Source organism: Podarcis bocagei (genome assembly GCF_964188305.1).
Source record: "Podarcis bocagei genome assembly, chromosome: 3".
Taxonomy (NCBI): Eukaryota; Metazoa; Chordata; class Lepidosauria; order Squamata; family Lacertidae; genus Podarcis; species Podarcis bocagei.
In genome coordinates, this window is record NC_138127.1 from 267573 (window position 1) to 375692 (window position 108120).

Below are 108120 nucleotides of genomic sequence, written 5' to 3' on the forward strand. Positions count from 1 at the left end.
CATTTAAGATTGATAAGGTTCAACATGGCTTCCTTAGATTTAGAACTTGGAGCAAGCTTGCATTTTTATTTTAGATGGCACATTTAAGATAAGCAGCTGCTGGATGTTGCCTAAGTACAATTTAAACACAGGAAAAACGTTTCTTAAACACAAATTGAAGGGGACAGTCAGAGTCCAGGCGGGAAGTAAGCACCAATTGGGCTTCTTTCACGCCAGGGGTCTGAGGACTATTTTTCTTTTGACTGAGGTGCACCCATTTTCAATTAAAAGGGGTTTGGACCTGGGCAAAACTCTGAAGGGTCCAGAAAAGCGGAAACCTGGACAAAACTCCGAGGGGGAAAAACTTGGGGACACCTGGACAAAACTCTGAGGGGAAAAACCTGGGGACACCTGGACAAAACTCCGAGGGGAAAAACCTGGGGATACCTGGACAAATCTCCGAGGGGAAAAACCTGGGGATACCTGGACAAAACTCCGAGGGGAAAAACCTGGGGATACCTGGACAAAACTCCGAGGGGAAAAACCTGGGGATACCTGGACAAAACTCCGAGGGGAAAAACCTGGGGATACCTGGACAAATCTCCGAAGGGGAACGTGGGGATACCTCACTTAATCTCTATTCTACAACCCACAGCAACCTCCCTGCCTTTTACAATCTAACTCAGAGTCCCTACTGAACGCTTGCACACTTGCAATGCCAGATTGAGACTCTGGAATATGAAAGATGGAAAGGAATTCAGCGCCCTTGCGTTCTCTGTTCACAGGTCATTTCTAACAAAGATCGCCATGGCAGAGGTGCGGCTGCGCTGGGAGTTAGTTTTCAGTGCAGAAGAAATTGCACAACCTTTCTGGGCAAAACTCCGAAGGAATAGGTTGGCATATAGAATTAAGTGGAAGAAATCACACACAACCTTGTGCCTGGGCATACTCCGAAGGGCTAGGGCTGGTGTTGAGATCAAGAGGACAGAAAGGAGGAGCAGGCAGTTTTTCAATAGTTAAAGTGAGGAAAGAAGTAAGGATTTGAGAAGTATAGGTTTGCTGTGGTTTGCAGAATCCCACCCCACTACCCATTTTTCCTACTCATACTCACTTCGCAAGCGCTGTCCTGGTGATCCCGGGATCTCTTGACTGGTTGTTTAAGGCCGGCCTGATCAGGCATTGCTTCCTCTGGTTAGCCCCGCTGAACCTCCAGTTATTTCCAGACCCTGGGATCGATGGAAGACTGGCTATTCCTCCTGGCAAACTGCCTGGTGCGCGCTGGATAACCAGTCCTTCCTCGCTTCCAGAATCCGGGTAACCAAAAGTCCCTTCGTGCGTGGTCGCCATCTGTTGTAAATAAAAATATGCCCTTTTCCCTTATGGGGTATCCAAGAGCCCATATAGAGTCCTTACATAGGTTCCCTATTGGTAGGAGAAAATAACAGAGGCCAACCAGAGAATATTGAGAAGCAAAGCAGCTAGTAAGCTTGATCTTTATTGATCTGTTGCAACAGGGTACTCCCCTCACACGCAGGAGAGGAAGAGGACCCAGAACAATGGCCTGCAAGGCCTTATAAAGACTTTTGAAATTCCCATTCTCTAGATCAAGACCACCCCCAGAAACATTATGCATACATCACAGAAGGGGTGTAACCTAAGACCACCCCTCAGATACATCCCACCTACATCACAGAAATTTAAATGTTGTTTTTCTCCTGTCACAGTTTATCTCCTGTCTGGCAAGTTACTTGATTGGATTTCTTGGGGAGCCTGGCCATTCTTTTGTAGTGGTAAAATACTTATTTCCTGGGCCAGGTCACAGGCTCACACCTTATTCAAACAGACATATCCTTGAGACAGGATTTGTGAGGAAAGAGAAAATGGTTCCAGGTTGGACTTCCTGTGTTGATCTATGTATGTGCAATTATGAACATCACCCTATATCTAAGACCATAAAATTCCTATCACAGTATCCCTGGCTCAAATAGAGTGGCGTTGGAACGCAGGGATAGTGGGGACTGGGAAAGGTTCCACATTCCATTGGTGTGAAGGGTGTATTTGGGGGAAGAGGTGAGATATCTGAAAGAAAAGTTAACATTAGATACATTTCTGTTGGGAAGGTTTTACTTTCTTCATAGAACATCGAAGGCCTGAAAATACTGTATTCATTTTTCCTCTGAGGTTTTGTTTTCAGATTTTTGGGTGCTGTGAGATCTTGGGAGAGTATGCACAGGCTTTTTTTTTTAAAAAAAAGATTTATTTATTTATTAAGAAAATTGTATACACTGGTACATCGGTTCTCAGACCAAATGTTCCAAAATGTTCAAAAACCGAGGTGCCGATTCCCATTGGTTGCAAGAGCTTCTTGCACTTAGTGGAAGCTGCGTCGCACGTTCGGGTTCCAAAAAAAGTTCGAAAGCGGAAACATTTACTTCCGGGTTTTCGGCATTCAAGAACCAAAACGTACGCCAATGGAAGCGTTTGGGAACCAAGGTACCACAGTACTTGGAAAATGCAGCTTTAAGGGGGGAATTACACAAAATGCACAACGTTTGAAAAACAAACGTGCATTTATTGCAGCATAAATTCATATTGCAGAATGATGCATGATTTTCCATGATCTCCCTCTTTTTTAAAAAAAGGAATAAAACTTGTAGCGGTGGAAATGTAGACATTTTAAATAATGTTTGAGACGTCATTTCTTTGATAAAGGTTGTAGCTAAGCCAAAGGCAACAGGTGTAGTGAAGAGAGCTGTAAGGTAACCTAAGTCACCTTTTGAGACAGGTAGGAAAACTGAGAAATCCCACACAGTCAGAGACTGGTGAACTAAAGTGGCAGCATGGAAACTTGTGCAAGGAGTGTAAACATTCAAGCCTGAGCTTGCTTCAGTTTCTCAACAAACCATCCTCAAGTCATCAAACCGCAGCCCACAAAACTAATAAAAAGTCTGCAGGTACATGGAATGGCAATGGGCTATTGGCATTTCCCAGCTTATCTAAAGCAAATAGCCTTTTACGATCCTTCCTGTGCCTGGCCAAAGAAAAGCGAAACACCGTTTTCTCTGCAGCAGTTTCTCTCCAGTCTAGGCACTGCGGTGCTCAGCGCAACAGTTATGACACACCTTCCTGGATATGTGGCCTAGAACAGGCTCTGCCTCTGTGATAAAAATCAGCGTCATTTCCCTGGGCTTTTGCGGCTGCTGCAATGAGCAGGAATGTCCACCAGTCCTGTATCATGAGTAATAAATAGCATGGGAGCAGAGGAAGCAGCCTTATACTGAATTCTGATGGGTCCATCTAGTTTAGTATTGTCGGCACTGACTGGCAGAAGCTCTCAAGAGTGCCGGGCGAGAGTTTCTCGCAACCCAACCTGGAGCTGTCAGGAACTGAACCTGGGATCTTCTGGCAGATGCTCCACCACTGATCTATGGGCCTTTCCTCCCAAAAATGAAAAAGCTAAATACCAGGAGAGCAATTAGGATGGTGCAAGCGATGTCCCAAAACTGGGTGCAAGGTCTTGGGGGTGGAGCACAAGACCGGATGCTGTCAATGGTGTGCAGCTTAAAATCATTATAACAGCATGAGCCTCACACTTTTGACAGATCGTTTGCGGGTTTGTTTAGTCATCACAAAATCAGAATTACCCACGTGTAATTACCGGTAATAAAACCATTATAAACAGTGAATGTTAGTTATATTAATCCCTTGCAGGTATCTTTGATTTAATAAAAGGAAAAGGTTCATTTAATATGAAAAGCATCTTCAAATGTCTGGATTTTGTCCATGGGTGTTATTCGACTAATATATATATTTTTTGCACTAGTGCAAGGATTATCACTAGTGCAAGGCGATTCCCTCCTCTTCCTGTGCCGTCCTCAAATCTTATCCAGAGGATTTAGGGGGTGCATAAGGAAGAACATTCACCTTAACACTGCATTGAATACAAGGCAATAATTTTTAGCTAATCTTTACTGTTGGTTAGTAAACTGCATCAGTGTGATATTGTGAAATTGGTATGTTTATCGGAGCTTCAATTTAATTGGACCAAACTAACTGGCAAAAAACAATAGCTGGATATTGCAACCAGTGCAGGCTCTTCCACTACGGCACATCCCTCTTAATGAGAATATCAAGCAATTTTTAAAACATCCCTTCTCCTTCTCCCACCCCAAAAATCTCAAAGCTACACACCAAGGGTGCCAACTTGAATAAAATATTGGGGGCAGGTAAGCCGTGCCCCCCATAACTGACCACATGACGCAGTGGCTCACACATCATTTGAATGGCAATGCCCATCGACTTTGGGGGGGACAGCCCCCTCAAATATTTTATGGGGCGGGCTGAAGGGACCTCAGCTCCTAGGAGTTGGCTCAGTGTAAATTTTATACTTCCATGAAGTTGCAGAGGCTTGTGAATGCATTTCTGTGCATCTTGAGAGTATTTCCAGTAAAGGTGTGTGGATCTGCTTCCAACAAGTGCCGTCCCCTAGCATAAATTCAGAATATCTTAGACAGAATAACGTAGACTGATGAGGGAAATGTTGCTGCTATTATTGCTTGCTTGCTTGCTTACTGGTTCGTGAGCTAGTCAGGAATATTTTAAACAAAAAAGTTGAGCTCTCTGCCACATTGCCACATTGACTGGCTCCACATCCTTTCCCAAATCTGGAAGATATTCTCCCCAGTCTCAGGTATAAGAAGCTGATTATGATTACTCTGGTGTGATGCACATGGGCAGGTATTATTATTATTGCACATTTTCAGCACTGAGTCATGCTGACATGGCCTGGATTAAATGAAATAGACTGGAGGCGGCCAAATGTTGTCCCCATCTTCAAAAAGGGGGGAAAGGAAAACCCGACCAGTGAGCTTGGCATCGATACCAGGGAAGGTACTAGAACAGATAATTCCACAGTCAATCTGTGAGCATTTAGAAAAGGTTGGGTTTCTCAAAAATAAGTCATGCCAGACCAATCTGATTTCTTTTTCTGATGGAATTGCAAACTTGGGGGATCAGGGAAATGCTGTGGACATAGTGTGTCTTGATTTCAGTAAGGTTTTTGACAAAGTCTCCCATGATATTCTTGTGAGGAAGCTGGTAAAATGTGGGGTGAACGGGGTAACTGTTGGGTGGATTTGTAGCTGGTTGACTGACCAACCCCAAAGGGTACTCATTAATGGTTCCTCATCATCCTGGGAAAAGGGGGCAAGTGGGGTGCCACAAGGTTCTGTCCTAGGCCTGTTGTTGTTCAACATCTTTATAAATGACTTGGATGAAGGAATTGAGGGGATGCTTATCAAATTTGCAGATGACAGCAAACTGGCAGGGGTAGCTAATGCCACAAAAGACAGAATCAAAGTTCAAAATGACATTAACGGATTGGAGAACTGGGCACAAGCTAACAAAATGAATTTCAGCAGGGACAAATGTATGGTTTTACACTTAGGCAGGAAGAACCAAATGCACAAATATAGGATGGGGGGGGGGCATCTAGCTTACTAGCCGTACATGTGAAAAGGATCTAGGGGTCTTGGTGGACCACAAGCTTAACATGAGCTAACAGTGTGATGCAGCAGCAAAATAAGCTAATGCTATTCCAGGCTGCATCAACAGAAGTATAGTGTCCAGATCAAGGGAAATGATAGTACCACTCTATTCTGCCTGAGTCAGACCACACTAGGAATACTGTGTCCAATTCTGGGCACCACAATTTAAGAAGGATGTTGACAAGCTGGAATGTGTGCAGAGGAGGGCAACCAAGATGATCACGGGTCTGAAAACGAAGCCTTATGAGCAGCGGTTTAAGGACTGGGTATGTTTAGCCTGGAAAAGAGGAGACAGGAAGGAGATATGATAGCCATCTTCAAATATCTTAAGGGCTGTCACATGGAGGAGGGAAGGTGCTTGTTTTCTCTTGCTCTGGAGGGTAGGACTCAAACCAATGGCTTCAAGTTGCAAGAAATAAGATTCCAACTAAACATTCAGAAAAACTTTCTGACAGTAAGAGCTGTTCAGCAGTGGAACGAACTCCCTCGAGAGATGATGGACTCTCCTTCCTTGGAGGTTTTTAAACAGAGGTTGGATGCTTTAGCTCAGGGACGAAGGGAGGCATCGTGACACCTGGGGCGAGCATAACGACATAGGATGCATGTGCTGTATGTAGCGACGCCACACATGCACTGTATAGCAGTTTGCCACTGGCACCACTCCAGCGCCATACAGACAGTGCTGGGATCCCTCCGGCGCTGCAACAGCAGCGAATGGAGGGTCCCAGCACTATCCGTACAGGCTGGAGCGGCGCCAGCAGCAAACCGCTATACAGCGCATGTGCGGCATTGCTATGTACAGTGCATGCATGCGAAGCTGCACATGCGCTGTACTTAGCGGTTTGCTGCCGGCGCCGGGATCATCTGCTCGCAGCTGCAGCTGTGAATGGAGGATCCTTCAAAGGCGGCTGCGGCGGTGCAATGGCTGCTCACGCCGCCGCATGCCCCTGCGGGGTGACTTCTTGTCACCCCCGCAGGCATGGAACCCGAGGCATACCGACCCCCGACCCCCATTGCGATGCCACTGCTTTAGCTGAAATTTCTGCATTGCCGGGGGTTGGACCAGATGACCCTTGCTGTCCCTTTCAAGATTCGATTACAGTGGTACCTCGGGTTACAGACGCTTCAGGTTACAGACTCTGCTAACCCAGAAATAGTACCTCGGGATAAGAACTTTGCTTCAGGATGAGAACAGAAATCGCGAGGTGGCAGCCGGAGTCCCCATTAGCTGAAGTGGTACCTCAGGTTAAGAACAGTTTTAGGTTAAGAACTGACCTCCAGAACAAATTAAGTTCTTAACCTGAGGTTTTCTATTTCTCCAATGAAAACAGTGACATCCTAAGGAAAAGTGGGTCATTCTGGGATCAAATCAGCAACTAGGATGGCTTCTATAAATCCAGGAGTGTCCCTGGAAACCAGAGACACTTGGAGGGTCTGAATATATGGTTCACACTGGACACAGTTATGGTTAGTTCAGCGCTGCTAAGTGGAGAGACTCGGGACCTAGAAAGGGTACAGAAGTGACAAGTCAGGAAGTCAAATGCTCTCCCTTCAACTTCTCCAAAGCAAACAGTGTTCGTGACCCCACACAGAACTCAGCAGAGATCTTACCTCTCATGTAAAACCTGCAGGTGCTTTCTCTTAATGAAACAAGCCTGGCAGGAATGTCAAGTATATGCTTTTGCTCCGCCACACCAGCAGTGTCTCAATACGCAAGGAATGGGATACGTCGACATACTTTTTCTGGCCCAGAAGGAAGGGGCTGGCTCTGAACAAACAAGTGTGACTCCCTGCAAGAGTGCGTATTATCAGGTTAGGTAAGCACGAAGGTGACAAACGAGAGTTTCTGCTAAAACTCATCGCAGTGCGTGTGTGATGCAATTCTGAGAAGATACACTTATGTATGCTGTGCTTCACCAGGCAGACCTGAAGTTTTCGTTTTGTTTTCCCAGATCCATTTCTGAAGGAATGTCACTGTGGATTCCAGCCTAGCTCATTCCAGTCTCAGATAAGGTTGCCAACTCCCCCCCCAAAAAAAACCTCTGGCAAAGTCCTTGTCCTTTTTAACAGTTGCCAACAGTTGAAGCTTTCCTGACTGGAAAATATCTGTGAATGGCACAGAAAGCCCGTTGGGAAAACAAAGCTGGTGGAACTGAGGTGCAAGCCAGCTTTTGCTTAGCAAGTCCTTGCCTACTTGGACCTAATGTACCTCAGCGTACTGTGAAAAAATAGAGGGAAAAGAATTATGAAATACCAAAGAGAGCTGTAAAGTGGATAGGTAGTAAGAACTGTTGAATAACAAGTAACAGTGCAAGCTTGGCGTTTGGGTACACACCGTGTTTTTAAACACACACCCTAAGAACTGTAGTTTATCCCTCACTGAACTTCTATTCCCAGCATCCTTAACAAACTACAGTTCCCAGAAGTCTTTGGGGCCAGGGGTGTCCAGATCCTAAGTATGTAACTAAGGGGTTTACTTCCTATATGTCCATCTCTCCCTTGCTTTTTTATTGGGCCAGGCGCTAGAAGAGTGAAATTGCATTCTAAATCCATACTGTTACTTTTAAAATGGTGGTAAGTGGTGGTGGGTTCTGTTTTTTTTAATGTTGTTTTAGACCCATCTCATACGGTCCACACTGACCGGCAGCCACTCTCCAGAATTTCAGGCAGAAGTCTCTCTCATCGCTACCTAGATGCGCTGCGACTGAGCCTGGGATGTTTTGCATGAGAAGCAGGTGCATGCAGCTACAGCCCTTCCTAAAAATGCTTCCTGGGAAATTCCAGGAGAGCTTTATAGTTTAAAATAAATAAATGGAGGAGGAGGAGGAACAGGTGCTCCCGAACTGTTTTCCGCTTGCCTCGTGGTGCTTTCTAGTTATGGGTGTGAGCAGCTTTTTGTTTGTCCCACCACTTTTTCCAGGAAAACCTGCTGAAAATAATAATTGATCCCCCCCCCCGGTGGGTTTTCTGGGGCAGGGGAAGCGGCAAGTCAAGCAAAAGTGTGGATGAGCCCTTTGCTAGGGCATGAAGGTACTTTGTGGCATCATCTAGCTAGCAGCTCCCAAGGCACGGGCTTTCCATTTTGCATTTCTAATAACCCAATGCCATTCAGTAAGAATACACCTAGACCAGGGTTTCCCAAACTTGAGTCTCCAGCTATTTTTTTTGGACTACAACTCCCATCACGCCTAGTTAGCAGGACCAGTGGTCAAGATGATGGGAGTTGTAGTCCAAAAAACAGCTGGAGACCCAAGTTCGGGAAACCCTGATTAGACATTTGCTGGCTTTTAACACTAAGCTTTTCTGTGCTTCCTGCTGTGTTTAGGACCTTTTAGTTGAGAAAAGATGAGTGAGAGGTGACACGATAGAAGTTATAAAAGTATGCATTGCATGGAGAAATTGGAGAAAGAAAAGTCCGCCGGCGCCCCCCACTACCTCCTCTTATAAACACTAGAATTTATGGACCTCCACTGAAGCTGAATGTTGGAAGATAAAAGAAAACACTTTGCCATTCAGTGCAAAGTTAAACTATGGACCTAACTCCCACAGGAGGCAGTGATGACCACCAACATGGTTGGCTTCAAGAGAGGATTGATGGAGAGAAATACCGCATTTTTCGCTCTATAAGACGCACTTTTTCCCTCCTAAAAAGTAAGGGGAAATGTGTGTGCGTCTTATGGGGCGAATGCAGGCTGCGCAGCTATCCTATAAGTCAGAACATCAATGGGGACCGCGAAAGCAGCGATTCCTCTTGCTGTTTTGACTTCTGGGATAGCTGCACGAAGCCTCTTCAGGGCAATGGGAGGAACGCTCCCCCTGCCCTGAAGAGCTTGGCATGGCTATCCCAGAAGCCAGGATAGCAAGAGGAACCGCTGCTTTTGCTGCACAACGATCCCTCTTGAGGTTCTGACTTCGCTTCACTGGAGAGGCGCTGCGCAGAGAGGGAGAAAATTTTTTTTCTTGTACTCCTCCTCTAAAACTGAGTGCGTCTTATGGTCATGTGCGTCTTATACAGCGAAAAATACAGTAGCTTTAAAAGAAGGCTGGTGATGGCAACTGGCCGTGACAGCTATGCTCTGCCTCTGCAATCAGAGGCAGTGACACTTCTGAATGTCACTTGCTGGAAACAAGTGGAGAGAGTGGTTGTGCTCGAATCCTGCTTGCAGGTTTCCTACAGGCCTCTGTGAGGGAACAGGATGCTGGACAAGATGGGCCATGGGCCTGATCCAGCTGACTTATATTCTGATCTGACTGTATTGTGGATTGCTGTAGTGGCTGTATTTAACACTGGTGCTTTGAGGTTTTGTGCATACCGCCCCCAGTATGTATATACAAAAGAGACAGCTTGCATCCACTGACACTGATCTTCCCAAGTGTTAAGGCACTCACAGTCGCCATGGGTGATGGGGAAACAGGGAGTTCAAACAGGCTGTGGGGGTTGAGGTGTGGGAGGCAGGTTTGAAAAGGGAAAGCAGAGATTCAAGCTGCTATATGAGCAGTGCTAACAGGGAGCCTTCTAGACAAATAATATTTGAAACATGCAAAACGTAGTTGACTACGTGGCATACTAGAAACTAATTGGGGGTAGGGTGGGGAGTGAGAAAGAACTGTAACAGGCCGCACCAACATTCTACCAAAACTAGGTGTCCACACTAGGACATGACCCAGAATCCTCTGCAACGCAAGTTTCTTTTAAAGATAACATGAACGCTCATTGTGGCCTTCTCTTTGGGTTCATTCCATAGCGCTTCAGTACTATTTAAAGGTCCACAGCCCCATGGGCAGGCCCAGTCGTGCATTTTTTCTTCATCAAATCTATACCCATAGAGCATCACGCAAACACTGGAGGCCATTGGTTTTACCCATGTAGTTGGAGGCCAATGAATACAGCTGATGTAATTAATGTTTAAATGCAGTGCATTGGTTTTTATTATGCATTCTGCATTGTTGTTGTTGTTTGCATTTTTATGTTATGAACCACCCTGGGATCTATGGATGAAGGGGTGGTATAGAAACGTAGCTGTCAACTTTCAGATTTGAAAATAAGGGATCAGCAGCCTCGAAAATAAGGGATCAGCAGCCTCACCTGTCCCGGGGACAGTCTACGGGATATCTAACAATCCGGGATAGCAGCGGGAAAAGGCGCTGGAATAAAGGAATTTCCTGCAAAAAAAGGGAAGGTTGACAGCTATGTATAGAAATCAAATAAATAAACAGTATTCTGTGTTAGCCATTTCAGGGCAGCACTGGTAATCTGTGGCAAGGATTGTTTTCAGCAGACATAGCTGATGCTGAAAGGGTTTTTCTCAGAGCAGAAAGTTTGAAAACCACTGCCGCTTTGCTGTTCACAGCCAGCACAAGGCTTGAAAGGCAGTCTGTTTCGGCCGTAAGAATACTTGAGGTAAAAGCAGACTGGGAAGGTAGGCCTCAGTGGGGAAGAAGAGAAGCAGGACTTCCACTTGCTGACTCTTGCCTTGCTTCCTCCTTCGGTCTTATGGCTGCTTTTGAGGTTACATTTCATGGATATGTGATTGATTCATATCCGTCACAGTGCCTTGCAGCATTATTCATTCAGATTTCTATATAAATTGCCCTACATCAGGCTAATAAATTTACATGCTTATCCTCCTCTACTGCAACAATACTGTTGGGTAAGTAAAGCTGAGAATTAACTTCCCAAAGATCACTGCGAGAACAGGATGCTAGACTAGATGGTCTTATCCAGCAGGTTTTTTTAAATTTCACCTAAGGGTACAGAGTGAGCTTATTGTTATACCAGGCTTATTAACTGGGGGAAAAGTGGTAGCATGAGGAAGCCTTCCCATTAATCCCAAGCAGAAGGTAAACATTTTCCACCGCTAGTTTCATCATTTAGGGTCAAAGACAGCTTCATTTTACTACCTGAAGCTCAAAACAGAAAGATCAGAACATGTGGAGCTTTGTCTCTCCCTGTCTCTGTTGGTATGATTAGAAAATATAATTATCACCCTATACCTGGACTGTAATAAGTTTCACATTACATTTTTAACATGTGCTATTCACACAAAATATGTGTTTCTTTCAACCCCTAAAAATGTGACATTTGCACTTGTGGCTCCAAAATTGTGTGCCAGGGCACATACAGGAGTGCTTGACATGAGTGTCCAGAAATTAAGCTGCCATGTTTGATGCATTCACCACTCTAAACCCATTACAGTAATGGAGGCCCAGGCAGCCTTGATTTTCCACGACTACCAATATAAGGGCAGTGACATCACTGCAAAAGGTTGAACTGAGATTCCTTAACACAGCCTGCAGTACAGCTAACAGGGATGAGAGGACCACAGAAAAACCACCACTGCCAAAAACCATAGTCTCGCCCCTGACCTCTGATTGACTATCCAAAAACAGGAGAGTGGGGTGCTGGGAGGCAAAGAACTTTTTGCAAGTAGGATGTCTGCCTGGTTTTTTAATTTTTTTAATTAGAAAGAGAGGGAGAGGGATGACTGAAACTATGGTATGTGTCTCTGTCTGCATGTTTTGAGGTGGGGTGGAGTGTGTGTCTAATTTGAAGCAAGAAAAGGTGTTTGGAGAAACCTGCATCGATGCACAACAAAGAGGCGTTTCTTATTAACATATTTATTTGATGTTTGTCCCACCTATGGATCCAGAAGGATTCCCAACACAGCTTCCATTAAAATAATACAATATAATAACGCTATCACATATAAACGTGCATACGAAAACGAATCTGACTTGGTTGCTAAATGCTTACATGATAAACATTCTTTCACTTCTGGGTATGAGATTGCCCTAACTCCCACTTTTATCTGACAGCAAAGTTCAGGAGAGGTTTAGGGTTCATCCACACTGACTTTTGCTCCGAGTGATTAGTTTCAGTGCCAAGTCTGTGATTCTACTGGTTAAGTTTTCTTCCCTGTTCCACTGGGTCACGGCAAAGCAAATCTGAACCTCGGTTGAAGGATCCATTGAATGTTAGTACATGGGACATAATTTGTCATAGACTTGACTGGATCTCCACATTAACAACAGCAACCATGTCTATCTTTTTTTATGTCTATCTACCCACTAGTAACGTCTGCGGAAGGGTCTGCAATCTTCCAGTTCAGAAGGAAATATTTCACTTGGCCAACCTTTTTGGTCCAGGAGCAAATTTGGGGGGTGTGTGCTTTGGGCACCACCTACTCTGGTTGCTTCTCTCCCCACCCAGCAAACTCTCCACACCCCTAAGACAGAAAGAGAGCCAGCACAGGCACACATTGCTTTTCCATTGGATCTGTGTGAATATCAGATCCAACAGAATTAAAATATATCCTTTTGAATCTGCATGATTTTACAAAAAAACACACAAACAAAAAACCACTGTCAAATTAAAACTTACATTGGTAAACTGCACAGTAAAAATCACAGATCTGGTGAATTCCAGGACCACAAAAATATTGACCCACGGCATAGGGCTTCATAGTTCTCCACCAACAAATCCATGTAAATACATAAGTAAACACAGAGGTAACCTACAATTACCAAAAGCAGCCATTGAGTGGTGGCTTTTGTCTGTTTCCTACAGCAGGCCAGTGTCAGATGTTGGTATTGGCCCGTTTTTTCCTGTTTATGGCTATAACTGGATCACTTTAGGTCTGTGGAAATACAATTTGTATACCAGCCTATGAGAACTATTAGGTTTGCAGGGATCCTGGAAAGGACTTTTACACTGGTGGCCTTCATCCAATTCCTTATTAAGTTTTGATGTGAAGATGCACTTGTTCTCTGCCACTTTTGTGGAATGATTTTAATTGGGCTGTGGAGGTGGTGAATCTGCTTTTATTCAGCAGTATTGTTCTATGACTGAACAGAGCAGAATGCTTTTATGGCTATTTTATGAGTATTAGAATCATAGAATTGTAGAGTTGGAAGGGGCCACAAAGGTCATCTAATCCAACCCCCTGCAATGCAGGAAACTTTTTGCCCAATGTGGGGCTTGAACCCACGTCCCTGGGAATAAGTGTCTCATGCTCTTCTTGAATGCTTTAAAGTTTTAAACTATGTCATTTTTATATTGTTGCTATGTGTTGTTTCATTCACACATTGTGCTTTGTGAGGATACTTTCTTGAAAAGGGGGATTAAAATCTATTCAATTGGATTAAATTAAAATTGCACAACTGCGTACGTTCTGGAGAAAAGACTTCCAGAAAATTTTCTAGGAATAAGATCATGGAATTCATAGGAATTTGGGCATAGTTAATTTGGGAAGTGAATATATGAAAGTATAAACTAATAAATACAATAGTGCGTAGGAAGAGTCCCTGTCATCAGCATCCCATTAGCCTGGATGCGATATAGCATGGTTAGGAAACTAGCAACAAAGCAACCCGCGCCAAAAAAAGGTAGTGATTAGGTAGGAGTGTTCCATGTGCTCACCAGAAGTTTCTAGGCACCTAATTTGTAATAGCAGATATTAAGCGTGACTGTGCTACAGGAAAAGACCATGAATATTCCCATTCCACAGAGCCTGATTGCTTTTGTCATCTGCATTGTTAAATACCTTCAGGAAAAAAGGTAATATACCTTGGAATCTTATGTCTTCACATCTGCCCAACCCTGACTTTCGAAATGCACTTACTTTTGACATTTCTTTCCTTATAATAGCAACAGAAAGACATGAGGCATTTCATTTCTAATGTAAATATTACCTTCCTAATGTACATAGGCACTGCATATGTGTGAACCTTAAGACACTACGTACCCAGTGAAGTAACACAGGCAAACGGCATGGTTGCATTCCTTCACTGTTGAGCATTTATCCTGGTTTACTTGCACAAGTTTACATAGAGGTTAGATTATGTCTAGTATTTATTGAGCATTTGTTCTGATTTATGTGGAGGTTGTGTTATTATGAGCATTCATCCCAATTTGCTTGAATAGTGTTTATATGTTACTCATTTGCTCATCAAAACCTTTTCAGTACATTTATGTCACTTTCCTTACCACAAAGTTTGGGGGTTTTTTAGTGTCTTTGTTGTGGTAGTATGTCAAAACACTTTAATATACTTTAATTGTGCAAACCTTAATTTCTGGTACACGCTTTAATTCCTCCTACATTTCTGGAGGCAACCTTCGTCAGCCAATGATGACAACGACAACGGCATTTTCAGGAGCCATTAGGAATTTCCAAAGGCATGTAACATCGCTCTGAATATGGCAACTCCAGGTGTAATTATTTTCTTAGTATTCATAGTTGATTTTTAAGATGATCTATGAGAAATAATAATAGAAATCAGAAAGAAGAGTAACAAAAATCAAGAGGAAAAACTTGAAACATTTTGAGTGGGGACCCAGATAAATCGTCCCTTTACGTAGTACAAAACAACTGGGAAGTACATGAGTTTCCAATAATTAAACTGTGTCTCTGTTGTTGAAAACCTTGGACTTCTGAGGAACCATTAAAAATCCAGACTTCTGTTATATTTATTCTCTATGTTAATTCATTTAGATGGATACAAGTTTAGTATGTGTCTGTCCCATGAATAATAATAATAATAATAATAATAATAATATTTATAGTCTGCCCATCTGGCTGCGTTTCCCCAGCCACTCTTGGCAGCTTATAGCATACATAAAACAGTAAAATATCAAACATTAAAAACCTCCCAATACAGGGCTGCCTTCAGATGTCTTCTGAAAGTTATGTAGTTCTTTATCTCCTTGACATCTGAAGGGAGGGCGTTCCACAGGGAGGGTGCCAGTACCAAGAAGGCATTCTCCTGAAAACACAGGATGCAACCCTGCACTTAACTTTGCATACTTAAGCTTAAGGGTAAATCCCACTAGATCAGCAGGAAGGATATGAGACACATGTATAGGATCGTGGCACACATCTCATTTGTTCCAATGAGTAAGAATGTCCGTATAACCGTTAAGTGCTGAATTAACATACTGAGGCTTGGGGCACCTGTTTTTTATCTCTGAAGTGGGGAATTTCATTCTGTGAAGGCTTTCCCTAAGGTGCCAGTGAGGTCGAAATTGCGCTTGCCAGAATCTCGACCCAGCAACACCCCATTGCCAGGCTGGTACCATTGAAGAAACATAGGGAAATGATGTCCCTGGGATATAGCTTGCTTAAAAGAAATGAATAAAAATGTTGCCTATTGACAGCTTAGGGGTGAGGGAAAGGCCTCACTCCTCGACAGCATTTGCTCACTGTTTATTTGTATTTATTTATTGCATTTAAACGCCACCTTTGTTTTCCAAGGAGCTCGAGGTGGTGCAAATGGTTCCCCTCCATACACACACACACACCATTTCATCTTCACAACAACCCTGTGAGGTAAGGTTAAGGTTAGGTGACGCAGTTAGGCACAACTTGCCAAACTTGGGCCTACGAGGGAAGCCTGAAATGCCGCCTGGAGAGTTCAAGCCTGGTAAAAAAAAGGGGGCTAACAGGCTCTTTGCAAGCAACTCGAACCCAGCTTCGCTCCCCGCCATCCGAATTAACATCGAAATCGAGCTAAGCCTATTGTTTAGCAGCTCTGCCATGACCCGAAACTGACCTACTATTCCTAGGCTTTAAAAGGGGGCGCGGTGCTCAGTGGAAGCTTTTGAGGTGTTTACTTCTTGCAAATAAACTTATCGAAGTAGGTTTCTCCTTTTCCCCCTCTCTCTCTTGGTGGGGGAACAGAAAAGCGAAGAAACCCAACTGTGCAGATCAGGGGCCAAGAGAGGTGGGGAGAACCAAGGATTTCGGGTGTCACCTTTGGATGTGACCTCCTTGGTGTCTCTTCCCAAAATAAAGGGCTGGTTTCCAAACGCGCCAACCTGACGCTGAAGCGGCATAATCCTGATCGCGCAGATAAAAAAAAAGAGAGAGAGAAACAATCGCTGTGCTCCCCTGCTTTTTAAAAAATAAATAAGTAAACTCGGATCTTGCACGCCCTCCTGGCGCGCGATCAAAAGGCGCGCACAGGTTGCGCTTTGCTCAACGCGGAGCAGGGCGTGTGCCTTTGGAGCGTTCCCGCCTTCTTCTCCACCCCCTTTTCTTCTCTTTCTTCTCAATCTCCTCCTTTTCTGAATCGTTGGTACGATCTTCGCGACTCCAACTGAGTCACGCAACTCAGGTGCCTTGGAGGACCCAGCATGGGATTTGCGTCTTGCTCCCTGATTTCGGGAACAGCAACTGCTCCGCTCCGCTCCGGCTCCGCGCTATCCGAGGTAACAAGCACCACCACCACCACCACCACCACCGCTCGTCTCTCGGTCGCTGCGACTTCGCTGAAGCGATAGCTATCTCCTCGAAAAGCCAGCCAGACCAGTTGGATGCCTTCTTGCGCTGCAGGTCCCTCTCGTCGGAAACTTTCGCCTGCTGCTCATCCCCGCTCCGGCTTGCTCGACTTCGAAAGCGCCCCGGACCCTCCGCACGGCTCGGCGGCCGGCTCTCCTGCCAAGCAAATGGCTAACCCGAACGCGCTCTCCAATGGACACCTGCACTGCCGCCAGAACGGGCACAGCTTATCCAAACGGGACGTTCGCAAGAAAAACGGGGTGGTTAAAGAGACCAAGGTGAGCTTTGCATTTCCGGTCCCACCTCTGGGACCCTTGGCTAACCAAACTAAGCCATATACTTTTAAGCGTTCTACTTGTCTGTAGTGGGGCGATTTAGCTGTCCCCCCCTAAAAATAATACACTGTACGTGGGAATGGGGTCAGCTCATCTTTTCTAACGCCCCAGCATCTTCAGGGCAGAAAGGCTTGATTTGCATCTGTTTTAGGCCCATCTCCCCTTCCCTGCCCTCCTCTTTCTGATTAGTTTTTGGCATGGCATATAGCTGCTATACACGTTTTAAATATATGGTTATTCTCCTAGAAGCTCATATGGGGGTAGCGCATGAGACTCTTAATCTCAGAGTTGTGGGTTCGGGCCCCCACATTGGGCGAAAGATTCCTGCAATGCAGATGACTCTGGAGGTCCCTTCCAACTCTACAAATCTACGATTATTAGTAGCTTGAAACACTGCTTTTGATTAAAAAAACAAAAAAACTGAAACATCTCTTCTCCTGTCCCCAGCATATGAATGCAGGATGGTCTTGTTGTTTTGATTGTTGCATACAAAAACGAGGGGCAACTTGTATGTGATACGTATTTGTCCCAGTGTTCGTTTCACAGCTGGACTCCAGGTCAAGGTTCTTGTTAAACTATACTGTCCTCATTTGATGTCTCGTTGAGTTGCCTCCTTTGCTTTATCTTCCTCTGATTCAGCTCTCACACCTCCAAAGTTTTCTAACAGGTTGCCGGGTGTCAGCTTGCAAAACAGGTCTTTGCTGAAGTTTGAGAAGCAGGTGTGGGTGGGTTGGAGGGAGGGAGGGCTCTTCCCCATATAAGAAAACAAAACAAAACACAATGCTTGTGTGGTTGTGGTCAAGATGAAAGTGGGACATGGGGAAGTTCCCCATGTCTGACCGCTGGTCCACCTAGCAGAGGCGGATTTAAAGCAGTGTGACCGGTTCCGCCGCACTGGGGGCCAAGCCTAGGGGGGCGTCACAACTATGACGTAGCAAATTGAACAGAATGGAAGGCTGGGGGCATGTGTGCCGAATTTTGGCATCGCACAGGGCCGAAGTTGCCCCTGCATCAAGCTTAGTGTGGTCTACATGATTGGTCTTCAACCAGTGTGTTTGGAGTCACTAATGCGTTGCAGCGACCTACTGCCATACAAATAAAGGGTGTGTGCATATTTGTGTGTGTGTGGTCTCCAAACGCATGTTTGGGTTAACAGTGGGCCCCAGATCTGAAAAGGCTGAAGACTACTGTTGCAATGATGGTTAGTACTTCTTCAGAGCTTCAGACACACGTCTTTCCCACCTGGAATTGGATGGAAACTTCATTCCCTTTGCATCCAAAACACTTGCTCTTAACACTGAACTACAGCCATTTTTTTCCCTCAAGGCAGGAGGTGAGGAACTTGTAGCCCTTGTGATGCTGTTGGGCTACAACTCCCAGCATCTCCAGCCAGACTGCTCTATGGTCAAGGATGATGGGAGTTGCAGTTCAAAATCTGGAGGATCTAAGGTGAAAACCGAATTTCTTTCTAATAAGTCAAAGCTTCAAGAGGTAAGAAATAGATTGTATATGAGACTTCAAGTGCTGTGGTTTTGTTCAGTGAAGGTAAAAAAAAAAAGGTGTTAGTTCATGCGCTAGTGTTGCTTGTTGAATAGTATCTTGTTTCTTACTTGTGAAGAAGCAAAATACCATGGTGGTAGAACAGCTGTTGATTGGATTGCTTTCCAAACTTGGAGGCTTTCCAAACACAAACTTCCTATCTAGAGTCTCTTCCTACTGTGAACTGCATACACGGCTATGCTTATTAAGTAGACGCACCCAATGCCTTGTCCAAGGAGTGTCTATGGGTGTCTCCTGCTTGCTTGGCATAAAACCTTAGTGTGAAGATGGGAGGGAAGAATACTTGTGCAACTTATGTGGAGGGATGTTCTGGGTGACTTCCATTCAGCCTGAGAGGTTCAGGATTTTGATACTGGGCGCAGCCAAGAGCAGAACAATGGGAGAGGACTCTATGGAAAGAAATCATTCAGCAAATCTATTGATCTGCCTTAAGGGAGATACAGGCAGCCAATCAAATTTAACATACACCCCTGACTATTTTCTTGGCTTAATGGAAGTTTGTTGGGGATGTATTGTGAGCATGTACTGGATATTTCCAGTATAATATAATCATCACTGCCTATACCTTTCTGCATTTCATTTCCTTCTGTCCTCATTGCTTGCTGCTTCTGCCCCAGTTGTGTATATTGCGGGTGAGTAATCTGTGGTCCTCCAGATATTGCCAAACTAGAACTCTCATGAACCCCAGCCAGAATGGCCAGTGACCAATGAGGATAGGAGTTGGTGTTGTTGGGTTCCCCATCTTTGGTGTGCGTGCGTGTTATCTGAAACTCAGGATAACACTTCATGTGTTTGACAACGTGGACTGTAGTTCATTCAAGCTTATGTCACAATGTGTTAGTCTTTAAGTTTCCGTCTGTTGTAGCAAAAACAACTTTGGATATTCCCTGTAACCTTTTACTAGTAATGTGTGGCACAACTCTTCATCTACCTCCTGATAAGCCTAGAACACCTTCTGAACTCTTCTTTGCCCCTTTGCTATTCTGTGAGCCTTTAGGATAACAAATTTTTGACTCAATTGTTTCTGGAGTCTGTGTACTCCCCATTTCCTGTTACGAAGCTTGGTTTCAGATGAGAGCAGGGTCACCTGCAGACCATACCTTTAAAGCACATGGCTTTCCCCAAAGAATCATGGGAACTGTAGTTTGTTAAGGGTTCTGGGAATTGTAGCTTGAAGAGGGGTAATCAGTTGTTCCCAGGATTGTTTTTGAAAAGCCATGAGCTTTAGATGTACAGTATGCAGTGATTACAAATCACAATGAAATTCTCCCTTCCCTTCAGAATTCCGTGCATATGCTGCAATACTGAGTGACTCTTTTTAGAGCGTCGCGTAAAGGAAAATGTGTTGTAAAAGCACAGGTGGTTTGATGAAGGTTGTAACGGTGCATTCCTTATAGCACTGAACTGACATTTTTATAGTATTGGGCTAGACTGAAAGTCTGTTCTCAACGGTTTTGCCCATTGTTTGCTCTGAGACACTGAACCAATACCATTTTAAGTGATGCAGCAGTCACATCAACTGGAATGCCAGCCTCAAACCAGTCAAGGATCTGCTGCTCTCTTTTGCCAAAAGAGGACATAGCTGTGTTGTAGGATGCCTCTTTGATGTCGTTCCACCTTGCTTCAACGCTGTCTCTGGGGCAGTTCAATAGTGCTTGTTTGACGGAATCAGAGAAGCATTCACAAAGTTCAGATATGACTGATGGGTAGTGTTGATTCGAGGCCTCGCTTTGGGCTATGGGTCTTCTGTGGCTGGAGAAGGATCTTACTCATCACTGGGCAATGATCCATGTCACAGTCTGCATCATGGTAGTTCCATGTGACAGTGCCAATGACCTGGTGACAAGTCCAGCCCACGGTGTGACCTGGGATGTCTCCAGGACAGTCACTGTTTTGCCTTGATAGAGGAGAGCATGCTTGTGATGCAAAGGCTGTGAAAGCAGCACAGTTCAAACAGCCTTTGTCTGTTCTTGTTCATGCTGTCAATACCAAAGTGGCCTACAGAGTTGTCTCATATGTGATGATCGCCCTCAACTCTGCCACTGAAATCTCCTAGCAGGAATAGGCGCAACCAGTCTGGTCTAGTTCCTCGTGTAATAGGTCTTTGGACTGTATGTCAGAGCACATACTGGGAGCATAAATGCTCAAGATGTTAACTGGACTGGAAGTGACTGAGAGATGAATGGAAAGCAAGCATTCTGAACCCTCAGTTGGCAGTTCTGTTGCAGACAGAAGGAAGTACATGTGAAAAGGATCTAGGAGTCTTGGTTGACCACAAACTTGACATGAGCCAACAGTGTGACGCGGCAGCTAAAAAAGCCAATGCAATTCTGGGCTGCATCAATAGGAGTATAGCATCTAGATCAAGGGAAGTAATAGTGCCACTGTATTCTGCTCTGGTCAGACCACACCTGGAGTACTGTGTCCAGTTCTGGGCACCACAATTCAAGAAGGACACTGACAAACTGGAACGTGTCCAGAGGAGGGCAACCAAAATGGTCAAAGGCCTGGAAACGATGCCTTATGAGGAACGGCTAAGGGAGCTGGGCATGTTTAGCCTGGAGAAGAGGAGGTTAAGGGGTGATATGATAGCCATGTTCAAATATATAAAAGGATGTCACATAGAGGAGGGAGAAAGGTTGTTTTCTGCTGCTCCAGAGAAGCGGACACGGAGCAATGGATCCAAACTACAAGAAAGAAGATTCCACCTAAACATTAGGAAGAACTTCCTGACAGTAAGAGCTGTTCGACAGTGGAATTTGCTGCCAAGGAGTGTGGTGGAGTCTCCTACTTTGGAGGTCTTTAAGCAGAGGCTTGACAACCATATGTCAGGAGTGCTCTGATGGTGTTTCCTGCTTGGCAGGGGGTTGGACTCGATGGCCCTTGTGGTCTCTTCCAACTCTATGATTCTATGATTCTATGATTCTATGATTCTAAGTTCCTTTCTGCTAATCGTACGCCATGAATATGTGGTACTTCAGGATGTTCTCCTTGCCAGAAAAAGGTATAGCTCTCCTCTCACAGGCTGCCATTCAAAGAAAGTCTGGTCTCCTGTAAAGTGTTGATGAAAGAGTTGAACATTTTCGGCTCACAGTCAATGATGGCCATCTGTATGTTGTTTCTTTTCTTTCTTTATTGCCTTGTGAGTTTTTCAGGTAGATAGTGGCGGGTCAACATTAAGGCTGCCTGGCTTAAGCCAGGCAGTAGCTGACACTGAGACATGATGAGCTCTCCCACTGCCAAAAGCAACCGATAGCACTTGTACTTTATGCCAATCAGATTAGAGCTTATAATTTGTGGCGGCTGCCTCCCACATTGCTTTTGCTGTGCTAGCAGCACCAAAGTGACCTTTCTGGGGTGCAAGCCTGAGCAGTGTATATGGAGGTCCTGGGCTGCTTAGACAACAAGACTCCTCTCTCAGCCTCACTGATGTGGTCCAGAGGGAAGTAGAGCAATGCGTTTGGCTGCAGGAGTTGCCAGAAGGAGGCGCACATGGCACCATCCAACCACCTTAGGGACTCCACTCTGGATCTGCGTAGAGTTTACTCCTTAACCTTTTCTTCTCCCGAAGGCAGCAGATATTATTATTCAGAATTTACTCCCAAAGCCTTTCTCACAAATGTGCACAGTGGTACCTCGGGTTACAGACACTTCAGGTTACAGACGCTTCAGGTTACAGACTCCACTAACCCAGAAATAGTACCTCGGGTTAAGAACTGTGCTTCAGGATGAGAACAGAAATTGTGCGGCGGCGGCATGGCAGCAGCGGGAGGCCCCATTAGCTAAAGTGGTGCTTCAGGTTAAGAACAGTTTCAGGTTAACAATGGACTTCCAGAATGAATTAAATTCTTAACCCGAGGTACCACTATATAGCCGCAAGGCAGCAGAGGTTTGGGATCAGAGTTTTCTTTCTCCAAGATGGGTTATCCTCCCAGGTGGACGAGCCCCATCTGCCACCCACTTCCCTCTACAGCACTGCAGAAACTACCTTCTTGACAATTGGACCTACAATTGGTCTGATCTGCTCAGTCCACTGGGGCCCGTCTACTCATGCAGGGGAAGTCCCTAACTAAATGATGGTTTGAGGCCTATCGTCTACCCTCACATGGTTTAGCCAGCCAGTTGAAGTTGTTTCCTGTAGTATGCCCACTGTCAAATGCTGGCTGCTTCTAGGATCCACAGGTGACAGCTGAAGGCAGGATGGGGACCAAAGGTGGGCAAATTACCCCAGAAGAAGCATGATGTGTGGTCCCCCCTCCCACCAGAGGTACTAACCCTACCCTAAAACCCCATACACCCCGGGAGAGGATTAGGGTTTGGGGAATGTGGGCTGTGAGGAGTGTGTGTTTCTAAAAGGTTGCTCTAGACACAGGTCTTTCAAGAGGAAAGAGCCAAAGGACATTCCTCACCCCCCCCTGCTCCCTTGCCCACACTGCAGAATACGCACACATCACTTACTTATGTAGCTTTCAAATTGTCAGTGGTTTGGAGTGGACAGTTCCACTGTAAACCAGCCGGTGCTATAGAAACGTAGGAAGCTGCCTAATGGTTAAATTGTTCCACCTAGTCCAGTATTGATTCTAGTCCAACTTCAGAGTCCTAAACAGAGCTCCAGCATCACCTGCTATCTTAAGCTTTATAGAACAGCACAGGCATGTTCCAGGCCTGAACAGGCCCTTTTAATGTCTGGGTGGTACACTGCAACTTTTTGTTGCAGGTCGCACTTGTTTTTGTTGGATTAAGTCATTGGTTCTCAAGCTTTTTTTCCCTCTGAACCATACTTTCAGAATAAAAATAGGCTTGCGCCACACCAAAGTTTTTATTGATAGGAAAGACACTGGAAAACAAAAATAAACAGTGCTTCGCAGTGCTTGATTTTTAATGTAGAACACAACTGAGCTTATCATATGATCATGGGACACCCAGGAAGTGCAGCTATGTAAGGACATGAATCATTCCCCAAATATAATATTGATTGTCCTTGAATCTTCCTGCCACACTTGCAATCCTCAAAGTGCCACACCCTTTGAGAACCACTGGATTAAGTGCTGCTAAGACCTTGGTTTGAAAGAGACCTGGAGATCCCCTGCTGAAGAAGACATTCTTGCAGACAAGAGTTGCCATATTTTGATTTCATAAATATTGTTTGAGACCAGCAGGTTTCCCTCACTTGCCAGGCTTTGGGAAGGGAGTAAAGAGCTCTGACAGTGTCCCAGAGCTCTCGCACCACCTTCCCAGACCCCAATAAACAGCCTCATGGAGAGAGCAGTTTTGGGGGTTCCTGGCTTTGTGCGATGTTGCCTTTGTGCAAAAACCCCCAGAGCCGAACCCTTGCACACATGGCAGGCCCACCGTACTCCTTTTCTCCTCCCATTATTTTTAGTTGCTGTTTTTTGCCTTTGGTGCACATGCAACAATGGACATGTTCAGTTCAGATGGTGGCTTGTTTAAATACGACAGGTGTCTTTGTCTCCCTTTTTGCCTAATGCAATTACAGGTGGAACCTGCCCCCACAAGAGATCATTTTGTCATGAGGGCTTGGCAAAGCAGAAGGAGGGACTAGCTATTTATGTAGGGCATCTACAGTTATACAACCAATTTTTATGACTCCGCAAACTGCGGGGAAGAAGGTTTGAAGAAACCTTCGCAACCACTTAGTTTTCTTTTCGCAAGAGCTATGTGCAAAAATAAAAGTGTAACGTGATCACTGCCCAGAGGGCTGATAGCCTTCGTAAGATATGAAGAGGCCCAGCAATTGCCTTATGTACAGTCAGTCATTCCAACTCTCTTAATCTGTTTGTGGCTCTTCTTGTTAAGGATCATCTTAATGTTGTAACATGGTGAGTTTAAAATGCATATGACAGTTTTTAATTGATTCTCTGTGCTTACCTGTGAGGAGCAGACTGTTTGGAAACTGAAATGGATTAACGGAATGAGCCAGAGCCTACTGTTTTTCTCCATGCATCCTGTTTTTCCATTTGTTTCTTTCTGATTGGCTTTTTGGTGGCCTACCTTCTTTTTTTGTGCAGGTATACTCTGCCTCTCAGAGAAATTAGATTTCATGATCTAATTGTCATTGTCTGCTCCCTCGACGGCTTTACGCAGGGACACATGAATCCATTTGCCAAGTTCACCAACACCGTCACTTCTCTCTGGCAAATACCACAGGTCACCAGCACTCATTCACTGAGCTACAGGCTGCTACTTTCTCCCTTGACCCAGTGTTAGAAACTCAGATATATAAGCTAGGTGCCAAATGGCTCCTTAAACCAGGGTTACAGTCACCAAAATGGAATGCCTAGTGGCTCTTTTGGGGGCAGATGACTCGAAAGCCTTATACAGTCGTACCTTAGTTCTTGAACGCCTTGGTACTCGTATGTTTTGGCTCCTGAACGCCAAAAACCCAGAAGTAAGTGTTCTGGTTTTTGAACCTTTTCCGGAAGCCAGACGTCCGACACGGCTTCTGCTTCAATGCAGGAAGCTCCTGCAGCCAAACGGAAGCTGTGCCTTGGTTTTCGAATGTTTTGGAAGTCAAACGGACTTCCGGAACAGATTACGTTCGAGAAGCAAGGTATGACTGTATTTCAATACGAATTTTTGGTTTCTGAAATTCTTTTTGGTAAAATATAACAGATAGAATTCTATAGGATGTGGAATTAGTGTGTGAAAACAGCCAAGATCGAAGGATCCTCAGGCATACACTCCAGATGGTAGAGAGGTGAGGCACCATCCTGGTGCCCAGTCATCTTAAGTTGGCCATACGTGGCCAATAGCCAGGTGCAAAATGCACTGGCGAATTTTGAACACTGCTCCTGGCACCACCATCGGGGCTTAGCATGTGTTGCATGCTTTCTTGGGAACTCGTGGATAACAGTAGCATTATTGAATCCGCCTTGCTGTGCCCCTGAGTTCAAGCTTCCCTACGCTGGAGTGCCCTTTGAGTGCAGAGGCAGAGAAAGCATCTGTTTCTCTGCACCCTCTCCGGCTTAGAAGTATTATGGGATGAGAGCTTTTTCTCTGATCCCACCATCCATTTTCCCAGCTATAGAGCCTGAGAGAGGAGCAGATCCACACACCCCACAAAAAAACGCCTCCTGTTACATCTCAGAGATGTAGCATGAGGTCTATGGAGTAAAAGGTCATGGTAACAACCTTTTTTTGGGTTGTGAGGGACAGAGGCAAACCCAGGTGGCAGAGGCACATTGGCTTGTCACCGTGCCCGATGGCATTCTGAGTTTGGGTTGCGTGTCAGGCACAGAGGCAGGTTAGTAACAGTGCAGCATCAGCCGCCTCCTTCCATTTCTGTGGCGTAATGGTTAGAGTGATGGACTCTGACCTGACAGAGCAGGGTTTGAACCCCACTCAGCCATGAAGCTCACTGGCCAGTCACAGTCTCTTAGCCTAAGCTGTTGTGAGGATGAAACATGGAGAAGAAAAACCATATACACCACCTTGAGCTTCTTGGAAGAAAAGGCAGCATAGAAACCTAATTTTAAAAAACGGAGAGGGTTGTTATAATCTGTCTTGCTTTGCTCACTGTGAGCTGCAGAAGGTCTATATATTTGCCTTTCCCCTTTATATAGCAGGGCTTTGTCATTAAGTCCATTGAGAGCGTTTGCTTCTGTATCTAAGTATTCAAATGGCTCAAGAGAAGAGACACTGCGCCATCAAAAATATTGGAAACAAGTAGATAAGGGAATAGTCAATCACTGCCTATTGAAGATGAGAAGGCGAAGCACTAGGATTTGGAGTGATATTTGTACAACAATAAGGGTTGTGGGAGAGGGGAGGAAGTCATAGCTGTCAACTTTTCCCTTTTCTTGCGAGGAATCCTATTCAGAATAAGGGAATTTCCCTTAAGAAAAGGGAAACGTTGACAGCTATGGAGGAAGTGAGACCCCTTCCATTGGCCTGCCTGGGACCAGCTTGAATATGGCTTCTCTCTTCCCATGGCTGTTCTACCGGGTCACCATAAGAATTTCTGTAACATTATTTAAATACAGTGGTACCTCGGGTTAAGAACTTAATTCACTCTGGAAGTCCGTTCTTAACCTGAAACTGTTCTTAACCTGAGGTACCACTTTAGCTAATGGGGCCTCCTGCTGCTGCCACACAATTTCTGTTCTCATCCTGAAGCAAACTTCTTAACCTGAGGTACTATTTCTGGGTTAGAGGAGTTTGTAACCTAAAGCATCTGTAACCCGAGGTACTACTGTATTAGTAGCTAAATTGCCTCTATTTTCCCATGACTCAGGCATCTTTTCTTCTTTTTGCATCATGGCCTCTGCCTGTGTTTTGTTTTTATACTAGTTTATAAAGAGTACACCTTGTATTCTCCAAGCCATACTGTGTTAGTAGCTAAATTGCCTCTATTTTCCCATGACTCCAGCATCTTTTCGCATCATGGGTAAGCCTCTGCCTGTGATGTTTTTTTATATTAGTGTATAAAGAGTACACCTTGTATTCTTAAATTGATCAATTAATTCTTACTTAATTAGAGTTTATGGACTGCTTGTATCAAAAGACTTGTATACTACAGTACCTAGCATGCCAAGCCAGCTTCGTCATTAAACTTGAATGAGTCAGTTAGGTTTTTATCTCTATCTCTTAAACACTTCCTGCTGCACTAGATGTACTATCAGGAATCTGTGTCCATGCTTTTACTGACACAAATGTGAGTTGCAACACCCTTTCGCCGCTGACTTTTCCGTAAGTTGGTGTGGGTGTTGTGAGCTATGAAGGAACCAGGCAGTGTTGAACCCCAAGACATGGGACCTTTCATGAGAAGCAAAAGGCAGAATACCGTCTTAAAACAATGGGTTTTTCTAGGTGCTTACTGCCTTTCGCAGGTATGACAAAACTGGGTGGCAGTAGGGCTTTATCCCAAAACATGGAGCACTGCAATGTCACATCTTCAAGGGATTACCTCCACTTAAAATATGTCTAGTGAAATGCACACAAGGCAGTTTTACACTTGTGACGTTTGAAAACTTATTAATGTATCTGACTACATGTCTCTTTTATGGCCTACTTTGCTTCTTCATATTCAGTTTCCATGGGACACAGGATCACCAGTTGAATTAAGTGGAACAGGAATTATTTATGCTCGGTAACCATAAAACTTGTAGAGCAACTGGTAAGGGTGGCTTAACAAATGCTTGCATAATTTGTCAGCTGTATTTTTTATTAGATGGTATTGTCAGTTTGTCCCTTACCTTGTCATATTCCCCACCTTTTTTGTACTGAAATCCATTGAACTGAACAATACTAGGTAGTACTTCAATAAACTTGTGACAACTCATATCACATTCTCAATATAGGTTTGTGCGGTTGTATTCTTTGTTTCTGAACATGGTACAGGGTACTCAATATTCCTATAACAAACAGAATCATGTCGTGTATGTGTGTGTAGATAGATAGATAGATAGATAGATAGATAGGTTATTTGACTTCTACCCTTCAAATACTTTTAGTTTATGAGATATCTTTTTAAGAAGAGCAGTTTGTCAAACCCTAGATTACCAGCAATTCAAATTATTAAGGCTAAAGGTCTTCCAGGATTTTGCAATACAATCCCTGGCTGTTGTTAAACAGTGAGAAATAAGTTCTTTACTTTTCATATCCTGTTATGTTTCCATAAAAAGATTCTATTTTTTAAAAAAAGATATTTATTAAAGTTTCAACATATTACAAAAATAAGCAAAAAAAGAAAGAAGAAATAAAGAAAAAAAATAAAAAATGAAAATACAAGATAAAAACAATTAAAAAACAGATTAGTCTTTCCATGTCTTATCTTTCATTTGCTTGTTTCCCCGACCTCCTCACACCTCCCTTTTTGTATTCCAGTTCAAATTAGTTAGTTCAGCAAATCCTTTCCCTCTTTGATTTTATCTTAATCTCTTATCTTAAAATATAATAACTTTAAATTATCACCTGTTAACAATCCATTTTTACATATTCCTTTTAACATTGCTGCTAAAAACCACTTAACTTCAATCCAACATCATTCTAACATTCATTAATTTTGCAGTATTTCTGTAAATAGTCTTTAAATTTCTTCCAATCTTCTTCCACCGACTTTTCTCCCTGGTCTCGGATTCTGCCAGTCATTTCCACCAGTTCCATATAGTCCATCACCTTCATCTGCCATTCTTCCAGAGTGGGTAAATCTTGTGTCTTACAATACTTTGCAATAAGTATTCTTGCTGCTGTTATAGCATACATAAAGAAAGTTCTATCCTTCTTTAGCACCAGTTGGCCAACCAAGCCCAGGAGAAAGGCCTCTGGTTTCTTCAGAAAGGTATATTTAAATACCCTTTTCATTGCATTATAAATCATCTCCCAGAAAGCCTTAATCCTTGGGCACGTCCACCAAAGGTGAAAGAATGTACCTTCAGTTTCTTTACATTTCCAACATTTATTATCGGGCAAATGATAGATTTTGCAAGCTTGACTGGTGTCATGTACCACCTGTAAATCATTTTCATAATATTCTCTCTTAAGGCATTACATGCCGTAAACTTCATACCTGTGGTCCATAACTGTTCCCAGTCAGCCATCATTATGTTATGTCCAACATCTTGTGCCCATTTAATCATAGCAGATTTCACCGTTTCATCCTGTGTATTCCATTTCAACAGCAAGTTATACATCTTTGACAAAATCTTGGTTTTGGGTTCTAACAGTTCTGTTTCCAGTTTTGATTTTTCCACCTGGAAGCCAATTTTCTTGTCCAAATTATATGCCTCCATTATCTGATAATAATGAAGCCAATCTCGCACTTTATTTTTTAGTTTTTCAAAACTCTGCAATTTCAATCTGTCTCCCTCTTGTTCCAAAATTTCCCAATATTTCGGCCATTTGGCCTCCATATTGAGCTTTTTCTGAGCCTTCGCTTCCATCGGTGACAACCACCTTGGGGTTTTATTTTCAAGTAGGTCCTTATATCTTATCTTGTCTTTAAATAGATTCCCATTTTTAGCTGTCATGTTAATCCCCAGGTATTTCACTTTCTTAACCAGTGCTAATCCTGTCTCATTCTGAAACCTCTCTCTCTCAATCGCTGTTAAATTTTTCTCTAAGACCTTTGTTTTTAGCTTATTCAGTTTAAATCCTGCAACCTGACCAAATTCTTGAATCAGTTCCAAAACTCTTTTGGTACTAGATTCTGGCTCCTGTAATGTCAATACTAAGTCATCTGCAAATGCTCTCAATTTACTGTTTAGCTCCGACTTGTATACCTTTGACCAATTGGTCCCTTCTAATCATATTCAGCAAAACCTCCAGGACCAATATAAAAAGCAATGGGGAGATTGGGCAACCTTGTCATGTCCCTTTTTCTATCTTAAAAGATTCAAAGCTGCCAGGTAGAAAGATGGAATAATAGTTAGACTAGAATAGAATTTATTAATTTCGGTCACAGACCAGTTGCCGCTCACATTCAATATCAGGGAAGTCATAAAACATGATAGGGATACATTTGAATTTGCAATTGGATATAGCAGGGGCAATACAGATATAGCAGCAGTTTAAAATATGTAAGTTAAATCTTAATCACTCAAATATAACCTAAAATTTTCATTTAAGGCCTTAGTCATTATGGTAGCACAGCTTGTTCCCTAGGTTTTATGGCAGTCGCACAGTATTTGGCCACCTTTGGCGTGATCTCTGGAACCTTGTCCTCTACCCGGGATTTTAGACATTGAAGTTCGGACCCATTTGGAGATTTTTGTATAGCAGGGGTGATAAATGCCGAGCGTATATCCCTGTAGAAACAACAGCGTAACAGGGCATGGGAGACAGTTTCTACCTTCATCAAGCCGCAGGGGCAGACTCGTTCCACGTATGGTTTACCCTTGAATCTGCTCTGCCCTGCAATAAGGCAGATGGCAGCACGTTGGATCTAGCGAGGGTAAACAACTGCCTGTATTTAGGTATTTGTAATTTTGACAGATATTTTGCTGAGGTGAACCCTCTCTCCCATTGTCTTTTATTGCTGGGTGTTTATTCATCTCACTCACGTGACATTGCAGTTCCACATCCCAAATTCGTTGGTGGATTATTGCTCTAGCTTTCTCATAACCTACAGCTATTGGAGCCTGTGGGGAAAACCCCAAGCCTCTTAGCTTTTCGTGCAGAAATAATAGTTTATTTAAGTTATCCAAGAGATCTCAGTGAACACATTCCAAAATACAGCCATCTTTGAGCAATCCTTCCACATTTGTTTATACATGCCCACTACGTGGCAGCCCCTCCAACAAGGCCCTGCCTTGTCGACTTTGAGGATTTGTGATAATTTTGCTGTATTCATCAAAGAATAGTAGGTTACCTACCTAACAATAGTTGCAAGATCACACTTGTCCTTGAAACATGTGATGTGTTGTGCCGGTGCCATCTCAATGTTAGAAGATTTTATTTACCTATTTATTTGCTTGTTCTGTATTGTGAGTGCTTCTTAATTTGGTGGAATTGAATGCCTCATTTATTTTAAAATTTTAAAATAATTACCACCTATGTAAAGCAAAGTTCCCTGACACTTTTAGGCCCAGGGGAACCTTTTGAAATTCAAGTAACTCTAGTGAGCACTACAAAATACACATTTTATAGCAGAAAACCAACAACAACTGGTGATGCTCAGAAACACACACCCCTCCCCCCCAAAAAAACAGGTAACACACACCAAAAAAACAAATAGACAAAAAAGTAGGTAACCCATCTCCCCAGCAAAAATAATAATATGAATTAATTAAATATAAAAAATGGGTGATGAGCCTTGGTGGGTGGGTGAAGGTGACATAATGGCCACAAGCACCAGCTTTGGGATTTCAAACTTATGACAACAATAACCCAAAAGCTAGTGCATAGTATTCTTGTCAAAGGCCTATACCGCCATTGTGACCAGACAGTATTTGAATGCGCTTCATTACCCACTAATAAAACATACAAGGATGAAAGGGTTTTGTGTATATTCATCTTGCAACACAATGCATTACAACATTACCAGCCATACTAGTTAATTTGCAGATGGCATCTGTGGCGTTTGCTCATTTATTACAATGCATGTACATAGTTTATATGCTCTGGTAACCTCAAGGTTGGAGACTCCTTTGATGCACTGCGGAATGCAGTGGCAAGGCTATTAAACTAGTATCTGCTCAGGAGACTATATAACTTGGGTTATTTGGTTAGACAACCAGTACTTTCTACTAGCCTGGTGTCAGGTTTCACCATAATACTGCCTTGGACTTCTTTATGAGCACCCACTGCTTGCAGCATTCTGCTTACTGACCAAGTTTCTATAATCCCACCTTGGCCATGGAGAAAAGGGGAGTTAGCCTTTGGCCATCAAGATGTATCAAAGGCTTCTTAGAGCCAGAAAGGAGATGAACCCTACTCCATCTTCATCTCTGTGATCATAGAGTTGGAAGATGCCACGAGGGAATGCAGGAATCTTTTACCCAATGTGGAGCTCAAACCTATGACCCTGGGATTAAGAGTCTCATGCTGTACCAACTGAGCTATCCAACTGAAGCCTGGATTGGTCTTGGCTCTGTGCTTATTAACAGCCATAACAGTGTCTGTCTCGGATCTCAAGCTTCAGAGATAGATGGAGGAGGCAAGGCATTTGCTGACTTGATCTGGCATGTGCACCACACCCAAAATGCCCGCTGGACACAGAGACAAGACAATAAGGCAGTGCACCTCCCCCTTCCATTTCCAAGTGAAAAGGAAAAGGTGTGTGGATTTGCCCCCGAGTCTCACAGGTGCTCCTAGATTTGAGTGTCCAGGGATGTAGGGGCAGAAGAAACTGATGTCTCTACTTCTCCCTTCCAAGTTAAGGTGGAGGTGTGTGGATTTGCTCCACCTTTGCACCCAAGCATTCTCATGTTGGAGTGCCCTCGGCTGCAGAGGCAGAGAAAGCATCTGTTCTCCACCCTTCTACAGCTTTTGAAATGTTATGGGGTGGGAGCTTTTTTCTGACCCACTCCCCTTTCTAGCCCCAAGCCTAGGGCCTAAGAAAAGACCAGGAGAACTTCATCTCATCTCTTCTTGTGTTTCAGAGTTTAAGTACAAGATCAGGAACAAGGCTGGGGGCAGGAGGAGCCATCCTGGCCATGACAAATATTTGGTTGGCAAGTGTGGTTAGCAAAAATGTGTTGACCCTGTGATGAAGCAAAAAATGTGAAGTACAGAATAGATACCAATTTGCTTGTAGATACCAAGCAAATAACAAACACCTCTGCTCATTGAATTTATGGCTACTAGTCGATATTTATAAACTGCTTCCCAACATGTTTCCGAGGTGGTGCACTTCTGAAACTCCTACTGAATATAGTAGGGCTTGTTAGTGAAACTTGTGCTGGTTATGGGAGAGGAGGCAGGAAACAGCAGTGAAAACTCCTTGATTGCACATCCAGGGTTAAAGTTACATCACCCGTTAACAAGCAGCGCTCAGTATATTATTAGGGACATATAGAAAGCACAAAACATAATGCAAGTGCCCTGACAGCTCCATCTCACAGCCCAACATCCAAGCAGCACACTCAATTGCATTTGTGCACAGCTCCATGTTACAGGGTGGTACCACTAAATGGCATAGAAATACATTTGCCCCAGTTGAGGTGATATGCCAAAACGTATATTGTATTGTTGGGTGTATTGCATTTTCTGACCCATTTTTGTATTTTCAGCATTATTTTGAAACTTGGCTTCGAGTTTTCAGAGTGCTGCCCTTCTCTTTTATTTTGAGCTTTACTTGCCTTTAAATTATCTGGGCACTGGATGTCAGAATGTCTGAAGGAATACCACTTAATGTGTATACCGCCACTGCCCCCAACGTTGGGGTCTGGCAGCTTGAGGTTTTCTGTAGATGCTCAGAATTGGGCCCGAACCATTTCCTTACTTGCAACTTCCCTTTGAAACTCCTTTTTGAAATAGGAATGTCTTCCAGGAGAAAGGTTAAGTCTTTTTTGTTTTTGTTTCTTATAAAAACAATTACGTAGATTGATGCTGGTGCTGATTTTATTTATCTATTTTGTTAGTTTTGTTCAACTGAACTTTAAATGTTTTGTGGGTTGGGTTGTGGAAAAACAGAATAAAAAGATCTGTCTTGTGCTTCTGTAACCATCTATAGGTTAGCTTCCTCATTTGGTTTTATGTCTGTTTAACATCCTATTTCTGTCTTTAGTCAGCTGATTACACGTTATGTGACTACATCAGTCTCTCTCCCATGGCTTTTTCCAGAACCCATGAATGTGGTTTCTGTCAACAACAGTATTCCTGCATTGTGTTCATTTGTATGTCTTGAACCCTTTTAGGAGCCTCTGGTTTGGTTTGTTTTGCTTTGCTTTGCTTTTTTTTTCTTAAACCCTAATCTGTGAAGTTCTAGCAAATAAATAGGGTGACATTGCCAACAAATACAGTAAATGTTCATCCTCATGTCATTCTAAAGTTTGTGTAGAATGGGCCAAGATGCATAATGCAGCCTGTTCATAAGACATGCTGTTTGATCACACTCTACCAACCCATTCATAGGTGAGAGCAGGATACTGAGAAACGTGTGCTCTTTCAGTTAGTGTTGTAGGTTTTCCAGGAAAAAATGTTGCATTTCATAATATTATTTTCAGTCACTGACATGTTTACATGATGGATTTCAAGCGTATTGAGTAATGCAAGTATGCCACATGGTTGATTAAACATCTCAATATCTAAAAGCAGCTGAACTACTAACATGATTTAACGAATTGCCATTTGCTCCAATTGAGGGCTAAAGAGCAGTTTTCCCTGAGAAAAAAGCAGCGGGACTAAGAGGAAGTGTGGATAAGCCCTGTGTGGGAGCACATATAGTAGAAAACGTTCTGCTACACATCATCCTTTGGACCTTTCTAGGACAGTAAAACACTTTTCCATGACCATACAGAATATCCAGATAGCATGCAAACTTTTTTCTAGTCCCTTTTCTAGTTAATGCACACATACACTTATTTCAAGACTTTCTCTAGACCTGGATTATGTTAAACGTAGTCACAAAACAAATAAAAGAGACGAGTGTGTGTATAACTGAAATCGCCACCCAAGTCTATTTAAAGTTTGTCAATATGCATGGGCTAAACTGTCTCTACAGTGCTGGTCCATGAATGTATTGCCTCTGCATTCATAACTTTAAAAAAAAAAGTGTGCAAGTCTCTAATCGTGTGTTTTTTATAGGTCTTTGAATTAAAACATGTCTCTGTTTCACATCAGGCCTGCATATATTATCATATAAAGGTAGGCATATTGGATATATGTTAATAGCCCAGCAAATTTAAAAACGCCTTCCAAGTACAGTGGTACCTCAGGTTACAGACGCTTCAGGTTACAGACTCTGCTAACCCAGAAATAGTACCTCGAGTTAAGAACTTTTCTTCAGGATGAGAACAGAAATAGTGCAGTGGCAGCGGGAGGGCCCATTAGCTAAAGTGGTACCTCAGGTTAAGAACAGTTTCAGGTTAAGAACGGACCTCCAGAACAAATTAAGTTCTTAACCCGAGGTACCACTGTATGTACACCTGACCAACACTCCTGCATTTCTCTGTGCAAATGTGTGATCAGGGTGGATTTAACAATGAACAGTGCTGCATGATGGGCCAAAGCTAGTAGAATCTTTTCTGAGCAAACTTCAAGCGTACATTTCATCTGAAGCAAGTGCAAAGTGTTCCGTCTTTCTGAAGGGTTAATGTATCCACTAGCAGCTACTATTTAATATTACTATTATTTATTAAATTTGCATACGGCCCATCATCTATAGTAGCGCTCAGGGCGGTTCGCAACAAGCCACTAGGCCTGTTACTATGGGAACAGGCGGGCCTTCCTATTTGCCCCTCAGGGACTCCTCAGAGTTTAGCACAGGCTTTTGTAGGTTTCCCACCCAAAAAAGGGGTGCTGTGAATTTGACATCTCACCTCCCAAGAGACAGTTCTTCTAACACCGCTCAGAAGATGAAGGGAGCCTTAAGCGTCCCTTTATATTGTGTATATAACTAAGTTATTTTTTTTAAAGACTGAAGGGGTGGGAAGACTCAAAAGAGCCTGTCCCCCCCCCCCTCTTGTCATAGCCTTTCCTTGAAACGAGCCATTTTTGGTGAGGGTCCTTGGTTTCTAATGTTTGAATCCTGGAAGAGCTTGGAGGAAAGACTGTAAAGGAGGAAAGGCGAAGGTGAAGAAGAGAGCCCGAAGGCGCCGGTTCCTTCAAAAAACACATTTCTCGATGGGGTTGAGAGGACTGGAGAAATGGATGGGCCGTCTCCCCAGGGAGACATGGAGGGAGATCATGGCCTACGTGGAAGGAGGGCACACGCCTTCGCGGCAGGGAGGAGAACGCCAAGAGGCGCCCAGGCGGCACGGGGCAGAGCTGGTGATCAACGTTTTGAAAGAGAAGAGCTCGCCGAGGAGAGGCGATGAAAAGGAGCAGCCCCGAGACGGGGGAGAGGGGCAACCCAACAGCCAGAGTGGAATAGCATTGTCTTTGGAGGGGTCCGCGGAGGTAACCCGTGATCCCATAGGGTTTTAACGTGGGCCTTCTCAACGTGCCACGTTAATGGCTTCCGTGGTGCCCAGAATAATGTTCCCATCGCACGCCGTCCTGTTTGCAGGCTTTCCTTCATCATCCTGTGAGGACAGGATGCTGAGCTAGGCGGGCCTTGGGCCGGATCCGGCCAGGTTCTCTTCACGTTCTTAATGCACCATTTGGGGGCACCAAATCTGGAGAGTAGTAGGGGGAGAGTGCCTTTCAGCGCCTTGACAGCTAAATTACATGGTGCTGCAGGGCACTGTCTCCCTCCGCCCCCCAGTGCTATCTAATATCTATATGAAACCTCTGGGAGTGATCATTGGGATCATTGCCATGGGTATGCTATGTCTCCTTAGCATCTTAATTGAGAAAGGTTGCACAGCCCCTGGGGCATTGCTTGGATGCAGTGGTGATATGGATGAAGAAGAACATGGTGAGCTTAAATCCTGGCAGAACAGAGGCACTGTGGGTGAGCAGTTCCCACATCCAATAAATTGGTCAATTGCTTGCTCTGGGCGGGGCTCCACTGCTCCTTGAAGGAGCAGGTTTGCAGTCTGGCAGGTGCTCTGTCATTGGAGGTGCAGGTAGTTTCTGTAGCTAGGAGTGCCTTTTACCAACCGCAGTTGGTATGGCAAATACAACCATTCCTGGACCAGCAAAGTCTCACCGCAGTAGTTTATGCATTTGTTATTTCAAGGACGGAATAGTGGAATGTGCTTTATGTGGCACCTGATCCGGATGCTGCTGTTCAGTCAGAGTGCTGCAGTGTGATTGCTGACAAAAGTGAGGCCTTGTAAGCATATAACACCTGCGCTCAGAGATATGCACTGGTTGCCAATTTGCTGCTGGCCCAGGTTCAAGTGTGTTAGTATTTTTAAAGCCCTTAACAACTTGGGGCCAGTTTATTTGTCAGATTGCCCACTTTGACAGCTTTGATCTGTAGAACTGGCCCCGTTAAAGGTCCCACATAATACCTGTTGCACATTTGTAAGAAATTGATATTTCGTTGTGGCAGCACCTACTCTCTGGAACTCCCTTCCTATTGACACCAGGCAGGTGCCTTCTAGAAATGCTTTTATTTAGACAAGCCTACCCAGACATGTAGGGATGCAGGCGGCGCTGTGGGTTAAACCACAGAGCCTAGGACTTGCTGATCAGAAGGTTGGCGGTTCGAATCCCCGTGCTGGGGTGAGCTCCCATTGCTCGGTCCCTACTCCTGCCAATCTAGCAGTTCGAAAGCACATCAGAGTGCAAGTAGATAAATAGATACCGCTCCAGAGGGAAGGTAAACGGCGTTTCCGTGCGCTGCTCTGGTTCGCCAGAAGCGGTTTAGTCATGCTGGCCACATGACCCGGAAGCTGTAATCTAGCTCCCTCGGCCAATAAAGTGAGATGAGCGCCGCAACCCCACGACTGGACCTAATGGTCACGACTGGACCCAATGGTCAGGGGTCTCTTTACCTTTACTTTACCCAGACATGTAGCATGTTGATGTATGCTTTAATCTAGGCATCCCCAACCTGCTGCCCTCCAGATGTTTTGGCCTACAACTCCCATGATCCCTAGCTAACAGGACCAGTGGTCAGGGATGATGGGAATTGTAGTCCAAAACATCTGGAGGGCCGAAGGTCGGAGATGCCTGCTTTAATCTGTTTATAATTTATTGCTGGTTCTAAATTTTTTTCGATGTTTTAAAGAGTTGGTTTGTACTGATACTTTTGTTGTTTTATTCTCTTTGTCAACTGCTTTGAGGTTTTGGAGCTTTATCTTACAATCAAGCAGTGTACAAATTTTATGAAATAAATAAAATAGCACATGTTCCTGGGCATCAGGGAATAAAATGCAACATTTAAATACAAGGCAGAAATTAAAAGCATCAACAAGAGCAATAAGATTTTTGGGGCAGATAGAAATACAATTGGTAGCCCAATAAAATAAAACCAAAAGTGAATCTTATAGAACAATTTTATTTTAAAGTTGGCTTTTTTTGTAAAAAAAGATACTGCCTGGCACTGAAAAGATAACAAAAAGGGCATTAGGCAAGCCTCTTGGGAGACGCTCTTTTCATGGCTAGTATTGCCAGCACCGAGAGGACCCCCCACCCCCCACCCCAGTACTTTTTCATTTTTCGCTGTTACTCCCCTTGGCATGGCAACTGCATGTTGAGAAATGTGCCTGTTGCAGCAAACACTGGTAATACCTGTGTAACCTTAATAAACCCAGTTACAATAAGGAAGTGCCTCAGGGCAGTTCAATGATTTTTTTGTGTTTTATATAATGGAAGAATCTTCAAAGCACAGTACTAGGATGAGGGATACTTGGCCTCCAAGAGAAGGAAAAAATGCATAATAAGGAATTTGAATATGAAGATAGCAGAGAGGACGATGTAGAGTACAATATGCAAAAAGTAAGACAAATGGAAGGTCCCCTTGAAAAAAAGGAGACATTCACCCAGTGAGATCATGTCATAATCAGTGCCCACTTAATCATTATTATTTATTTATTTCTAACCCACCCATCTGGCTGGGTTTCCCCAGGGACTCTGGGCAGCTCCCAGCAGAATATTAAAAACACGATAAAACATCAAACATTCAAAACTTCCCTAAACAGGGCTGCCTTCAGGTGTCTTCTAAAAGTCAGATAGTTGTTTATTTCCTTAGCATCTGATGGGAGGGCGTTCCACAGGGCGGGTGCCACTACTGAGAAGGCCCTCTGCCTGGTTCCCTGTAGCTTTACTTCTTACAATGAGGGAACCGCCAGAAGGTCCTCGGAGCTGGACCTCAGTGTCCAGGCTGAACCATGGGGGTGAAGATGCTCCTTCAGGTATACTGGGTATATTCCTTCAGGTATATTCCAGCCTTGATACAACTTTGCTAATATGGTACATTTCTATGACTAGGGGATATTGTATTTATATATTTTGAAATGGAAACTAAACCACTCTTCACTTGTAATCTTTCTGATTAGGATCAAAACATGATATTTATTTATAGTTGGTGAGGATTTGATCTTTCATGACCTAAACCAGACAATTGCAAAGTACATGTTGGCACTTCCAGTTGAAGGCAAAGTAAGGTGACTCCCTCTGTGTGGGGCAGGGGCAACACCTGAACCTTTCTGGGGCCCTGTTCTGGCCTGCTGCTTCAGATTCAGTGAAGGACACTATCCTGTCACCAGTGTTCAGCCCAGCACATTTTTGTGCACCGTGCTTTGAGCAGTGAAAACAGGATGGACCAGGTGGGTTATTAGCCTGATTCAGTACGTTTCTCCTTAGACTCTATTTAGATACCAGGTATTGTTAGATACCCGGTATTGTTTCCAAATACTAAATTGAACACAGAAACTCCTGGCATGCAGGGCTGGCCCAAGGCATTCTCACAGTGGCCAACTAGGTGCTGATGGGAAGCACCAACGCATGAGTTCAACAAGGATAACATGCGCAAGACTTATATATGCAGCTATGTTCTTGTTTCTTCATGTACTTTATTCTTCTTGTTCCTGGTGTCTCTTTTGGGCATCTAGTTCTCAACTTTCATGGTGCTAAATGAAAAAGACCCGCTGGTCCAAATTGCAGGCTGTCAAACTTAGCTCTTGCTTAAGAATTGTCGGGAAGACATTTTCGTGCTGATCAGCTTGTCTAAATTCAGAGTCTCCATTTTGTCATGGTGAAGCTAAATTAAAAGTCCATTCCATCTTATTGTCAGTAACTGGTATCTTGCTGTTCCTAAACATCAGGCGGCAATGCCGTACTTTTCTCTAACGTTGGAAAGATTTCAATATCTGGATACCCTGGGTCTATTTTTTGGTATAAAAGGGGACAGCATCCAACAATGTACGGTATATGAAAAAAGGATACCACCAGGACTATTGGTGTATTTGGGCCAAGCCTAGCGTACTCCTTCAAGAGAGAGTGTTTCAATCCTCCTTGATAGATAATCTGAAGCAGTTGTTTTGTTATGCCATCAACAGTTTCATGTATGGCCTAATGATCTAACAAGTGATTTCCTGGGAAGAACAGTGAAAGGAGAAAAGCATTGTGATGTAGGAATTCATAGAGAAGGACAATGACGTGAAAGGGGATGCCAAGTGGATGGGTGCCTGGTGATTTTGAATCTGTAAAAGCTGGGGTTTTTACTAGACAAAGCTTGTGCAATTTGTGATTAGGGTTGCCAGATTCTGAGTTCAAAAATTCCAGGTTTTATCCCCAGGGTATCTCGAGACTTGACTAGTGAAGGTGGGACTAATAGCACAAACTTTTAATTTTGTGCTTGGTCTAGTTTGTTCTTGAAATTGAATTCTGGTGGACAAGTTGGGCCAGCAACAAATGGTTGTAGTGTTTGGAATGCTCCTATTCAGAATTCCTTCTGGCGATCTCTGCTCTTTTCCTCAGTATTCTATACCACTTATTACTTCGCTTCCTCAGTTTTCTATTTCCTTCCTTCTTCCCCAATAGATGGTCAATATTCTGAAACTACTGAGCATGCTTAGTCTTCCTTGTGTTGTTTTGGGGTATCCCCCTGCATTGGGTTTTTTTCACCCTAAAGAAGTTTGTACTTCTGTAAACATTTGGGTTCCCCCACCTTCCCTTTTGTGCATGGATGGTGTGGTTTTGGCTACATAAGGATCCACACTCAGAAGTGAGTTTTCTGTTAATATAAAAGACAGAGGGACATGTAGGGAGGTGAGCATTAGATTCAAATAAATACGGTACTTGAGAGTAATAAAACATAGGTAAGAATTGTGTTGCATAACAGGCACTTTTGCATCAAAATCCAAAATGACTTTTCAGAGACCTGTTCTAACAAAAGCAGTGAAAAACGCTAATCTATTCTCCCAAATAAGACACTTGTATGACATTTTTAAATTTGCCACGGCCATCTGTCAACAAGTAATAAAGTTTACTTTTACAGACTTGAATATTGAGAAACGTACTAAATAATCTGGCAAAAGTAATTGCAAAATGTAATAGGAATAGAAACTTGTGTTTGAAAGCATCCATTTGTCTTTTATAGCTATGTGGCCAAGTCTTATAAGTTGCAAAAAAAAAAGAAGGAAAAAAAGAGGTTTATAGCTCCTTTTCTGGTCAAAAGCCTTGAACTTAAATAAAGGGGCCTAAATATGCCTAAAATATAGTCAAGCTTGAAAGCTGACCACCAGGAGGCCCTGTACCAAAGACTATTTTGTTGCATACTGGGCCCTTTAGTTTACTGATAATCTCAAGTTTTTGCAAGAAGGTGCTTAATTAGGGGATTAATACAATCATATCCAGCCAAATAATTCCATGTGCATGTATAATAATGGTTCATTTTTAAATGATACTGGAACAGAGTAGACCAAGAGCAAATTAATAAATTGCCAGTGTTTCCTTCACTGAATTGAAGGTGCTGGCCTGTTGTATTTTTTCAGGAAGGCAAGTTGCTGACTTGGGGTTATACAAATTCTCTTACAAGGGAGAGAAAGGTTGTTCCATAAGCATTTTTAGGGTTTCTGGTTAACTTTGGAAGAGAACAAAACTAGAGAAGAATCCTACACTGGCCAGTGATTTCACCTTGTCTTGGCCGCTCTTCAGGGAGATGGGTGTGTGTGACCTGCAACCGTTTGTAAAAATGTGGAGGAATCTAGATCTTCCTGAACAAACCTCAGAGCCCACACGATTAATTTGCCCATTGCTTCATGTGGAAAGTTTTAAACAGCACGTAAATCATTTTAGTTTAATACTGAAACAATACTAGAAAAATGCTTACTCCAGAAAGATTTGTGTAATGTTGAAGATACATGTTAATTTCATAAACTTGTTTAGGTGTGTATGGGCTCATTTGCCCAATGGGCAAGTCTAAAAATAGCTAGCCAAATACCAAATCTCTGTGTCTCATTATTAGCACAAAACCAAGCTCGTTTTAATGTATGTTGAACACAATTACTTACCTTGAAGATCAACCACTAAAGGCCTCTTAAAGTTCACCTGAAGAGACCCCTTGTTCTTACAAACTTCGTGCTAATATACAGCTTGGGGGAATATGTAATCTACCTGGTTAAGCAAGATTCCTGCCACGCCTGTAGTTGTTACTTTTCATTGGAGTTCTTCTATAAATTAGTTTTTGTCCTAAGCTACATGGCATTATTTATAAATTACCCATGTTGCTCAAAAACAGAGTGCACTCAACAAAACACTCTCACCCCACATATATAGCCTTTCTGGCAGAGTGCATTTATAGAAATAAGCTATCTGACAGGTCAACAGGTGGAATGTACCCCAAGTTTGGGGCTGCTAACCAATTTCAGAGAAAAGCAACAAAGAATTGACCACTTTTCTTCTGTTGTCAGTACACATATTAGTAGCACATACCAACTGGAAAGGATTGGAACATTTGCAAATATCTCACTGGAAACAGAATGTGTGGACAGTTGCTATATCAGGGGTGGAAACAAAGACTGCAAGCACTGAACAGTACAAGAGACACAGATGATGTTATTGAAATTTGGCATCCTCTTTTAAAATATTCCATTGATAATCCTGAAGAATGGCATCCACCCAAATCACAAACTGGACTTTGGCAAAACTTAATGGACTGATTTACCCTGAGGGAAGGAGTGGGGTAGATTGGGATGGGGGAATTCTTTGGAATTGTTTTTATACACTGAAAATCAATAAAACCTATTGTAAAAAAAAGAACAGAGTGTACTTGTGTATTAATCTGCATTAATTTACATAAATTTTAGATTTTTGGTAGTCAATTGCACTAATAATGCATAAATATTAAGCAGTACTTATTAATATTTATCATTACTATTGCGAGTTTTTCATGGAAGTTGGTCATTTCAGTACCAAATGCTGTTGCCCAAGGTACAAATGGTGGTTGTAAGCATGTGTTTCCAAATACTGGAATACTGTGACAGCTCTGCTCTGCAGTTTGATATGAAGAGGAAGAATGTTCCCAAGCTGCAGTCATTGGTCATTAGATGCCAGTGTCAATGAACTATTTCCTTGTGCTGATGTATTAAATCCTGCCTTCATTAATAATCACGAAGCAGTACAATAATAATGCTTCAAGGTAGCTCTGATTTCTGAGATTACAACATGCTAATAATTACTTCCGAAAGCTTTAGAATCCTCATTCTCCCACCCCTTCCCCTTTTGCGCTTATCTCCTTAGTGTAAATGCTAGCTAAAGGCAATACTGCTCTCCTGTGTCCATTAGGCTTTTTCTCACATTATAGCTATCAACATAAATAGTAATGCTAGCTGTTTTCCTGGCTCATTATTATGAAAATGTGCTTGAATTTCTCTTTACATTTGATACTGAGGCAGGCCAGTGGTGCATCCGACTCAGGGCTCATCTAGACTTCCTTTTGCATTGGGCTTTCCAGATCAGTGTCCAGGCGGTTCTTTTTTTATATATCCTGTCAATTTCCTCGGAAAACCTGGTGTTTAATGCTGAATCAGTACAAATCTAAATCTGCAGAAAACTTGTTTGGCATTTATTCCAATTCAGCAGTAAGCAGTGGGTTTTCCTTGAGGAAAGCGGTGGGACTTGTTCCTGGAAAGCACACAAATCTTGATGAGACCTCAACATTGCCTCTCTGATATAACAGGCAGTAGCTATTCAGAGTTGGATACAGGGCTTTCTCAGCTCTGTTTTGAGATGCTGGGAATCAAACCCGGGACCCCTCTTCGTGTTAAGCAGATGTTCTGCCACTGAACTTTGGCCTATCCATGATTAACATATTTGCATATTCATAGACCCTTTGTATGGGGGGGGGGAGACAATGTTGATAGAAGGCAAAGGAAGAGTGGGGCAGAGAGGGAGAGAGCAATATAGAGTAAAGTTTCACCAGATTCCATACAGTAAATAAAGGCACGTGAACTAGAATACAGTGGTGCCCCGCAAGACGAATGCCTCGCAAGACGGAAAACTCGCTAGACGAAAGAGTTTTCTGTTTTGGAGGTGCTTCGCAAAACGAATTTCCTATGGGCTTGCTTCTCAAGACGACAATGTCTTGTGAGTTCCTGCTGGGTTTTTTTTCCTCCCCCCCCTTTTTTCTAAGCCGCTTATCAGCTGATCCGATCAGCAGATAATCCGCTAATCCTTCAATGGGCTTGCTTTGCAAGACGAAAAAACCGCTAGACGAAGAGAATCACAGAACGGATTCTTTTCGTCTTGCGAGGCACCACTGTATTTGTTTTCACTGAGATGGAGCAACTCCTAAGGAACCCACTCCAGGATGAGTCAGTAAATGTTTAGAACAGTGTGCTCTTTCCTACAGACATGCTATTTTAAACCAACAGAATCAGATTGCTAGATTGTTCCTCCTGGTTCAGACCGCAAGCGCAAATGAAGAGGCAATCATCAAGTTGGTTCTAGGAAGCAGTAATTTTGTTCCATGCATTTCCATCCATGTTTTTGGGTATAGCAAAAATGGCTCACTCAAGAAGTATACCAACACGCTCAGTCCCATCTAAGTATCTTCTAATATCCCAGCCAAGACTCTTAATTTCAAATGGAGGGCAGGCATAGTTAGACATAGGACAACCAGTGATGTGGCTGAGACTCAGACAATTGATGTATTACTGTGTTTAGAGCAAGATTTGTTTAAGGAACGCTGTAGTTTTATGCCCAAGTGAAACAATTATTGCTATAACTTGCTTTATTTCCATTTCCAGGAAAATGGCATCTCAAACGGAAGCATCTACAAACGAACATTTAATGAGTCCTTTGAACAAGCACCAATGTATGTGTCTATCCTTACGTATGCGGGTTTTGTCGTGGCAACGTCATTTGGTTACCTGCGAGACTTCTTGAGAGCTTGTGGACTTCAAAAAACTATTGTTGCTGTAGAGCGGGAAGAACAAAAGGTATATAGAATCAAAAACTGGTGAATGCTCTGATTCCTTCCCAAGCAGGAAGGGAATGTCCAGAACAGGGTTGTAGGTGGAGGATTTGACTGTCACTTGCCCTTCGGATCTCAGGTTCCCATACTGCTTTCCATCCATCCCCCGACATAGGATGTCTCAAGACACATCTGTGGCAGAAGTCTGCATGTGTCAGGCCACAGTTGGAGAGAGATCCCTTACTGACAGTACTATTTTAGATGCCTGCCTTTTTCATTTTGGAATTTCTATCTAAAATATCAAAGTCATCTGACTAGTGTACTAAATAATGTGGAGCAAGATATAAATGGGTGCAGCCTGCTCTCCACCTTCCCCTGCAAAACAACAACAACCTTAATAGTATTTCAGATTTAGCACATGTGATGTGAATATAATGCTTTTTTCTTTAAAATAAAATCTTCCTTGAATTGGATCTTATGAAGGATACAGGTGTGTGCTTGCAAGTTTCCATAAGAATCAGGTGGCACCAAGTGAAATATTTTCTTGCACTGGTCGATAATTCTGGTGAGGTTCATTCAGAGGTGTTTGGAATCTGGGGGATGGGGAACGATACCTTGGCCTCTGCCAAGTGAGTGCAGACAGTACTGAGTTGGATGAACCAGTGTCCTGAGTCTGTATAAAAGCAGCTACTAATGTTCCTCTTACAGGTAGGTAGCCGTGTTGGTCTGCCATAGTCAAAACAAAACAAAACAAAAATCCTTCCAGTAGCACCTTAGGGACCAACTAAGTTTGTTATTGGTATGAGCTTTTGTGTGCATGCACACTTCTCAAGATACCAATGATGTTCCTCTGTGATAGGAAAAAACTCTGGCAAAGGTCCTGGAGAGATGCTTCCAGTTAGAATAAATAATACTTGCTGACTTGGACAAATAGTCTGATCTGGTATATGAAACTCTTTTCCAGTATCCATTCTGCATTCTGCAAATTGAGTTAATTTGCATCTATCAAGTTCTAGGGGAAAGTCTGTTCAGACATAGACATAAATAAATATGAATGATCAGACTTGTCTTTTGAGTGCCACCCTGTGAATGCATATTCATAGCTACATGACTTGCAGATGGATGGTCTCACATGCAGTTTTCAAGAGGTTCTGAATCTCTCAGCAAATAACTTTTTAAGGGATAGGGATAGTTGACAAATTCTACTAAGAATCTCGCCTCTCACCATGATGAAAATGTAGGTGTGAACCAGTCCTGGGGATGTGTCTGAGAAGCATAGGGTGTATTCCTATTATGCATGTGCTCTTTTCTCTTCTTACCCTTCCTACGCTCACTGACCTCAACCTGAGAAACTGTGTGTTCTCACCTCCAGTTACAGATAGTAAGGTTGATCTCTTCTAAAAGACGGCAGAGCACATTGCATTTTCTTCTGTTTATGTAAGAAAAATGCAATTTAGCATCACTGTCTGAAGCATTATGTTTTTCCTTTTGCAAATTGGTGGATTTGGCAGGGAATGCTTCCAGCACAGGGGGGAAATGCAGTGTTGAAGTAGTTTGCTTTCAGGGGGCAGGTATATTATGCAAGGAAGCGGACTTCTTATCAAACATCAAATGCCTGGTTCGAAGTTCATTGTTAATTTGCTTATTAGTCTTCAAATCACTTGTCAGGTAAATGGAATTTGATCTAACAGATAGCTTATTTTTCAGTGCAAAAGCTTCCCTTTTAAGTACCACATGGCTGGCTGGCTGGCTGGCTGGCTGACAGACACACACACAGGTAGACTCTCCCTAAGGTATGGTGTTACAATCTCAGAAGAATCACAGAATTGTAGAATTAGAAGGGACCATGAAGACCATCTGGTCCAGCCCCCTGCAATTCAGGAGTCCTCCCCACAGCCATCCCTGAGTGGTCTCAAACCACCAACCTTCTGGTTAACAGCCAGACAAACTGACCCATTGTGCCACTGCTAGTGTGCTAAGTCCCCTTTTAATTTTACAAAGTGCTTTTCAGCCTTGCCTGTTTTGATAGAGGTATACATACATACATACATACATACATACATACATACATACATACCAGAACACCACCAATGAAAGTCTATCTCTTGCCAGTCTAGATCGCACTATATTTATCTTACTAAGACTTACAGCCATCTCTAGTGTGGCAGACTTGGGGGTCGGTGACTGGCCAAAAACCCCTCCATAAAACAACTGAAATGTATATATAATAAAAAAAAACCTTAGATGATGCATATATCCTTGAGATGTAACTTTGCACACTTCTTTTCCCTTTAAAAAACCTAGGATTTTGTACCACTTTATCAAGATTTTGAAAACTTTTTTACAAGAAACCTCTACGTGAGAATAAGAGACAATTGGAACCGCCCTATCTGCAGCGTTCCTGGACCAAAGTTTGATCTGATGGAACGTGTTTCAGATGATTACAACTGGACATTTAGGTGGGTCAGGCTAGTAAATACAGGTGATGATCGATGAAAAAAAATGTGTCTCTCACTCTCTTTCCATAGCTATCAGTGGAATTTTGTAATTACCTGTTTTGTGATACCACAGAAATCATAGAATCACAGAATTGTAGAGTCAGGACAGATCTGTTTGGGAAGTCTTTTTGTAAAGATTGTGTGCTTGAATTGTGACTCAAACCTAAAATTGTTAATGGTTTCAACATAAGCCGTGTTCCTGTGTTAACTCACTTGCACAGAACTTGCATCTTGAAGCAGGGTTGCATTTCTGCCCTTGATGGTAGCCTGGCTGGCACATTACACAGTGGCCCAGGGCTTATTCCCACCTCCATTTGACCCCCAACTTTTGCCTGGGTGAAACCTGACACTTAGTTCTGAATTGGAACAAACTGCAACTGAGTTTTCCATGGATTGTTGTTTGCTCCGATTTAGCACTAAAGAGTGGGTTTTCAGGGGGAAAGCGGCAGGGCAAAGGCAAAACTGCTTGGACTTGTGCCCAGAAAGCATGGGACAAGCAGAAAACCACTTGGACCCTTTCTTTATAGGCATGGGATAAGCAGAAGTGTGGACAAGCCCTTAGTGTAAGCATACATGCTCCCAAAGAAGAGATTACAATCATTTTGCTGCTGCTTCCCGTTTGTTCTGCTTCTAATTGTGATGTCCAAACCAGGACTAATCAGTTAGATCTCCTGGACAAACCATGAGTTTTAAAACAAATAACAAACCTTCTGCTGACCCTGCCGATCTCTCCAGGAAGCACAGTCAGATACATGTAAAAGCTGGAGGGGGAGAGCTTCTATTTCATTAGCAAGTGCATGTATCATGTATATGCTCAATACCATACCAGCTAGATTAGAGTATCAGGATTGAACTCTGAGCTACCACAAACTTCAAACATAAACGCTATAGGAAATCCATGTTGTTAATCTGGAATTTATCCGAATTCTTTATTTTGATCTCAACAGAGAAAGGAACAGAGTACAAAGGGTATTGAGCCTGGTGGCCAAAAGTACTGGCTGCGTATTAGCTTCCGGGCCCAATTCAAAGTGCTGTTTTTCACCTATAAAGCCTTAAATGGCTCAGGCCCGCAATACCTCAAGGACAGTCTCTTCCCATATAAACGGCCCAAGAGTCTGTGTTCATCATCTGAGGCCCTACTTCATGTGCCTTCTCCACTTGAGGTCTGGAGGATAGATAGATAGATAGATAGATTTATTGCAGCCATTGGCCCATATCGACAGCAATACATCAGAATTTATCCATAAACACTCCACTTGAGGTCTGGAGGATGGCAACATGAGAACGGGCCTTTTCTGCAGTGGCTCCCCATTTGCGAAATACTCTCCCAAGAAAGGTCTGCGTATATATTTTTAGGTGACAGGCGAAAACGTTCCTCTTAAACAGGCCTTTGGCTGATTTATATTCTACAACCTTTTAAATGTGTCTGTGGGAAGGGAGGGGTTTTTGTTGTTGTCGTTTGCTGTTTTGTTTTAATTATTTACTTGTTTTTATCCTGTATTTTGTTTTGTGAACCACACTGAGATCTTATGATGAAGGGCAACATATAATTCTAATAAATAACAACAACAATAAGGGAAGTGAGAATTGCTTTTGAAAAAAGATTGTAACTTTTATAGATTACTTTTCAAATTTGAGGAACTGTCACTGCTCAAGAAAATAAATTTTGCAAAATCCTCTCCAGAATACATTATTCAAATAAATTGACTGAGAGAAAAACACCCATGGAGCTGCTTGTGTGTTTGATGCAGGTGAAAAAGGACTTCATTTGTTGGCTGAAATGTAGTTCCTTGTGCAGAGTTTGCCACTCTCACATATGCTTTACCAGGTCTATTAAATAAAAGGAAACAAGGGCAAGGTTTATAGGGTCACTTCCATCATATAGTTTTTTCATGTTGGCCTTACTCAGATCTTCAATTCAGGAGGTTTTAATAATGCCATTTATGTTTTATTACATCAACATTGTGATTTAAATATTGAAATAAGTTTTTTTTCCCCTTGGCTGTAGGTTCACTGGAAAGATAATGAAAAATGTAATCAACATGGGTTCATATAACTACCTCGGCTTTGCAGAAACTGATCCTAGCGCTTTGAAAACTGTGGGCACTATGCTGCATAAATACGGCACAGGCGTATGTAGCACCAGACAGGAAATGGGTAAGGAACAGTTTTTCAGTTACTACCACAATCTTTAGCGTTGGGAGCTCTTTTTTGGATAGGGCTAAAAATCCATTTGAGAATACATTTCTGGCTCCATTTCAAACCACGAAACCGTTTTTAAAAGTAGCCGTCATGCAAATTTGTTGTACTTATAAGCATCTTTAAAAAATCATTCTGTTCTCTCATACAATCAGCTGACAGGATCAGTATGGAAGATAACGTATTTTATATTAGTCACACGCAACATTGGGCAACGGTATCCAGGATTAGTTTATCTGCTCTGGATCAATTATAATGCCTTCTGTGACACTGAGGCTTAAGTCTTTCAATATCTCTAAGGAGTATTTGAATAATATGCAAATGCTTCACTGGAGGTATAAAAGTGCAACGGGCACGAAACAGACTAGCAGGGGCACCATTATCCTGGAACATTATCTCAAGAAAAAGCACAGTGACACCAACATAAAAAAAAATTCCATTTGGCGACTGAAGTCTGACCCATACATCAGAATTAATAATAATAATATTTATACCCTGCCCATCTGGCTGGGTTTCCCCAGCCACTCTGAGTAGCTCCCAACAGAATATTAAAAACACAATAAAACATCAAACATTCAAAACTACCCCAAACAGGGCTGCCTTCAGATGTCTTCTCAAAGTCAGATAGTTGTTTATTTCCTTGGCATCTGATGGGAGGGCATTCCACAGGGAGGGCACCACTACTGAGAAGTCCCTCTGCCTGGTTCCCTGTAACCTCATTTCTCGCAGGGAGGGAACCGCCAGAAGGCCTTTGGAGCTGTACTTCAGGGCCGAGGCCATTTAGGACTTTAAAGGTCAGCACCAACACTTTGAATTGTGCTAGAAAACGTACTGGGAGCCAATGTAGGTCTTTCAGGACTGGTGTTATATGGTCTCAGAAGCCGCTCCCAGTCACCAGTCTAGCTGCTGCATTCTGGATTAGTTGTAGTTTCCGGGTCGCCTTCAAATATAGCCCCACATGGAGCACATTGCAGTAGTCCAAGCTGGAGATAACCAGAGCATGCACCACCTTCTCAGTACTAAGAAAGTACTCTTGAGACAAGAAATTAAGTTTATTCATCTTCTTAATACAATCACACCGCATGAGTTGAATACATCTTTTGATTTGGGCTGTTTCTTGTAGTACCTCCTTAAGAAATCCTCAGTGTTTCAGTCTCTACTAATAAATGTCTACTAGTGGGCTTCCTCTGTGCTCTGCTAGCCAGCAAGCAGCAGTTGTCTCTACTTGTACCCAATATGGGACCTTATTAACTTCACAGGGTGAGTCAGCCTGCTCATGGTCTGGATTAGTTTACACTACAGTGGAACCTTGGTTGTTGAACACTTCGGAAGCTGAACACCAACAACCCGGAAGTGAATGCTTCAGTTTTCGAACGAGCCTCAAATGTCGAACGGCTTCCTAGGCGTGTTTCTCCATTTTTTTAAAGGAATTTGCCGACCGGCAATTGCGCCTCGGTTGTTGAACATTTTGGAAGTTGAACAGTCTTCCGGAATGGATTACGTTCAACAACGAGGTTCCACTGCATATAGTCTGGCTTGGGCTGCTACCATATTCTTCTATATTGTCAGCTGAAGAAGGAGTTTCTCTTCAAAACTGGGATCACCGGCCTCCAGTCCTGTTTGCTACAGCTGCTCCACCACTCCCAATAACTCCCTTGCGTCGAAGATAATGAAAATATATCATTAATTGTAATATTGTACTTATTTTGACGATTCTGGAGTACTGCTTGCATGTACTGTATGCCTTGTAATAGCGGGTACATTGTGACGAATACATTCGTGGTACTTTGCTTGCAATATATCGTGTCTGTATGCTGGCCTGAACCCCTGTGTTTTCTATTTGTGTGTGTTCCTATACAGTGGGTTCCTTATTTTTGTGCTTGGAGTAAGGAAGAGGCAGAGTTTCTCCAAACTTTAGCTTTCTGGAATTCCTGGCATCCCAAAAAACCTTAGGGGAAAGCTGGTATAACTTGTTCTGAGCTCCAGTAGATAGTTTTTCTACGCATTACCAACAACAGCACCAGTGTACACTTGCTTTATAGCAGTCATACCATTGGTCCATTGTGCTCATTATTGTCAATGTTGACTCTGTGCCACTGTCTAGGATTTCAGGCAGGAGTCCTTTCCCAACTGTACCTGGAGAATCTAATGTCAAACCTGGGATTTTTTCGCTTGCAAAGCATGCACTCTGCTAGTGAGCTATGACCCTTCCAGTAAGCACAGTGTCGGTTGATGTAACAATATTTGTGCCTGCCAGCCTAAGCATGTAAATCCCTGCCTAGATTGAGTTAGTTCTATCCTTTTTGCGTTAAAAGTTGGGCTTAGAAACATGTTGAAACTGAACTGGGTATTTCATCCCCACCCTGTGTATCTTGTCACAAACCTCCCAGTGATAAGATCTGGTAGGTGCCTCATGGTTTTTCTTGAACACCTCACCTACCACCCACAGAGGTTCCACTCTAATTAGAAATGTGCAAAGCAAAGGGCTGGTCTTGACACCCTTGCCAGTCAGGTTTGACTTATGCAAAGATGAATCAGGAATTAGTTCTCATTATGTTCTGAGAGCCATTGACATGCAGATGTAGCTGCATGTTAATGTAGCCTGAAACATATCTGTCACACTGGTTTTTGCCCGTAACATAGACGAGGATGCTTTTGCAACATCATGGAGGTGACCTTGCTAATTGTAGGAAATGGTATTTGGTTAGTTCAGTTGAACAGCCGGGAGTGTTCCATTATCTGATGATTTGTCATAGAGTAATCCAATAGCCATGTCATAATTTCCAATTTAGAGTGGCCATCTGTAAAAATTTGGAAGCTATTGTGGGGAGGCGGGAGTCTTAACAGTAAACTTGTGTTACCTGTTTTAAGAACGCATTGGTCTGAATCTATTCTGCAAATGGGCTGCAGTCCCAGAATTTTCCCCTTACTGTTCCAGAGGGTCCTTCAATCCTCTGGAGCAGATTTTCAGACAGGGGAAATGGGGATTCAGAAAAAAACTGACACACACCGCATCCTGTGAGCAAAACTTTGCACCTGGGATCTCTGGATCCAACTGGACATAGTAACTGTGTGTGTTATATTTCATGAAAGTACAAAGGTAGAAATACTGTTTGTTTGTTTTTATTCAAACAATAATTACCAATATTTGGTGCTGGCAAACAGCTGTTAGCCCACATATACCTTGGCTTTTGTCACTTTAAAAGCTTTTTTTTTTTAATTAACTTTACAATACTGCTGTGCCACTTAGCGGCTAGAGCTTACCAGACAGTTCAGAAAACAGAGGTTCAAACTATAAAATGCAAGAACATAACAATAAATGTAACATAAAATCTAAAAACCAGTTAAGACAGCCGCAGAATAAAACCAACAGCAGAAACCAGTGGCAGTGCAAGAATCTAAAAATCATCAAAATATATTTAAACCTGAAGGATTAAAATTGTGAGAGGAGAGTGACCTCAGCGGTATCTCAGAAACTTGCATTTTTTGGGTGTTTGTATGTGTTGGACATGGTGGAACAGCCCAGCAAAGCCTAATCATGTTTAGAATACAGACTGACAGTTGGGGGGGGGGCAGGGGAGAAACCAGTTGAAAACCAGGCAAGGGAAATGAAATGGAGTATCCTGTCAAAGGGCACGGGGCTGGTTTTCAAAAACCTGGAAGAGGAGCACCCCACGTATTGCAACAGGCTTTCTGTAGGTATATTAGGACTGGCATTCAGGGTAAATCCACAATGCCTTCTAGATCAACCACAGGAATGAACTAAAAGTCTTTGCTGTTAGTTCCTAGCCACTCCCAATAATTTCCATAAATAGATAAATAAAATTGCGGAGGGATTCCTGAGGGTGGGAAGAGGAGGGCCTAAAACCATCCAAACCCTTTTGTGGATATTTGCACTCAGCACATGGATAGATCCACTGACTTTCTGGGTAGAGTAGGGCTGTGGGCAGGGACATGTATTTAGCCCCGCCCCCAGAGCCACATGACTCCTCTGGTCCCTTTGTATGTTTTTAGTGAACCTTTGCAGCGGGGAAGGAGCCATGGATTAGTTAATCAGAGCTGGTCCATCTCCATCATCAGATCTTTGGCTTTGTTGGCCTTTTACAGCTCCTACTTCACCTAAGTAAGGGAAAACCGCACTTGAGATTGAACACTTGGATATGTCAGCATATGGGATCTTTTAAATAAAAACATTATGTACGTTTATTCATTTATTTCTCTCTAGAAATTTTTATATGCCAGTACATCACAATAACATATCAGAGCTCTCTGCAACAGTTGAAATAAAACCATGCAACAGAAAGATATAAGAAGCTCAAAACCATTCTCGTGTAAGATTCGCAGTAATCTGCTGGGTATATCCACGTCTTGCAAACTGTCTGCTTTGATTTTCTTGGGAAGTACTAATGTGATCTGTAAAACTATTTTTAATTGTTTCCAACAGGCAACCTTGACAAACATGTTGAGTTAGAAAATCTGGTGGCAGAATTCCTGGGCGTTGAAGCGGCTATGGCATTTGGTATGGGCTTTGCTACAAATTCTATGAACATCCCTGCATTGGTTGGGAAGGTGAGTGAACGTCTTTAGGAATGTCCATATCACAGGAAACTTAGGGACCTTGTGGAAGGTGATGCCCAGGAAAATGTACCTGAGTCATCCAGTTTTAGGTGCCAGGCTAAGACATTTTAATTTATCCAGGCTTTTGATAGTTAAGTTAGCCGCTATTATGCTACTCATCTTTCAGTGTGCTAAGGTAGACTCCATCCTTCTTAATTTATTGTTGGGTGAGCGTTTTAGGAATTTTCTACTGTATGGTGTTTTTAATTTGACTGTTAGTTTATTTTACCTGTCTGTCTTTTATATTGTTAACTCGCTATAATACACTTTTTACAAAATGAATAACAAATGCGATTAACAGTGATAGAGATAATTTTGGGGTGGATGACTCGCTCAGGAAGGAAACATTAGTGGTGATAGTGATTTATGGCAAGTTGAGCAGCAGATTGTAACCCTGAATATTTCAGAACCTTTTAGAAAGTAACCCCCACCCTTTTTAAGAATGAGTGGTTGGAACAAGATGGCTAAACGTGTCTGTGTTCCATTTGTCAGAAAGAAAAATAAACACCTTAGACCACAAAGACAAAATGCATAACCAAAGTTGTCTGTTTCAGTTCATTCACCCGACGGTCCGAAGATTAAAGTGTTGCTTCCATAAAGATTCATGTTCAGAGCAGGCTTCCCTTGAACCTACTAAAGACCCTTCTTACAATATTTCTCAATCAATAAACATTACAATAAAAGTAAAAAATTGGACATTGATGACAATTACCAAGCCCAAATAACATATTGTGATTCGTTATTTACTTCCACAGGGAAGTCTTATTTTAAGTGATGAACTGAACCATTCTTCACTTGTTCTCGGTGCAAGGCTCTCAGGTGCTACAATTAGAGTCTTCAGACACAACAGTAAGTATTAATACTGGGTATGTTGGGTAAACTGACTTGTGTACACGCAAGGAAATTTCTGTCAATTGACATATGAGACTATTTCACTATTTCACTGGAGATAAAGCATGTTAAAACGTGTTTATACGTCTCATCCATTTAAAAAGAAACACAGCTTGCTGTTTTGCACAAAAGCCCTTAAATTACCCAGGTTGATCTGTGGTTTTCAAAACTTTTGGAGGAAACTTTACTGACTCTCTTTGTTGTGAAACAATTCCCATGCTCCAAAGTTATTAGAAAAACTGTACAAATGTGTAACTAAAAATGGCCCATACTTCAGCCGGAGCATCAGTTGAACCTTTATGAACACACTATATACTATATAGCAAATTACGTGCCTAACTAACATTGTTTAGGAAAAAGAAACTACCCATATTAGTCTGTTGCAACAAAAAAAAAAGTCTTGTGGCACCTTTTTAAAGAATAATGAATTTTATCATGGTGTAAGCTTTTGTGGATTTGAATCCCTGTCATCAGATGTATGGAATGCTACCACAATCTGGCAGAATATACATGGGTGTTTGTGTTATGAGCAAGCACTGATCTCAACATTTTATATCAAACATGGAATGGTTGGGAAGACAAAATCCAGCTTCTGTATAAAAGATCAGCATTAAGATACTTGGTTTACTGGAAATTTAATATGGTTGTACTATAAACTAAAAGTATCTTCTACCCCACTGCCCACTCAAGGTAAAACGCACCTCTCACTAATGCGAAGCAACGTGTTTTGGTTGTTAACTGGGGTTGCTTCTCAGGGTCATGTAAAGCAGCAGGCGTATTATGCAGTAGAGAGCTTGGAAGTTTGTAAAACATAATAAGACCAACTCACAACTTAACTTGTACGAATTCTTCTGTACATGCTTGGCTGAATTTATTTTTTTAAAAGGTGGGCGTCTGGCGGGAAAACATTAGCAGTCTTACCTGCCATTGCACTCAGCTTGGGAGAGCATTCAGAGGTGCAGGGAGAGTGTTTTAACCATAAGCAATTTTGGCTTTATGCACTATCCCCCACATAAGTTGAGAGCTGACTGTGCGTTGCAGGAAGACACCCATAAAAACACACCCCACCATGAACAGTAACAGTATTCTAAATGTTGCCATTCTTGTTCAGGAAAGAAGTCACTCAGATGTGTCCTCAAACAATTAAATTGTTCAACTATTTAAAAGGATGAATCCGCTGCTGGTCTCCAATTTTTGAAAAGCACAGACTTTTGTTCCCCAGAGCGTGACAGGATTACGGTCTTCCTTATTAGAAGGAGGGATATAAATGTTCTGCAAAGAAATTACATGAATAAATATCTGATCCACTGCTTTCTTGTGTTTTTGTAACCAGATATACAAAGCTTAGAAAAGCTTTTGAAGGAAGCAGTAATACATGGACAACCTCGAAGTCGGAGAGCATGGAAAAAGATTCTGATTCTTGTGGAAGGCATTTACAGGTATGCAGAAATTGCAACTCCAATGCAAGTTCAAGTTGGCTTTCTTCCAACAAACCATAGGTGATGCTGACCACTGTTTAACAGTTGAAGCAGCCAAGAGAATACTGTATCTGAGTGGAAGAATGGTAAGCAAAGAGGCTGTGTAAGGTTCTGCCTCCCACCGTCATTTTTCAGATCATATTTGGTATCCCAAAGCAGCTTTTTGTTTGGGTGCACAAGGAACATGATGCTTATATTCTCCCTACAGGCCAAAAATCAATTGTGGGGGCGGGGGCAATTTTGATCTGTAAAATTTAAGGAGGAAGACTTAAGAAGCCTCTTCCCAACCCACATTCTGCTGCACAAGTGCAGTCTGCCCCAGCTTGCTTTGTGGATTGCTTGTTTTTAAAAAAGAGAGAATTTGAGGGGACGTGGGTGGCGCGGTGGGTTAAACCCCAGAGCCTAGGACTTGCCAATCAGAAGGTCGGCAGTTCGAATCCCAGCAACGGGGTGAGTTCCTGTTGCTCAGTCTCTGCTCCTGCCAACGTAGCAGTTCAAAAGCACGTCAAAGTGCAAGTAGATAAATAGGTACCGCTCCGGCAGGAAGGTAAACGGCGTTTCCGTGCACTGCTCTGGTTTGCCAGAAGCGGCTTAGTCATGCTGGCCACATGACCCGGAAGCTGTATGCAGGCACCCTCGGCCAATAAAGCGAGATGAGTGTCACAACCCCAGAGTCGGCCACAACTAGACCTAATGGTCAGGGGTCCCTTTACCTTTAATGAGTCATTACCTTCTGTTTTTTCTTTGGTTAGTGGCTGGTCACTCTAACTCCAAAGCTTTATTCAGCTGTTAAAAGTAATTTGGAAGCGGAATGTGGAAATGAGGACTAGAACCCTGACTCTGCCTCCTTGTCCCCATTCTCTTTCACTCCCTGCCATGATTTGGAAGACAAAGGGTCTGTAGCTTCTAATTCCATAGGCTCCTTGCATTGTGTAGAACCCCCATCTCACAAGAAGCCTCCATGAACGTGAAAGGCTCCCCACTGCAGACATGGGAGAGCTGAGCTGGCACCTTTCTTCCTACTCGTGCATTCTGGTTCCAGATTATGGCGATACAGCTCAGGATCTTAAGGGCTGCCTTCCCCCATTCGATCCAACCTGGACCCTGTGCTTGTCATCCGAGGCCCTTCTCTTTGTCCCCCCTCCCTAAGAGGTTTGGAGGATGACAACACAAGAACAGGCCTTTTCTGTGGTGGCTTCCCATCTGTGGAATGCTCTCCCCAGGTGTGCATGGTTCATTCATTCATTCATTCAGCCTTTGTTGTGTGCCTGGTATCATTATTACATCATTATGTTAGGATATTTCCATTCCTCCTTAAAAAGGAAACAGGCTGTTGTGTGTCACATGCCTGTTTACTTCCTCCTCACTGGGAGTTTCCGTTTTGTATATAGCTTTTGTTTCTGGCTGTTTTCCTCGACACGGATGCAAGCAGTCATGTTTTTTCCTTTGTTCTGATCGACGTTGAATAAAGCTGTAAATATGCTCTCCTGGGTGAATCTTCCGTTGTGGAAATTCTGCAGAAAGGGTGTGCACGAGTCTTGGAATGTCTCTGAGGCTCGTGTCGCTAATTGACTGATGCTGTTCCAATGGGAGACCAGAGATCGTCCGGAGACGACGTGGCTGCCCAATTGCCCACGTCTCCCTGGCAGTATCCCAACACATTACACTATCATTTGGATAACAGATGGTATATTAATAATAATAATAATAATATGCATATGAATAGGGATCATGTAGCATGATTCTTAAAACAATAAAGGATATATATCTGTGAGAAAGACACAGATTGCTTTTGGCATTTTTGGAAGGCTTTTCTTTTTTATAACATGTCATGGATGAAAATCTCTAGAGATCTTTTGTTTGCATAATGAATTGCACTTGGTCTGAATGTTGTGTGGCATTCCAAACTGGTCAGTGTTGTAATATTTCTGCAAGGTGTTGGAACTCTTCATCAAAGCAATCATGTTATCTGAATTTAGCAAGTAGATGGGTGGATGGGAAATAATAGAGCAATGAAATCATGAGTACACCCACACTTCCTGCTTAATGACATCTGGAAGGTGTCTTCACTGTACTCTTTTCAGTTCCTACTAAAAACATGTTTTAGACCAGCCTATGTGTAATGTTGACATGTTTTAACTAATTATTTTAATTGTTTTTGACTGGATCAAGGAGTCTGTGCAAGATGAAAAATGAGTGGAGACCCCCCTCCCTCAACAGATAAAGCCAGAGTTTAGAGTAGAGAGGTTAGGGAGCGATATGATGCAAAAATGGCAGGCTGGAAAAGGAGAGAGAGAGAGAGAGCGCCATGCTGGATCTCCGGCTGAATCCAGGGCTGTGGCTATGGGAGAAACAAAACCCTTTTGGGGTGTTGACGCAGTGAACCTTTCCATCACAGGCTCAGGTTATATACAGGGTGGCCCAAAAGTAGGTATACTGCTTTAGAATCCACTTTCTTTGTTCTTTGACTCAAGAAGTTCTCATCGTTCACAATATCGGTAAAGAAAAATAATTGTTTCTTTGTTTGTTTGTTTTCAAAAGTATATCTACTTTTGGACCACCCTGTATGTGTGTAAATAAACTATATATCCTAAAGACACCACAGTCTCCACTTCCCTTTTGGGACACTCCTTTGTTGACACCTAAGGAATAAACAATAGTCCACAGCTAAGCTACTTTTGGTTTGTTGAACTCTAGTGCTTCTTTGTCTCTTGCTGGTAGCTGCTCGCGAGTACAAACAAGTATACTTAGGTTTTTCTCCACTGTGTCTTGAGCTGCTTGGATGCAATCAATAGCATTATGTCCATATTATGCAACAATAGCTATAGCTGAATCAATTAAGTGCTCATTTCTCAGCTGTTTTCTTTTGTTTCCCACAGTATGGAAGGCTCCATTGTACGCTTGCCAGAGATAATTGCCTTGAAGAGAAAATACAAAGCCTATGTCTACTTGGACGAAGCTCACAGCATAGGTGCCGTTGGCCCAACAGGAAGAGGAGTTGTGGAGTACTTTGGAATGGATCCCAACGATGTTGATGTGCTGATGGGAACATTCACCAAAAGCTTTGGAGCAGCAGGGGGATACATAGCAGGCAAAAAGGTATTGGCATCAATTGTCAGCATTTGTAGGTGTGTAAAAACTCAAATGCCAGTGATTGCTAACCATTTCAAAAATGGAATAAGACCTGGGTTGCTATAGCAGTCAGGAAGCAGATATCCTATTCTGGTACCTAGAAAATCCTGCCACTTCTCATGTTTTTGCAAGAGTTTTTGCTCCCTTGTCTGTATATTTGCACTAGGTTTGAAGGGCTTCATGTGGTTCCGTCTGCATCCACAGAACAGATAATATTCCAGTTTTGAGGTCCCTCTCCACATGGTTTTACAGAGTTCACATACTTCTGAATGAATATCATGTCACAAATATACAGCTCTTTGGATTCTCCTGTTGACAGTAAACATTGTTTCTGCTGCATTTGATAACTGTGCCAATATCTCATCCCACTATTTGCATGCAGGTTGTTCATAGTAAGCACTTTCTAATTAATGTCATTGAATATGATGATGTAAGGGGGAAATGCAGCAACAATTTGCACACTGGTAACTGAGTTCTCAAATGTTTTTTGGAATGCCTCTGAATTCCTTTTGTTATTTGATCTTAAGAAAGTTTTAACGATTTCTCTGTACTGGGCACATTATTACGTGTCTTCAGAAGTCATGTGCTTGCTGCAAAAATTGCTCTTTGCGTGAGTACAGTTGCATACAGCTTATATGCAAGTCCTGCCAAAGGATTGTAGCTAAACATGAATGAATTTTACATTGACTGCATAGTTTCCTTAGGGTTGTGAACTTTCAAGTCTTATGTTGCTTGAGTATAAACAAGTAAAACTGTGAGCATGTTCTGTTTTTGTCTGCAGGGGAAACTGTAGTCAGATTTTTCACTTGAGTCAGCTTAAATTGGCTTCTGTGCTACTCTTTGCATCAGATCCCTATTAGCACTGTTTAATAACCTCTCACCTCTGAGACCAGAGGTGTGCTCAGTCAGACACGCCTTTGAAAAGGATCCAGGTTGCAGGTATTGAATTGCAGATCATTTAATTAGGCATTGCTACTGTGCCAGGCCTAATTTAGCATTAAACTAATTTGAAACACTGTTGAAAAATAAATTTCCTGATGTACTTTTCCCTTCAAATATTGTGGGTCTAGGCTGAATAACCTTTTTCTGAATTGCAGATAGGTAGCCGTGTTGGTCTGCCATAGTCAAAATAAAAAAAAATCCTTCCAGTAGCACCTTAAAGACCAACTAAGTTAGTTCTTGGTATGAGCTTTCGTGTGCATGCACACTTCTTCAGATACACTGAAACAGAAGTTGCCAGATCCTTCTATATAGTGAGAAGGTGGGGAGGGGTATTACTCAGAAGGGTGGTGGGAATGGGAGATTGGCAGATAGCTGAGGCTCATCTGTATCTGAAGAAGTGTGCATGCACACGAAAGCTCATACCAAGAACTAACTTAGTTGGTCTTTAAGGTGCTACTGGAAGGAATTTTTTTACTTTTTCTGAATGAGAGAGCTCCTTGCCTCATTTTAAGGAATTGCAGTAGAACCAAACACTGAACCCATAAACAGAGATAGAATAGCAGTTTATTTCTTCTGGGTACAAGGTCCATGGGAAGGACTATCTCTAGAGATAGTGCATTAAAATATCATCCTCTGCTGTCTATCTGTTCTCTCATTACTGGGAAATTTGGAAGCATGATGCTTCTTGCCATGCACTGACTTTTTAAAAGTGTGCCCTTTTGACAGTTGTTATAAGAGTACTTGGGGACGCGGTTGGCGCTGTGGGTAAAACCTCAGTGCCTAGGACTTACCGATCGTATGGTCGGCGGTTCGAATCCCCGCGGTGGGGCGGGCTCCCGTCTTTCGGTCCCAGCTCCTGCCCACCTAGCAGTTCAAAAGCACCCTTAAGTGCAAGTAGATAAATAGGTACCGCTTTATAGCAGGAAGGTAAACGGCGTTTCCGTGTGCTGAGCTGGTGCTGGCTCACCAGAACAGCTTCGTCACGCTGGCCACGTGACCCGGAAGTGTCTTCGGACAGCGATGGCTCCCGGCCTCTTAAGTGAGATGAGCGCACAACCCTAGAGTCGGACACGACTGGCCCGTACGGGCAGGGGTACCTTTACCTTTATAAGAGTACTTGAGGTAATCAGTGAAACAAATAGATGATTTAGCCATTGGTTCAAAAGTGAGGTATGTTACTAAAAGTTTTGCATTTCGGCTTACAGTTGAGTGTGCAGCCAATTCTGGATCTGATTGCTCTTTCCACCTGCAAACTTCTGTTCCAACAGACATAAGGAGGTTTTGGTGTCTGCGCTAAAACTTTATTCTGTTTTTATTCCAGGAACTAGTAGACTACTTACGGGTTCACTCCCATAGTGCTGCATATGCTTCATCTATGGCTGCTCCAGTAGTGGAACAAATCATAAGAGCAATGAAATGTGTCATGGGACTAGATGGAACCACAAAAGGTAGGATATTGTGCTGACTGAGAAGATTTCCTTTTATAGTTGTTTGAAATGGGAGGGGGGATAACAGCATTTCACCTTAAGAAAGGCATGCTTGTGGATGAATGCAACTGATCATTTGTGGTCAATGTATGAGCAAAACATAGCATTTGGGGGACTTAATTCCTGGCCTTCATACACCTGCAATCACACTTTGCTTGGAGGATGTTGTTAGACCAATAGTGGTGCAGTGATTCTGACTTGGTAGGTGTATGAAGCCAGGAACAAGCATCAGGGATCATGTGCTTCTTCACTCTTGCTGTCTCAAGATCTTGGCTGTAAGCCTAAACTGACACTGAGTTACATTTCCCCATTTTAGATGTAAAGGGAAACTGATTTATTTCATCAGAACTGAAGTGCTGACACTTCAGTGTGCAAGAAGACAAGCACACAGGTCCAACACCCTATTCCTCACGTCATAAAACATGTCTCACTGTGTTGGGCTGTTTGTAAGGCATAATAATTACCTCCTTACATGGTGGAAATGTTAGTCTGAATAAAAGAGTCACTGAACTGTTTCCCATAAACTTCTATATAACATAGAACAAATCATGGTCAGCAGTCCATGGGGTGGCAGTGACCCAAATGTCCAAGTGATTAAAAATTAAATGTTATATTTATGAGTAACCCTGTTAAAAGGAATATTCTTGTACAATTTTGGATTTGTTTCCTGTCTTGGATGAAAAAAATGGCAGTTGGGACAAAGGTCTTATCTGCTTATGTGAAATGATGCCCAGGTGGTTTGGGGCCAACAGTAAATTAAGTTTTTTTCTGATGTGGTTGAATTTGGCCGACATGTTTGGTGGAGCTTCATATAAATGCATCAAGAGGTGCCCAGATAATTCATATCAGCTTCCCAGTAGCAACCACAACACCAGCATACTGAGAAGCAGGCACAAGTGGCCAGTACTGAAGAACAGTGCCTATGAGATGCTAGCACAGAATGGGTGTACTTTGTCTCTTTGCATTTTAACGCCATAGTGTGTAGAATTGTTATACGGTTTCTAAAGTGGTGTGAAAGAGGGTATGCTTCATCTATAGCAATAAATAAGAGCACACACGTAAAATTCGATTTATGGACTGCTTTTTTGCAAATATACTTGCCAGTGGAGGGCAACATTGCACTGTAGTTTCCCAAGATGACAGTATTCTTTCTGGCTGTAAGAAAGAAACATAAAAGGTTCCATCTGCACTTTTTTTCTTCTTACCTTTTTGAGCTAGTACAGATCCACAGATGCAGAAGTTCTCAGAACCTGCAGGTTCAAGGGTTGTTGCATTGCAAGGAGTATAGCAAGGGGAAACTAACTGCAGTGGCTTTGATGCACACTAGCACATTGGGCATCCACTCAAGGTACAAGCTTCTACAGTGGTACCTCAGGTTACATACGCTTCAGGTTACATATGCTTCAGGTTACAGACTCTGCTAACCCAGAAGTAGTGCTTCAGGTTAAGAACTTTGCTTCAGGATGAGAACAGCGTGGCGGCGGCAGGAGGCCCCATTAGCTAAAGTGGTGCTTCAGGTTAAGAACAGTTTCAGGTTAAGAACGGACCTCCGGAACGAATTAAGTATGTAACCAGAGGTACCACTGTACTTTCAGTTGAACTGAGTTAGCTATAGAGCGTGCTTTTGTTTCCATCCCTGCCTCTTAAAAGGATCGCGTCAAAAGCATTTTTAAGGAGTGATTGTTTAAAAACTGCCTTCTTTAGCACTTGCACCTGGTGTAGCATAGTGACAGGCCTATTTCTCAGTAAGGTAGAAAATGTCAGTCTTGAATATACTACCGGTACTTCTCATAAGGGAATACAGTGGTGGAAGAGATACAAACATGACAAACTAGTATATTGGAGAGAAGACTAGGCTAGGACAATTACGGTATATCCAAATGAGCTTCAAGGGACCCTTTTAAAGGAGTGAGGAAATTGTGCTTCTCCTTTAAGCAGGAAGGTGGCAGCTGTGGCATTCCCTCCCACCCAGCCCCAAAGCTAAATGATCTGAAAGGGCATCATGCTCAATAGCATTAAAGGCCTTTGAGGATAATCTGCAGGCAATTGATAAGTATCTGAGATAAGGAAATAGGATAAAACTCTTCATCTAAGCCTACGCTGATCTGCTCAGAAAGCAATAAAGATGACTTCCCACATCACTAGAATAGAATTGCCCCTTCCATATAAGTGAATGGAGAAGCCTGTTTTGCAAAAGTTCCATGTCCATGCTGGAGTTTCAGTAGAATTCCTCTTTGAAGCCTTGAAAAGGGAACAATGTGAGCAGGATCCTGTTTTTTTATAAATCAGTAGAACCTCTGTTGTTAGTCCATTGCAAATTATTCTGTTTTAGCGTGCTAAAACAAAACCTGGATGCAGCAGGCTGTTTCAAAGCCTCTGGCTGGGAAAGATTTAACTTCTTAGTGTGCTGAATTCTGCAATATCTAGTAGGTTCAGAAATGAGCTGGAAATTGGGCTTCTTCCATCCGTGTCAATGGAATGAGTTATTGGACTTTGTCTTCCTTCAGTTTACAGAAAGAGAAGACTTTTAGACAGGGAATGATGAGCTGTGTGCCTTTGCTTCCAGATTTTATGTAAAGTTCATAAGCTGTTGTGAATGGAACAGAGGGAAGAGCCAAACTCACTTGGGTTGCTTCTTACCCCAACTAACAGAGTGGCAAAGATCAAATACAAATAATCATTCATTAAAGCTTCAAAATAATCAGTTAGCTTACTGGGCGGGAAAACCAATTCCCAACCCCGGGTGGCTGGTTCACTAACATTTGGGCTCTAGCTTCCATGGTTAAACTAGCCAAAATGATCCAAGTCAGAGAGGGGAAATAGAGTTATTACCATTTTCCTAAAAATACGACTTTTTATCATGTATTGGTGTAACAAGCCAAAGAAAAGAGAAATCCATATGATTTGTTGGGAATATTGTGAGATTTTGATTTATGAATTTGGCAAAATTCCTGGAATATTAGATATTTACCTAGCTAAATGTACTAGTTTTTTAAAATTTCTATTGAATCGTTTTTCCTTCTATCTTTCTTTGTACATTGTTTAATGTACAAAGGGTTCTCTGTACATAGAAAACAAGAATATTCAGGAGTAAGAAGCCTAGGCCAGAGTCCTCCTCCCTGACCAGCTAGTCTTTTGTGGGTGCTTTATTTTTTAATAAAGGGACATTATTTTTTCATTGTTTTTTAATGAAGGGATGCAGGTGGCGCTGTGGGTAAAACCTCAGCGCCTAGGACTTGCCAATCACATGGTCGGCAGTTTGAATCCCCGCGGCGGGGTACGCTCCCGTCGTTCGGTCCCAGCGCCTGCCAACCTAGCAGTTCGAAAGCACCCCTGGGTGCAAGTAGATAAATAGGGACCGCTTACTAGCGGGAAGGTAAACGGCGTTCCGTGTGCTGCGCTGGCTTGCCAGATGCAGCTTGTCACGCTGGCCACGTGACCCGGAAGTGTCTGCGGACAGCGCTGGCTCCCGGCCTATAGAGTGAGATGAGCGCACAACCCTAGAGTCTGGCAAGACTGGCCCGTACGGGCAGGGGTACCTTTTACCTATTTTTTAATATTGAGGACCTTTCCATCATGTGTGCACATACAGGCGCACACACAACAACAGCAACAACAACAGTCGAAAGGGATAATGCCCGAACACAGATTTCACCACCTGGGTGAGAATTGTGTCCCACAAAGATGCTTAAGATTTTTAGTGAAAATCTGTGCTAACAATGAGGAAATCCCCATTGCAAATCTACCTATGCTGATCTACATACCATGGGTGCTTTAATGCTTATTCAGAATCACCCAGAGTGCTATATTATTGCTAAGTCTATATTACAATATTCAGAAATATTCAAATAAAAATTAAGCGCAATTCTGGGGCAGTAATTGTAGGTCTCTGGAATCATTGTTCCCCTCTATGCCCCTCTCCAGACTATCATTATACTTGCCCTACCTTTGGTCAGTAGTAAGCAGCATTTCATGCTTGCCACATGACCCGGAAGCTGTACGCCAGCTCCCTCGGCCAATAAAGTGAGATGAGCGCTGCAACCCCAGAGTCATTCACGACTGGACCTAATGGTCAGGGGCCCCTTTACCTTTACCTTAAACATAGAATTTAGCACCATCTAGCCTCTGTGTAAGAGGGACACAGTTTGCGCTGTGGGTTAAACCACAGAGCCTAGGACTTGCCGATCAGAAGGTCGGTGGTTCGAATCCCCACGATGGGGTGAGTTCCTGTTGCTCGGTCCCTGCTCCTGCCAACCTAGCAGTTTGAAAGCACGTCAAAGTGCAAGAAGATAAATAGGTACTGCTCTGGCGGGAAGGTAAACGGCGTTTCCGTGCGCTGCTCTGGTTCACCAGAAGCGGCTTAGTCATGCTGGCCACATGACCCGGAAGCTGTACGCAGGCTCCCTCGGCCAATAATGCGAGATGAGCACCGCAACCCCAGAGTCGGCCATGACTGGACCTAATGGTCAGGGGTCCCTTTACCTTTACCTTTACTAGCCTCTGTGTAAGGCTCTTACTGCGGCTGGATTATTGTGTTTAGTAATGGGAATATTTCATTTTAACAGTCATCCACTCCACCACCATGCTGCTTTTTTTTTGCGCATCTATTTAGGCTTTTCAACAACAGCAAAAAGTATGAGAATGAGTTGAAAGGTCAAAAGATCTATAGTGGATGAAAGTTGCCAAGGCATCTACCCTGATCTGGAGTGCTGACTTAAATTACATGTGCTACAAATTCCTTAGAAAGCTATCTCCTCCTAGTGGTGCAGCACCTTTGCAAAGCTAAGCAGTCTCTGGTATTATTTCAGGTTGGATGGGAGCCTGTTTGTTGAGATTCCTACATTTCAGAGGGTTGGTCTAGATTGACCCTCAGGATCCCTTCCGACTCTACAACTCTCTTACTCTGTAGCTAAGAAATTAAAACAAGGCATCCTGCTTAACTACTGAAAGTCACACTTTCACAATTTGGTTTAGACAAAACAGTCTTAACCATTTTTGTCCTTTAGAAAGTTACCTTGATTTGATGGTTGAGGAGCCGCATCAATCTGCGAGTCTGTAATTGTGTTCAAGCACTGAGGTTTCTCCAAAGTACCTATCACCATAATATCTGTCCTTGTGTGTTAAAATAGCTTGGCAGAACATGTACACAAGGGTTGGGGAGGCAGTCATACTAGTGTGTGGTCTCTGACCACAAAACACATCATCAGAAATGACAGGAAAGTGCTGAGGCTTGGTAAAGAACAGCTTACACCCTTTCTGTCTTCCACTCAAAGTAGGTTTGATACAGCCCAAGACATGCAGATGTGGGTAATGGGACATTTTTATATCTTAAAAGTCAGAAGGCAACGCATGTCTAAACTCTGGCACATATGAAGTAAGCTAGCACATGGGACAAAATGATGGGCTGGTTGTGAGTTCTGTTCATGTACACAAATCAGCTTTGGAGGTTTTCCCATTACAGCCAGGAAAAGGGATCTGTGCTTGAACTAACAATTTTTCTTTTCATGGATCCTGGTAGAAAACTGGTGGTATTTTATTTTATTTTATTTTTTACAGGGAAAAAAAATTTTTTTTTTAATCTGTGCATTAAAAATGGATAGTCTCCAGTTTAATATTAATCATGCTAAACAATGCATTAAGCCTCTAAAAATTTCCTGCAAGCTATTCAAGCCCCCCCTCCCTCATTTTCTTCCGAGTTCTTTTAAAATCTGTTGTGCCAAAAATATTTTTGGAAGTACCCCCAGACTATTGTTTTTATTAGCAACTGGAAAGCTTTGTAGTAAGATGCTTTTTTGTGTTTTTGATACTCTGGCACAGCTGTTTTTGTTTTAGTGCCACTGGAGAGATGGTTGAGCTATTTGTCGTCCTTCTAACTCAACGGATTTGTCAAATGGAAACTGAATGGCAAACCCAAAGAATAACAGCCAGAATGCCTGTGTGAGCAGATCTGTGTATAAAAGATACTTACAGACTGTACTGGGCTTTTTGTTCCCTTCCCATTCATTCAGCAGGGCACAGGTCATCTCCAAAGCATCTTTTTTGTATAAGAAAATTTCTCACTTGGGAAGTCCATGAGCTCCAAATTACCCTTTATTATGAAGGACAGTCACTGTTCTGGTACTGCCTCCTGTACCACTCTTAGTTTTGTTCAATTCACCACTCCTAGTTTTGTTCAATTTTTTTCCTCTGTTAAAATTTTGTTAAGGTAGATTTCTGTCACTTTTCAGGGCCTCTGGAACCAAGAGCTCCACACAATACCTTGCATGCCACTTCACATTCTTCAGTCTAGTATGGTATATTTTGAACTGTTGCTAACACGTTGTGTGTGTTTTAGGATTGTTGTTGTTTGTCAAGAATAGCAATTTTTTGTCTTTCAAATTCAGTGGAAGACTACTGACTTCTGAGAGGGAAGGGCAGATGGTGATCATCATCAACAACAATAATAATAATAATAGTACTGCAGGATACATGGGTCTAGTGTGTAACTGTGATGGCTAAGGGGGATGGCTTGGACAGGGATCCTTGGTAGAAGAACTGAGCTGTTAGAAGCCAACCCTGTTTTCATCCGTAAATTGTGGAGATCTGTTCCAAGTACCGTATTTTTTGCTCTATAAAATGCACCAGACCATAAGACGCACCTAGTTTTTGGAAGAGGAAAACAAGAAAAAAAATATTCTGAATCCCAGAAGCCAGGACAGCAAGCGGGATCGCTGCACAGCGATCCCACTTGCTGTCCTGGCTTATGGGATAGCCACGCACAGCCTCTCAGGGAAAAGCCCTCAGGGGAAAAAAGTCCTCAGGGAAAAGCCCCAAAGAGCCCCACACACGCTCCACGCGGTTCTTTAAAGGGAGCGCTGAGCAGAGCCTCCCGCCTGCATTCGCTCCATAAGACGCACACACATTTCCCCTTACTTTTTAGGAGGGGAAAAATGCACCTTATAGAGCGAAAAATACGGTATATTAGGCTTTTTCATCTGCTGTCTTAGGAAGACCCATACTTCTCTCTTCATATTTGGGGGACAGGAGGACAGAGGTCCAGAGCTATTCACCACCCTCTTTCCTCTCATATAGGTTCTTTTTACAATCAAGCTGTATATAAGTTTAATGAAATTAAATAAATAATATGTATCTATAAATATGTGTGTTGATAGCTTTGACTTCCCACTCATATTTGTCAGAGAGCATACCATCAAACATAGCTAATTTTTAAAAAAAATAAAAATAAAAAATGAGACGGTGGTAGAGAAGGAGGCAGCTTTGCTGTCTCTCTTTTTAAAAGAAAGATATGACTAGATAAGTATGCTAAAGGTGCCTTAGTTCTCAGACGCTGAAGAAAGTAATGGTTAGGTGTATTTTTTAAAATCTAGAGTGTCACAAATGAGGTGCTTATGTAACTGCTGGTCTTTCATGATGTCACATATAAGTTCCTGTAATTTCCACACTATCACATTTCTCAGGACAATCACACTAACCACCAAGGTGCTACCTGAGGAAAGCATCGTATTTTATTTCTGTGAAAGAAATAGGATAGCCAGCACCTGGAAATCCTTCCAATAATTTTTCAAAATCCTTTGTCAGCTATGTCAGATATATATAACAGAGCATACCCAATAAATTCACCTGTGTAGTTCTTTCAAACTGATGGTATGGAAAGTTCCTAAACAGCTGGTCAGAAAGAGAAATCCTGCAAGGAGACCAGGGTTATCCCAAAACAGGTTGCCGCCTGAAGCAAAGGACAACATAGTGCCTGCCCACTTTCCCACCTGCTGTGTTCCATCTCCCAAAGCTCCCTGGATTGACAGTTGATTCTTATTTGAACACTGGCACCAGGAAACATACAGTATTCGCTTAAGGAATACTGGTCATACTGTGCAAACTGCTCTGTTTGCCCGCACCTTCCAACATCTGCCTTCTGAGGTGGCTGCCTCACCCTGCCTATGGCCATCTCTGAAGGAGACAGTCCTCTGAGATCCAGCAGGGGCAATCTGTGAGAGCAGGCTTCAGCATGAGGATCCTTTCTTCATATTTTGAGCGGGGCTTCATGTTTTGAGCAGGGCCTTAAACAGTCTTCTGCCCCACCATATCGCTTCATCAGCTACATGCCCAAGAGGTTCTTCTTAACAGCTGTGTGTGTGGATATATCTGTTTGAAATAGAAATAAGCACCAAGAGTTAAATCTATTTGCAGTCCTGTAAGTTCCAACTGTGTGTCAACATAGTGTTCTTTGGGACTCCAAAGAACTGAAATGCCTCATTTCTCAAACCAAATGGGATGAAGGGAAGAATCTCAGGATTATGGTAATTACTGATTTATTTTTTTTGAATATAGGGAAATGCAAAATAGTTCGGCTTGAAGTGGTGCCTAAGAGAAGTGCTAATTACAAAGAACTCCAGAGACATTGTAAAATAATAATAATTCTCGGCGGGGTGGAGCAGGATGTGCCGTAGATAGAATTTCTGGAAAGAGTGAAATGCTGTAATGACAATTGTGATGGTGGCCTCCTTAAAAAAGAAATATGGTGGAGCAGTTAGGCTGTTAAAAAGATCAGAGACGCCACAAGATCTGCTACATTGTGATGTACAAAGATTTGCAAACATGTGCTTTGTGTCTGTCTCCTACCAACTAACATTAGAAGTAATCCAGCGAATACTCCCTTGGCTATTGGGAGATTAAAGAGATAGCAAGGTCATTGCATCATCAGTAAAGACAAGATGTAACAGTCTTGAGTCGGTGAAATATAGAAATGGCTTTGGGTCAACCAGTTTAAATTTTGTTTTGTTCTGTCCGCTCTAAGTTTGTTCTAGATTCTGAACTGTGTTTTTAACTTTTAGTTAAAAAGTGGTTAACTTGTAGTGCTGCAGAAGATGCGGGACTCCAATTCCCATTAGCTCCAACCAAAATGAACTATGCTCAAGGATGATGGAAGGAGCCAGTGTGGTGTAGTGGTTAAGAGCGGTAGTCTCGTAATCTGGGGAACCGGGTTCGCGTCTCCGCTCCTCCACATGCAGCTGCTGGGTGACCTTGGGCCAGTCACACTTCTTTGAAGTCTCTCAGCCCCACTCACCTCACAGAGTGTTTGTTGTGGGGGAGGAAGGGAAAGGAGATTGTTAGCCGCTTTGAGACTCCTTAAAGGGAGTGAAAGGTGGGATATCAAATCCAAGTTGGAGTCCAATGACATCTAGAAGGTCAAAGGCTTTGGACATTGCAAAGTACTGTATACTGAAATGGGTGAAATGTATCTCCCCTTTGCCTTCAAACTTCTCTCTAGCACTCCAAAGAATAGTATTATAATGAGCCCATGGCTATTATCACCTGATTTATTGTTGTTTGTGATCCAGATACAAACCCATTATCTTGACTTAGGAGGAATTTTTGGCAGGTGGAATGAGGACTTGTGTGTCCTTGCACCAGAAAACAGTTCTGGATATTGTTCTCTTTAAACCCATATTGAATGGAGTCCGGGTGGGTTTGCATGGGAGAACAACATTGTACTGTATAACTGTGTTTGTTTATTATACTAAGCAGGGTAGAACAGATGTATTGTAGTCAATCATGGTGTCTTATTGTTCCTCCCAGACACTTTAATCATAATACCTCCGCTATGCCTTGTTAATAGGGACGCGTGTGGCGCTGTGGGTAAAACCTCAGCGCCTAGGACTTGCTGATCGTATGGTCGGCGGTTCGAATCCCCGCAGCGGGATGCGCTCCCGTTGCTCAGTCCCAGCGCCTGCCAACCTAGCAGTTCGAAAGCACGCTCAGGAGCAAGTAGATAAATTGGGACCTCTTACTAGCGGGAAGGTAAACGGCGTTTCCGTGTGCGGCTCTGGCTCGCCAGAGTAGCTTCGTCACGCTGGCCACGTGATCCGGAAGTGTCTGCGGACAGCGCTGGCTCCCGGCCTCTAGAGTGAGATGAGGACACAACCCTAGAGTCTGTCAAGACTGGCCCGTACGGGCAGGGGTACCTTTACTTATGCCTTGTTAATGTAACTGAGAAGCTGTGAGTGTTTTGCTTAGAAAGGAAAGAGTGGAGTACAGTGTGCATGGGTCAAACTAAGCATCATCCACATAGCCTCCCTGTTCAGATATTCGGGGGGAGGGCATCTGTTTTTAAACAGTATTAAAAAAAATTGGGGGGGAGGTACTGAACCTCCTTGCCCCTCTCTTCCCCACCCCAGTTGTTGCTCCAAGCACTTTTATTCCCTTCTGACTCCAAAACCAGAAGTAAGTAGAGAATGAAGAAGAGTGCCTTGAGCAATGGACTAGTAAGGCCTGAGATGTGTGGGTTGGGGGAATGTTTAGTGGTGCTCCTTTTACCACTGGTGTAAGAACCTCCTCCATGTGGATGCATGTCTCATTTCGCCCTGTGGGTACTCTTTTATCTTCATAATACTATTATGTACAGTGGTACCTTGGTAGTCAAACGGCTTGGCTCCTGAACAAATCGGCTCTCGAACGCTGCAAACCCGGAAGTGAGTGTTCCGGTTTGCGAACGTTGTTCAGAAGCCGAACGTCAAACACGGCTTCCGCGGCTTCCGATTGAGTGCAGGAAGCTCCTGCAGCCAATCAGAAGCCACGCCTTGGTTTTTTAACCGTTCCGGGAGTCGAATGGACTCCCAGAACAGATTAAATTCAAGAACCAAGGTACCACTGTATCAGAAATAATCAGCTGGGGACACATTAACGTTTGAATGTATGTTTGAGGATGTATCGGCTTCTGAAGCCATCTCAGTTAGCTGTTTTACGTGCTGATCAGTCTCTGCAACATTAAAGCTCTAGATCTTTGTTTTGGTCCTGAGGCAGCAGATGTGTGATGTTCCTGCATTCACTGGTTTTCTGGTTCTTATTCCAGGACTTCAGAGAGTCCGCGCGCTAGCAGAGAATACAAGGTACTTCAGACGAAGATTGCATAAACTAGGTTTCATTATTTATGGCAATGAAGATTCTCCTGTTGTCCCTTTGCTCCTTTACATACCAGGCAAAATTGGGTAAGTTAAGCTCCTCTGCCCCAGGCAGCTATGCAAAGTTTTCAGAATTTTGCTGGTAAACTCAAAAGATTTTATTTCAGAAATGTCTTTTTTATATTTCTACATTAGGGAACATATTCTGACTTGTCTTATATGGCAGCTTCCTTCTATGGCAGCTTCCCTTCTAGTGCTGTCTACTCTGACTGACAACTGTTCTCTGGGTTTATAGGGAAAAGTATGGCCATAAGTACTTAAGAGTGTCAAACTGGTGGGTGCTTCCACTCTATGGTGTAATAGTCTTAAAAATTGTGCTTGTTAACTAGTTTATTTTTTAAAAAAATACTTTTCTGGGCTTATTGAATTTAAGAGGCTCTTGGGTTTAAGCAGCCCCCTCCTCTCAATTTTATCAGACATGTATAAAAGACAAGCAGTGCTGTCCTATGCATGCTTACAAGGAAGTACTGTTTTTTCAGTAGGCCTTACTCCCAAGCAGTGATGTGGGGTTTTTTGGGGGGGAGGGGGAAATCCCATGCAAATTAGAGTAATCTGTATTGGAAAATTTTCTCAAGCCCTAAAGTGATCCAATTTAGCATGTTTCAATTTTCTTGTATTTAATCAACAAAGAAAAAAAATTGAAACTGCCAATCTTACCTAATACTGCATTTGCAATTCACATCCATTCATTGTTACTAATGAACTGATTAAGTAGAAAGTTTTCCATGGAAAAATGAAGCACTGGAACAGTTTTGTTGTTGTTTTTTTGGGGGGGATTCTCCCCCCACCCTGGCCAAAATCACTGCTACCAGCTTAAGGTAGGATTCAGCGAAAGTCCTTGTCAGCAAAAGCACTGAATATGAGCTTCCACTTCTGCAATGGGGTCTTGTGTTTACTTCTTTTGTATTTAAACATTGTGCAGTGTGTCAGCAATAATTTCAGTTTTGCCTCATTTTCTTACCCAGGGCTTTTGCAAGACGCATGCTAGCCAGAAATATCGGGGTGGTGGTGGTCGGCTTTCCAGCTACTCCGATCGCAGAATCCAGAGCTCGGTTTTGTGTGTCAGCTGCTCATACACGGGAGATGTTAGATGCGGTAAGTACAGCAAGCTTGCTTGCAATACCGACTTGACATTGAATGGGAAGGTTCTAGAAGAAGCCTCACACTGTCTCTCCTATTATTATTATTATTATTATTATTATTATTATTATTATTAATATGATTATTAACTCTTTGCCTTCCTTGATTGCCCTCACATTATTGCAGAAGGTTTGATTTTGAAAGTAAGTAAATACAGTGGACGCTCAGGTTGCGAATGTGATCCGTGTGGGATGCACGTTCGCAACCCGCAGCGGCACATCTGGGTTTCGATTCAGTGCTTCTGCACATGTGCAAAGCGCGATTTAGCGCTTCTGCGCATGCGCGATCGCCAGAACCCAGAAGTAACCCGTTCCGGTACTTCCGGGTTTCGGCACTCCATAACCCAAAAAAAGGCAACCTGAAGCATCTGCAACCCAAGGTATGACTGTACTTATGTCTACGTGAGAAACATGTAGGCAAATTAATATATTTTACTGGGCCAACTTAGAAGTATGCAAACTTTTGAGTTTCATAGAACAAAGTGGAAAAGCAGCAAAATGTTGGTTGCAATCATATTTTCAGGTTGAGGGCTACGTTGGCACAAGAGGATCACTAACTAAATCTAGACTTTTGATTCTGAAATCAAACAAGAGAATTGACCCGGATGGTAAGACAGCAGTATGCCAAGTTATATCCCCCATGCTGTTGCAAACCTGGGTGAGAAATTGCATCTGTGTTTTGCTTTAATTTTGTATGGCTTTGATCTTGTGACAGTGTTAGGATCCTAACACTGCAACCCATGTTCTGTGCAAAATAGAATGATGGGCTTCAAATACTTGGTTGAACTCTCCTGTTCGGCCACACCTCTTGAATACTGCTTGCTTCTCAAAGCAGCACTCCCTTGTGATATTTGGTGGACTTGAGAAATAAAGGGGAGTTATACAGTTTCCTAATTTAATTTTTGGACAAATTAACACAGCAGTGGGAAAGAGTTACAATACCTGCTCAAGGTAAAGGCCATGTGGTTTTAAGACAGGAGAGTGAAGCTTGCTGATTGCAGCTGTATTTTGATAACCTAATATCTGCAGCATCCATAAAGGAAAGTTTGCTTGTAACCAGTTTTTTCCTATATGGTGTTATGGTTTGACACAAAACAAACAGGAAGGAAGGAAGGAAGGAAGGAAGGAAGGAAGGAAGGAAGGAAGGAAGGAAGGAAGGGGCTGTAATACCATACAAACCAATATGTTGAATGTCCTGATTTGTTTCAACCCATACTTGAAATGGAAAGACATCCCATTACCTTAATCCCAATGACTTTTGTAAGACACGAAAGCATAATAATATATAATAATAATATTCTGTATAATAATAATATATAATAACCCCAAATCTAGAATAGTGCAAATAAACAAGTGTCATGCACCACAAGACCACATAAGTAATGCACTAAGAATTTTACTGTTGCTGGAGACATTTCAGGCTTGTTTCCTCTCGTAAAAAACCAAAACCCATAGTTATTTGATAACAAAAGCCATCTGGTTCTTATGCAGATGCTATTTCAATTTAAAATTAATAGCAGTATCATCTCACCTTCACACTTACACTCAGCTAATACTAAATGCTGTTTGTGGAGGAGAAATGCCTGCTCTTTGAGGCACTTTTTAAAATAGGCACTTGAGCTTCTTGCAGGCATGAAAAATTGTTCCTTTTGTCAAAGGAAGGTGTGGGAAGCATTATGCTTTGGGAGTAGGTAGTGGCAAGACCTGGCCTAGAACTGGATGCAAACTGGTGGTGGTGGTAACATCTTTAAATATGTTCAGGCAATTGCCATTGTACAAATGCACATCAAGCAGGGGAATGATAAAAAAAAGTTAGCATGAAACCCACTGTAAAACTGGAGTCTAAAATGGAAAATTATACTGAAATATATCCAGACCAGAAATAAAATAGACAGGACCACACCAGAATGGAGGGTGGTTTGCAATCTAACAGTCATGATGACAAACTAGAGAAGCAATGGAAGCAGGAAAGGAAAATGAAATTTGGAGTTCAGGTGACTTCATGTTTTAAAATGACCAGGGAGAGGAAGTTTGTCTTCAGTTGGGAGGTGCCAAAGAGCAGTTGGTCTTCAACTATAAAAGAGCCTGCCTCCTTCTGACAAGCATTTGGTGGAAATGTATACACTGGATTAACTATTTGGACAAAACATCAGAAACAGAAACAATGTTCACTTCTTCATTGTTGGCCCCAGGTAATACAAGACTTAGAGTCTGTGACTTTTACATTCGTAATAGTGTTATGAATATGGAATAACACTATGAATTTCACCTGGATTCACCAGTGCTCTTAATTCCTTTTTTTGTTTGAGTGTGAAAACATACATTTGTGTGACTCTTTGTCTTTGATGCTAAGCAGAAGTGAGCGGCGTTTTATATCTTTCTGATATCGTACAATTGTATTTACAGGTCCTTGATGCTCTCGATGAACTGGGAGATTTTTTGCAGCTGAAATATTCCCAGCGCTCCAAGTCATCTCGTCCTGAACTATATGATGAAACATGCTTTGAACTTGAAGATTAAACTTCCCTCCCATGGAGAAACCATTATGATGTTACAAGAGGGGGGGAGGGAACCTAAACAATAGGAATGTGTTTCTTCTTTTCTAAGGACAGTTTTTGCTTCACAGCTAATTGAACCAAGAAAAGCACTGTGTGTGTTTCACCGGATTGGAATCTGTGTGCAAGAGACTGAAATATGGTTGCTACAGAGCCCTACCAAGAAATACGAGTATTATTATTATTATTAATATTATTATTATTTGATGCAAAAGACTTTGTCCCATTAAGTCGATTGCAACTGTGCAGCCTTTGTTATGAGCCTTTTTATGAGCAGGCTTTTCATAGTTCTTAATTATGATTACAATAAACTTTTTAAAAGAGTGGATTGGAATGTAGTATGTTGGTTGAAGGAAAAAATTCACTTGTTAAACTGGCTTTCACTTGCAGAACAGCATACTTCCATTTCAACTTATGTGAATTTTGGCAGAGGAAATTACAGGCAGACGTTTCTTTGATTAACAGGTGTCTTAGTAGGAGACAGTGGTCATTCAGTGCCATACTTAACATTAACTATTACTGCCAAAAGTTTTTTGGGGAGGGGAAAGCTACAACTTGTGTTTGCCAGTTGGTTTTTTTGGCAAAAAAAAAAATGTTTTAAGGTTTTTTCATCAAACGTGGCAAGAAAGAGTAAGCCACAAAAATGTCTGTTTTTATTCTTACATTGTTGATGCATTGAATACTTAAAATTAATGGTAGAAATTCTTTTCTTTCTTTCTTTTTACTTGTTTGGTCTGAAAGCAGGTTTATAGGCTTTTCATGCACAATTTTCATAACTAACATTTCTGTTACTCTTGCATACTTTCACATACATACCTTCCCTTGTGATGCACAAAATATAACTGACATTCAGAAGCCTATTTTCTGTTCTTGAAGTGCCTTACAGGCTTGATAAGCATACTTGGGAGTAAAGAACACTTTGGTTGTGTGTTTCACAGAATAAGATGCGCCAGGAACTTGCTGTTTCAGACTCCTGAGACCTCTTTATAGTGCTGTTTCTATGAGGTATAACACAGTTGGAGATAAGTTGGTGAACATTCTTGGTTTTGCTGTGAGAGTTACCGATCTGTGTTTTTTATTACATGTTTACAGTTTTTAACTGGTGTTAGAACATGACCAATGATCTGGAAAGGATAATGGGAGAATAGGTGGATGTAGTCCCACTTGCATTGCACCAAATGAATGAAGCCAGAACTAATGGGAAGATATCATCCACTTCCAACTGGGCTGCATGTGAAATGAAGTTCTCCAGTCTCAGCAGTTAAGGAAGGTCTTTGTAGTTTTATGTAGTTTTTTTATATAAAAATAAAATAACTGGTTGAAAGTTGTTTCTGTAGCTTTGAGGGAGCTGCAAACCATTCTGGACTATCTGATGGCACTGTAAACACATCCGATCAAGAGATGGTTAGCTTTCTGTTGCACAGATGTACTTTGCTTTCATGTTCTTGAAAGCTGTGGTATCCACTTAACCCACAGCTGCAAAATTAGATTTAAGAACAGAACAATTAAATTGTGGAATAGCAATTACAGTATATGACTCCCCTGCTTGTTAAAGCAGCTTTGAGGATGAAGCAAGGCTGATTAGTTATGAGGTCCCTTTTTGTTGTTCAAGTTAATAAAATTCAATGCTGCTATAATGTTAAGAATGGACCGCAACGCATTCCACAATATCAAATGTCTCCTTCAGAAGTATATTGTGGAGGGGAGTGATTTGTACAGTGTTGTATGATTGTTCACTTTGGCAGATGAACTTGAGAAACACTATAGGGGCCATGTTTGTGCATTATACTAAAACTACTGTATAAAGATTAAAGGATGTTTTTGTTTTTATAATTTTTGAAGTTGACTCCTTTCTTGTTCGGGTAACTTTAATTTCCATTTACAGATTTGCATGGAGGGGCATTCATCCATTGAAGAATGATGGTGGGTTATAGAGGAAGCATCTTAAGCCATGATCCACAATTCACAGGATCCACAGAACATCCTGGTTTCAGTGGTCATTTTAAAGGGGGGGGGAGATATGGCTTCATACCCCCGGGGGCACACTGCCAAATTGATGCTCTGGTGAAAGGGCTTTCTCTAAAGATGCTGCTAGTTCTGCTCTTACAAATAAAATAATTCCTCGCATCTCCATCTCCTCCCCTTCATCATTCCCTTAACAGATGCATTGTTTAGGTAGTATGGTATGGAATGGTACCATATCCTGTGTGCTTCCTCTGCTGCAGAGCTGCATACCTGTTAGTAGCAGAGCACTGGATCCAGGTGCCACATTTGTCTGTTCATTGGAATAGACACATAAGTGTCTTTGGAACTGAAGCTACCATTCCGCATCTCAGATCCCCTGCTGGCAGCTAATAACATCCATATAGAATAATAGTTTCAATGGTATCTTCCAAATCGTATCCAGTCCAAACCATCTCTGTCCACAGGCAAAGCATTCCTCTTTATTCCTCCCATACATCTCCCATGCACAGTTTTGGTTAGTTTTGTAATCTGGGGGGGGGGGGATCCTGTATGGTAGGTTAATATTTTCCTATAGTGCATAATCAGCAAAAAGAGACTAGAAGGCCTTACCCTTTAAAGTACTTTGGAGTTTATGACATAGGAATGATTCGACCTTTGCACTTCATATGTTACTGATTGTCATTGTACCTATACAGAAATGTAAGCCATATGTAAGGACTGGGCTTAGAGCAGAGTGGGTCTCAATAATACTGTGGTGTGTGTTTGTGCCATTAGCCAGTGAGTTGAAAGTTTTGCCTTCTTTTGGTAAGGCAATGTCTGTAAAAGGGCTGTGAACAACTCTACTTACTTTATTTAAGAAGTGAATATTTTCTCTTACTAAAGTCTTGTTGCAGTTCTGATTTCCAGCATACTATGCTTGAGGAAGGGGCTGTAGAGCCTGGGGCAAATTACATCAAATGGAACAGCAGTAAACAATAACTGATTTTATATTGTTAAAATGGCATGCCTTAAAAAAAAAAAAAACACTTTGGGAGCCATTGAACCTTGAAGGAAGCAGGGCCTGCCCACTCTTGAGGCAACCGCCTCGGGCAGCAGAATCCACAGGGGCAGCAAATCCCTATGTAGAACTTGTTGTTGTTGTTGTTGTTTAGTCGTTTAGTCGTGTCCGACTCTTCATGACCCCATGGACCAGAGCACTCCAGGCACTTCTGTCTTCCACTGCCTCCTGCAGTTTGGTCAAACTCATGCTTGTACTTTGAGAACACTATCCAACTATCTTGTCCTCTGTCATCCCCTTCTCCTTGTGCCCTCCATCTTTCCCAACATCAGGATCTTTTCGAGGGAGTATTCTCTTCTCATGAGGTGGCCAAAGTACTGGAGCCTCAGTTTCACGATCTGTCCTTCCGGTGAGCACTCAGGGCTGATTTCCTTAAGAATGGATAGGTTTGATCTTCTTGCAGTCCAGGGGACTCTCAAGAGTCTCCTCCAGCACAATAACTCAAAAGCATCAATTCTTCGGCGATCAGCCTTCTTTGTGGTCCAGCTCTTACTTCCATACATCACTACTGGGAAAACCATAGCTTTAACTATACGGACCTTTGTTGGCAAGGTAATGTCTCTGCTTTTTAAGATGCTGTCTAGGTTTGTCATTGCTTTTCTCCCAAGAAGCAGGCGTCTTTTAATTTTGTGACTGGTGTCACCATCTGCAGTGATCATGGAGCCCAAGAAAGTAAAATCTCTCACTGCCTCCATTTCTTCCCCTTCTATTTGCCAGGAGGTGATAGGACCAGTGGCCATGATCTTCTTTTTTTGATGTTGAGCTTCAGACCATATTTTGCACTCTCCTCTTTCACCCTCATTAAAAGGTTCTTTAATTCCTCCTCACTTTCTGTTTTTAAAGTTGTGTCATCTGCATATCTGAGGTTGTTGATATTTCTTCCGGCAATCTTAATTCCAGCTAGGGATTCATCCAGCCCAGCCTTTCACATGATGAATTCTGCATATAAGTTAAATAAGCAGGGAGACAATATACAGCCTTGTCGTACTCCTTTCCCAATTTTGAACCAATCAGTTGTTCCATATCCAGTTCTAACTGTAGCTTCTTGTCCCACATAGAGATTTCTCAGGAGACAGATGAGGTGATCAGGCACTCCCATTTCTTTAAGAACTTGCCATAGTTTGCTGTGGTCGACACAGTCAAAGGCTTTTGCATAGTCAATGAAGCAGAAGTAGATGTCTTTCTGGAACTCTCTAGCTTTCTCCATAATCCAGCGCATGTTTGCAATTTGGTCTCTGGTTCCTCTGCCTCTTCTAAATCCAGCTTGCACTTCTGGGAGTTCTCGATCCACATACTGCTTAAGCCTTCCTTGTAGAATTTTAAGCATAACCTTGCTAGTGTGTGAAATGAGTGCAATTGTGCAGTAGTTGGAGCATTCTTTGGCACTGCCCTTCTTTGGGATTGGGATGTAGACTGATCTTCTCCAATCCTCTGGCCACTGCTGAGTTTTCCAAATTTGCTGGCATATTGAGTGTAGCACCTTAACAGCAGAACTTAATTCCCCCTTATTCCTGATGTAGAAAGCAGCCCTCACTTTTTAATTTTACATTTATTACAAACATCTTGATTTTTCTGCAGTCTTGCAATAGTTTCCAATTGATCCAGGGTGTGTGTGTGTTAGTTAATATTATTTAGCAGGCAGCATCTGGACCTTATATTTGCCAGGCTATGTGGCAGAAAGTTTTCTAATGGGCTTCTTTAAGAGCAGAAGCAGTCGGAACTCCTGCACATGGCAGCAGCAGCAGCAAAGCAAAGCAAATAATCTATTCCAAAACCCTTCCAACCCACCCAAACTTCCCTGTTTCCCAGGTTTTGCAAATAATATATATCCTCTTACTTAACAAGGACCTGTTCATCTGCAGATTCCAGAACAAGTCTATTATTATACATATGCAGTTTTTTGACAGCACAATCGTGGTGGTCAGACTTGGACCATAAATACTGTGCAAAGTGTAGTTGAGAGATGGCAAGGGGCGGGGAGCCCTCTCTTTGATATTAAAAGTGTAAGTGTTATAAATGTCTTGGCACCTGATGCCAGCTGGATTGTGAGAGTTCCCCTCCCCCCCACACACAAAGACACAGAGGACGTTTTTGCAAAGCAATTTATCTCTTAAAGATTCCGTGCCTAACCAACTCCACTACTTAAAATGTAATATTTTTCTTAGTTGGAATGGAAGTAGATATCCACAATTCACTAGTATGTTTTGATCCCCTACTTAATCAGATGCTCTAGAATGAGTGATGTGTGCTAATTTGTAGGTGCCATCTATTGACTTTAAGAAAAGGCGGAGGACCACTGATGCAGGCCATGAGCGAAACGGCACGGACCCTGTCCCACCTGTCTCCTTGATCCTTGCCCATCCTGGCTGATAAAAGCGAGCCGGGAAGAGCTGGGCGATGGGCTCTGCGGGGTGGTGAATGCTTCCCTCTGTGAGGGAGCCTTCCCAGACCTGCTGAAAGAGGCGGTCATTAAACCGCTTCTTAAAAAAACATCTTTAGACCCAGCCAATTTGGCCAACTATCGCCCAGTCTCAAATTTACCATTCTTGGGCAAGGTGATTGAGCGGGTGGTTGCTGAACAACTCCAATCACGCCTGGAGGAAACGGACCATTTGGATCCCTTCCAATCGGGATTCAGGCCTCACCATGGGACTGAAACTGCTTTGGTCGCGCTGGTTGATGATCTCCGGCGGGCTAGGGACAAAGGTGAGAGCTGTTTCCTAGTTCTGCTGGATCTCTCAGCGGCCTTTGACACCATCGACCATAACATCCTTCTGGACCGTCTAGAGGGGCTGGGAGCTGGGGGCACTGTCATACAGTGGTTCCGCTCCTTCCTCCTGGGCCGTGTCCAGAAAGTGGTGGTGGGGGATGAGTGTTCAGACCCCTGGGCTCTCACTTGTGGGGTGCCTCAGGGTTCTGTCCTTTCCCCCATGCTTTTTAATATCTATATGAAGCCGCTGGGAGAGATCATCAGGGGGTTTGGACTGGGTGTTCATCAGTATGCAGATGACACCCAGCTCTACCTCTCCTTTAAATCAGAACCAGTGAAGGCGGTGAAGCTCCTGTGTGAGTGCCTGGAGGCGGTTGGAGGATGGATGGCGGCTAACAGATTAAGGTTGAATCCTGACAAGACAGAAGTACTGTTTTTGGGGGACAGGGAGCGGGTTGGTGTGGGGGATTCCCTGGTCTTGAATGGGGTAACTGTGCCCCTGAAGGACCAGGTGCGCAGCCTGGGAGTCATTTTGGACTCACAGCTGTCCATGGAGGCGCAAGTTAACTCTGTGTCCAGGGCAGCTGTCTACCAGCTCCACCTGGTACGCAGGCTAAGACCCTACCTGCTCACGAACTGTCTCGCCAGAGTGGTGCATGCTCTAGTTATCTCACGCTTGGACTACTGCAATGCGCTCTACGTGGGGCGACCTTTGAAGGGGACCCGGAAACTGCAATTAATCCAGAATGCGGCAGCTAAACTGGTGACTGGGAGTGGCCGCCGGGACCACATAACACCGGTTCTGAGAGATCTGCATTGGCTCCCAGTACGTTTCCGAGCACGATTCAAAGTGTTGGTGCTGACCTTTAAAGCCCTAAACGGCCTCGGTCCTGTATACCTGAAGGAGCGTCTCCACCCCCATCATTCAGCCCGGACACTGAGATCTAGCGCCGAGGGCCTTCTGGCGGTTCCCTCATTGCGAGAAGTGAGGCTACAGGGAACCAGGCAGAGGGCCTTCTCGGTAGTGGCGCCTGCCCTGTGGAACGCCCTCCCATCAGATGTTAAAGAGATAAATAATTACCTGACATTCAGAAGACATCTTAAGGCAGCCCTGTTCAGGGAAGTTTTTAATATGTAATGCTGTACTGTTTTTAACACTGATTGGGAGCCGCCCAGAGTGGCTGGGGAAACTCAGCCAGATGGGCGGGGTATAAATAATAAATTGTTATTATTATTATTATTATTATTATTATTATTATTATTATTATTGAAAAGAAAAAGGCTGAGATTACAGTGGTACCTTGGTTCTCGAACTTAATCTGTTCCGGGAGTCCGTTCAACTCCAGAAGCTGTTCGAAAACCAAGGTGCAGCTTCCGATTGGCTGAACACTTACTTCAGGAGCTGATTTGTTCAACAACTAAGCCATTTGGGAACCAAGGTACCACTGTATTGACAAATTCAGCTTACCCGACAGTTATCCATCATAAGAGTTTTCCTGTTGATACAGCATACCGCTCTGTTTCTGAATATTTTTCCCACTGCGAAATTTATCACAGTAATCCCTGCAACCTTGAGAACTAAATTTTTTTAAGGAGGCAGTTTAAGAGATCTTAAACCTCAGGATTTTTTATAGTTGTTGCACTCCTGTGGAGAGTGTTGGGATCTGTGTGATGGATAGGTCACAGGTTATTTCATTCTAAACAAGTGAGATTTCGCCCTGTTGTCTGGTAAAGGTCTCTAACTTGTGCATTGTACTAGTTACAGGTAGGTAGCCGTGTTGATCTGCCATAGTCGAAACAAAATAAAAAAAATCCTTCCAGCAGCACCTTAGAGACCAACTAAGTTTGTTATTGGTATGAGCTTTTGTGTGCATGCATGCTTCTTCAGATACACTGAAACAGAAGTCACCAGACCCTTATATATAGTGAGAGGGTGGGGAGGGGTATTACTCAGAAGGGTGGTGGGAGTGGGTGATTGGCTGATAGGTGTGGTAAACCTGTTGACGACTGTTAACGACTGCAATTGGTCTTACAGGAAAAAGCAAGGGGTGAGATGGCTAAAAATAGCTTTATCATGTATAATGAGATAAGAATCCAATGCCTCTATTCAGACCAGGTCTCTCCATGGTTTTAAGTTTGGTAATAAGTTGCAATACAGCAACTTCTCTTTCCAGTCTATTTCTGAAATTCTTTTGTAATAAGACAATTACTTTGAGGTCTTGTATAGAATGTCCTGGGAGATTGAAGTGTTCTCCTACTGGTTTCTCTGTTCAACGCATCATCAGAGATCTACAACCTCTCCTAGACAATGACAGGTGTTACTGGAAGGAATTTTTTTTTATTTTGTGCATTGTAGTTTGTTGGTCACTACATTAGCAGTTGAAAGCATGTCAAAGTGCAAGTAGATAATAATAATAATAATAATAATAATAATAATAATAATAATAATAATAATAATAATAATTTATTTATTTATACCCCGCCCATCTGGCTGAGTTTCCCCAGCCACTATGGGCAGCTCCCAATCAAGTCTTAAAAACAATACAGCGTTAAATGTTAAAAACTTCCCTGAACAGGGCTGCCTTCAGATGTTTTTTAAAGATAGGATAGCTGCTTATTTCCTTCACATCTGATGGGAGGGCATTCCACAGGGCGGGCACTACCACCAAAAAGGCCCTCTGTCTGGTTCCCTGTAACCTTACTTCTCGCAATGAGGGAGCCGCCAGAAGGCCCTCGGCGCTGGATCTCAGTGCCCGGGCTGAAAGATGGGGGTGGAGACGCTCCTTCAGGTATACAGGACCGAGGCCATTTAGGGCTTTAAAGGTCAGCACCAACACTTTGAATTGTGCTCGGAAACGGACTGGGAGCCAATGCAGATCTCTCAGAACCGGTGTTATGTGGTCCCGGCGGCCACTCCCAGTCACCAGTCTAGCTGCCGCATTCTGGATTAATTGCAGTTTCCGGGTCCCCTTCAAAGGTCGCCCCACGTAGAGCATGTTGCAGTAGTCCAAGCAGGAGATAACTAGAGCATGCACCACTCTGGTGAGACAGTCCGCGGGCAAGTAGGGTCTTAGCCTGCGTACCAGGTGGAGCTAGATAAATAGGTACCGCTCCAGCAGTAAGGTAAACGGCGATTCCGTGCGCTGCTCTGGTTTCGCCAGAAGCGGCTTACTCATGCTGGCCACATGAGCCGGAAAAACTATCTGCAGACAAACGTTGGCTCCCTCGGCCAGTAAAGCGAAATGAGCTCTGCAACCCCAGAGTTGTTCATGACTGGACTTAACTGTCAGGGGTTCTTTACCTTTTTACATTCACATTGGTTAATCACTCCAATTCAAAGAGCCACAAATAAAACACACACACCCTTCCTAAATGGCTAAAACTGTTCTTGAAGCACAATGGTTTAAAAAGTAAGAAGGTAGTTTATGGTGGGATGCACACTTTGGGAAGCAGAAACTTGTTTTAAAATAATTGCAATGCTTCAGTTACCTGGCTCAACTTACAAATTTAAGTCCAGTTGCTTTCTGGATGGTTTATGATGAATGTTACATAGATCTCAAATAGCATTTATTCCCTAAGATTACTTTACGGATTTTTGCAGAAGGATTGGCCAGGTCTTTTGCAAGTGTTAAGATGCCAAATACCTTCTGATTTCTGTCCAGTTACATCAATTCATACCAGCTGGGAATGAAACTGTCCTACTGTATTCAGGAGGTAGATAACAGTTTTAAGACAATTGTAGGCTAAGCTGCATGACCCAGAAATGCTTACTGGGGAAAATGCTTATAGAAGTCACAAATGTAGTGGAGAAGACTGCTTATGCAATGCACTTTTTGTAACAAACAAATGAAAAAGCAATAAAATAGTATTGTAATCAGTCTTAAATAACGCCAGATAGAAAGGCAGTTTGGTAGAACTGTAGCGTGTTAGTTTTGGGCTTTTACATCTTAAGTTCTCCCATGATCTCCCAGTTTGATCGTAAAAGAATCCCGCCCTCTTCTTGGCTCCCCTATGTTTTAAAGAGGGATTGTGTTATGTATTTGCCCTACCAAGATGTTTGTGAGCAGTGCGGGCGACAGGAAACGCTGCTTTGCAAGTGTAGGTCAGCCATGGGCTGGATATGGGCAAAAATGGCCGGCACTCTCAGGAATAAGAGCCTCTAGCCTGCATGTAATCAGCATTCTGGTGACCTTGCAAAGCCATTTCCAAAACCTGTGGGACGCTTACGGTTGGCCTGTTCATTTTCGCCCAAGTGACAATGCACTGTGTGTGTGCGCGCGCACACTTCATGTGTGAACCTTAAATGCGCTTGTGGGGCAGAGCTGTGTGTTAAAGGCTTCTAAAGAGTTCAGAACCCAGGAACTGACAACGACAAGAATTCAGGTTCAAATCGTAAAGCATTTATTTATTTGTTGCAGCAGTCTGGAAGAGATATTCAACTAATTAATGAAAGTGCAGCATTATAAACATAAACTCACAGGTGTATTTAATCTAATTCCCTGTGACATTCACAACCTCAAAGCCTAAAAGTACGTTCTTAAAAGGAGAAAGAGATCACTGTGCTGACGAAATGAAAGTAAAAAGTACCATATTTTTTGCTCTATAAGACTCACTTTTTCCCTCCTAAAAAGTAAGGGGAAATGTGTGTGCGTCTTATGGAGCGAATGCAGGCTGTGCAGCTATCCCAGAAGCCAGAACAGCAAGAGGGATTGCTGCTTTCACTGCGCAGCGATCCCTCTTGCTGTTCTGGCTTCTGAGATTCAGAATAATTTTTTTCTTGTTTTCCTCCTCCAAAAACTAGGTGCGTCTTGTGGTCTGGTGCGTCTTATAGAGCGAAAAATACGGTAGGAGCATCCACTACCTCAAGGGGCTCCTGCATCTCTCTCTCTCTCTCTCTCTCTCTCTCTCTCTCTCTCTCTCTCTCTCAAAGACATGGGTAGGCAAACTAAGGCCCAGGGGCCGGATCCGGTCCTATTGCCTTCTAAATCCGGCCCGCAGACAGTCCGGGAATCAGTGTGTTTTTACATGAGTAGAATGTGTGCTTTTATTTAAAATGCATCTCTGGGTTATTTGTGGGGCATAGGAATTGGTTCATTTCCTCCCCCCCCCAAAAAAAATAATAATAGTCCGGCACCCCAAATGGTCTGAGGGACAGTGGACCAGCCACCTGCTGAAAAAGTTTGCTGACCCCTGCTCTAAGACTAGAAACATTATGCATTGGGATTTCAGCTTTTTGGACTCACAAGCTCTACAAGACGATTGTTGTGAGTTAGGATTGCACCAAAGCAACAGAATTGTGAACCTAAAAATGTCTTGGTCTGTTGCAGTGTGCTGACATGCTCTTGAAATGTGAAGAGGCAGAGGGGAGTATATGAAGGGCCAACACATACCACTTCTCTAGGGTTTTGGTACCCAGAAGGGAGGGGCAAAGCTTAAACCGGGAGGGTTAAGAAGTTTTCTCCAACTTTCTAAAAATGAGGTAGAGTCTTCACTAGAAGTTAAAGATTACAATGACTTTACTTATTACTATCATGTCTCAGCAAGGTGTTTCTTTGTTAATTCCTGGTTTATCAGGAAGTTTCAGGGAAACAAGTATTTTCCTGTTTGATCAGGTATGTCAGAACCTACAGCATAGTGAGTATTTGGTGAGAGACATAAACCCCATTTCAAGAGATTACGAACTTGCCTTTGGAAAGGTCTGAACCCAGTAATCCTTTGTGTCCGCCAATCATGGCCAATCACTGTCACTTCCAGTTTTATTGCAACAAAGCTGAGTAAAAAGCCTGACGATCTGGTCTTAAACTCATGTCAGCAGGTAAAGGTAAAAGGTGAAGGAAAAGGTACTTTCCCAGCATTCCTCACTGCTCTCCCCAACAATCCTGACCAGTATTGGCTCAAAGTATAGTCTGCCACAGGGAGCTCCTGGCAACAGGGCATTCATGGTGGTCGCATCCCAACAGCAGAGTAGTCTCCCTAGAAAAACTCATCAGGCATCTACTTTAATGTCATTTCCGTTCCAACTCAGTGTTATTATTGGGGGGTTTTTAATTTCCCCAGCTTGTTATATTGAACTATTTTTTTTATTTCTATTGAGGATTCTATTGCTGCATTCTATTGCTCATCACCTTTTTCCAAGCTGCTTTTTGAAAACTGTTGACATTTTAATTTGCATTTACTGTCATCATGCCTCTTTTGTAAGCTGCCCTTGGAACTTGTTGGAAGGGCAGAGTATAAATTCCTAAAATAAGAAAGACATATGATAGGTGAAAATGAGCACACGTGGTTGGAGGCTGTAGGGAAAATATATGGAATTAGAGAGAGAAGTTTTGAATTCTAGAACCTTCCTAAGATGGAGAGGCACATACTGAGACGCTTTTGAAGGGATGTATAAATAAATAAATACATTTAGGGTTAGAATCTCCCTTCAGACCTTTTAGCTGAAAGAGCAAACTTCAGGAATGAAGGGTGTTGGTGATATGCAAGATTATGGGGTCAGGACTGACAGATGTAGCCCCTGTTTGTGTCCTCACATGTTCAGCCGAAGTTATATAATGGATACAAACAGTGGAAAGAACCATGTTCTTCAAAAGGGGGCAGGGGAGAAAACCTACAAAAACTTGGATGTGTTATTAGTCAGTGCTATGATGTCCACATCTTGGCTTCAGACACTGACAAGCATGCCCAGAAATTTCCACCAGTGGAAATAAGCCAAATCAGGAAGGAAGTATGGCCAAGTATGACTTTTGGTTGCGAAAATAAGAAACTGCTGTTTGACTTGAGTGGATTTACTAGGAAAACTGGTCCAACCAGAATGAACCTTCTTCCAGGGGTGTTGCTGTGGGTCCTTTAAAAGACTTTGGGCACAGGCAAATTTGCAAGTGTGTAGACACAGATTTAGACTGATTTTCAGAGAGAAAGACACTCTATAAGCAACATTCAGTTTTTGAAAGGGTTTTTAAAGGAGGCCAGGCATTGCAAAACACATTGCCCCTACTTTCTCCTAATCCATTTCCCATTCTGAAGATCTTGGATAATCTTCCCTTCTGGCTCCCTACAAATTAATATTTTCATTGACACCAGATATCTGTGGGTCCACAATGGAGACTTAGGGACCAGTGACTTCTACCATGTGAGTAATGGGAAGAGCAGACTGGAGGAACGAGGGTAACTCCACTCCAAAAAGAACGTCTGTGTCAAACTGTTGGGCTGTTGTCCAATCTTACGTGAAGGAATAATTAGAGAAAGGGTGCTTTTTAACATGTACAGAGTGCATTTCCCTGCAGACCAGCAATCCAAGCCAGTCCTCGTTTCCATACCTCCACATATGGATATGTCCTTTGCTGGGATGTGATGGGGGAGATGAAGGAATGCTCCCTTTCCACATATTTTCGCAAGGCTGTCCTCACGACACGGTCCCTTTCACACAGGCAGATGACAACAGCCAAGCTTGTTTGGCCTCTTAATTAGTTTTGTACACACCACGACTGCTCTGCCAGCGGAGCCCTTTCTTGTTGTAAGCCCTTTATGGGACTGTCTGTCTCCCCAAGCGCTTCTCCCCCAGCTGCAGTTCTTGTGTTCCCCAGGCAGGAAAGAACTCTGCATCGCCTTTCATTGTGGGATCCACATCAGTTAGCATCCAGTCAGGAGGTCTGTTGGGGATGAAAAGAATATTGGATTGTGCGAGTTTCATTTCTTTCAAGAGAGGGAAATGTCTTTCTTTTCAAAGTGCTTCTACTTAGCTTTCGTTTCCTGTGCACAGACTAGCTTTGTCTTGAGCAGGATAATTAAGTTGTTGACCTTCCGCAGAGGTCAGACAGAGCTTCCTCTAGGAAAAAGATTTTTTAAAAAAATTAAAAATCAAAAAACTGTCAAGAATGGGGTTTGGGACTGTGCTCTAGATAGGTGACATTGTCATAATTTGCAATGAATGCATCTTCTTCTTAAGGCAATGTGAATGAGTCTCCATCAAGCCAGCTCACAAATTGTGATACAGAGTTTTCATTTAGGATAAAATCCCACCCGGTTTTGGTTTGTCCCCCCCCCCCTTCCCCCTGACAAGTCTCCTCTCATTGTAACATGATTAGGGGGCTTGCTTGAGAAGTGAGATTTTAATCTTCCACAATTCAATTGTCTGTTTGCAGGGCAATATATATATATCTATATAGTCAAAGGATTGGCCAGAGCTGAAATGCTCCTGCAAAGGTTCCAAACACTTTTCCTAAGTGGGAACTTTTCGATTTCTTGAATAATTAATCCCAACGCGTTAAAAATCAACTGCATCTGAGAGCCAATGTATTCCACTTGATCTTTCTCAAGTGTGTGGTTTTTTAAAAAAAAAAAATCCACTTAAAATCTTCAGCCATGATTTATCTTTTGGCATTTAATCTTTCCAAACAATAGCTTAGGGTATGTTTGTTTGTTTGTTTGTTTGTTTGTTTGTTTGTTTGTTTGTTTGTTTTGACATTTTTATAGGCCATCCATTAACCAAGTTCACAAAACCATATCAAAATGACACTTTTTTTCCACTCAGCTCATAGCTACACTTTGCCCCACTCTTGTGAGTGGAAAATAAATAGTTTTTGGATGTGACTACAAGAAAATCAAATGATCATAAGAGGAGAAGGAACTGCCAGATGTGATGGGTGTTGCTGATTGCTAAATATCCAGGGAATGGGTGCATTGCAGACCCTAAATCTTCACCGGCAAAACAAAAATCTTCTAAGAATCCATCCCACCAGGGTTATCCCATATCTGGAGCTTCGTTCTTCAGCCAGCACCTTATCCTTCATGATCTGTTGGTTGTGACCATTTTTTTCTGAGGAAAGACCTACCTGATGGGTCTAACATTGACACAAACTGGCCTTCATGCAAGCCCTTTTGATTTCACATAGGTTAAGGGTCACCCAACTTATTAAGCCCATGGGCATGTTTGAATTTTTGAGCAAGTGGTGTGGGTACTACCTGCTCTTTGCCACCACATTAAAGTCCAAACATGTGTACACACACACTTTGAATTATCCAAGAGATCTGTGTAAAAGTCATATACGGTAGAACTGTTATGAGCCTTGAAAAAGTGTATAGAGATGGAAGAGGAAGTGGGAAAGAAGGGCAGTCTTCCAACTTCCTCCTTCAGCCTGATGTACTTTTCAAGGGTGAAATAGGCAATAATTTGTTGCCCTCCCAACCTTTTGGACTCTTTACCACAGCCAGCATGGTCAAGTGGATGAGAGATGTGTAGTCCAAAATGTTGGGATGTTAGGGGAAGTCCCTGCAGAGACTTGGGTGCTGTTGTATAAAAAAAGAATCAAATGCCAGGCAATTGTATGGCATGCTAGCCGTAAGAGTTCTCCGGGTTTTCAGTCAAACTTGGTCAAGCAGATGAAGGATTTCTGTTTCCAATAAAGCTTTAAAATATTTCTGAATGACCCTCCATGTGCTTTCCTATTAAATGGCATTAAGCTTCAAAAATCCAGCCAAATAGAGACCTTTTCAACATTCCACTATTTTATATTCTCCCACTCTTAAACCCACCACTGAATTCAAAAGGGAGGGGGAAATCCCTTTATATGTTACCAAACATCCTCTTGAGCCATCTATAATCCCAACGCAGCCCACAAAACGATTTAAGCAGTTCAAGCTGAGTGTTTTGGTATGTTCCTGGCAGGATTGCATGTTGTCAAAGGCACTCTTAAACAGGAACTCATCAAAAGTCAATATGAAGAGGATGGTGAAAAGATTTGGGTACAAATTAGAGAAGGAAAAGGGAGACGTTATTGATGAATTTTCACATAAAAAAATTAATGCACTACTCAGTACTGGTGATTTAATTCACCAGCTAAAATTGGAGAATGGTGGGGAGGAACAATATGTGTATACAAGTTGGACCTGCAACAAAATGTTGCCGCATGGATATCTCCTGCTCTGAATAGTCCATTCCGTTCCCCCTCCCTCCTAGTTTTCATTTCCTCACAAACCCAGTCAGCCAGCATTCTGTGCCTACCAAGCATGCCTGGTCCTCCTTTGGCTGTTTGGAGGAAAAGCTCTGCCCTGCCTTTTTCTTTTAATGTTTTCTTATTCTTCTGCACCACCTGAGGCTCCTGCTAGCCTGCTGATACCTCCAAGGTGCATAGATGGTGCAATTTAAAGCTATGGTTTTCCCAGTAGTGATGTATGGAAGTGAGAGCTGGACCATAAAGAAGGCTGGTGCCGAAGAATTGATGCTTTTGAATTATGGTGCTGGAGGAGACTCTTGAGAGTCCCATGGACTGCAAGAAGATCAGACCTATCCATTCTGAAGGAAATCAGCCCTGAGTGCTCACTGGAAGGACAGATCCTGAAGCCAAGGCTCCAATACTTTGGCCACCTCATGAGAAGAGAAGACTCCCTGGAAAAGACCCTGATGTTGGGAAAGATGGAGGGCACAAGGAGAAGGGGACGACAGAGGATGAGATGGTTGGATAGTGTTCTCGAAGCTACCAGCATGAGTTTGACCAAACTGCGGGAGGCAGTGGAAGACAGGAGTGCCTGGCGTGCTCTGGTCCATGGGGTCACGAAGAGTCGGATACGACTAAACAACTAAACAACAACAAAAAAGGCACTCTGAGTTTGTTATAAGTATACATGATCTCCCGAATATCTGACAAAGGGTCTTGCAGCACTTCAAAGACTAACCAAGTCATTACGGCTTAAGTTTTCAAAGACTGGACTTGTGCTATGTGTGTGGAAGCTAGTTTGGTGACATGTCAGTAAGGCAGGGGCAGGCAGCGGGCGGGGAACGAGCAAAGAATAAGATGCGCTTCATCTCATACCCAGAAACAAATATTTTTTCACCTCCTTTCCCACTGACTTCAGATGTCTTTGAGAGACCTAGGGACTTAGTATTCATCAGGGATCCTGGAAGTGATTTTGAAAGCCTGGTGTCAAAAGCACTTCTTAGTTCAATTCAACGTTTTTGCTTTGACTTTTTAAGCCTTTGCCGTAAAAGGGAAGCTCTCCTCATACTGTCACACTTGGGCATAGCTGTCCACTTTTCCCTTTTCTTGCGAGGAATCCTATTCAGAATAAGGGAATTTCCCTTTAAAAAAGGGAAACATTGACAGCTATGGACTTGGGCCTTGTGATCATCCCCGGAGGCCTTATCAGTATTACCATTAGCAGGTGAGATTCCTGGTTTTGTAGCTCACAGGAAAGCTGCCTCAGTTGCAGCGTTCCACCTTTTGAACAGCTCCCTCCTGAGGTTCAGTTGGTACCAACATTTTGCACCTTTTGGACTTTCCCTCCAGCCTTTGGGTTATTTTAAGACCTGTACAGTAAAATACAGAGAGATGGATCACCTTGAAATCTTTATGAAATTGTCGAGATTGACTTGAACAGCCCTGTTTTTATACCTTGGTTTATGTATTTTGAATGTCGTTATCAGCTCCAAGGTCTCTTGATGAAGGCCTGGATATAACTCTTATGAGTAAATGGAAATTAAAACATAAACGAATGATAGGCATATCACTTCATTTTGCATCGACATGTTTGATTATAAGCCCCAGTGGGTAGACAAGCACTACCGAATTTGTCATTTTTATTTTGTAATAAAGATCATGCTTTTGTGGTCTAGGACATTGTATTGCTCACCTTCTGGTTTCTAAGCACCTGTCGCCATGGTATTTCCCCATCGAGTTCTTCAGCCAGGAGGGCTAAACATGTGTTTGCCTCTAATGAAACCCGAAAGCCTTGCTGTGTGGATTTGGCCTTGCTGCAGGTTAGAGCCAGCAAGTCAAACAGAGCTATGCACCTCTGCCCAACACGTCAAGAAAACTGATCTCCCCCACTAACCTCCATAGCTTCTAAGAAGCTGAACGCTGGGTAAAAAGAATGCCTAGCCCACAATGCAGTGACATAGCCCTGGGGTTTGGCTGCTCATGGAATGATTACATGATGCCACTCCTACAGATCCATAGGCTATTCAAGGCCTTGTTTCCATTCAGCTAGCAAGGCCAATGGCCATCTCAAGGGCCAAAGGTTGACCACACCTGGTCTAAAAGTGACTGTTCTGCAAGGTTTGAGTTGGAAGATCTCAACTAGCCCTGCCTAGAGAAGCCAGGGAATGAACCTAGGAACTTTTGCATGCAAAGAAGATGCTGTACCAATTGAACTACTGTAGGGGAAGGTTGTGATGTATCAGTAGTGATGTATGGAAGTGAGAGCTGGACCATAAAGAAGGCTGATCGCCGAAGAATTGATGCTTTTGGATTATGTTGCTGAAGGAGACTCTTGAGAGTCCCATGGACTGCAAGAAGATTAAACCTATCCATTCTGAAGGAAATCAGCCCTGAGTGCTCACTGGAAGGACAGATCGTGAAGCTGAGGCTCCAATACATACCACCTCATGAGAAGAGAAGACTCCCTGGAAAAGACCCTGATGCTGGGAAAGATGGAGGGCACAAGGAGAAGGGGAGGAACGAGGACGAGATGGTTGGATAGTGTTCTCGAAGCTACCAGCATGAGTTTGACCAAACTGCAGGAGGCAGTGGAAGCAGAAGTGCCTGGCGTGCTCTGGTCCATGGGGTCACAAAGAGTCAGACACGACTAAACGACTAAACAACAACAGGGGAAGATTGGGCATTCAGTTAAGTGAGCCCCCACTGGAAGTTGAACATGGTATCATGTGGGCACAGATCTACTACCTTAGTGAGATAAACTCAAGACTTACTATCTCCATGCATGTCCTCAAAAAGCAGCAAAAGAGGACTGGAGTTTAACAGAATGGGAGGAAATAGCCAGACTGGTCTAATAAAAGGTATCGTCTCACTTGCTGTGTGTTTTTCATTCTGTGGGACCAATGCAACTACGAAACCCTCTGATCTTTAGGCAGAAAGAATTCCACAAATCGTTAAGACTTCAAACAAGCAAAGGAAAATATTTACAAAACAACACTGGAACTTTGCACACTTCAAAACTTCCCAAACCACTTTCCTCGAACGCTCTTAACACCCATTGTTCTCTTTTTCCTTATAACACTTTCATCATTTTCCTTCATTTTAAGAAGCGGAATCTCTTCATTCCAAACATCTGGTGCACAAATGAAGCACTTTAAAACAATATTAGAGGCTTTATTGTTGCAAAAATCTCCCAGCCAGGACCTGCTCCTTGAGAGGAAAGCATTTTAGTCCATTTTCAAGAGGCTGGCAGACATACACTTTGCCTTGAACGTTATTGTTCCATGCTATATGTTGTGGTGAAGCAACTCACTGTAATAAATAATAATAATTGTAAAAAAAAACATTTATGCAGCAACTTTGGTTACTTGTAATTTCTCCACAGAAAGTAGCACCTTTGGGGGGGTTCTATTTAAAGGGTTGTTTCACATACACAGCAATTAAACAGTGCCAGTTCTCTCACTGTATTAAATCCAATATAAGGCTAAGCATCTGTTACTGCAAGGATTTACGATTGTGCAACAGAACTCTCCCCCTGCCTCTCATCCCCCTACAGGCCCCCTAAATCTGTTATGGGGTTCCCCCAGCCCTCTGGAGCAGATTTGGGGAGGGCACAAGGAGAGGAAATAGGGCAAACCTCTACTGCACAATAATAAATCCTTGCAGTAACAGAACAAATACCCTGCATACTTGCCCATGGTCAGGCCCAGATTTAGGATTGATGAGGCCCTAAGCTACTGAAGGTAATGGGACCCTTTATATGTCCAGCTGTCCTTTGTCAATAACAAATTGTCACTGTTTTTTGTGTTGGATATATGCTATAGGGTAATTTATGGACCTAATAGGTATCTAAAGTCATTTGCACATAACAAAATATGTATTTCATCAAAGTAATTGTTGAACTGAAATACAATTAAGAAGAAGTATATTAACCAAGCATGCCTTGGTTTTGTAATGCTTTTGTTTTGGAACAGACTTCTGGAACAGATTAAGTTTGAGAACCAAAGTACCACTGTATATAGAAATGAGCAAACCAGTGATATTTTAGGGAGCAGGATAGCAGGCGGGACCCATTATTTACATCATAGGAGCCTACACAACACAAAACACTGTTACTGTATGTAGGTTTTATTTTGTTTTTTATCTTATATTTTGGAAATGTACATGCAGGTTTTTTCCTTTAATTTTTTTGGGGGCCCCCAAGAGAGTGGGGCCCTAAGCTATAGCTTGTTTACTTTATACGTAGATCTAGCACTGCCCATGGCCCAGTCCTGCTCCTTTTGGAATTATTTTTTACCGTAAGCATTTGAAAAGACGTTCCTTGCTCAACAGGCCCAGCCAAAAGCATTTTTCCAGGGAGTAAGTCCCACTGAACTGTTATGTACTGAGTTGAATAGGATCCAAACTGCAGCAGTCTGATTGGTCCTAGAAAAATAGGATCCAAAATGCAGCAGTCTGATTGGTCCTAGAACAATAGGATTCAGAATGCAGCAGTCTGATTGGTCCTAGAACAATGCAGCAGTATGATTGGTTGGCAGGAACCACCCAATCATGCTCCAGATAGAAGTGAATCCACAACCTGATTGGCTTACAGTAGAATTCCGGAATTAGCCAATCATGTGCAGCCCATTGTATAAATAATGTATATAAAGCAGATACTTTGAGGGGACTTTCATTCATTCCTCCTCACCACTATGAGCTGAATAAAGAGCATGAAATCACTTTGCAACTCTGAGTATATTTCATGAACTCAGGCGGGGTTTAAGATTTGACTTTTGGGCCAATCTGTCATTTCTGCTTATAACCCAGATATAACATTCATCTCTCCCTTGTGGTTTTTAACTCCAGGGCAGGAGGTTAATGGGATTGGATAGCTGATCTGTGTGCTACCTTTAATGAACAACATTGCACAGCAAAAGAGGGCACTTCTTACGCTTTTGAATTGTGTTAATCATGTGACCGGAGCTCCATCTGATGGAAGGGGCTATGGCACCTCCCTGCCTCTGAAGTCCATGCATGAAGCATGAGCATCTTCAGGGGAGCTATAAGATGTGCAGGGACCCCTACATGAGTTGGAACGATGTTGATCACACAGTTGATCCACCTGAATCTCTCTCTGTCCCACACCTGATGTCACATACGATGTCATGTAACTGGGGGAAACAGCCTCAGAGGCTGTATTAGCATGCCAAGCCAAATTTGTCCCACAATCTGGAGCTTCCCTACTCCTGTAAATCACTGCAATCAAAGAGCAAAGCCTGAAGTTTAGTGGATAACATTTACCTCTGCTGCTACTAATATATGAGAGAAACAAGGACAAGACCGAACAATTTTTACTGACAGGATATCTGTTTCAAAGTTTTATAGAATTACTTTTGAAAGGCTCTTTCTATGCAATATTTCATACAGGCAAGACTTAGCAAGAAGACATGGCATATTAAATAGTTATTGCCAATAGCTTTTAAGAAAATAAAAAATCCTTTGCAAAATGGAAGACCAAAGGCCTGTCTAAGGATGGGCAAATCTGCCAATTTTTGTTCCTCTCAGTTTATCACTTTTCCAATCAAGTTCAGGTCTCCACATTTCCACATCAGTGTGCAATTTTTTTAAGTTGTCATGATAATTTATTGGTTTTGTTTGGGTTTTTTTGCAAAATTTTCCTAATCTTTTTTTAATGCAATTTTGCCTAATATCCAGATTTGGCAAAGCAATTTTCCTCAATACAATACATTCTTGTATGTTCTTTTTAAAATAATAAATACAATTTTATACATATATGCAGTGCTTTTTTTCCTTTTCCTTTTAAAAAAAAGTTTAGGGGTATTTTCATTTTCCTACTCGTATTGAACAACTGCCCCTCACTGAAGCCAAATTTATGTTTAGGGGTTTGCGTACTCCTGCACCCCCCTAGAAAAAAGCACTGCATATATGCATTTTTGTCTGGGTGATTTGGCTTACTAGAAAACTGCACTGAAGAACCCAGAAAAGTGGTTATTTTGAAGGATGGCTCTGTTGTGTGTTGTTTCAGAAAGTGTGCATTAGATTGGTTCACCTTCAAAAGCGAACTGAATCAAATTCACTATCCCTAGGCCTGTCTAATCCATTACTCTGTTTACTGTAGCCATGGCCAGCCATGTCTTCAGATGCAGGGGGGGGGGGTGATCTCTCTCCTCTGTTGTTTGCTTAATAATAATAATAATAATAATAATAATAATAATAATTTATATCCCACCCTCCCCAGCCGAAGCCGGGCTCAGAGCGGCTAACAATAGTGAGGTTGTAATGAGGTTGAAATGGAGAGGAAGAGAACCATGAGGTTATTGTAAAACAAAGGTGGTATATAAATGTTAATAACAACAACAACAATAATAAGCGCCTGCAGTGTGCCTGGACAGGAGCCCTGTAGACCTATTCAGGCATCACTCCCTCATTATTATTTTATGTGTGCACAATTGCACACCTTGCAAACTGCAGCAGGGTCCCCCCACTTCCACTGCCCACTTTTCTCAATGTGCATCCTGCCTTATGCTGTCCAAATCATTGGATGGAGCACAACAGGATGCAGCCAGGATTTTTTTTCGGATTATCCCGTCCCTCACTGCAAAGTAGACATGAGCATCCCTGCACATGTATTGTGTGTGTGTGTGTGTGTGTGTGTGTGTGTGTGTGTCTGTCTGTCTGTCTGTCTGCCTGCCTGTCTGTTGTGTGTGTGTGTGTGTGTGTGTGTGTGTGTGTGTGTGTGTGTACCATCTCAAGGACTGCACCTTTGCTGTTTTGTGCACAACACTAAGAGCTCCCTGTGCTAAAATTCTACATTGAAGTATTACTTGTTTAAGATCAACTGGCTGAGGTACTGCACCACTCTTGCATTCCAGAAGGTGACAGAAGAGAAGACAACTGATAAATGGAATAATTCAGGACCACATTGTTAGGCTTAACAGGGATACATAATCCATAGATGCTGGTGACGCTGCGGTGTAAACCACTGAGCCTCTTGGACATGGGTAGGCAAACTAAGGCCCAGGGGCCGGATCCGGCCCAATCGCCTTCTAAATCTGCCCCGCAGACAGTTCGAGAATCAGCATGTTTTTACATGAGTAGAATGTGTCCTTTTATTTAAAATGCATCTCTGGGTTATTTGTGGGGCATAGGAATTTGTTCATTTCCCCCCAAAAAATATAGTCTGGCCCCCCACAAGGTCTGAGGGAAATACATTGAAAAGTGTGGGATAAACAAATGATTAACAGGAATATGTAGAAACACCCCACAACCAAATCAGCATGAATGTTCCATAGACAGCTTGTCTGGAATAATTCTTACCTCCCGAGGGTTAGTGAGGGATAAAACTAGGTACTTTTCAAGGATGAATAGACTCAGCAGTTGCCCGCCCCCCCGCCCCCCCGATTAGGGGGGGGGGAGAGAGAGAATGCTAATTTTATTTGGTTTGATTGGATTGACTTGATGGGTTTTTGATTTAATGATGAGAGAGTCAACAATTATTTCCTGAGGGGGGAAACTTTGTTAGCTTTTAAGGTCTTGGCTTGACATGGAACTGGTGGCTGGTGGACTGAACTTTATTTTGACATCTGTGTGATATAAAGACACTGGCATTCCCTCATACTTTTCTTTAACGAATGACATATCCTTGCATCTCCAGAATTCTGCCCACCACCAAAATAAAAATCCCACCCCCCAAAAAACCAAGAAGCTGAATAGACACCCCAGTTTAATTTGTATGCAAAGAATAGCATATTTGTATACCTTTTATCAGATTGCACAATTTATTTCTCTTATAAACATCCAAGCGTACCATGCAGTGAACTACTCTAGAATCTAGAGTATTGTCCATACTATTTGCGGCCGTAGTTCACAGAGGCAGCCATATCACAGAGGAGGGGAGAGGAGTCAAAAAGATACCTCAGACTGGTAATAGTGAAATGAGGAAGCATAAAGTGAGCTTTGTTGCCTTCAGAGTCAGATTACTTTCAAGTCCCTGTGTGTCTGCCTGTTATGTTTGTGTACACTTTTGTATGTCAACAGCTATACAGCTTGACGTTAATCTGTCCTTCTGTTTCCTATCTGCTAGAGGGAGATGAGGAGACAGCAGGCATTAAGTTCCACACATGGGATTCAGACAGATAGTATTTTGTGGTGATAAGCGTCCGAAACAATAAGATGAACACAAAAGAGAAGGAATAAAGGACAAGTAAGGAATAAGAAAGAAGGAAGAAATAGAGGAGGAGGAGAGGTTAAACCTTCTGTTTCACTGTATATGTGTTGTCCACCAAAATCTGAGACACAACTGCAAAGAAACAAAAACAAAATTGTCATCCCTTCAGAACATGGGGATTCATCTGGGGGATTTTCAGCGCCCCACAAAATGCACAGCTCCCTAGTTTCTTCAAAGAAGGCATTACAGTTAAAACCAATTTAAAATTGAGACAGACACATTTGCTTGGGTGTTGCACAATTTTATTCTATGTATAAATCATACACCAGGTCTTATGTGCACCTCTGGGCAGCATGAACATTATGGAGTACTGGTGTTCTCATTTTCATTGCAGCCAGCTTCCTAGTTTGAACACTAGGAAAACAGAACAAAGGAAGAATGAACAAGAAGTAATAATTCTACAGCTTTCAGTTGCTTACCAGAAACGCCTCACTACTTACAGTAACCTTTGCTGCCTGAGATCATTCGTGCTTAAAACCTCACCCCTGCTATACTTTTAGTATAATTGTGCTTTTGGAAAAAAATTGTTTGCTGGTTTTGCATTTTATTTAATTTAGTCAATGGTGTGCATGTTTATTTCTGTTACAAAATCTCCTGTATTTGAGCTATGAAATGTTGTAGGTTTATTTTTTGAAAAGAAAGAAAGAAATTGCATTAGAAGTTGATTGAAAACTTAAGAGCTGGTACTGGTGCTAGCAGATTTTCCTTCCTTAACCAATAGTACTTTCAAGAAAGATCTGCAAGTGGGAAACAGTTCCCACTCATTATTCTTTCTATGAAGTCCATTTTATCTATATTCCATCAATAAATGCTTTTTCTGTATAGTCGTCTATAGGAGATATCTGTAGTGTAAGAGGAAAGACTGATGTGACGAGGTGAGGAAGGAATATTCTTGATGGCTACTTGGAGCCTAGCATTCAGAAGGAAAATGCAGTTAACCTGTAATACATTTTCAAGCTCTGTTTATTTTATTATACCAGGATTAAAACGTGCTTAACTTTATCTGAACTGCATCTTCCTTCTCGAAGTCTGCATGCCTGTAGGGGCACTTACCCAAGAAGATCCGTCTGCAGACAGATTAGTTACCCCTTTGGCGCTGACCTTCTGGTCCAGATGTTCAGAATGGTCTTCCCCATGCGGTGTTATCAGAAAGTGATTCAGTCACATGGAGAATGTGAACTGAGCTGCCCGCCCCCCCTTTCTGGAGTTCCAGCTTTATCTTCAACCTCCTTGGGTAGCTTTTCATTTGTCTACATTTTGTAGCTTGCTTTGCACTTCAGATACGTTCAGCTCAAAGCACCCCCCGTTCAAGTGTAACTTAAGTGCACGTACTGAGTTTATCCAAGCATTCACTTAGCTATCCATGTGTTTTGGATGTCTCAGTTCCACTCAGTTAAATGACTCATACACTTAAGTAATCATAGAGAGAGAAAATAAACAAAGAGTTTTATAGTCAACAATAATATTGCTTTCATCATCCTTCTTCTCTTGGGGCTAGGTTCCAAAGACATTTACTTCTGTCTTCTTTCAGCGAGGAGAGGGGAGCAAAATGTGAGCTTTCCTAGTAAGATACATTTATGAATCCATTGCAGAAGGATATTCAACCGAGTGGGGATTTCCCTGCTTTCTGTGAAGTCCTAGAGCCACTTCATGCATTATACAAAATGATAAACTGTGGTAACAATGTCTTTAGAGTGTACTGCTTCAGATTGCAAGTGGGAGCGTATGTGTCAGAGCTGCTTCCAGATCCTAGCTCACAGAGGATCACGCTAGCCAGCGATCATTAAGTAAAAGTCTTTATTGAGTTACAGTTTCCATTCTCAAGCTGCTGCGTGCAACTCTACGTCTAATGGCTAGATCGGCGAAGCTCCGTCTGAGTCTCCGCCCTTTGTGCACCAACTTAATATCCTAGCCCTGCTCCACCTTTTCCGCCTGACTGTTCTCCTCTGGGTCCCTCTGCCCCCCGGGGTCTCTTCCTTCCTGGATTCTTCTGACGCCGACCCCCCGGACCCTCCTGTCTCCTTGCGCCGGGCTTTAGGACCTGGCTCTCTTTCAGGGCTGCCTACTGCGTCACTTTCCTGTGCATTTGAACTTGGCGCGCGCGCCCAACCTTCCACTTTCCGTCTGACCGTTTCTTCGCTCCCCGATGGAGGTGTGGCCACTCCTGACTCATGCCCTCCCCCCTGTTGTGAGCTGCCAGCGCTTAATCCCTGGCTCCCTTCCTCTTCCCTGCTCTCTGGCGGTGACGCTGGTCCCGATTTCCAACTGCTCTCCTCTGAGTCCCCTCTGGCTCTATCTTGCTGGGGTGTCCCCCTAGGCTCCCCCCTTGCCCTGGCCACTGGTGCTCCTTTCTGTGAATCTTCCGATTCACTGGAAAGACTCGGAGATCTCGGGTCGTCGTCATCACTCATCTTTTCTTCTGCCTCCTCCCCCTCGCTCTCTGTTTCCTCCCTTGCCCTTGCCTCTGCTCCTGAACCCCTGACATCCATCCCCCCCTCGAAGCCCCCCGTTCCCCCCTCCCCTCCTTCCGGTGCGGGAGCTGGGTGCTGCTGTGTCAGAGGGACGAACGGCGGATACAGTTCGCTTCTCGTGGCGGGCCTCCATCTGAAGTCTCCCGGTTCTTCCTCCCTGCTCTCGTCGACGACGGTCACCTCCGCTTCCATCTCTGTGCCGCCGTGCTCGAAACCAGGGTCGTCCCCGAAAACGTCCATGTCCGTCTCTCCCTCACTTCCTCCTGGCGGCGTTGCTCGTCCTGGACCTTCCAGCCACTTCCTGCGCCACTGCTCCTCTGGTCTATCGTCCCACCAATACGAGGGTTCAGAGGCAGATCCCGAGGGTGACCCCTCCGGGGAACGGGCGTCTCGTATCGGGTCCTCGTCCGAGTCGAACCCCCGGAACGTGCTGGCAGAAAGCGTGGGCGTGAAAAGCCAGTCGTCGAAAAAGTCTGCTGGCATTGGTCTATGTGGGAAGAGGGCATGAAACTCGTCTTTGAGCAGAGGTTCGTCCAAGGCGTAGCCCGGCACCCAGCTGTTCGCACTGGCCGGGGTGCCCTCCTTGGCGAGAAGGTATTCTACCCCCTCTTCCCCCCATCTGGAGTCCAAAATCTCTGTGACTTCGTTGATGCGCTCCTCCTGTGCCACTCCTGCGTGCCCGGTTCTCTCTCTGAGCGGACTCGGTGCCGTTCCGGGTTCCTGAAACCTGTGCGGTGCCTTGTAGGGAGTGAGCACCGATCTGTGGAACACCGGATGCATTCTGGAACCCTCCGGAAGCGCCAGCCTGAAAGCCACCGGGTTGACCTGCTCTTCGACTTGGTAGGGCCCCAGTTGCTTATGCCCCAGCTTCTTCTTGGCCAACGACCTGGCCGGCACTGCGTGGGCTGCTAACCAGACCCAGTCCCCCACATGGATCTCTTCGCCAACTCTTCTGTGTTTGTCCGCCTGCACCTTGTATGCATGTTTGGCCAGCTCCAGGTGTCGCCGCAGCTGATCGTGGACCTCCTGCAACTCCGACGCGAACGCATCTGCTGTCTGCGGCTCCCCCTCCCCCATTCTTTCCAGTCCCGGGAAGGTTCTGGGGTGCCTCCCGTTGTTGGCGAAGAACGGCGTGACCCCCGTGGACACGTGCTTCGTGTTGTTGTAGGCGAACTCGGCGAGCGGCAGGTAATCCACCCACGTCGCAGGCTGTTGATTCGCATAACATCTCAGGTACTGCTGCATGATGGCATTGACCCGCTCCGTTTGCCCGTTGGTCTGCGGGTGTCTCGCCGACGCCAGGTTGATCTTGACGTTCAGGAAGCCCATCAGCTTCTGCCAGAAATTCGAGATGAACTGCCGCCCCCGGTCGGACAGAATAGACCGTGGCAGACCGTGAACCTTGAACACGTGGTCTATGAACAGTTTGGCGGTTTGCTCCGCCGTGGCCACCTTAGCACACAGGATGAAATGTGCCATCTTGGAGAACAAGTCCACCACCACCAGCACGGCCGTCTTGCCCCTCGAGCTGGGCAGATCCGTGACAAAGTCCAGGGCCACTCTCTCCCATGGTTCGACCGGAGTTTGCAGCGGTTCCAACAGTCCGGCCGGCGGTCTGTGCACTGGTTTGGCCCTCTGGCAGGTGTCACACCTCGCCACGTAGTCCGCGACCTCCCCTCTCATTCCGGGCCACCAGAAGTCCCTGGCGACTAATTCCACCGTCTTCTCCTTGCCAAAGTGCCCGGCAGTGGGCGCGTCGTGCAGCTGCTGCAGTACCTTGGCGCGAAGTTCGTCTCCCGGCACGTAGATGGCCCCTTTACGGATGAGCAATCCATCTCTCAGCTGGAACTCGTTGGTCGCTGCCGTGCCCCTTTGCACCTCTGCCATCTTTGCTTGCGCGAAGGAGTCATCCTGCAACGCTCGTCGCACCACCTCCAGGTCCACTGTTGCCGCAGCGCACGCCCACACTGTTGGTGCGAAGATGTGCATGGCGGCCGCTGGCGTGGCGTCCTCCAGATACTGTGGCTTACGGGAGAGAGCGTCCGCCATGATGTTGGTGTCCCCCGGGACATACTCTATTCGGAAGTCGAAGTTCGCAAAGAACTCAGCCCAACGTATCTGCCTCTGGTTCAGGAACTGTGCCGTGCGCCAGTGCTCCAGATTCTTGTGGTCCGTGCAGACCTGCACTGTGTGCTTGGCGCCGATCAGGAAGTGCCTCCACGCTTTGAACGCTGCATGAATGGCCAGCAACTCCCTGTCCCAGATGGTGTAGTTCTGTTCGGACTTGCTGAGCTTCCTGGAGTAAAACGCTCCTGGACGCCAAACCCCCTGCGGGTCTTTCTGCAGCAGGACTGCTCCCACGGCTCTGTCCGAGGCGTCTGTCTCGAGCCTCATCGGCCTGCTGGGGTCGACATGCAGCAGCTGCTCTTCCGACGCGAAGAGACGTTTGAGTGCCTGAAAGGACTGCTCCGCCTGCTCTGTCCAGATGAACTTCTTTTTCTTGGAGCTAAGCGTGTCCGTGATGGCCGCTGTCTGCATAGCGAAGCCTTTGATAAACTTGCGATAGAAGTTCGCGAAGCCGACAAACCGTTGGACCTCCTTCCGGTTACGTGGGCTTTTCCAATCCAACACCGCTCGAACCTTGGCGCTGTCCATGGCGAGCCCCTTGTCAGACAACTTGTAGCCCAAAAAATCCACCTCCGTCACGTCGAATTGGCACTTCTCCAGCTTGGCGTAGAGCCTATGCTGCTGCAGCCTGCTCAGCACTTCCTTGACGTGTCTGTCATGCTCCTGCTGCGATTCCGAAAAGATCAGGATGTCATCTAAGAAACAGACGCACGTCTTGTAGAGGAGCCCCGCCAACACGTGATGCATGAACGCTTGAAAAACGTGGGAGCCATTTTGCAATCCAAAAGGCATAACTCTATATTCGTAGGTGCCCAGTGGCGTGAACATGGCTGTCTTCCACTCATCTCCTTCCCGCATGCGAATGAGGTTGTACGCCCCTCGCAGGTCTAACTTGGTGAACACGCTGCCCTTCCGTACCTTTGCGAGGAGGTCGTCGATTCGGGGCATGGGGAAGTCCGATGGCTTGGTCACACTGTTTAAGATGCGATAGTCCACTACAAGCCTTTTTTGGGGCGTGTCCCGCTTCTTAACAAAGAATACAGGACTGCCCCCCGCTGCCTTGGACTCCCGGATGAAACCGCGCTCCAAATTATGATCTATGAACTCTTTGAGTTCCTGCAGTTCGTCCTCAGACATGGAATACAGCTTTCCTTTAGGCAGCGCCGCCCCTGGCAGCAGGTCAATTTTGCAGTCATATGGTCTGTGGGGGGGCAGCCTGTCTGCCTCCTTCTCGCAGAAAACCTCCAAAAATTCTGCGTACTTGTGGGGAATCGCTTGCAGCGTGCCTAGCAGCAGCTGTGACTCCTCTTCCTCTCCTTCCTGCCGGGGCATGATGCAGTGTTCAGCACAAAAGGAAGAGCCGAAGGTCAGCTGCCTCTGGTACCAAGCCAGCGTTGGGCTGTGCTTGTCCAGCCAACTCATGCCCAATACAATGGGCGTGTCCGATAGTTGAGTGACGTTGAAGCTGATGATTTCCCTGTGATTCCCAAGCCGCATCACCATTGGTGGCGTCTGCTTCACCACTTGCCCCCCTAGCAGCTCCCTGCCATCCACCGTGACAACCTGCAGGGGCAGCGTGGCAGGCAGCAACTGTATAGCGTGCCGGTCGACAAAGTCCTGCCCTATAAAGTCCGCATTGCTTCCTGAGTCAATGGTGATTGGCACGTCCATGGTGATTCCATTGGGCAGCTGGAGCGATGCGGTGAGCCTCACCACTGGTTTGGGCGGGAGGGGGTCCATGGGCGGTAAAATCTCTGGGGACTGCTTCACTGACACGTCTGGCTGGGCCCCAGTGCCTCTTCCTCCAGCCAGACATCGTCGTTTCCCTGCTGTGGTACTCCTTGCTGCGTTGCTGCAGTTACCATTGCTGAGGCTGCAGTGTGCTTGTGGAGCCTCCGGGGACACTCTTTCGCCATATGCTGTGGATCCTCGCAGATATAACACTTCCTGTTCCCTCTAGGAGGCTTCGCTTTCACTGTTGTCGGTGCTAGGGCTCTGGCTGCTGACTGAGCCCTTGCACTTCCAACCTCCATAGGTTCCGTCCCTCCTCCTGGTGGATGCGTGGATTGCGCACGCGCTGCTTCTCTGGGAAGGAAGGAGGAGCCCCTGGCTGGTTCGCGCCCGCCACGCCCTTCGTCCCTGCTCCACGGACGTTCTTCCAGCCGCACCCCCACCGCCAGTGCCCTCTGAACGATCTCCTGCGTGGTCCGGGGTCTCTCCCCCCTCGCAATTTCATCTTTAACCGAGCCATGCAATCCCTCCCAAAACAGGTCTCTTACAGGAGCCGAATCTCTGTCCCATTCCAGGGCACTGACCAAAGCGAAAAAGCGTGCATGGTACTGCCTGACGCTGGCCCTCCCTTGCTTCAGTCCATGTATCTGCTGCCGAGCAAGATCCACGTCAATGCTTGATAAAAAACACCCATCCATCGCTTTAATAAAGGCATCCGCATTTTGGAGCGCCGGATCCCCATCCCTCCACAAATTGCGCAGCCATGCTTTTGCATCTCCATGCAAATGGGACATGATGAATCCCACTTTCTCTTGCTCATCTCTAAAGTCTTTTTTCAGCAGTTGCAGTGCACACATTACATCTGCTCTAAAGTTGGGGTACTGTTGCAGATTCCCATCGAAGTGAGAGACCAGACCGCCTGTTCGTCTCGCCA

The 108120-nt window shown here is 43.4% G+C and overlaps 1 protein-coding gene and 1 long non-coding RNA gene across 4 annotated transcripts; one reads left to right on the top strand and one right to left on the bottom strand.

Moving 5' to 3' along the window:
* Positions 1-12127: 12127 nt before the first annotated feature.
* LOC308584481 lies at positions 12128-16413 on the bottom strand. Of its 2 annotated transcripts, none has more exons than XR_014006816.1 (3): positions 16275-16413; positions 14590-14778; positions 12128-13162 (listed from the first exon to the last, which is right to left on the bottom strand). It is a non-coding gene; the product is annotated as an uncharacterized lncRNA (long non-coding RNA). The 2 variants fall into 2 exon arrangements; XR_014006817.1 differs by having other exon boundaries at positions 16074-16413.
* A 188-nt stretch (positions 16414-16601) lies between these two features.
* Positions 16602-78799, top strand: SPTLC3 (serine palmitoyltransferase long chain base subunit 3). 2 transcript variants are annotated; one of them, XM_081189120.1, is made up of 12 exons: positions 16602-17079; positions 44904-45095; positions 47375-47529; positions 49577-49725; positions 54212-54336; positions 55140-55233; positions 56609-56714; positions 59633-59852; positions 62149-62275; positions 73164-73299; positions 74238-74367; positions 76818-78799. In XM_081189120.1, the coding sequence occupies exons 1-12, from the start codon at positions 16837-16839 to the stop codon at positions 76929-76931; spliced, it is 1791 nt and encodes a 596-aa protein (XP_081045246.1). In that variant the 5' UTR covers positions 16602-16836; the 3' UTR covers positions 76932-78799. The 2 variants fall into 2 exon arrangements, with proteins under 2 accessions (XP_081045246.1, XP_081045245.1); XM_081189119.1 differs by lacking the exon at positions 16602-17079 and adding an exon at positions 35842-36216.
* Positions 78800-108120: the final 29321 nt, after the last annotated feature.

What these genes read in the sequence shown, in the direction of transcription:
- SPTLC3 (XM_081189119.1), top strand. Translation starts at nt 35,941, where the DNA reads ATGGGGTTGAGAGGACTGGAGAAATGGATGGGCCGTCTCCCCAGGGAG. An exon ending in TCCCTGCATTGGTTGGGAAG is followed by an intron (nt 54,337 to 55,139) that starts GTGAGTGAACGT and finishes TTACTTCCACAG; the next exon opens with GGAAGTCTTATTTTAAGTGA. An exon ending in TACATACCAGGCAAAATTGG is followed by an intron (nt 73,300 to 74,237) that starts GTAAGTTAAGCT and finishes TTTCTTACCCAG; the next exon opens with GGCTTTTGCAAGACGCATGC.